General features: G+C 37.1%; 13 protein-coding genes and 2 long non-coding RNA genes across 19 annotated transcripts in view; 8 read left to right on the top strand and 7 right to left on the bottom strand.

Annotated features, from left to right (window-relative positions):
* Nucleotides 1-5,268: 5,268 nt before the first annotated feature.
* Nucleotides 5,269-7,347, top strand: LOC113764498 (xyloglucan 6-xylosyltransferase 2-like). Its single transcript, XM_027308418.1, has one exon. The coding sequence runs from the start codon at nucleotides 5,670-5,672 to the stop codon at nucleotides 7,050-7,052; it is 1,383 nt and encodes a 460-aa protein (XP_027164219.1). The 5' UTR covers nucleotides 5,269-5,669; the 3' UTR covers nucleotides 7,053-7,347.
* Nucleotides 7,348-11,201: 3,854 nt separating this feature from the next.
* On the top strand, nucleotides 11,202-18,899 carry LOC113766862 (probable histone-arginine methyltransferase 1.3). 2 transcript variants are annotated; one of them, XM_027311024.1, is made up of 16 exons: nucleotides 11,234-11,253; nucleotides 11,392-11,613; nucleotides 12,246-12,308; nucleotides 13,049-13,151; nucleotides 13,534-13,677; nucleotides 14,310-14,413; nucleotides 14,526-14,624; nucleotides 14,723-14,792; nucleotides 15,454-15,550; nucleotides 16,103-16,157; nucleotides 16,337-16,420; nucleotides 17,183-17,260; nucleotides 17,473-17,576; nucleotides 17,665-17,837; nucleotides 17,965-18,116; nucleotides 18,594-18,899. In XM_027311024.1, exons 2-16 carry the CDS (start codon nucleotides 11,404-11,406, stop codon nucleotides 18,681-18,683), a joined length of 1,626 nt encoding a protein of 541 aa, XP_027166825.1. In that variant the 5' UTR covers nucleotides 11,234-11,253; nucleotides 11,392-11,403; the 3' UTR covers nucleotides 18,684-18,899. The 2 variants fall into 2 exon arrangements, with proteins under 2 accessions (XP_027166824.1, XP_027166825.1); XM_027311023.1 differs by having other exon boundaries at nucleotides 11,202-11,613.
* Nucleotides 18,900-19,212: 313 nt separating this feature from the next.
* On the bottom strand, nucleotides 19,213-20,491 carry LOC113766830. 2 transcript variants are annotated; one of them, XR_003467800.1, is made up of 5 exons: nucleotides 20,263-20,491; nucleotides 20,101-20,152; nucleotides 19,938-20,007; nucleotides 19,704-19,776; nucleotides 19,213-19,526 (listed from the first exon to the last, which is right to left on the bottom strand). It is a non-coding gene; the product is annotated as an uncharacterized LOC113766830 (long non-coding RNA). The 2 variants fall into 2 exon arrangements; XR_003467799.1 differs by having other exon boundaries at nucleotides 19,938-20,152.
* Nucleotides 20,492-21,015: 524 nt separating this feature from the next.
* On the bottom strand, nucleotides 21,016-33,707 carry LOC113764794 (isoleucine--tRNA ligase, chloroplastic/mitochondrial). The gene is made up of 22 exons (XM_027308793.1): nucleotides 33,491-33,707; nucleotides 32,473-32,680; nucleotides 31,874-32,028; nucleotides 31,699-31,800; nucleotides 31,465-31,534; nucleotides 31,033-31,145; nucleotides 30,845-30,913; nucleotides 30,467-30,574; nucleotides 29,884-30,031; nucleotides 29,396-29,627; nucleotides 28,777-29,063; nucleotides 28,532-28,668; nucleotides 28,090-28,237; nucleotides 27,661-27,792; nucleotides 27,176-27,304; nucleotides 25,938-26,065; nucleotides 25,691-25,855; nucleotides 25,344-25,469; nucleotides 23,987-24,060; nucleotides 23,341-23,590; nucleotides 22,638-22,817; nucleotides 21,016-21,635 (listed from the first exon to the last, which is right to left on the bottom strand). Exons 1-22 carry the CDS (start codon nucleotides 33,515-33,517, stop codon nucleotides 21,393-21,395), a joined length of 3,231 nt encoding a protein of 1,076 aa, XP_027164594.1. The 5' UTR covers nucleotides 33,518-33,707; the 3' UTR covers nucleotides 21,016-21,392.
* A 1,909-nt stretch (nucleotides 33,708-35,616) lies between these two features.
* LOC113764756 (translocase of chloroplast 159, chloroplastic-like) lies at nucleotides 35,617-40,162 on the bottom strand. The gene has a single exon (XM_027308734.1). The coding sequence runs from the start codon at nucleotides 39,795-39,797 to the stop codon at nucleotides 35,769-35,771; it is 4,029 nt and encodes a 1,342-aa protein (XP_027164535.1). The 5' UTR covers nucleotides 39,798-40,162; the 3' UTR covers nucleotides 35,617-35,768.
* Nucleotides 40,163-44,123: 3,961 nt separating this feature from the next.
* LOC113765247 lies at nucleotides 44,124-47,375 on the top strand. The gene is made up of 4 exons (XM_027309362.1): nucleotides 44,124-45,514; nucleotides 45,643-45,869; nucleotides 46,487-46,690; nucleotides 46,947-47,375. Exons 1-4 carry the CDS (start codon nucleotides 44,191-44,193, stop codon nucleotides 47,076-47,078), a joined length of 1,887 nt encoding a protein of 628 aa, XP_027165163.1. The 5' UTR covers nucleotides 44,124-44,190; the 3' UTR covers nucleotides 47,079-47,375.
* LOC113765248 (TOG array regulator of axonemal microtubules protein 2) lies at nucleotides 47,262-49,334 on the bottom strand. Its single transcript, XM_027309363.1, has 5 exons — nucleotides 49,002-49,334; nucleotides 48,751-48,857; nucleotides 48,391-48,538; nucleotides 48,023-48,217; nucleotides 47,262-47,914 (listed from the first exon to the last, which is right to left on the bottom strand). The coding sequence occupies exons 1-5, from the start codon at nucleotides 49,209-49,211 to the stop codon at nucleotides 47,687-47,689; spliced, it is 888 nt and encodes a 295-aa protein (XP_027165164.1). The 5' UTR covers nucleotides 49,212-49,334; the 3' UTR covers nucleotides 47,262-47,686.
* A 2,397-nt stretch (nucleotides 49,335-51,731) lies between these two features.
* LOC113765073 lies at nucleotides 51,732-58,892 on the top strand. Of its 2 annotated transcripts, XM_027309122.1 has the most exons (13): nucleotides 51,732-51,968; nucleotides 52,566-52,749; nucleotides 53,625-53,693; nucleotides 53,778-53,876; nucleotides 54,578-54,657; nucleotides 54,947-55,778; nucleotides 56,028-56,719; nucleotides 57,351-57,435; nucleotides 57,619-57,670; nucleotides 57,765-57,814; nucleotides 58,060-58,107; nucleotides 58,231-58,403; nucleotides 58,502-58,892. In XM_027309122.1, the coding sequence occupies exons 1-13, from the start codon at nucleotides 51,754-51,756 to the stop codon at nucleotides 58,503-58,505; spliced, it is 2,583 nt and encodes an 860-aa protein (XP_027164923.1). In that variant the 5' UTR covers nucleotides 51,732-51,753; the 3' UTR covers nucleotides 58,506-58,892. The 2 variants fall into 2 exon arrangements, with proteins under 2 accessions (XP_027164923.1, XP_027164924.1); XM_027309123.1 differs by lacking the exon at nucleotides 58,502-58,892 and having other exon boundaries at nucleotides 58,231-58,407.
* An 11,537-nt stretch (nucleotides 58,893-70,429) lies between these two features.
* Nucleotides 70,430-78,604, top strand: LOC113765568 (ABC transporter C family member 4-like). 2 transcript variants are annotated; one of them, XM_027309794.1, is made up of 12 exons: nucleotides 70,430-70,627; nucleotides 70,831-72,970; nucleotides 73,062-73,382; nucleotides 73,543-73,629; nucleotides 74,103-74,780; nucleotides 74,860-75,024; nucleotides 75,435-75,729; nucleotides 76,093-76,307; nucleotides 76,869-77,174; nucleotides 77,274-77,337; nucleotides 77,421-77,660; nucleotides 77,955-78,604. In XM_027309794.1, exons 2-12 carry the CDS (start codon nucleotides 70,874-70,876, stop codon nucleotides 78,053-78,055), a joined length of 4,569 nt encoding a protein of 1,522 aa, XP_027165595.1. In that variant the 5' UTR covers nucleotides 70,430-70,627; nucleotides 70,831-70,873; the 3' UTR covers nucleotides 78,056-78,604. The 2 variants fall into 2 exon arrangements, with proteins under 2 accessions (XP_027165595.1, XP_027165594.1); XM_027309793.1 differs by having other exon boundaries at nucleotides 70,430-72,970.
* Nucleotides 78,605-79,525: 921 nt separating this feature from the next.
* LOC113765479 (ubiquitin-like-specific protease ESD4) lies at nucleotides 79,526-85,150 on the top strand. The gene is made up of 9 exons (XM_027309677.1): nucleotides 79,526-80,769; nucleotides 80,861-80,940; nucleotides 81,042-81,135; nucleotides 81,251-81,349; nucleotides 82,198-82,290; nucleotides 82,385-82,504; nucleotides 82,858-82,961; nucleotides 83,693-83,765; nucleotides 84,584-85,150. The coding sequence occupies exons 1-9, from the start codon at nucleotides 79,960-79,962 to the stop codon at nucleotides 84,644-84,646; spliced, it is 1,536 nt and encodes a 511-aa protein (XP_027165478.1). The 5' UTR covers nucleotides 79,526-79,959; the 3' UTR covers nucleotides 84,647-85,150.
* Nucleotides 85,151-85,457: 307 nt separating this feature from the next.
* Nucleotides 85,458-93,382, bottom strand: LOC113764761 (kinesin-like protein KIN-13A). The gene is made up of 15 exons (XM_027308743.1): nucleotides 93,123-93,382; nucleotides 92,856-92,978; nucleotides 92,493-92,743; nucleotides 91,642-91,863; nucleotides 90,827-91,018; nucleotides 89,627-89,731; nucleotides 89,393-89,470; nucleotides 88,922-89,003; nucleotides 88,490-88,652; nucleotides 88,031-88,360; nucleotides 87,390-87,608; nucleotides 86,613-87,276; nucleotides 86,448-86,513; nucleotides 86,002-86,187; nucleotides 85,458-85,926 (listed from the first exon to the last, which is right to left on the bottom strand). Exons 3-14 carry the CDS (start codon nucleotides 92,688-92,690, stop codon nucleotides 86,005-86,007), a joined length of 2,502 nt encoding a protein of 833 aa, XP_027164544.1. The 5' UTR covers nucleotides 92,691-92,743; nucleotides 92,856-92,978; nucleotides 93,123-93,382; the 3' UTR covers nucleotides 85,458-85,926; nucleotides 86,002-86,004.
* Nucleotides 93,383-103,974: 10,592 nt separating this feature from the next.
* Nucleotides 103,975-104,996, bottom strand: LOC113766986. The gene is made up of 2 exons (XR_003467835.1): nucleotides 104,747-104,996; nucleotides 103,975-104,196 (listed from the first exon to the last, which is right to left on the bottom strand). It is a non-coding gene; the product is annotated as an uncharacterized LOC113766986 (long non-coding RNA).
* A 2,062-nt stretch (nucleotides 104,997-107,058) lies between these two features.
* On the top strand, nucleotides 107,059-107,892 carry LOC113764935 (universal stress protein PHOS34). The gene is made up of 4 exons (XM_027308980.1): nucleotides 107,059-107,233; nucleotides 107,407-107,501; nucleotides 107,612-107,733; nucleotides 107,805-107,892. Exons 1-4 carry the CDS (start codon nucleotides 107,059-107,061, stop codon nucleotides 107,890-107,892), a joined length of 480 nt encoding a protein of 159 aa, XP_027164781.1.
* Nucleotides 107,893-109,209: 1,317 nt separating this feature from the next.
* On the bottom strand, nucleotides 109,210-111,291 carry LOC113764793 (translationally-controlled tumor protein homolog). The gene is made up of 5 exons (XM_027308792.1): nucleotides 111,175-111,291; nucleotides 110,255-110,328; nucleotides 109,907-110,035; nucleotides 109,671-109,828; nucleotides 109,210-109,518 (listed from the first exon to the last, which is right to left on the bottom strand). The coding sequence occupies exons 1-5, from the start codon at nucleotides 111,200-111,202 to the stop codon at nucleotides 109,401-109,403; spliced, it is 507 nt and encodes a 168-aa protein (XP_027164593.1). The 5' UTR covers nucleotides 111,203-111,291; the 3' UTR covers nucleotides 109,210-109,400.
* Nucleotides 111,292-120,756: 9,465 nt separating this feature from the next.
* The window catches only part of LOC113765588 (condensin-2 complex subunit D3), a 6,295-nt gene continuing 5,155 nt past the window's right edge, over nucleotides 120,757-121,896 (top strand). The window contains exon 1 of the mRNA XM_027309815.1: nucleotides 120,757-121,896. This exon is cut by the window's right edge and continues 415 nt beyond it. Within this exon, the coding sequence (XP_027165616.1) occupies nucleotides 120,821-121,896 (1,076 nt within the window). The 5' untranslated portion in view covers nucleotides 120,757-120,820.

The following is a 121,896-nucleotide window of genomic DNA, read 5'->3' as shown; positions in this document are numbered from 1 at the left end:
TGAACTTCTTCAAATTTAGTGGATAATAAGATGAATATTTGGGAATGATGCACTTCTGTCGAATTTCAAAATTGCACCATCTCAAAGAGATATTTATCCAAAAATAAAAAAGGGCAAAGAGGACAAAAGAATTGATTCTTAAGGAAATCCTTATACTATATAAAATTGAGTTTTTGGTCAAAGAGTAGGTTGAATTTCAACCGCAAGGGTGGGGGCTTTTTGGGAATGTTAAATATTGTGTATTAGCCTAACAGCTTTAGGTGCAACTTCACGAAGCATGTATTTGGATATGTTTACTGAAATGACCCCATTTTAGTACATTTAAAGTTCTCATTGACGAGCCATCTGAGTATTGATGGAATATATAATGAGTGTGCAACCATTTTTGCCTGTTGTACACCCCATATATGCTTGTGTGCTGATGTAATTACCAAAATACCCCTTAGACCCAATTATTCCTCTAAACGGACAAGTAAACGTTGCTTCTATGTGGGAGGGGGTGTCGTTGAAATCGTCCGGTACCTGAAACATTCCAATGGTTGCCTAACCGGTATGGCTGTTAATGGTTTGGTCGGAACCCACTTCCTCATCTTTTAATCTGCATTTATGCCCCACGAACGTAGGTCCGTTACCCCCTTTCAGCTTCAATTTCCCGTCGCCTCCCTTTACAGTGACCTGCCATGACGTTTCCTCTTCTTGGATTCAATTGCTTAGGTCCGACTTCTGTTAGCTAGATGAGCCACTGGTGTATGAACTCTACTATGAAATTACCAATCATTTGTCTGTTCTTTTTAGACTTTGGATTGATCGCAAATTCTAGCATGATTGGTATTCGGCCTTTTTCTTTTCTGTGTAAGAGTTTTAATTAATTTGTCGAATGTGATTTGCATTTTTTTGGTTTTCAATTGGCGAAGAAAGAGTAAAGATGCCCATTTTTGTTTCGAATTTAAGCTGCATTTCTGCTGCTTGGTACTTGGGAATAATTGTTTTAGGAATTTAGGAAAATGGAAACTTTTGCAGAACTTTGAATAAGCATAATCCCATTTCAATTTTCGAAGCCTCGTATGGTGCCTCAAAGGTATGATCACAGACTCATAGCAATGTTGGAGGGTATAGTGATTGTGAGTTTTGAACTCTAATTTATTCATGATTCTGGGAACTTTTTTCATAATTTTGATTGCCATTAGGAGTTCATGAAAGGTGTGGTTGGTGCAAGGTCATCTTCTGCATTCTTTAGGTTATTTTGCTTTTTGGTAGTATCGAATTTATGGGGTTCAACAGCTGAAGTTTAACAATTGATAAACTTCAGGTTTTCTTTTTTCCTTTGCAGTTCAAGAGTTAATAAGTTATTAGACAGTGAAGTTCTTAGTTCACCACTTTTGCAGTTCAGGGTTTTTCTATGTTTGCTATGAAGAAATTATTTTATCTCAAGTCATGTTGCAGCGGAAATGGAACTATTTGCTTTGACATTTTCACTGATCAAACATTTTCTGCATCAAAGTGGTTTGGTAGCTCCTTTTCAGCCTCTTTTCTGCTCAGGAAAGAAAATTTATTAAGGGAAGGGTGGTATTCATTGCATATTAACTGGATTTCTGTTCGGTGACAGTTGCTCTTCATTTCATCTGGTCTTTGGTAGTAATTTTTAGCACCTTTTCTTGCTTTTTTTGCTTTCTAATGCAAATTTTAATTTTTACAACCGTGGTTTCCATTCATTTTATTTAAATATTGTTGTAAATGTCTTAATGGTGGTGAATGGATTCTTTGTAGGTAATTTTTCCTGAAGTAATAGATGTTGACATGGATGACGACTATGAGGATATTATGCTTTTGGATAGAGAAGTGGACACAAAGAGGAAGGGCAAGGTAACTATAAACTTTTGTTCGCAAAATGTTGCTTGGTACAATATTAATTGGATTTGTGAGTCAGCTGACTCCAATATGGTACTTCTTGTTTGTAGACATGACTCTTATATGGTAATTTTGAGAGTTTGATGGCGGTTTTTCCATGTGGACTTGCATTTTAAATTTGAATTCGTTATATGGTTGGTATTCCTGTTAGAACTTGGTTGTATTTATATATCTGCAGATGTCACAGCGAGGGGGTTGTTTTGGCCAATAATGGGCCAAGAATTAGTTCATGGTAAATTGGTGAAGGTATTACTAATGTTGTTGTACTTATCATAAATATTTGTCCGTACACCTTTGGGAACTTGCTGCATCTAATTATTTGTTTTCGGGAACTTCCTAATTCTAATATTGGAAGACTCTTATGTTGTTTGTCTTATAATCATACCTGTATTATTATTTGTCTAACCAAAAAACTTTCTTCAACCACAGGCACCAAACACCCGCGCGATGCGCGGGCACTCCTCCCCTAGTAGAGAAAAGGAAACACTACTACATATTAGTATACATGTTTTCAAATGTACATTTCATTGGCAGTGCCAAACTTGAGACGAGAAGTATAGAAAAAGCTGTTGAAAATGTGAATGATGACTTATTCCAGTTTATATAAATATATATATATATATATAAAATGATCCAAGTCTAAAATGCAACCATCATAAAAAACTTTAAAAAGTTACAAAAGACTTCCACACCCATGGCATGATGGGTAACGTTGCCAACATTGACAAGATTATAATTGCACGCCGCGCTTTGAGATCAAACCTCAAAAATGATGCTTCTTAACAAGTACTACTTAGCAACTAACAAGCAAGACACAAACCGCCTGCATTTATCACCAAATTTGTCCCTCGAGAAGTCAAGGAGATCACCAAGTTCCATAAGTACTTTAAATTTCTAATTAGACAAAAAAAATAAAATTAAAAGGGCAAATGGTGCAATTATGTTTACGGCAAGCAAGCGAAATATCCCATGTAATACAGAACCCATATAAATCTCAACATTTGAAAGTGGAAGCACAAAATTCTCGTGCTCATTCAAAATATAACTCTTTGTGTTTGTGATGTGATATATACATATATGAAATATAAAATGATTAAAAAGATAAAAAAATTATTAAAAATGCATTTATGATACAAGAAAAATAAAAAAAAATCAACATCCAAACATACTCAATAATTGGTGTACAATTTCCTGAAAAAAAAAAGCTAATTTACTCCGTTTGAATTAGTTATTTTAAAAAAATTTTACTGCAACAGCGTATATGCAAAAGTTTTACTATAAAATTTTTTTAAAATATTTAATTTATTATATGGATGAAATGTTTTTGAATTATTTTTATTTATACATTGGTGTAACATTGTAACACTACTGTCACTTGAGGTATTTTGTGCACAGGAGCCTAGCTAGATCGCCTCACAAGTTTTGATTCCGTTCCTTATGCCTACCCAATTCCATTTCTTAAATAGTACTAGTGATTAGGTTTTTACCGGGTCTCGCCTCTATACAGCACCGATTGTGGATCTGTAGTCTGAAGAAACCAGCCGAAGTTCCAAAAAGAATGGAATATGCTTCACCACCCCACTGCTCCACATGTCATGAGTGAAAGATCTTCTTCAGTTGTTTATAATCATTGGTACCTCCCCTTTCAAGAACTTCATCATTCTTCGTTTATTGACAATTAACAACTAATACTAATGATTACAATCGAGTTATAGAGTAATTGAATGATTACTAATCAATCTCCACCTTCCTAAAAATCCTTTCACCATAATTACCATATCAAGTCTAATATTGCATACCGCGCAAAGGGAAATAGTCGTATGCAAATTGATGGGTTTAATTAGTATTTTGAATTTACTCGTTTCTTATTAAGTTAGTAACAAGAATGCCAATGGAAACAAAGCTAAGATTTAATCAGGTACTTACACAGAAGGATTAAATTAAGGATTTAATCATGTGTCTTATGTGGTTCAAACACCGAACTAATAAACTATCAAGCAAATATGATTTTACTTTTAATATTTGAGTAAATTTTATATACACTGACTGACAGTGTATATATTATCATAGTTAGATTCGTGACACACGTGTAAAAGTTGAATTTTAAATTCAAAATTTATACAATTATCATTTATTCTTATCACAGTTAGATTCATGACACACGTGTAAAAGTTGAATTTTAAATTTATATAGTTATTATTTATTCAAAACACTGTCAGTATAAAAAAAATTAATCATTAATATTTTAGTACCAAAAAAAAAAAAATTTAAAGGCATCGGCATGCAACGTGTATAGACAAGTCAACTTGGGTCCGGGGCAAAAAAAACTTCAATTAAGTAAAACGTCGCGCTTTCTGTTGGCTGTATCTGGTTTGCATTTGATCCGTTCCACCACATGATGACGGGACCCGCCGGACAACTAAGGCTGAGACATACCACGCTGATGGGTGATGGCTAAGCCCCCACTCTCGTACGCGTAAAAGTTCACGTTCAAACTTCGAGCCCTCATTACCTTAATCTACTCGTTTCGTTTGAACAACAAACAAAATGAAATCCTTAACAATGGGAAAATAACTAAAATAGGCCTCTAGCTTTTCACTGAAATTTGTTTAGTCCCTCAGCTATTATTTTCACTTAAATTGGTCCTCAAAATTTTTGTTTCTGTGTTAACTCTGTCCCCTTAGTAGTTGCTTCCCCAAATGAAAAGAAAGAATAACACTTCTGATTGATGCAAGGTGCATATTTAGAAACCATTGGTCATCTTACAAGTGGTGCTAATCTTATTTACTCTTTTCTTGGTATTTTAAATATGTTAAGTAAACAATAGACTATGATAAAAAGTGTTACTTCCATAATATAATTGAATCTTTAATCAATCAAGGTCTCCATCTTGAATCTGACCAAGTTTTTTTTTTTTTTTTTTAAAAGCAAATTTTATTTCAAATGTGTGATCCAAATCATGACCTTTGAATCTGCATGGCATTGAAGATTATTTGAAAGAAAAATTAGGCTAATATTGTGACAATTTTTTGTAATTTGTATATACGAGGTAGAAATTTTATTAACAACATGTTTATGATGGAAAAATGTTTTGAAAAAGAAACTGAGAAGTGCAAATGAACTCTCATGCCTATATCGAGTCAAGCAACTACTGGGGGACGGAATTAGCACCTAAATAGAAGTTCGAGGACCAATTAAATGAAAACAGAAGTTGTGGGCGTAAGAAAAAGTTAGAGAATTATTTTCGCTATTCAACCCTCCTAAAAAGGCAGAAGTAATAATTGTGGACATATTTCCTGTGTCCGAACCCAACTCTCTCTCCCTCTCTCTCTCTCACACACACACACACACAAAACTGTTCTCTCCTTTCCTTTCTAATAATCACCTTCTTTCCATATTCTTTTCTCTCCAGCTTCCTTCAAATCTCGCCTCTCACTCTCTTCACCGACACCACCCCCACCCAAGCACCCCTCGCCCAACAAACCCTTTACCCTATCCCGTACCCCAAATTCATACCCTAGCTCTACTTTCTTCAAACCCCTCACACATCTCAATTTGGTAATTCAACCAAAAGCTAGAATAGAAACCCATTATCATATTCTTTTTTTTTTCTTTAATATCTCCTATACTTCCACTTTTCCAATGAAACCCATCTCTATTGTCTGACAATCGCTCCTAACATTTATTATTTTGTAGTACTAGACTTTGTATTATCACGTACTGTTTGATCTTTCCTCCTAAAGAAGAAAAAGAAGAAAAAGATGCTGGAAAGATGCTTGAGCCCGCGTCGAGCTAGGCAAATGCAGAGGCTCTTGAGAAATGGGAAGCTTACACTTCTTTGCCTGTTTCTTACGGTCATCGTTTTAAGAGCTAATCTGGGTGCTGGAAAATTTGGCACACCCGAGCAGGACCTTAATGACATCCGGGAAACCTTTTCTTACATCCGCCGGCGAGCTGAGCCCCGCCGTGTTCTTGAAGAAGCCCGGCAAACCTTTACTGCCACGGATAATGGTGCTTCTGATACCAATAGTTATGCTGATTTCGATATTAAAAGGATAATCGCTGATGAAGATGACGGTGATGAGGTAGTGTACAAGAGAGATCCCAATCAGCCCTATAGTTTGGGCCCGAAAATATCGAATTGGGATCAGCAGAGAGCTGAATGGCTGAAGAAAAATCCCAACTTTCGGAATTTTGTAGCACCCAATAAGCCTAGGGTGTTGTTGGTTACTGGTTCGTCGCCTAAGCCCTGTGAGAATCCTGTTGGGGATCATTACTTGTTGAAATCGATAAAGAATAAGATCGATTATTGTAGGCTACATGGGATTGAGATTTTCTATAATTTTGCCCTGCTTGATGCGGAGATGTCTGGGTTTTGGGCGAAATTGCCATTGATCAGGAAGCTTTTTCTTTCGCATCCTGAGGTTGAGTTTCTCTGGTGGATGGATAGTGATGCTATGTTTACGGATATGGCGTTTGAATTGCCATGGGAGAGGTATAAGGATCATAATTTCGTGATGCACGGGTGGAATGAAATGATTTATGACCAGAGGAATTGGATTGGGCTGAATACTGGTAGCTTTTTGTTGAGGAACTGTCAATGGTCTTTGGATATTCTTGATACTTGGGCACCTATGGGTCCTAAAGGCAAGATAAGGGATGAAGCTGGAGAGCTTCTGACTAGGGAGCTAAAGGATAGACCGGTTTTTGAAGCTGATGATCAGTCTGCTATGGTTTATATATTGACAACTCAGAGGGAGAAGTGGGCCGAGAAGGTGTACCTTGAGAGTGCTTATTATTTGCACGGTTATTGGGGAATTTTAGTGGATCGATACGAGGAAATGATTGAGAATTATCATCCTGGTCTGGGCGATCATCGGTGGCCACTTGTGACTCACTTTGTCGGTTGCAAGCCTTGTGGAAAGTTTGGGGATTATTCAGTTGAGAGGTGTTTGAAGCAGATGGATCGTGCACATAATTTTGCAGACAATCAGATTCTTCAGATGTATGGATTCACTCACAAGTCACTTGCTAGTCGGAAAGTCAAAAGGACACGGAATGAGACAAGTAATCCTCTTGAAGTGCAAGATGAGCTTGGGCTACTTCACCCTGCATTTAAAGCTGTTAAGGTTTCTGCTTCTTAGGTGCGCATTGGAGGGGTAGATTTGGAATCAAGATTAGGTTGCCCTATCTGCCTTATTTTTGTTTTTTGGGGGACTGTTAATCATATTACATGTCATTTTGTATTTTGTTGTTGTCTATCACTCGTCTAGAGCTCTGGTTCTTGTATTCCTTTATTTGTCGCAATCTTTATGTGAAATAGTCTTAATGAAAGCATAGTCAGAATTTGTATTAGCTGTTAACTTTGGCAGTATACTTCAATTAATGCAATATCTAAGGAAATGCGTCTTCTGGGTTGCATTTTCTGTTTCCTGGACAGTGCGTTTAATGGATTACTGAATGTAGTCCAATAGTTGATCAACTTGCACTTATGGAATTTAGTCCATCATTAGTTGGTGAGCGTGATTCATAGTAATGTACTCCTTTTTATAGAATTTGGTTGCTTGTCTATATTTGGTTCCTTAGCATAATCTAAACCATTAATATGTTATGGTTGTCTGTCAATTGTCTATTATCCGATTCATTTGGGTGTTTCTAGTAGCAGAAAGTTGTGAAATACGCTTGTCATACGATGGCACATCACATCTTTCAAGTGTTTTGAGTTTCTGTCATATTATACCTTAGCCCTAGCAATGTAAGGCTTTAAACTTGTGAAGTATGTGATTGAACATCCCCAATAAGCCACTGTCTAGTATGATGACATGACAGGATTAAGTTGACAAAATATTGTGGCACACACAAGTTGCCTAAGGTTTGTAACAGAAGCTTGTGATATTTGAATCAACTGCTCTGTGAATACACCAGTTTTCTATAGGTAATTTGGTAATACTTTGTTCTATATATTCATTTATGAGCTGCAAGTTCAATGCTACTGGTTAATTAGCATAATTTTAACACTGGAAGCAGTTATGTATATGCATGTTGTAATAGTTCCATAAGAGGGAGAATGTGAGAAGATTGGTGGATGGACTTCATTTCTTCTCAGTTATTAGTAGGCTGGACTCCTAATGACTTCAAGGCATGTCGTTTTCTGCTTTTCCACCATCTGTTATTTCGATAAACTTTTCCTGCTGCTCCTGAACTTGCCTGAGTGCTGGAACGTCTGTATTAGGTAGAGTTTTCAAGTTGGGTATTGCCCAGAATATGTTGGATGTAAGGTAGAGTTTTGTTATTGATATCAATTTTAAGGGAACAGAGACACCATCAAATTCATCTTGAACAACTTTTGCTGAAAAGATTGGTTTCTGAATCAATTAGTGACAGTAGGCTAACAAAATTTGGTGAATTGACGGGGCAATGTCCATATTGGAAGCAGTTTGAGATCAACCTGTTACGTTTGTCAAGCTTATTGCTGAAACTTTGTTGACGATTTTTAAGGTGTCTGTCTCTGCTGCAAATAGTGTTCTGGCATTCCTAATATTATTATTGACTGACTTTCTAAATCTTTGAAATTGAATTGGATCTGTAAATGGAGACAGAATATCAGCCGATTGAACGTCTCAAATGTGTTCCTGATTTTGGTTCTTTCTTCCTTGTCTTGATATTTGGATTAGAATTATGGCTTAGTTCATTTAACGTGCAACTGTTACACAACAGCTGAAGGCTGGAGAGAAGGTGCTTGGCTAACAAATGGACCTGTTTCTGCTGTATGTATGTATGCCTGTTGTTTGTTATTGGAATAAAATGGAACAGAATTCTAAACAGTGTGATAGTCAGTATCTGACATGGTTGTAGACTTTCTCTGATCCTTATGATTCACTGCAAATGGGTAATTGCAGCAATATGCTATTTCGTTGATCAGCATGTGATGCGGTAACCGATAATACCTTGATGGACTAAGCTGTTATGTTGGCTTAACTCTCAAAGAGTTTGAGGCTTGAAATTTGCATAGTGCGCATAGATGCACGAGTATCAAGGACGTAAGAATTATGGATTGTGGACTGCAACCGTTTGTGCGGGTTGTATTCATTTTCCACGGCGCGCGTAACTTTCATTGTACACGATGTAACTTACTTTGCACACAACGTAATTTTATAACACTTTTTTGTGGATCCCACACATGACGTGAAAATCGAGTTACATGGTGTAATCTGAGCCGCACAAATTTTTAAGGCCACATCGTGACCGTGAACCTTCAGGAACGGTTGTCACTGATAACCGTTCCTGCCCCATTTCCTTGGATTGTTAAGCATAAGCTTGAAACCTAGTAGCACTGCTACCTGACTAACATCGAGAAAACAGTGACAAATACACAGTAGTATTCGCTTTTTGAAGTTGAATGGAAAAGGTTACTCCAGAAGAGTTTCTGTGCTGAAGCAACATAGTATAATTTTTGTTCTTTGCGGCACTAGGAATAATGGCCACGTTTGATAAGATCAGGCTCCGTGGTCTTAGAGCATGGGCGACGCGAAATAATGAATGCAATTGCTGAAGCTGATGATACGCCATGAGCCAAAGGTCAGGTGCCAGTTGGCCTTTGGTGATGTGATAAACTGGTTGAAGTCAGATAGAAAACTGAGTGGTTTATGGATTTATTTTAGTTCACTTTTTATCTTTTGGCCCTTTTCCTTTTTGTCTTTTTACAATGCGGCCGACAGATGGAGAAAAGATGAATCATGGTTTAGCTTCTTGCTGCTGTGATTTCAGTCTTTTCTTTTGTTTGTTAGAACACTCGGGAAACCACCACGAAGTTTGATTGCAAGCACTTCGTGGGTAGCTTGTAGTTGTAAAATGTTATTGACTGATACCGAAAATGTGTGTGAATGATGATGAGTCCATTTGCCTAGACAATGAACTAATCTGTTTTGTTTTGACTGATAAGATTAAAAAAAAGACTTAACCAGCACGAGGATCCATAATCACAGCTTGAAACAAGCTTTGAGGATCCAATTCCACGGGATTCATCATGAGTACACTGCTTCAAAAGGAAGATCACTGGTTCAAGTTATGCTCTGTTAAAGCGCCATGCTTTTTCCATTGCATGCCCCCTAATATATTCCATAAGCACTAACTTTTTTGTTGCGATTGGTATAATCTACAACTTTGCTTTTGTACTTTCTGCTCCTATAAGATTGATTGGGATGACTTAATCTGTATGATGAACCTACACTACGCCACACTATTCAGAAGTATACCTTTGAAAAGCAAAAACGATAAACTGCCGTGCGTTGAAACAAGAAAAGCACCAACAGAGAATTTAGTTCTAAAGCGTATGCTAAGATGTCCGAATTTTCTTGTAAACAATTAATTAATTACAATCTTATACAAGAAATACTGCGAATTAGCAGTAAAGCTAAACCCTTTTTTTTGCTAATACACCCTATTGCTATCTATAGGGAAAAGTGATCGGATTTTTGATTGAATATATTATTTAATGAACCTTAATTTTTATTAGCAACTATCAATTATGGTTATATGAATTATCAATAAATAATTATTATTTTTTATATATTTTATTTTAGTGAATTTTCTACATATTTACCATTACAACATAAAACTACTTTTTTGTGAAAATAATAATTTCAAATATATTCAAACACAAATTACTTTCATTAGTTGCATATGTGAACGTGTGTGCCTTAGACACTAGTCTTAAATAATCAATTACTTTAGAGTAGTTGGCTATCAAGAGAGGCTTAAGGTTTTACTTGAACGTAGGTCAAGAAATCATACCCCTGGCCTGCATTTTAAATTTAGAATTTTCTTAAAATATTTTACCAGCGGGTGTATAGATATCCATTTAGATCGATAGTGGTTTACTCCCCCAGATTTTTCCCTTGACCCTTTTGGATCATTCCTTTCTCCTAGTATAAAGTAGGACTCCCAGTATAGGGTAGAAATATAGATATCCGTCTAAACCGGTGTTGGTTCAGTTCCTTCGAATTTCCTCTTAACTCCTTTGAATTCTTCCTTCCTCCCAGAGTGGGACTTCTAGTATAAACTCCTAGTATAAAGTAGAAGTAAGTGTAGATACAGAGTAGAATCTACTGGTGGTGGTCCAGTCTCGTTAGGTTCCCTCTTAACCCTTTTAGATCCCTCATTTTTTCTAATATAGACTCTTAGAATACAGTAGAAATAGATGTAGAATAAAATCTATCGTGTCTGATTAAAAAAAAAAGAAAAAGAAAAAAGACACTAGTCCTAAACAAGGTGGTAGAGTTCCAGTACAAGAAAGCTGTTGCGGCACTAGAACCGCCCCACTACTTTGTCACCTTCTGTCAGTCAGTCAGTCTTCTCTTAAACCCTAGATTTTCTCTGTCATCCTATACATACGGATATATACGTATACACATTTGTACACACACGAACACCCCCCAATTCTTATTCATACAGAACTAATTCCAATAAAGCTCCGAATTTTAGAGAAATTGAAAAATGGAGGTTCCTGTTGTAGAAGAGGGGAAAGAGCTAGTAAAAAACGAAGAATTTAATGTGGCTTCAATAACGGAGGTACCGGCGTCATCGTCTTCGAGTTCTTCTCCCGTGATTGGGCGGTTTAGGTTGAATAATGGAGTGGCGGAGCTTCGGTTTGGTGAAGATTCTGAATCTAATTTATTGCCTCATTTTGATCTTCGTTGCACTCAGGCAAGTTTTTTTGGTTTTCCTTTATATTCGTGTAAATTCTATATTTGAGATATAGCTTGGGGAGTGCAAGTCGCACATTTAGGATGTTTCATTAATAGAGAGAGATTGTATTGTTTGTTTTGTGTGTGTGAAATATTATTTTGCAATTTAAAGTTTGGAAGTTTTAGCTGGGAAAAAAGGACATCTTTTTAAAGTATTTTATGGTTTTTGGATGTTATGGTTAAAAAAAGATTTATAACTCGAGGAATGTCCTTTCATCGAAGGCAACAATGCTACTAAGATTTTGAAAGAAGGTGTAAAGTTTATATTTTTTTTGTTTAAGTTTAATGTCTATTTAAGTAGCTTAGAGCTGTAGATGTCCTGTTTTGCTAACTCGTTCCATGGTCTGTTAGAGTAAAAGTCGGAGGTGTTTTTGCGATAGATCTTAAGGAATTTGTGTGATGCTGTTTTCCTTCATCAATTTTTATCTTGAGAAATTGCAAATAGAAGTTAATTAAGGCAATAGAAAAGGAAAAAGGGATTGGTGAAAAGCCTAAAACTTTAACATTTGTAGTAATGTCATCTGACTGTTGAGACTTGCTTGCAATTCTCTTGAAGCGTGAATCGTTTTATTTTCTTTTCATTTTTGCCAGCTTTTTAAACTAAGCCAAGTTCAGTCAATGTGCATACAAGAAGCTTCGGAAAGTAATAAAGAGGTACAAGTTACTGATTATCAACTCTCATTTACTTTTATGAACCATGCATTATATGGAATAGTTTTCTACATTTTAAATTTACTTGAGCTGTTCAACAATGGTGGACTTCTGATTCTTTTCATCTTAGAAGAATGGCCATGTTTTACAAGCTCGGACTGATTTTTGGTATCTGATTTGACACCCATTGACCCTGGTATGCCTACACATTCAACTTGTAGTTCCCGAGACCTGCAAGTTGGGACATTGTCCCAAAATTTTTGACTAGACATGCTAAGGATCTTGAAAGTTTTAATCTTCCAGATCTGCATTGTACCAAAAGAACCCCGGAAGGGGGGGGGGGTTGTTGGCATCTTTTCTGATCCAATTTCTGTGGCTATCAGGCTAACATCTTCTCTCTCTCTCTCTCCCTCTCTCTGTGCATGTGTGTGTGTGTGCACTGTACTGTATAACCTTGGATATATGGACTATTTCGTGGTGCAATTGCAGATTAAAGTTGTGAACTTTGAGCATTATTTTACTAATCATGCAGTAAGGTTTCAAATTGATCTTGCCAGATGAAATAGTTCTTCAACTATTTTATAAAAGCCTTAACAAAGAATTTACTTGTAGTATAAATTCTTTTATTTGATACCAACAAATAAACTGGAAAAGAAATATAATTCTCTTGTGCTTGGCATTATTGTGGAAGCTGCCCTTGCATTATCAGATGTCCTTGTGTTGACTTTGTGCTTTTGAACCAGAAAACCTATTCAAGGGGAATCACCATTCAATTTAGAAACGAGGAGGAAAGTAGGGCCTTCCATTGTGCATTTGATCAATGGAAGAAAGAAGTGGTTTTTCAAGGTCTGTTTTGATATTTATCTATGAGTTTTGGAGAATGGACTGGCATGTTGACTTTAGTTGCATATTGCATGCATCTTCTGTTTCGCATGACTGAACTCCTCTTTTGTCTGTTGTGGGTGAGGTTGTTTCTTCTGATGCATTTAATGGTTAGGATAGTGTATCAAACTTGGACTTTTTGCTTCATTTTGTATACATAATTTTTCATTGGGACAAACTGCATTTCAAATGATATTGCATTTTCAATTTGCATTTAGAGCCAGTTCCTTGAGACTTTTAGATAAGAGATGGGCTCTTTATCATTACTTTGATTCCTGTAATTTTTAGATGTTTGATATTAGCTAAGAACAATAACTTAATTTGGCACTCATTCTTTTTCTTTCAGCCTCACATTTGCCAAATGGGACTGTGTTGGCATCACAAAGCAAATTTGATAGCAAAATAGAGGCATCTTCTGCTAAAATGTACTTCCACTATTATGGGCAACTATTGCATCAGCAAAATATGTTGCAGGATTATGTGAGAACAGGTTAGAATTGTAATCTGTAATTTTGTATTCCTTCAACCTCATCTATGGTGATATTTTGTTTGAACAAGGTATATGTTGCTACTAAATAGGATCCTTATTAAGCTGCTAATTTAATGCATGATGTACATGGCCATGGTCGAATAAAAATTAGGTTGTCTTAACATGGTTGGGCTTGTGCCCTTGCTTGGCTTAATGTAATGAATTTCACCTCATTTTAGCTTTTTCTTCCTTTTTGTTTTGTGAGTTCCTGTTTCAACCATTCTTTCTGTTATACACCTAGCAATCCCTCTCGTCGTTACAAAATTCCCTCTAATGGATTAGGCATTCATAGCTGACAAGCTTGATATGTAACATATGTTCATAATAATATGTATATAAATAATTAAAATTGTGCAATAGCCTGTTCTGCGATTTCTGAGCTGAAACGTTAGCAATTGAAGTGCGTTTCTTGCTGTATGTAAATCAAGACAGATGGAAAATCAGTATGAACATCTTTTCTGGAATTTCATTTAGTTGCAGCACGATGCTGATACTTAAAGCAAGAGTTGTAATGATAATGCTATAATTTTTCCCCTTTTGTTCATTGTTTCTTAAACTATGAAGCTGTGCCATTAATAATTTGTATGTTTCAGGAACATATTATGCTGCTGTCATTGAGAACCGTGCCGACTTTTTTGGCCGTGTAGTTGTTGATGTTGGTGCTGGTAGTGGCATTTTGTCCCTATTTGCTGCCCAGGTTTTCCTAATTACTTGTATCTCTCAGAAACATTTGCTCTTTATTATGGTTCTTTTTGTGAGACACGATATGAAGAGTTGTTTTGGCAGCTTGCTCACTCTCTCTCTCACAGGCTGGTGCAAAACATGTCTATGCTGTTGAAGCGTCTGAAATGGCAGAATATGCACGTAAACTTATTGCTGGGAATCCAATACTTAGTCAAAGAATTACTGTGAGTGCTTGTCTTGACATTTGATTTGTCGGTGAGAATCATTATTAGCTGTTATATAATACATTTGGAATTTAATATTCCCATCTATATTATAATAGGTAATCAAGGGCAAAGTTGAAGAAGTTGAATTACCTGAGAAAGCTGACATCTTGATATCTGAGCCTATGGGTAAGTTAACTTTGTCATACTCGAAAGGAGATCTAGTAGATGAGGTTTCTGGTTCTTGTCATTGCAATGCCATAGTGAATGACTAGTGGACTAGATGAGGTTTCTGTTCATTGTCTGCTTTTTATGCATTAACGTTCATCATCTTCATTTTCCAAGTCTCTTTAGAAGTTTCCTCTGTCTTCATCTAGGGTCTTCAGCATGTTCTTTGAATTTGTTTACACACAGCCCCTTCTCACCAAAAGAAAAGACCAAAAGGGAAAAAATATTGTTTACAGCAACTTGATTGCTGAGTTGTGGCTGAGGAGTTTGGCATCTTTTCTTTTTCATACTTGTTATTTTCATTTTTTTTTTTGCAGATTCCTTTCCTCTCCTATTGCCTTTAGCTGACTAGTCCGCATTTTTTAGTCATGAATGTTGTTATCGTAATGCATGGGATGGCAGCATGCTCCTTTTTGTTCACCTCTGTGCGTGTGTGTGTCTCCCCCCAGCAGGGCGGTGACGTTAAAGTTTGAATGCCCTTGTCAAATAAATCTTATGTTATTACTTCCCATCCAACGCATGCAATACTTGAGGCCTATGTGGCCTTTTTCTTTATTTGGGCTATTGTGATGAATATTAATATGTTTACCATCTAGTTGACGAGAATGATTCCCTCATGCAGGCACTTTGCTGGTCAATGAGAGAATGCTCGAGTCCTATGTGATTGCAAGAGACCGTTTCCTTGTTCCAAATGGAAAAATGTTCCCTGCAGTGGGAAGGTAATTTCAGAGACTATTACAACCAAGGCACTCTTTACTTGTCATTCTATCTAAAAACTAATTTTTCTTCTCTCCCCCACCCAAAAAAGAAAAAATAAGAAGCATTTTTAGGTTAACAAAATCAGTTAGCAGATTTATGGGTAGAGATACAATTTAATTGCCTTAATATGAGTATATTTTGTTCACATTTTGTCCTAGACAAATGGAAAGGTCAAATCTTGGTTCAAATGTTTACTTATTCTTGATTTACTGCACGACATTCTAGCAAATGAATTTCAAAAGAAGCATCAACTATTTTTTAATTTGCGAGAACTTTGTTTTTGTTGCTTTCTTTTCTTTACTAAGCATAGTCATCTGCTGCTGCTAAGCAACACACATTATCTATGTAATCCGAAGTTTTGTCAAATATGTTGAGATAGACCTTTTCCAGCTATATGTACCCATTTTCTAGCATGTAAGGCCTTCTAGGTCTCTGTTTACCTCAGAGGTTGATGAAGCTTCTTTTCTCATCCAGTGTAGCAGTATGATGGCTTGACTTGTTTGCTTTTGCAGAATACACATGGCTCCTTTCAGTGATGAATATTTGTACATAGAAATTGCGAATAAGGTATACATTTGAGGTGTATTGTTACCTACTTGCTCATTACTGGGTGAACCCGCGGGGGGGGGGGGGGAATACAAAAAGTCTGTAATTTTTTCGAAGCGGTCCTAGTGTCATGGTTAATTTTACTGTCCTTTGACAACACATACCTTTCCATGAATTTCCATTCATTTCTTGTTTTATAGGCTCTCTTTTGGCAGCAGCAAAACTATTATGGTGTTAATTTGACATCGTTACATGGATCTGCATTCCAAGGATACTTTTCACAGGTCTAACTTTTTTATTTCTTAGAGTATTGAATTTGGACTATTTATGGTTTATCTTGTTGATTTTCCTTTTTTACTCAACCGTTTTTTTGATGTTCTGAGGAGGGTGTTTTGAACACCAATACAAGTTAGAGCTATGTTATAAATGTAGAAATGTCTGATCAATATTAACATGTCTATGTTATTAAAGAACCTCTTAAGAGTATATGATTTTGGACTTACTTATGGTTTGCCTTTAGCAGAATTTGTTGCAGGTTCTTTGCTATTTAATTTCCTATAACCTCTGTGACTAGTTGGAAAACTTTTAGCTGATAATCTTCAAATCAAAATGAAGGGCGGGGTTTTGGAAATAGAAGTGCATTTTCAGTGAACAATGTTAAGTAAAAGGAGGTGATGAGAAAAGCTTGCATTCACGATCAGTGTGTGCTATATCTTGGCTTCTGCAAAATTTTCTGTAGACTCAAAATATGTTACATAACTTCCATCTATCCTATTGGACTTGCTGGTTTTGGTGGGACTCATAAACATCTGCATTTTTCTTCTAAGTCTTGAGAAGAAATTTTTATTTTTGTTCTCGTCCATCTCTGAAAATTTTTTCCTGTCACTTCTCTGCCCTATTTTGTAGTAAACTATACATCAGTCTCCCTTTCTTTATTATTGGTTAACCCTCTATTTGTCTTTTCTTTGGAGAGAATAGGTTTTTAATTTTTGCCTCATCAATTATGTGCTTTCTTCTACTCACAACCTGCTTCCTGTTTGCTACAGCCTGTGGTTGATGCTTTTGATCCAAGGTTATTAGTGGCTCCTGCAATCTCTCATGTGATAAACTTCACTTCAATCAAGGTACTAGTAAAGTCTCTGCTGCTGCAAGTTACGTGCTCTTTACCAAGCAATGGTCCAGTTGTACCCCCAATTTCTTTCAATTTAATTAGGTGAAGAAGGGTCCTGTTATACCTTGAATATGCTGGGGTGTTTACATGAAGGAAGAAAAATTGGCTTTGATTTGATCCCTGATTGGCATCATGAGGGTAATGTAAATCTCAATCGTATTTCAGGAGGAAGAATTATATGACATAGACATCCCTTTAAAATTTGTGTCTTCTGTTGGCACTCGAATTCATGGTTTGGCTTGCTGGTTTGATGTACTATTTAATGGAAGGTAAGCCGTTCCGTTTTTGTCTCTTCAGTAGTCATTCTAGTTATTGATTGCATTGTAAAGCAATCGTGTAAAATTTCTTTGCCTGCAGCACTGTTCAGAGGTGGCTGAGCACAGCACCTGGCTCACCTACCACACACTGGTACCAGCTACGTTGTGTTTTATCTCAGCCAATTTATGTCATGCCTGGACAAGAAATAACTGGTCGACTTCACTTGGCTGCCCACACTGCTCAGAGCTATACAATTCACCTGACATTATCTGGTTAGACATTATAGTTCCTTCTACAATTTACTTGACTTGGACTTGTGATAATTTTAGTTTCTCTTAATTGCCAATGTTACCATATTTTTGTTAGTAAAAGTAAAAACTGTATTGGTGTCATTAATAGCTAAGACGTGGGGCCCTGGTGCTGAACAAGGTGGAATACTCCATACTTCAACGGGCAAACTTGATCTAAAAGAACCCTATTACCGGATGTCTCAACCCCAGGTCTACCCTGTGGCCCAGGACCAACAATCGCAGCAATTGTTGCAAACACAGGTATTGACTGGCATCATGTAAAACCCTAGTTTATCTTCTTTGATTTTCTGATATAGTGATTAAGAATTGAACAATTGCAATACATGGCTTCTCCTTCGCAGTATGGTATACATGGACTTTTAGGACATGACCTTTCAGGATAGAAGCGTAATTGCTATCCCGCTTGTTGTGAGAGTGCTGCTGTTGTAAAGCAAATGAAAACTGGTGTTAGTAGTATGCCGCTTCCCCCCTCCCCTCTTCCCTTTCCCCCTATCATTTCGTGTTGATTTATGAGCATTAGTTGGCTTTATGGTTTTGTTATGCAATGGAAGGAAAAATGGCTTAGTGATTTTGGTACTTTGGTCCAAAATGGTCTCCTCTCCTTTGAGTATGCTTTGCGACTTGTTTCTGGTTTTATTGGGGGTCATGGCATTGGTAGGATGCCGTAATTCTTTTTCTCGATGATGACTCATAACTTACCCGGCTTATCCTTGGTAGGATATACCAATATTATCCCAAGATGAAGATGGATCAGATTTGATGCAACAACCATTTCAAGAATCTGGTGCTGAGTTCAATTCTCTTTGAAGCCATTGGTTGGTGCCGAGCTCCCATACTTGTAACATTAAGCCATTTGGCCAAACAATAGTGGAAGAGTCTTAATCTAGTCACGTAGTTTTAACCGATAGCTTTTCCATCTGTGCCTGTAAATTAAAAAAAGAAAATACGAGATTTACTTCATATTCTTCAAGTGGTGGCAGATATTTTACAACTAAATTGCCTCGTTGAAAATTACTGAGTCAAGCTTAGAGCTAGTTCTTCTATAGTGACTTTTCTTTTAATAGTGACGTTTCATTGGAATTGCGTCTCTTTCCGCGCAATAGCACGGGTAGACGCGGGTAATTTGCTCAAGTTAATTTTTGGTAATAAAAAGAAGAATTATTTGGTTTATTTCCTTAAATTTGCTGAAACAAGGATTATTGAATCAAAATTGGTTAATTTTCCTCTGCTAAGATTCTTTTTTATGTTTTGAAGGGTGCAAAATTTCTTCCACAAAACTTTTGAAGTCCAGATTCTCGAAGCAAAGATTATTCAATAGGCGGTACCAGGGGTCAAAGAAAAAGAAAAAGTAGTATTAGCATTGAATAAAAATTCTGCAGTAGAGAGCTGCAATAGCATGAATAGGATACAAGACAAAGTTGCCATTCCCCAGGTCTAATCTCCTTCGTGCCGTTGATCGCCTTTCCAGTCAATCCTCTGTTGGTTTTCCACTGATAAATCCCTTGTCCTCGTCTTTTCTGTAGTTTCAACCCGTCAGGTGTCGTATGCTACTGGTTACCACTCCTCACATATCTGACGCAGAGCACAAACACGCCTCCCTCTCTGTAGCTTGTTTCTCATTCATTCTATTGAACATTTGTTTCTCAAACCCTAGTAGATGCACAAGATCAAACATTTGATTAGTATTGATCATAAACCACCCAATATAATTACTAGGACTAAATTTAACGAATAACTCTAGCAACTGCAACATGGTAAATGAGTTCACACAAAAGAATTTTCTTTGGGGCCAGTCCATTAAACAGCAGAACTTAATCAGAAAACTACCTTGACCAAATGTGCCATAGGATCACCCCATCTAACTCTTTCCTTCAGCGTTCTATCAAGTTCGGGGTCATCTCTGTGATGAGGGATTAAAAAACATAAAATAAATCAGGCAGGCGCTCAAGAGACGATGATAGTTTTTGTGAAAATCCAGATAAAAAAAATTTAAGCAATCATTCTCCACATTGGCCGAGTAACCATATGCGAGAAGAATGCTTCCATGCGATTATCATAAACCTGAAGAGAGTGGAGAGGCAGCTAAAAGGGAAATACTGAAGTCTTGCATCAAAGACCTGGTTTTTTTTCCCTGGGTAAATACACAATTCAAGTTAATCCTCCTCATCAATCGTATCGTATCACTGAGGTAAGACACATAAAAAGCAAGATAACGTGCACTAACCAATATAATTCTTCTTCTTCTTTTTGGTCTGAAGCACTATCCATAGATTTAACTGTGGGAGAGCAACTAAAAATTTCAGAACCATACGCAATAAATCATGAATTTCATTGCCAAATCGCTTGGTTAGTTTTAAGAATTAGGTCTGTTTAAAGAAAGGAGAACCTGGAAGCTACGGTGACGGCGGTGGCAACTGAGAATGCAGTGGCGGGACCGGCGATTGCAGCTGGGAAAAGCGAAGCGTAGAAGCGGCGAATGCAACGTGGGCGGTGTATTTTGGATGGAAGCACAAATGTGGAGCTAGACTTTCAGGTGATGTTGGAAATTTGGAGTGACATAACACTGAGGATATGAGCTGCAGACTGATGGAGGAGCTTCTGAGTTCTGAATATATATAAAACTAAAACTACATACGAAGACGAACGAGAAAGCTGTAACTAATTTGTGATGTTGTCGATAGTTTTTGTTGTATTCTAATTTTATATATATATATTTTTTATTCACTACAAAATTAAAATCTATAATTATTATTTTAATTTTTAACTGATGATATATAGTTTCTAATTTTGAATAATTAGTTTTTGAGATGTTTTCATATTTTAATTATATAAGTATGTTTTAATCACTACAAGAATTTAAAATATATAATCAGTCAACGAGCGGATTTTGCTGAATCTGATTATTTAGTTTCTATATTTAGATTTCGTGAAGCAACCGTCGAATCCTAAACTGAAGTCGATTTTCCAATATCAACTCCAGCTTTTAAAACTGCCGCCACTCTTCATTCTAAACAGACTGGATTCTTCTGACTACTTCATCTTATACTGAATTCGATGGACATATATATATATATATCTTCTTCGTGATTGGACAGCATCATAATGGTTCAATAAGTACTAACTTGCAGGCTTGTCATCGTAAAGGAAGCAGATGGAACAGTTTTTGCATTAGAAATCTTGAAAATGCTTCTTGCACTGATCAGCTAAAACACTCACAGCTTTCTAATGTTTCTACACATCCCTTGTTTTGAATATAATTACTGGTTTTCCTAACAGTAAATGGGATGTACTACTCCCCCCAGAATTGCCTCTAAGCTGTTCAGATCAATGTATTTACATATCAATTGACACCAAAACTTGCAACTTCCAAAATTTGGGTCTTCTTCAAAATAATGAAATCCGAGAATTTCTTGTAGCTAACTTGCGAGGCCCAATGATAGCTTGGCTGAACTGAGAGTGATTCAAATATGGCTTTCAAAAAGCTTATCAGGGAGGGCTTTCACCTCCCCAAGTTTTTCAGCTCACAGCTGCCAGAGCAGGTTCTGGCTGACCGGCGACAACATTGTAACAACGGCTGCAAAGTGAAGGGTGCTCATCAAAAGAGCCAACTTGAGGCGAAAAATTCCAACATCGTTCACATTTTGAGCCCGCTGCACGCGTTACGCGAATCCATACTGTGTCTTTTCCTCCAATGAGAAATTCTCCTGTGTATGATGCATCTTCAGTAAGCTCGTTTTCCAGGGATGGAAGAACCTCCACCTGCATCACACAATTAATCATCATAGCTGATAAGGCAAACTCAACCCTACCCTGATTCATGTCTTGTACCTGTAGTAAACCAAACAATTATTTCTTATTTTCAAAAGGATTAAAATATAACCATCAAAGAGGTGATGTATAAAATCACTCAATAACTACTAAACCTCTCCTTTATGATGGTTATGGCCAAAGTTCTGTCTAAAACATGGCTTGCAGTTTAACCAATATTTGGAATCTTACCTCCAACTCAATTCAAATCCTCTTCCAACGTATCAAGTAAACCCTTTATGAGACACAAGTCATAAAATTAAGAAAGGCTTGATTGGACAGAATTAATTTTGTCCACCTTCAGTGAGAAATTTCGTAAAAAGCATTCGATGGCATCCGATGTGCGATAACGGGTTAATCCTCAGAAAGCCTAAATTCAAATGCTTCAGAAAAGATTGAAGAAGAATATCAAGATATATAGTTGCTTATCACAGCTTTGAAGATATTTGAGAAAATAACAAGGACACTTTACTTTGTGTCGCTTTTGCCTTAGTCTGCGTGACCATTGGCTGTTCTAGTTTGTGTTGTGAGTCATTTGCACGTCGTGGGTTTTATACTGTAGTAAGACCTTTATTTGTTTACTGACAGCTTTTAAGTTTTGAGGGAACAAAAGAAAAAACAAGGGGAAGGACATTGTCAAATGGAGAACGACCAGGTTCCTACATCAATAACACAAGTCTCTCAGACTGTAATGGTAACCTCCTTAATAGTGTGCCACAAGCATGGTATGGAGGACTGCACCATGGCATAACTGCCCGTGCTGCACAAGTCCAGGAGTTCCAAAAAAGGCAAATAAAAACAAAGAAAGAGAGTTCCTTAATGCATTGTCTTGGGAAAACTAAATGCAAAGGAAATCGGCTTGTTATACACATCAGACTAACTTTTACGTGATTTACTAGTTGAAATTCCAAGAGTCAGCAATTGCAAAGAGATATAAACCATGAACCAAATTACCTGAGATGTAATGAATATACGAGGTAGCGTATCAGCATCAGTTTCAGATTTACAAGCTTCTGTCAATCTTGCAGCTAGGGTATCATCTGATGTGTGGAGGTAGACCTTCGCCTCTAAACTTGAACCAATTAGCTTCCCAGATCGAGCAACCTCTAGCACTTTATTTACCTCAGTTCTTAGCTGGTCAAAGTATCTTAAGTTAGAATTAGTTGTTAAGCTCAAATCTGGTTGATAGAAAGAAAGATATGCATAAATGTGCATGTGTATACACATCTTTTGAGAGAGAGAGAGAGAGAAGACAAGCATTTTACTTTAGTTCATACATTTTCTCAAATCACATTGAGAAATTGTGAAGTTGGCCAACGACTTGACTAAAATAACAAGCTACAAGAAATGTAGCTGTTCAGTGCCATCATTAAGCAGCAAAAAACAAGGACTTAAGGTGAGAAATGGAGCTAAACCAAGGAAATCAATACTGAAGTAAATTAAAGGCCTATAGCTTTCAATTCTTCACCACAAATCTATGCATCTATCTAATACGAAAAAGAGGGGATTAGGCAATATCATCCAAATTTGGTTATCATGACAACTTTATCTCTTAAAATGCTTTTTACTCTAGATGCACTTTTTGTCTTAAACACAGAGATTTGAAACTGCAGTTACTGCACATATCTTGTAGTCTTTTTTCACAGATAAGTATTACCTCAAGAATTTTCCCCCAAAAATTGACTTCTTCGACAGGAAAAGCGAGATATCTTTCCTTAATTATAGGCCATCTTGACTCAAAGACAAATTTTGCAATTTGCCCTTCTTCATTAGTATATTGAAAAGGAAGATGTTGCCAAACATCCTCAGCCAAATGCGGGAGGATGGGCGCAACCACCTTTACTAGGGAAAGTAAGTGTTCTGCAAGGACACTTTGGCAACTCCTCCTTGTAAAGCTCGTTGTTCCCCTAAAATTAATGAAGTAAATAGAAGCCTCATTAACACATTTTAATTGCTCTTCATGAAACAGGGAGACAGGAGAAAAATGGTATATGTCCATTGAAAGCAGAAAACATCTATGAAAATGCATAAGAATGATTGAATTTTATACCTATACACCATCATTCTATTTTTGGATCACATTTCTCATGAAAAAAAGGACAAAAAAAAAAGATAGAAAATGATCAAACCACAAATGCATGGATAAAGAATATTTGACAAATTGTAATCGCACCTCAAACAATGGACTGTAACTTTTGCTCAAGAAACACGCTTTTATAACTTTTTCTAGAACATGAAGAGATCCTCAAGACATAAGCAAGTCAGCTGAACAGCATAAAGCAGGTTTTGAAAAAGAAGCTTACCCAACGTAAAGACGATCTTTGGCAACGTCAAAGTAAAAGTTTGAGAGATCGACGATCACAAAGCGTTGAATAATCTGTAAATATTTGGACAAGATAGGAAGGGAAAAGAATATGAGGCTCACTGCTACAACATCAGATAAAAAAAATTCTAAGAAACTATCTAATAAAATCGTAGAATATCACATATTTATCCACTATGCCTAATTCTGAAAGTTCCTGGTTACTGGAATCTCTATGGACTTTCTTCTTCTGTTCTGGTATTCCACTTGTTGCCAGTTATAATCACTTAGGAGGCATCCATTTGAAGGATACAAGGTAACAAGTCTAAAATGCCATTGGTCAAATGTTCCATGCCAAAATCCTTAGAAACACTGAGTAAACACATAGATCTAGCATTATGCTGCATAAAAGTAGCTTGTTATATGCATCACCCACCGGGAAAATTTCCAGCACACTTCATTGACATTTTAAGAATAGTATTTAGGAATCATTCTTTTCTCAGAGAAAACTCACTAACACGGTTAAATGCCCTCAGGACCACGTTCTGAGAATTCAAGGAATAAACTGTTCGATGGACAGAGGCAACATCTTCTAACAAATTTTTTTTGCCACGCTGAAGTGAATGTTGCCTGTGACAGCCTCAACTCTTGATCAAGCATTACATTTTGTTTTCTGTGTATGTGACAGGGATCAATGACAATCTTCAGTTTGACTTTTCTTTCGTTCCAGAATTTGGAGTTTCTTTGCGCAGGGAAACATTTATGGTTTCGGCATAGTTCAACAGGAGGGTTGGCTGACAGGATTGCCTCAGATGCCGGGCACAATGTCCAAATAGTTTTAATGCAGATTCTTGTATTGTTCAAAGTTTCTCATAGAAATACAGTTCAAAATTAAGAATAAGCAACAAAAACACTAGAGCAAGTAAGTGATAGACAAATAGTCATTAAAAAAATGGATGGCTTCAGAGAATCCAGGAAGTGCCCGAATCAACGATCAATGTGCGAATTTGAGCTTTTAATAATGAAAGTCAAACCACCTGATTTTATGTGATCAGACTTGTTTGTGAGTTCAAGTTGGTACTGCTCATTTAGTTTCATTTTGCATTTGAAGTCCTATAACATGGTCAACTTTGTTCATGCTGTAGCTTCAATGGGAACTATTCCCAAGTCTCTTCATCATCCAGAGAACCATCTTAGGCTTCTGTCAAGCAAGCAAGTACATTTTCTGGTATAAGGGAACTATTATCGTTGCTACTCGTATATAAGGCTCAATCACATTACTTGACAGACGTGTTTCACATGTGGTTTTTGTCTCGTTCCTGAATTAATGCAGTCAATACATCAAAGAAAAGGTATACCTGAAAAATTTTGAAGAATTGATATTGTTCATAACTCTCCTTAATGTTCTTGACAACATTCTCAAGCTGAAATAATGCATGCTGATCAATCTTTGGAAGTTCATGATATGGAACAACATAATCAACCTACAAATTGAAACCGTAAATGTTAAGACTAAAAAGGCTGATGTGAATATACACATGCTACATCTGATATTTCAGTGTGTCCATTTCGAAACAGGGAAGAAGAGATTAATGATAGCGATATTATCTTGTTGACATGTATAAAGGAACACTATTGACACTTAAATAGTAGACAGAATGTATATCCCAAAACAATACCAGCAATCATAAGAAGTCAGCCTTACTTTCCAGTCATGAAGGTTTGCCAAAAGAAATCTTAGAGTTCCCCGTAATTTCCGGTAGATATCAGACATTTGACGGAGGACTTGATGCCCAATCATCACATCCCCAGTATAATCTATGCTAGAAGCCCAGAGTCTTAGGACATCAGCACCATAAGGAGGAGATTCCTATCAGAAAAATGCAGTTATCACTAATTACAGAAATGAGGACGTTACACCTATACATGGTATATGGCAGACTGGTACTAACCACTTTGTTTTTTCCTCCTTCAATGATTGTAACTGGATCAACAACATTGCCCAGAGATTTACTCATCTTAAATCCTCTCTCATCCAAGACAAACCCATGAGTTACAACAGCAGAATATGGAGCCCTTCCTGAAAGAGAAATGAATAAAATCACAAAGCTTATGTTAGAAGGAGAATATTTTTGTATAAAACTGCACTCAGAGGCTGACAAAATGCAAGTAGAGAGAAAATAAACTATTTAAGAAATACTTGCTCCAACCAAAAGCTTCAAACTTGAGGCACCATATTTTAAGCAGCTATGATAATCACAAGGACAAACTGGAGATGATGACAAGAACCACAAGTCAAATGACAGCGGCAGGAACCAAAAGTGAAAATTTGTTGCAAGCCATTAAGGAAACTTGGGCAGAAGTTTGTACAAAAGGGAAAGCTAAGGTTCCCATCCTTGATCAACTAAGAATACTATCCAACTAGATTTTGATAATGAAATTCAAACTATGTTCAAATTTTGAGTGCCTCAATTCTCCTCTTGACACACTACACCAACTCAGAATGATATGCTAGTCACATCAAGAAAAGTACATGACTACTAACTAACTACAGTCAGAGAGTGGCTATACTAAGCAAGAAACTGCATATTTTTAGATTTTCAATTTAATTTCTGGCAATGTCCCTGTTTTCCCGAAAAAATTTTCCTTCCTCGTTAGACAATTTTGAAATGATATGCTGAAAGAAAGCTTCCTTGCATACAAGATGATGCGTTATGAATTCCATCTTATACATCCACAGTGCTTCACCAGAAACACTTGAGCTGGTCAAAAAGACATCTGGACAGTCCATAATCAGGAGAAAGAATAAAAAGTCTAAATATCTGTACAATGTGACCAAGTTCATCCCAAGCCCAGCATAAAATAGCTCGTTTCCATCCTCCCAACTAGGACATTTTGCATTACTTGCACAATCAGATTCCCTACCTATAAAGGTATCATATGCCCATCCCACTCAGTATGATAGCATGCTTTTAAGTCTCTTACTTTTCATGAATACAGATCGATAAAAGAACTTACAGTGAACTTGGCTCTAAATGATTATTGCCCTCCCCAGAAGTTGTTGATCAAGTGGTGAGAGCAGTCATACAGTTAAGCAGGAAAAGAAATATGAAAGGAATCTCAAAAACCTAGACTTTGAACACAATAAAAGCATAAAGGTTGGCAAAGGAGCAACTAGGAGGTTGTTTACCTTTAGTAGCAACACTTGTCAACAACGAGCTTTGGAACCAACCGCGATGCTGATCTGTACCCTCAAGATACAAATCTGCAGGAGAACTGAGTCCATTTCTTTTCTCCAGCACAGCAGCCCACGAAGACCCTACAAATTAAAAACAAACATCATACCAAAGCCCTCAGAGATTGTCTTGAAATTCTTAATTATCAATAGTCTCAATATTCAATATCTTATTTTGACATTGCACCCGAGCAAAACATTGCCATGGCACAATACAAGTTATGTGCCAACAAAATAGGCAAAACAGAACTGTCTTAAATATAACAGGAAACTTACTGCCATCTACGCAGTTGAGGAACATAGTATAACAAAACCTTTTAAATCAGGAAGGAGAATCCATTGCTCTTTTGTTTCAGCAAGCATAAATTAGCATGACATTTATGTGTTATTGTGTCCAATAACCAATTAAAAGAAGGAAGGCCAGCACAAGTGGGGCTTACCTGAGTCAAACCAAACATCCATTGTATCAGTCCCTTTTTCATAATCTGATGCTTTATCATGATAAGTATCAGGAAGTAATTCCTCTACCGTCATATACCACCATGCATCACTACCCTTTTGAGAAATTATAGCTGCAAACTCAGGATTGGCCAACCAAAATGGTAAAAGTTAGATTAGACTTCCCACACGGGGGAAGAAAGAAACTTAGTAGTCTCATGAACCAGCCAGCATAAGAAGGTGTAACACATGTAATACACAGAGAGAGAGAGAGAGAGAGAGAGAGAGAAGATATACACTAGTAGTATTAATAACCAAAGCAAACAGCAGCTAAAATGGAAAAATTACTTATGAGTTAAACAGTAATTCCAAGTTTTAACCTAAGTAGAAGAAAAAAGAAAAGTATATTAGTAATTAGAAGAGTCCCTCACATTTGACATGATCAATGGTTTCTTCATTCATCAGTGGCTCCTTTGTTTCCACATGGTAAAACACTGGAATGGGAACACCCCATGTCCTTTGCCGTGATATACACCAATCAGAACGGCTTGAAGTCATTGCAATGATTCTTTTTTCTCCCTGAAAATTTCCCCAAAATAATAAAAAAAAGTACATACAATTAGTAACTCAAATAATTAGCGTTCAAGTAGGATTCTGACTGAAAATACCACACAAGGTAGGAAAATACATTTATGGATCACCAGTTCTTAGAACAGAAGCAGGAAGGAAGTATGCCCAGATATACTCCAATTTGTAACGATATCTATTCTACTGTGACTTCCTGAATAGGAAGTGCAAAGTTCTATGAATGGGCAAATTTGAAACTTTACTAAAGCACCAAGAAAAATTACAAGCGACTGCAATATCACTTACCTGAGAAGGAATCCATGTCACTTGGCTGATTGCATCAATTGCAGCATTACGGAATCCTTCCACTGATGCAAACCATTGTTCAGTTGCCCTAAAAATCGTGGGCTTTTTTGTCCTCCAATCATATGGATACTTGTGTTCTGATAGAAAGATATTTGTGAAGTTAACATGCTTGTGATCCTAACTCGATAACGCCAACAACAGATGGATCCACAATCTTGGACTGCAGGAGATAGAGTAGAACTTACTGTAGGGTTCCACCATAAGCATTGATAAATGCTTGTCCAAGTATTCTATAACTGCAGTATTTCCATCACCAAGCACATCAAGCCCATTGAACTGTGCAGCTTCTTCTGTGAATTTCCCATCATCATCCACAGGGGAAAGAATAGGTAGACCATATTTGAGGCCAGTTACATAATCCTCCTGGCCATGACCAGGAGCAGTATGAACTAATCCAGTTCCTGATTCTGTTGTGATGTAATCACCACCAATGACAACAGGACAGTCTCTGCCATCTATTGGATGAACATAGCTGAACCAGCAAGTGGCAAAACACGTTAGAAATGTAAACCTTGACATTGACTAAGAAGAATGTCAATTCCTCAATTAGTCTCATTAATAGAAGACAATTGATTAGCAGACGAACAAGACACACTCTCTCTCTCTCGCTTCCCCCCCCCCCCCCTTCTTTAGGACCTTCTAACAACTGAAACAGCCACAAGAAAGACAACCTCTAGATATGATTATCAGGTAACATCAAGCTAAATGCATGTCACACATTCTATGCAGAAAGTAGCCTTACGTGCACAAGGCCACAACATCAGAATTGAGAACCATCAATGAAAGACGCAAATTCAAACTAACCTGCAATTTTCGAGATCCGAACCCAACAGTTTTTTCTTTATAAGAAGTTTTTTGCCCCATTTTGCTTCTAGAGTTGGTACAAGGTCTAATGCCACAATAAGGAACAGCTTCTCATATTCTTCAAAAACATTGCCAAGTTTCTTTTTTGCATTGCCAGACAATGTAGAACTATCTGTGGAACCCGATTGCACTTCAACAATGGCATATTGAAGCTTAGGATTCACTGCAACAGCTGAGAAACCAAAAATACGTTTAACCAGAGGTAAAAGAATGGATATATGGAGGACATTACAGATTGAGTTGGACACATTGAATTGCATGTGTCCATCTTTCCATAACTTTAAAATATCACATGCACATTACGTATCCTCTATAGCAGTCATGTGCTTCTAAGTCCAACAAATTTGACAGAAGATAACATTAAAAGTAATAGAATTCCTGCAAATAAGCCTCATTATCTCCTTTCTAACACATAACAATTAACTTACCAGCATTAGCAGGTATAGTCCATGGAGTTGTGGTCCAGATAGCCAAGCACAAATTAGGGAAGAATTCCTCCAATAAATTGCACAAATTCGGAGCATTGACTAGTTTAAAAATGGCATACATGCTGTTGGAAACATGCCCTTCAGGATACTGCAGGTGAATTTCAAAGAAGATAAGGTGTATATAGATGAGAGGCATGTTAAGTTTGTTCATCGGGATGAATAATTATTTCAAGCACCAAAAGTTACACCATATCCCATCTTTATTGGCCCTCAATTCTCTCAGGTGTCCCAAAAGTTTTACCAAAATCAATGATTGAAGATAAATACTTTCAAATTTCATTAATAGCCCTTAATTGTTAGAGATTTTAAGGTATAAAATTTTTAAGCTATTAAAAGTACGATTTGAATCAATGACAAAAGAGCAAGGGTATCAAAGCACTTAATGTACATCTCTAAAGTTCCTCAGAAAAGGAGAATGGAAGGGAGATGGCATGGCCAGATTATGAATTCTTTAGTGGCAAAAGCATGCAGAAAATACAGGAAAATGGGCCCATTGAGAAGATGTATGGAAAGATCCATCTACCTCCAACTCTGCTTCAGCAAGAGCAGTGCGTGATGACGGACTCCAGTGAACTGGTTTTCTTCCCCTATAGATAAACCCTTGAATAGCCATTTTGCCAAATACTTCAATCTTGCAGAAATCAGGTAAAACAGATCAATAAGCTTCAACTCCTAAGTAGTAAACTATGAAAGCTGCAAATGCAAGCAGGTGTATATTGGCCTTCAATAAGATAATGAGAAAGATGTAAAACACAAAATACAGACGTCCCTGCCCCCCCCACCCCACAAAAAAATTCAACCATGCATTGTCGAAATTGACCTCCTATAACAAGATGTGCTACAAAAATCTTAACCAAGGAAGCCTTAAAATATAAAATCCCTTAATAGCTATTCCAACTACCTGTGCAGCTTCATACTCCGGATCAAGAGTTAGATAAGGATGATCCCAGTCTCCCCATACTCCATATCTCTGAAACCCACTTTGAAGGAACCATTAGCACTGAAGAATTTCTCAGACACCCAGGGATCGATTTGTAAGAAAAAAGGTTAGCCTATATTAGTCTAACAATAAAAAACTCGAGTAAATACCCTAAATGATGCCATTTGAGCTTTCACAGTTGCAGTGGCAAATTTTGCTGCCTTTTTCCTCAACTTTAATGGTGTCAGCTCCTTCCTGGCAACCTCATCTAGTGACTGCAATACTGAAATAATTCACAAAAAGATGGAGCACAAACATATCTGTTAGATTCCCAAATTACAAGGAATTTTTGTTCTTATTAACAAAAATAAATTTGCCAGTTCAAATAAGCATACTTGAAGTAATTCTAGTTTTTCTCCTAAAGTGCCATTCTTGCCTTTCATTTTTACATTTTCTGCTTCATGCATAATTTCTAGCTTCTATTTATATATTACAGTAACCCCTGACCAAAAGCATCATAGCATGTGAATAGTTGCCAACCAAAAATGGGAATAATGAATTAAACACAACAAATTATTACATTAATAGCCACTGATACGTGCCTTTTAGTTCTATTGGTAAGCCATGACAATCCCACCCTGGAACGTATTGAACCTTAGAATTTTGAAGAAGCTGTAAAGAACAAAAGAATTATTAGACAACAAGATGTTTATGAGAACATGTAGGCACAGATGCTTGAATATGAGTACCAGCCAACAATAACTGAAAATCTGGAAAACATGGATGAACTTTCATTATCAAGATCAAAGTAGCAATAAGAAGGACAGCATGGCTACCTTGTAACGGTTTATAATATCCTTCAAAATTTTATTTAAAGCGTGCCCCATGTGCAAATCACCATTAGCATAAGGAGGACCATCATGGAGAATAAAACTACCCTGTCAAAGTAACAAAACATTAATTACAACAAAGGGAGGTATGAGACAGATTCAAGTGTGCAGAAATACTTACTCCATCATTCCTATCAACAACTCTCTTAAACACCTGATGCTTATCCCACAATTTCTGAATCTCAGGCTCCCTTACTGTAGAATTTGCCCTCAAGCCAAATGTTGTCTTTGGTAGGTCAACCGTGTGTTTGTATTTTCCATCATCCTTCTTTAATCCTAAAGGGTATCAAGTACTTAGCAATTACAAAGACAAAGACAGGATCCAAATCAGTATTAAGGAGTGACAACAAATATCCCTCCCTCATAGACAAGGCAAACTTCACTTGTTCACCCACACCTTACTGTTCAACTTATATTTTGCCACTTAAATTTAACTTTTTGCAGGTTCATATTATTTGGTATATTTCTTATCCTCAATTAAGAAATATTTCAATTCTCAACTTCCCTGTAACCATAATTTTTATTTGGGACTTCTATGCTATTGTCCTATTCAGCCATCCCTTTCAAAGGAAAGATAAAATAAACAGGAAAACTTTATGAAGGACCTAAATATATTCAAAACAGAAGGGGGAGACTGCAAACATCAGAAACCATCAAAACGAAACCTTGAGTTCCAATCTATTCACAGAGGAATTCATTCAATTAGGTTAACTTATGCACCTTCAGACGCCTTTTTTGCTGCCATAACAGGTCCACGAGACCTTCTTTTTGCAGATGAACAGATTTCAGGACCAGGGTAGGTAGAATAGTGTCTCACATTTAACAGAGATAATAGAGATAGCACTTGAGATGATGAACATTTTCTGAGATACAGGAAGCTAACGGGTGGAGTTTTCCTGAATGATGGACAGTTCTTCAGCATTATCACCTGAGGAAATATAGGATACCAAATTAAATTGCTCCAATTCTAAAGAGGAATGATCAAGTCATTCTGTAGGATCTCTCATCTAGAATTCTTTCTAGATGATGGACAGCCTTCCACAAGCTTTGGTCAATAAGAAACAACTGGAATAGGAGACTGACACATAAACAACCAAAACAAAATTCAATTTAAAACTTCTAATCGGCCTCAGATTACCAGGTGACGAATATTGTCACTTCTCTATAATTCATAATTAAACAAAGATGAAAAGCAAAATTGGTCTATGCATACATAAAAAGCTCCGATACTTTGTTGCCAATACTTAATAGAAGTAGAAATTTTTCACTTAAAAAAAAAGTCACTGAACAGCACACACGTCTTACCTTACTTCCCATGCTTAGAAAATCAATGTAGAGAAGTCCAAAAAAAAGGAAAAAGAAAAGTAAACATAAAAAATGGGACATATGATCAAGCACCTAGCGTGCCGGCCAATTCAGTAAGCATTACTTTCCAAATTTCTTTTCATGATAAGAGAAACAAAGAATTCAAATTTCATCTGTTTATCTCAAAAAAGGTAGAGCCTTTCTTGAAAGAAAAAAAAATAAAAATATACCCAACAACTCAATGCCCACAAAAAGTACTGAGAAGATTGATTTAACGGTGCCTTATTCAAGTGCAATGATGCTATTGCCACGCCTTCACATCTCTATAAAGATTCAAGCTTTTGAAACTTTTCAATGCAAAATTACAACTTGAGCTCATCACTCATTAATCAATCGATAATGTTCCTATAAACGATACAGTAAGTGATACTACCTTGTAAGAGGAGTTTTGGACAGCCATGTGGACTCGAGTAGTAGCAAAAGCAAACGGATTTAGCGGAGTAAAGGATTTAACGAAGAGGGTTGCTTCCGTTCAATTGCTCCCCACTTCAGCTTCCCCATTTAAAAGACAAATAAATACTCTAAGGGTTCAGAAAATCGTTTGAAATTTTGTGGATAAAATGGGAGTGGGGGAAGGATGTTGGCAGTGTTTCAGCTTCACAGGTTCTTCAGCCACAGACGGTTTTACAGATTACTAATACTATTCTGTAATTTTTATTTTTTATTTTTACAAAATGGCCTCAACTTCATTTATAATCACGTATGGCTCCACACCCCTTTTTGGTGCAGCTCTAGAATTCTACTACAGTACATTTTATTTAACTAATTAATTAACAACAACATTTACAAAGGTCTAAATTTTCTGGAGGAAATTAGTACTTGAAAGGTACTTCGGCCATTCTCAACGCATCTTCTGTTCTACCCTCAGCTTCACTGCCATCTCACTTTTTATTATGCTCTTATCTCTCCTTCGTAAACATTTTCTATGTTTGGATTGTAAATTATTTGAGATATTTTTACTGTAACACTTTTTGTGATGTGATGTATGTGAGATAAAAAGGTAATTAGGAAGATAAAAAAGTGTGTTGGAAATTGTAATGATGATGTAAGCAAATAAATTTTGGCAAATAATCCTCTATCCAAACAAAGGTAAATTATTATATCGTAAACACTAAACAAGAGTTATTATCACTTTACCCTCTTAAACGATATTACTATTATCAATTTACCCCTAATGTATCTTTTAGTCACTTTACTCCATAGTAAATCAACTCAACATGTTAATTAATTTTTGACAAAAATACCCTTTTATTTTATAATATTATTATATTATTATTATCACTTTATCTCTTTAAATTATAGTGATATAATCGCTTTACTCTCTAATATTATTTTCTAGATATTATCTTATCGTTAATTTAAAAAGTATATTCAAAAATTTTTAAATGTATTTACCTTTTTTATATAATTCATGTGACCTTTCTTTTATCTGGAGTTGTCATCAAATATTAGGCGTTACATGTATGGATGACTACATAGTTAGCTCATATACTCCTTTAGAAAAGCTTGGATATCGTATTGATTTAAGTTTTATGGTAGATCCAGGCATGTAGACAAATTAAAGTGGAGCTTCTACATTTCAGCTAAATTGATTGAACCAATAGTTTTTTAACAGGGAAATGCCTACTTAGTATTTTGGTTCACAGTCAGGGGAGTACTTTAATTGCTGTTCCATTGGAGGACAATTAGGTTCTTTTTGTAGCCACATCAAGTTAGCAAGGTGATTGCTATCTCTTGATGCTTTGCCCCAGAGGATGAAAAAGCAAGCTAAGAGTTGTTTTTTCTATGTTGGATTTCAACTGTGATGAGACCATGTCCGTTTGCAGATTCATCTTTGTGCAGAAGTCATTCTACCAGATGTTTCTGCATGTTTTTGTTATATTTCAGGGTTAATTATAGAAGCATCTGCTTTACTTAATTTCTCCCCTTTTTTGATCTTCAATCAGCTCAAACAGTAGTATCAAGGTCCATCCTTGAACCGAGTTTGAGCTGCTCTAGATTGACTGAATATCTGGCCTGACTTACTGAATGTCAGGATATGCCCGACAAAAAGATGCAAATAACTGTGAGATTTTGTCTTGCAGAATACAGAGGTTCAGTATCTAAATGGGGGTTTCCATTTCGTTCTAATTTTCCTGATAAAAGAATATTAACTTCATAAGCATTTCTGAAGCATTCCTTGGTTGAACGAAGTTGTTGATTAGGATGTATGTGCATGGAATGGTAATATGTTCTTGGTCCTGTGAAAACTTGCAACTCCTATAAATTGTGCCTTTTGTTGTTTGCAGGCAGAATGCTCAGTTATGGCTACTGATTGTCTGCATTTCTCTTTGATATTCTACCCGGATTAGTTTTGCATAACTGAGTCACTAATAACTTGCTAATTTGCATATGTATCAGTAACCAAAGGTTCTATAACCAAATGCTAGTAATAAAGGTTCTTCTTCAAATCGCTAGATGATTGGTTATTTGGTTCATAGTAAGCAAAAACATACTCTGTTGAATCTGGAAAGATGTTCTACGGTCATCTGCATAAATAGGGCCAAAGAGTTCACAATATTACACAAAAGTTTGGAAATGCTGTAAGTTAAACAAAATGGCAGCAGAAAAACTGGGCTGTGCTGCAAAGGAAACCACATGTGGTGTATTCCCTATCTTCGACCAACTAGTGTGAAAAGATTTTTCCATATGGTATTGGCAATAGGAAGAAGACCCAATGTAGCAATTAGAGGTTGATCAGAACTGCTTATCCGAGTAGAAACCTGCCCTCTTTTGTTACTGTTGAATCCGGCTCGAACAGTCATATTGGAATTTCGTCCCACAGATAGCTGGGACTGCAGGTTCAATCCCCATACGAGGTCTCCTCTCCACTTCGTAAGAGACAGGCCAAGTGTACTTTGGTCCTGACCAACTGGATAATCCTTTTCCCTAAGCCGAATTCCCAAGTTGGCTCCATATGCTGCATCAGTTTCACACTTAACTAGCCCAGTACTTCCCACCAAAACCAAATCTTTTCCAAGTGCAATCTCATCCTCCACCTTGAATCCAGCAATCAGATTTTCTCCTATGCATGTAATGGATACCCCTGCTGCAGTTCTATTTACTCCGAAATTACTTAGTTTGGCATCAGCCTTCAGGGTATAAGCAAGTTGCTCTCCAACTGTCTCAATATCAAATCCTGCCATTGTTGATCCTTTGTCCCCATGCTTGGCTGCAACGCAAGAATTTAAGCGGATGTTGAACACTTCCTTGTCTTTTGTCAGTTGAACATCAATGACTGCCGGAAAACGACCTGCAATGCCAAGATTGTCTTCAATACTGACACCATCATATCCACAGTCGTGGTCCCAACCATGCAAGTCCAGAACAGGCCTTGTTATACACCGCGATGAGGATTCTAAAAGTCGGTATCTATAGGCAGGATAGTCTCCATCGAAAGAAAGTGGAAGTACCATTTCAGGCACGGGAACTGCTACAGCTTCTTGGCAATCCATGTCTGGATCCTGATACTCATCCATGTCTTTTTGTTTCTTCTTTGCATCTTGAAACCTTCTAACCTTTCCATTCCACTGCTTCTTTTGAAGTAGCTTTATGCGATAATCATACTCTTCAGCATATGCGTCTCTTTGTTCCTTGTTTAACTTGGCAATCTCAGATTTTGTCAGTGGCCTGAATGGTGGCAGTTGGTCACGCTCGTTCTCACTCTGTTGATCGCAATGAGATGAAAATGCCAATTCAACATCGGAGTCAAAATTCTCACCGCCTTCAATAGAAGAAAGCTTTGGATGAGAATTGGATTGTAAGAGAGAAGACAAGAAATAGTGCAGAGATGGAGATGGAACTCTGAAGCCAAACAACTTCTGATAATCTGTGACTTCATCAGTTTTGACTTCAGAATCTATCTCCAATAAGATCTTCATAGAGTAACACAACAGCAGTAGTTCGGATCTCCAACTGTCTCCATTGGTTAGGAAAGTCTGCTCATTTTTGTTCATTTCACACATAGAGCAGTTCTCTACGAGAGCAACTGGGATAAGACCGGGTTTCATGGTATGCAAATTACCAACAGAGTGGCTAATCAACTGCAGAACAAAACGTGATCTTCCGGAAACATATATATCATAGCTCAAGGGGTCCCCAGACGGCCCTTCTGGAGGAACTGAAGCGGCATGCGTCAAAATCACAATGGTTTTATACCATATTGATGAACCAAGATAACCGGTGACTAACTTAAGCAATGGCAAATCACCAAGATCTCCGGTTTGGGTGTCTATACGATCAACGTAGAGAACAACATCCGGAGGAACTTTCTTTGTGAACCTTTTTATAGAGGACAGAATCCTCCGATTAAAAGATTGATCCCCGAGAGAAGATCTAAAACCAGGGGTGTCCAATACACGAACTTCAGTGCCATTTACTGTTCCCGTAATCTCGTTCACACTAGTTGTGGCGGGTTCAAATGCATTTGTTGTTGCTTTCTCTTCACCAAAAATAGAGTTTATGGTTGCACTCTTGCCAACTCCACTTTTCCCAATAACTAGGATATTCAAAGAGAAGTTCAAGTCTTTCTTACCCTCTGCTTCAAGCCGAATTGCATCCTGCTTAGCAAAATCAAAATGGAATGCTAGAACAGACGGCCTTCCAGCAGCAAGCTCTAGTTGGTATAAAACCTTTACAGCAACAGGATCCTCAGTAGACCTATTTAACCTATGGAGAAGCCGCAAAAATTTCACCCTAATTTCATGCAATCTGTCAATCTTCCTTTTTTCTCCTCGACTTAAATTTTCTACTGATTCACCATTGTCCATCCGCCCTGGAGTAAAAAGAGTAGGACTTAGTTGAGCAGTAGGTCTCAAACCAAGGAACCTAGAGTCTGAACCAACAGGTTGCTCCAGACGAAACAGACTTTTGCCATCAACAGAAGTAAGCATAACGCTGCTGCTTTCAGATTTAACCCCTGTGGCAGCCCTCAGTACTGCTGCAAGTGAAAAAGGATCAACCATATCTTCCCATTCACTCTGCCTATGCACATCCGCCTCATCACCCAGATCTCTAACAACCTGTGCCTGCAAATGACTATGAGAACTCTCTCCATGAGAAAGTAGACTAGGGGCAGTAGACTGCTCAAGTTGATCTATAGTATCCACTCCATTTGAACCTTCAAAATCCAACTCCTCGGTAACATCATGACCAACCAAATATTCATCCTCTTCCACTAAAACTGCATCGTCTTCCTCTTCACGAGTTCCTTCTGGTCCCAATTTGGTGCATTTTGATATAGCTTGCGGGATGGGGGATCCACTACATAATGAATCTTTCATGACAAGTCTTTGATACACATCCAAATCGCCATTCGTATAGCCCTCAAGATTCTGAGCAACATGTTCGTCTGAAAGCTTGACATAGTTCATCATCTGTACTTCCTCTTCACTCGTAGCATTATCTAGAGATTCAACATTGTGGGGATCATCAAAACAATGAGACTTCGATTTTTCATCAATCTTGTGCTCAATTTTACAAACCGACTTCTCACCCTCATTAGGCTGACTGCGAACAATGGACCCATTTCCATCATTATTTGCACATTTCCCACGATACATGGATGCAGCTTCAAATTCGTCTTTGGCTTCTCCTTCTGTGGACTTAGCTCCTGTGAGCTCCACAGCATTAATTTCAAGGATATTTGAGTTGACAACAGTAGTCGGGTCAGGATTGTTTGCATTAGCGCCTATTTCAAAATTCATTTCCCCATTATCTCCATGGAAATCTTGAAGGTGTTCATCTAACTCGGCACCTCCTGCTTCTTCAGCAATTTCAGGACCCTTGTCTTCAATCACATCTGCAGACATGAGATGATTAGAAATCTGCTTTTCTTCCCCGTTGTCACCTCCAACCAAAACGGAGTCCTCACCAACCTCAGCTTCGGAGCCATAGTCAGATACTGAGGCATACCCATCTCCTTCTCCTACCTCGAAGATCCTGACTTTAGGGGCACTAACTAATCTCTCCAGAACCCCGGAACTGGGAACTCTCGCAACACCTAAAAATGTTTCCTCCTCTACACTCTCACTTCCCAGAGAATCATCATCACTGAACCCAGACAGCTTGGCAATTGGCATCCCTTGCTTTTGCAGCAATGGAATTTGAATATCAACAAGCGGTAAGTGATTCCCAGGAGCAGTTTCATGCTCCACTGTGGATGCCCCCACATCTTCTACACATTTATCAGCTAAAATTGGCCTTGAACCGCTATATTCACCAGCAACATCATTTCCTACAATTTCTTCATCTGTGCAAGGCAAGACAGGCCTAGAATCATCAAATTCTCTATCTGAACTACTTTCATCATTAATCTCTTTAGGTGGGCATTTCACGAGAGGCCTAGAAACAACATATTGTTTGAGAAAGCGAGTTTCTTCGTGAATTTCATCATTAGTTTCAGCCACAAAAGCCCTCTCAGAAGCAGTTTGAATCCCTTCTTCACCACTCAAAAACCCATCAGAATCAACGCCGCTATCACTGCCATAACTACTAAGCCCACTGTCTTTTTGACCATATTCAACGTCAGAATCATCCAGAGTAAGGGGAGCTCTAATACCTGTTGAGGCGCAAGAAGGTAGCATTGGAGGAGCTGATTCTGTAGCTGAAACAGGGACACCAAGAAGCCTTTTTGAGTCCATTTTATCAACTTTTTGTTAGTATTTGCTGATTTCCTTGGTCAATGAACAAAGATAAAATCCACGCCCAGGATGTAGTTTGGCATTGGGCAGGAAAAGAGTAACGAAAGGCACAAAAAGATTCTTTGGAAAAGATGGTGGTGTAAACTGTACAGGATTTTCTTTTTGGGATTTTCTAGGATTGGTGTTGTGTTGTGTTTGTTGTTTGTTCGAGGTTTCTGATTGGCAAAGATACTGCTGCTGTTGAAGTGTGGCGTTGGGGGGTTGGTCAAGTGAAGCCATAAAACATGGTTGGAGTTCGAGAGATAAGGTCAATCGGTTAACTTAAGGCTTGGCAATTGGCATGGCTGCTTCCGGGGCCTACAATGTTCGGCTGTTCATTTTCTGGGCACAAATATTTTGCGGACCCCGCGGTTCCTTCTTGGATTATTCTGCACTTCTACTTTTCTTCAAGGCTAGTCTTGGCTGTGTGTCACGCCTAGTGATGACGGGACTAAGGTTTTTTTTTTTTTTTTCTCATTTTGTTTTTGGGTTAAGAAACCTAATGATAATTGCTATTATATACTCCCTCCGTCCCACTTTGATAGTCTTGTTTTCCTTTTTCGTCTGTCCCAAATTGTAGTCCACTTTCCCATTAAGGAATGTAGTAATCTTTCAAATTGTCTAAAATACCCTTATTAAATATCTTGTTATTAATACATTGTTATTAAATACTAACCCACTACATTGAATACATTGAGCTTTTCCAATGCATAGATAAATGAAAAGTCTATCTTAGCATAAGGGTAGTTTAGGAAATTATTAATCTAAATTTATGTTTCCAACCAAATTAATTACACTTTCTTAATCTGTGTGAAAAAAAAACCAAGACTAACAAAACGGGACGGAGGGAGTATTATTCAAAAGCAATTTTCAATATTGAAACCGCTGAATAATTTAATTATGAACGTACATCTATACTATTATTTGATTGTGAATTTTTTTTACTAAGAAAAGAAAACTAGCATTTACATGTACTCATGTCCTATCATTCGCATTATTTATTTTTTTACTTGGAAAAGTACACATTGGTTAAATTAATTATTTTCATACTTCCTTGCTTTAAATCAATGATGACCGGATAAAAAAATGTAAATGAAAAGTTTTGAATTTGACACGAGTCAAAGAAACTTATTCAATGATCACTCTTAACTGCTTCCGGCCCCAAATCTTTTAGAGTTGCTTTTTTCAATAAATGTTGATTACATATTTTTTATGTTATTTATACCAATAACTGGTTTATGGATGAGCGCTTTCAAAGTAGTCCGTTTGACTCTAAATCTATGTGCTTGGGATTTCATTTCTCAATAAAGACTATCTAGAAAAAATAAAAAAATCTCGTTTGGTTTGTCATTTTTTTCAAAAAAATTCTTAAATTTTTTATAAATTCATTTTCTAATCTTCTTTTTACTGCATATTTTTCTATTAAAAAACTCTAAAAAAAATAGCAATTCAAACGGCTGTACTCTCATTGGGACTTTTTTTCCGATGTACTCATTCAAACAATGCGTGACTAGTTAAACATTAGAACAACTTTTTATGAGATTGAATCTAATATTATTGACAATTAAACGATTTAAATTTGGATTCCTGTACTTTATGAATCAACAAGACGTATGCTTGAGGCTGGCTTCGTCAGTTTCTTCTGTGGATTACTTAATTCTAAAAGCCGTCGTAAATAATAGCAAGACTTTTGACTTTTTGTGCCATGCTGACGAAAAAGAGAGTTTTTATTTTGGGAGAACTGCACAAATAGTCCCTCACATATTGTAAATGTGAAAATTTAGTCCCTCAGATCGAAAAAGATCAATTTTAGTCCTTAGCAAATAAAAAAGTATCAATTTTAGTCCCTTTTCACTTTTCCGACTGATTTTTGCCCGGAATATCTCACGTGCACACCACATGGCCAACTTTCAAGGGTAAAAATGCCAAACCACTTATCTGTTGACCAAAACCAAAATGTAAAGGACGAATACTTCCCAAAATTCTTCTTCTTCTTCATTTCAACCAAACCCAAAAGCTGAGCTTCATCTCCATGGCAGAACCGCCACGCGGCGGTTCTTAACTTTCCGGTAGAGGTAGTTTACGAGTCGTTGAAGCAGATGCAGTATGGTTTTGAAGAGGGTTGCTCTCCGGTTTTAGTGATGAAGAAACGACACTCCATGAACAGGAGAAATGCACTGAGCAAAAAAGAGAAGTCAAGATTTGATGGACTTGGATGATAATAATAATAATAATAATAATGTATTGGTTTTGGAAGATTTAGGCACTGACTATTTGGAGGAGCTCCTTGGCGCATCCGAAAGTACATATTCTTCTTGTCCTTGGCGTCATCAGTGAATATGGCTAGACAGGGACTGAACTTTTTTTAAGTATGATTTAAATATTCATTCCCGCTTCTTTCAGCGTTGGATTAAATCTTCTTTAGATGTATTATCTTATCTAAATAGAAGAAGATGGTACTCAAGTGGCCATTGGAACACCTATTTGAACCTTCGCACATTCATGTTACCTAAAATATAAAATTGGCAATTCTTAACATGAACTGGCCGGCCACTACTCAAATTTCGGAAGTTGGTGGGTATGATGAACTCCACCACTAAATCCGAGAGTGCTTCAAAAACGACGTTGGCATCCTTGTCTGACTTGGAAATTAGCAAAATAGTTCTTTAACTCCATTTTCCTCCTAACCTTTCTCCTTATCTGCTATTTATTGGCTCTGGTAGCCACAGACACCACTCCCTTCTCCCAGAACCATCACAAACGCAAGGAATTGATGCATCAAGAAGTAGAACCATCTGATGAGGTAGGGTCGTCTCGTGGAATAGGATGATTAATCTTGATTAGTAGTTGGCTAAATAAGCCGCTACATTTCTGTGTTTGTTAGTTAGTAACTAATTGTGCTGACGTGGCAAAAACAGTTACCAATTGGACAACTACCAAGAAGGAATCGTGAATAGGAAACTAGTCAGTTTTTGACTTGTTGACTCTTTCACAGTTTTCCTGTATTCTCTCTAATTCATTTCGATACAATTCACCATTCTACCTCGAGAATTGATCTCCATTATTCATCAATTCTCTGGGGTTTAGTTCAGAGATCTTCACTTTCTTCTTGCATCAGGAATTTACATAATAAAAAAAGTACTGGAAATCTATAAATGAACACGAGATATGGGGGCAAAGGGAGCTATACCGACTCTAAAGTATCTAAAATGGTATGCTCTACTTTTGTTCGTTTTCTTGTACACGTCATAATAGAAGCTCTAAGTTCTTGGATTTTTCTCTGTATCTTGGTATTTTGGCATATCAGCTTAGCGTTTTATTCTTGGCATGGATAGTGCGCTTCTTTGGGTTATGGTTGTGGTGGTGTTCTTTTTATCTGTTCATTGGTTGTTATTTTGGTGTAGTTTCTTGGTTATTTGCTGTTTTGGGAGGAACAGAGTTCTTGTATTTGGGTAGCGGGAGAGTTCTTGCATGAAGGAGACAACTCTGTTGATTTCAGAGTCTTCGGGTAGGGAGAATGAAAGCCAGGGGAATTTAGGCAGGGGTTGGGAGCTACCCAAATGGTTCTTGGACGAATGATGCAAGCCAAAGTTCCACTGCAGGAAGCTATGTTCTGCCACAGGAAGCCATGCGTGGAATATTGCACGAACCAGGGGACGCTTGGCCCTGTTTGTTCCTGGTATGGAGAATCCTTATTCATTTATACACCGGACAGTTACGAAGATGGTGGTGTTAGCTCCTGGACCAGGCATGCCATCCCCTATCCCGCAGGTTTTGATGGTTCATCTATATTTGGTATCCTCCCTGTGGGCAACTTGCCGATTGGCCACTTGCTATTTATCAACACTGAATTGTCACAGCAGGATTCCAGTTGCTCTATAAAAGTTTATTCTTATGATCATCACAGCGAAAAGTTCCAGAATAAATCCACCTTCTGGTACACCGCAATTACAAGTTGGGGGTTCTGCCATGGAGATGAAGCTCAGCTTTTGGGTTTGGTTGAAATGAAGAAGAAGAAGAATTTTGGAAAGTATTCGTCCTTTACATTTTGGTTTTGGTCAACAGATAAGTGATTTGGCATTTTTACCCTTGAAAAGTTGGCCACGTGGTGTGCCCGTGAGATATTCCGGGCAAAAATCAGTCGAAAAAGTGAAAAGGAACTCAAATTGATCCTTTTTTATTTGCTAAGGACTAAAATTGATCATTTTCGATCTGAGGGACTAAATTTTCACATTTGCAATATGTGAGGGACTATTTGTGCAGTTGTCCCTTTTATTTTAAGACTGAATACTTGCAAATTGAATATATAATCTCCTCTCCTGCAGCTGGAGTTCTCAGCCTATCCTCCGCAGCAATGGCTGCTCTGGGAAGCGGCACCATGGCCACGGGCCTCCCCCACCCAAATTTCGCTGCCGCCACTCCAATTCTAAGGAGGACGCCTCTCAGACTTGTTTGCTCTGTTCCAGCTCCGACCCCAAGAAAGCTCACCAACAGAAAAAACTACCTCCGCCAAAAAGTCCTTAAAACCCTAACTAAACCCTACCCCAGTTCTTTTACTGTTGAATCGCCCCAAAAAAACCCAGCTATCCCAGTCGAATTGAAACAGGAACAAGTTCTAATCGAGCAATTTTCCGGCGATTCTTGCCCTGCCACTGTTTTAAATGAGCTGGAAGAGCGGGAAATGCAAGAATTTCGAGAAGCTGAAGTTCGAGAACCTGTTAAGCTGGTGGACGATAGAATTGGTAATGTTTCTAAAAATTCAATTTTTAAATATGGTTTGTGGTTAGTGGCGGCTTTTTTGTTTCAGACCATTTGTGCTGTTTGGGTATTTGGGTCAGCTGAATTTGAGGATAAAAATTCAGCCTTGGAGGTTGATGTGAATGGAAAAGGTAAATCAAACGTGAAATATCTAAGGAACACTGAATTGAGATTGGAAAATGGTGGGTTTGTTTATGTGGATGAAGATGAAATAGAGAAGAAAATTGAGGAAATACAAGTAATGGCGCGGGAGGCGAGGGCGAGGGAAAGATTGGAAAGAGAAGTTAATGGTTTTCCTGCTGGAGATAGTGAGGGAGAGGATGAGTTTGGCCAGAGTGGTATTGAGAAAGAGGTTAATGATCGACTGGCCAAAGTGAGGAGGAGGTATAAATATACTCGTGGAACAGTGCCTGTGGGATCAGTTGATCGTGTGAAGGAAAATGCGGTCAGTGAGAAGAATAATTTGGCAGGGCGACAGCCAATGGATGATGTGAAGAAAGATGGTGTGAGTGAGAAGAAAAGTTTGGGTGGGAAAGAAGTTGAAGAATCATTGATGTTTAAGAAGAAGTATAGATTTAGAGGTTTATCTAGCAAGCCGAGTGATAAACCCAAGGGTTTTACTGGTTTAGTCGATCATGGTGTTGGTAAAGAGGCAATTACTAGTGAAGGTGGTGGGGGTGAGGTGTTGATGAATGGTAGCATAGGTGGTGATGTTGCAGATTTGGTGGTTGATGTGCGCAAGCAGGACCTCTGGCCCAGTGATTTTAGAGCTGGCATGTCCATTCGTTTGGAGGATGGTGAGAAGAAACAAGTGCTGGAAGCACCTATGTTTCAAGGAACTGCTGAAAAGAAGTTAATGAAAGAAAAAGACAGAAGAGAAGCAGAAGAGAAAGTAGGCTTTGTTAAGTCCAAATCAGACGGTATTTTTCTTGAACACGTTTTTGAGATTTAAACTTACATATGAGCGCCCTTTGTGCAATTGGTGAAAGTGTGCATCATCTAGTATCCTTTTTTTTTTTTTTTGGTTCAGCAATTTTCTAAATTACAGGTCTTGCACAGGAGAGAAACCAGGGAAAGCCTCTGACAAATGCTGAGATCTCAAGAAAATCAAATATTTTGGAGAAGACTGATTTATCCAATGAACATGATGTGTTGAACAATACCGGCAATTTGAAGAGCAGAGGAACTGAGAACTACCAATCAGCCTCTAAAATTGGACAGAATAACTTAGAAAGTGTGACTGATTGTTGGTGGTTGAGGCTTCCTTATGTTCTTGTAAGTTCATTAAATATAATTATCTTGTTCGTTAGTCCTTCCTTTGTGCCTTTTACTATTATACCGTCACTTAAATTTTCTGGTTGTTTAAGGAAACCATCTATATTTTGCTCCCATGTTTAGATATTAAGAAAATAAGAATGCAAAACTGAAGTGAATTACTGTTGTTGAGAGAATGAGATTTTTTCAGATGAATCACGCTTACAGAATGTTCCTATCAACGATTTATATTAGGGTCCTTTATATCTGTCTCGGCTACTTAGGCACAAGTATTTGTGTGCTGTGTTTGATCAATAGCTGAAGTTGCTGTGCATAAGATTGTTCCCCATGTGAAAGCAATATGTAGAACAGTTTCTTCCCCAAAGAGTCATGAAGTGATTCGAGTGAGTGCAACTGATTGTTTTGCCTTCTTGTTTGATATGTCATATTTTTTCATGACATCTTTTCTACCCTGTCCTTGTAAAACAAGTCGTGAAGTTCTATTGGATGTGGAGAATAGCGTGATCATCAGGAAATACAAGAATTTGTTTGAAAAATTTTATGCAACTGATCTGCATTTTCCTCTATTTAGATGGTGGGTAAAATCTGATTTTGTTTGTTACTGCTGGTTTTTTCAGGTTATCCTCATGCAAAGAAGACTTGATGGTAATGGTGTAGAACAAGGCCTATATACTTTGAGCAGTCCTTATGCAGAGAACGACTCATCTCACATGGTTACTTTTGAAGATCGTAGTGATGCAACCAACTTCTGTTATCTGGTGCAATCCTTCTTTGAAGATCTTGAAGATTTTACTGCTGAAATTGTTCCCTTATCAATCGAAGTAAGAACCTTGAGCTGATCTTACTAGCCAATGAATCCTGCTTCGTTAACTTCTTTGATTTCTTTTTTTTTTTTTTGTTCTCTATGCTTTGTACTATTTAAGTCCCTCTTTTTTCCCCAAAAGAAAATCCATGTATTGCGAAGTGTGAGTTATCCTGAAAATGGCAGTGAAAAAGTGTTCTACTTCACCTAAAATTATATTCACGAACCTGAGTCTTACAATTCTGCAGCTAATATATGTGTATTACCCTTTTCAGGAACTCAAAGAACGAGTCAGTTCTCATACTTTGAAAGTAATTGTGGTGAAGAAGGGGCAGCTGAAGCTTTATGCTGGGCAACCGCTACCAGATGTGGAGATGGCCTTGAGGTCTCTGGTTGGACAAAATTGAAAGTAACTATGGTCCTACAAAACCAGATAGGATGACAAAAGAACCTTCGTTCTGCGGTGCAAATTTTCGTGGAGTGGTAGTGGTGGGAGTTTGCAACTGCTGATGCAGAAAAAAGATTACATTTTGATATGGTATTAGAAATGGAGAGAAGTACTTTCTTCTGTTCTTTTTTTTTTTTTTTTTTTCGCGGGTATGTTTTTTGATATACTGGCTACGTTACAGTTATTTAAGCTTATAAAAAGTGAGAGAAGGTAATAAAACAAAAGCTAGCCAACCTCTATTCTTTTGTCGCTTCAATGAGCACTTCATTTCTTCGGATGACTAGCAAAAGGCGTCAACTGTATTGACTTTTTAGCTCAACTGCCTCATAAATACCAAAAATTCTCTTGAAAGCCAAAAGAAGTGTCGACAAGTAGCCTTATTGCTAAACATGTTTGCGCCATCTGCATGGTCAATACTTCTTCGCCTTAATCATTTCCCTCGCACAACAATCTTGAAAACCTAGCATTCACATGCAGGAATACAAATATATGGTTCCTCCAACTGCTAACGGTACTACTGCCACCTTTTGCTACTACACTACTTAGCCAGTAGTGATATGAGTATTGCTAAGAAACAAGTTTAATCATAGCTTGTGCATGAATAGCTGGGAGATTAGATTGGCAAAAGCTTTGCCATTCCTGCTGCTTCTCTTCTTCATTTTCTGTAAGAGCTTCATACGCCGAAGCAACAATGGCTCGAGCTGCTTCTCTTGCTTCAGGAAGCCTATCATTCAGCAATTCAGCAGCAGTTTGTATCAAAGAAACCAACCCAAATTCTTTCATTCCTTCCGGTTCCTAAGATTGATATTACATAATAAAGCACCATGTCACCATTATGAAAAAACCCTTCATAGTTGTAATCTAAAAGTAGAGCTTTTTTTTTTTTTTGGCATATAACCGTACCAGCTTGGAGACACAGCGTGAGATTGAAATTGCGGCTTTTGCTCTGATCCTTAGGTTTGAATGGCTAACATAGGTTTTGAGCTTACGGAGCAAAGGCAAAGGGGTCATGGACTCTACCATTGCCTTCACTGCATTGTCTGCTTCTTCACAAACAAACTTTTTATCTTGTGAAGCTTTGAGCAGCAGCTGCAAAAGCTGTAAGTTGACCAAAAAGCAGTCCAACTCTTCATGAGAGCACTTTTACACCAATATGGCAGAGGGAATGAAAGTTAAGTTACAGATTGCGGCCACTCTTAAGAGCCAATTCAGTCTAAGTAAAACAAATATAATTCGAAAACCAAGATTAAAAATGAGACTAAGATGCAAACCAGCCGGTCAAATGCATCAGATGTGGAGGGTTCCAGCAACTTATCACTGAAGGCTGTGAAGATATCAGATGAAGTCATGATAGAAGTCTTGCAAAGAGCACTTCTTGGGTTCTTCATTGCCTTCGCTGTCACCAACATAACTCTATCCCTATATTAGTACAAGATCTGCATTAGCACAATCTCGTTTCTCAGTCCCTTTTTTCTTTTTTGGTTGGGGGAGAGGATGGTTGAGAGAGAAGAATTAAGCCCTTGTTCTAAATCAAGGAACGAAGGCCCTTAAAGTCACGTCGGGTCCTCCAATGCTCAGTGCATATTTTAGGACAAACCTATGAATTAGGCAGGAAAAAATGAGAAACTTACAAGATTGGCAGCAGGAGAATGGAATGATACAGAGCGAACCGCCTAGCATCATTTAATGATTCACAAACCTTCACCCAATCTTTTGATTCCAATCCTTCAATAAGTCCCTGAATTTCAACAAAAGTCAAAGGGGATCCATCAAAAACCAATCTTTCCTCTCAGAATTCAATTAAAACGTCTGTAGAACATTCAATGATATACTCAAACGAAAAGCCAATTTTTCGAAAAGCAGGTAGGGAGGTTAGGACTACTCGGACTTCGGCTTCTGGGTCAGCAATAGGTTTGAGATTTTCAGAAGGGATATAATCAACGGAGGCATCAGCAGTTGCCTGTGGAGGTTTATTTTCATCATTTACTCCATAATCAGGCTGTTGTTTCTCGGCTGTGACTGCAATTTTGGCCTGCTTTTTTGGTCTTTCTGATGGGATTGGTAAATCATCATCAGGAGGTCTCAGCGCCATGTTTCAATCAAGATCGATAACAGAATTTCACGGATGAATTAAGGGGGTTCTTGAAAAGATGACCTTAGGAAGAGAGATTGGAAGATAGAGTTCTTAGATGATGGGGTCTGACCACCATTTCAAGAAGCGCTACTTCAATTGAAGGAGATAGTGCAACGGTCATTTCGATTTTGAATTTTGAGGCTAAGGTTGAAAAACAAGCAACTTTAGGCACACTTTTGCTAACGGTTACTTTATTTGTTCTCTTTTTTAAGATATTAAATATTGAAAGTTATCAAATACAAACAGTCTATAACAAAAGACTACTAATATCTTCAAATTTTTCATGCTAGATCACAAGCTATTATGATTACAGTAGTTTTATGATAATATAAATCCCTTAATACTAACTCAGACATCAATCCTTTTTTTTTTTTGTTTTCCTTTAGGAAGATTAAGAAAAAGAAAAAAAAGATAACTCGTAGCCAAGTGAATTTTAAAAAATGCATATATGACAAGCATAACAAATAAGTTTTGACCACAATGAAGGACCAAAAGAACAACGGGAAATGAAAAAGGATAGCTCCTACCAGCCCTCACTTAGGCACTAATCGTGTATTAGTTTGAAACAGGTTTTTTTTTTTTTTTTTTTTGCTTTTTTTTTTTTTTTTATTTTGATAAAAGAAGATATTATTAACCAAAATTGCTTAACAAAGTTGAGTGAAGAATTCCGTTAGGTTTGAAATTTTAGCATAAAAAACTAAATTCATATGCCACTTTAGTGATACCCGTTTGGAAGCCAAGTTTGTCTGCTACAAGTTTTTTAAAAATTTTAGCTACAGTAACTTTAAAAAACTTTTCAGAGTTTTTAAACTATACACTTCAAAATATTCAAAAAAAAAACACACTTCGAAAAATTTTTAAAAATTTCTACAGTAATTTACAGTAAAATTTTATATAAACACCTAAAAAACTCACCGTGCAAACGGGGTTACATCAACATATTTTGCTTCTAGCGTGGAATTATAGGCCACTAGTTGACAATTCCTTCATGAGCTGCTATCGTCAGAAAAATTGCATGGTAGGCCATTTTTGACAGAAAAATTTGCGTGGTGCCATATCCATCGGTCCTTGACTTGGCTCTTAGGAAAAGAAAAACCTGTAATGATAGCAGCTTCCTCCTCCAGTCCAGAAAGAGTTGATCGAGTAAATCAAACTTCCAGCGGTTCTTTCTTATTAGTAAAGCAATAATTGAAACTCATTAGCGTAATAATTGTGCCTTTTATTGGGTGTTTGTCAACTTCAAAGAATAAAAAGTATTAGTCAATTTTACAATCACGAGGGGTGGAAGCGCATGTCCGTTGCTCCTCTTTCCAGTTTCGAAAGGAAACGTTGTTCACTCACAAAATAAAAAAAATAAAATCCATGTATTATTGAGAGTTAAGAAGGAATCAAATGCCAATATTTTAAAAGAGCGAGGTTAAATCACGAGAATGTTTATGTGCAAGGAGTAATAACAGCATAGGTTTGTCTAATGAGTGCCTTATCAACGCTTAAGATAAGTTTCACATGTGAGTGTGTTTGGATGGTAAATTATTTGAGATAATTTTGTGAAAAAATACTGTAGCACTTTTTAAATATGGTGTATGTGAGATAAAAAGATGATTGAAAAATGTATTGATGATGCAAGTAAATTAGTGTGTGTAAATAGGTTATAAATAAGGTGTAATAATATACAATCCAAACACATATTTTTGAAAGAATAAAAGCTAATTCGCGTTAGTGTCTGATATGCACTAAAATGTTTCAAAGTAATAAAGTAGTACTAGTGTGTGTCTTGAATATCGAGATAGAAATACTAGAATGACCCATACAAATTGGCTCGATTGATAAAAACGGATCATTTTTTAGCAAAAGGTCATGTATTTGAATCTCACTATCGTATAAAAGGTGTGTCGTTGGGTGATACGTAAGAATCCTGGTAAACGACTGGAAGTTTAATCTTATGATAGTGATCGAAGCCGAATCCATCCAAATTTTTTCTTATTTTAAAAAAAAAAAGTATTTAAATGATCAATGTGTGTTTGCCGGTTTAAGCGGTAAATTGTAGTACTGTATTAAATTAAACGAGTGCCCATCAATACATAATAGAAAAATCCTACCAATGCTTGAAACAACCGGCGTTTCTGTATGTCGTTTTGACTTTTGAGTAAGAGCCTTTTGGTAACTACAAGTCCTCTCGCCAAAATGGCCCGTTAATTTCGTTTCGGTCAAGGGGGAAAAAAAAAATCCCGAGGAAGATTTCCATTTCTCTTCTCAGTTCTCCCAAATTTCATAGAGGAGGCCATTTGTCTCCAAGAAAGAATGGCATCAATCCAAACAATCCTGAAACTTCTCCATGACCAAACACTAACCATTTTCACACACCTCACGCACTAGATATAATAACATGGAAACACACTACCCTAACGCTACTCTCACTAGGCAGCACCACCATCAACGGACGGTTCAGAATCAGAGACCTTACAGCCACAGCGGAGGAGGACCAAGCCCTAGCATTGAAATGCCGAAACAGCCTTCCCATACGCCGTCCGATAATGACCAGAGCAGCGCCAGTGAGCTCCGGGCAGCGGCACTGGATTGTAATCTCACTTCCCTTTGTGACCACATCCAATTGGAAGGTTTCAATAATGGCGCTTTCTCAGACGTCATCGTGCATGCCATGGGGTCCACTTACCATCTCCATCGCTTAATTCTATCTCGTAGCTCTTACTTCAGGTCCTTGTTCTTCCTACTCTTTTTTATTGTTTATAGACATAACTGCTGTTGCATGGTGGGAATCGTGTAATTTTAGTCTGAATTCGTGAAAAGATGTAGTAAAGTTCATATCTTTTAGCTAGAATCATGAAATTAGAGTTCTCTGGAGACTAATTTTAGGAGGAAATTTCTGTTGGGAAGGTGTTTTAATGATTTGGTTTCTTTCTTAAACCCATTATTGTTTGATAGGATGCCAGTGAGTCTAACCATGCTGAACACCGCAATGCTCAACCTTGGTGTGATTTTAAGATTGTCTTCGAGCTTGGGTCAATTATCATTTGAGCTGAGCTTATGTATACAAGTTGTAAACTTAATGAATTTGTGCTTCTTTTTTTTTTTTAAAGCATTTTTGAGGTTGTGCTTAAAAGGTTGATGAAGAGTAAACCTTGTTGCAGCTTGGTTTGATTAGTTGAATCTAGCAAGCATGACTTGCTGCCTCTTGCTTTATGAACTTGGTTGCTGTGCTTGTATGCAAGAAAAAACATTCCTTCGATAGATGTATGTTGAATGCCTCATGTCTTGGATCACAGTTGTTTGTTTTTGTACTTTGAGCTGCAGAAACATGCTTCAGGGACCCTGGAGAGAAGCTAATGCGCCAATCTTGACCTTGCATGTTGATGATAGCAATGTAAATGGGGAGGCTATCTCAATAGCTTTGGCATATCTCTATGGACATCATCCTACGCTTACGGATAATAATGCATTTCGAGTTCTTGCAGCTGCATCCTTTCTTGACCTTCAGGTACTTATTAATTCATGGGATCTAGTTATGGTTATTTAAGAAATTATTATCTGCGACATGTTTAAGCATCCATAATCTCTGGAAACAAGATGTCTGGGGTTATCGACTAAGTTGATATTGAGAGCTGTGCTTTGGTTTTAAGCATTAAATAATGCTTATGTTCTGCTTTCTAGTAAGTTAGCTTAGCAAATTTACTAAATTGATATGAACCATAGAAACTGTATGTGGTACTTGTTACCCAATTCACTTGTATTACTCATATACACAAGGATGAGCATTGGCACACTGATAAGATCTCTGCAGTGTGATGAAAGAAGTCATAATTTTAAGCTGTGGAACCAGCTTCTGCTTTCACTCCTTCGAGACCTGTTTATTGGTTCTATTGACCATTATTATGGAGGGTCCAGATTGGGCTTCTGGTTGATGGCTGGGCTTCCTTAGTTTCAATATTCAAGTATGGTTTGTGTTTCTAGCCATATCCTTTGATAGGGCAAATGGTCATTTTTACCAATCCAGCTGAGTTCCTTGTCTTTCCCTTTCTTGAATCTGTTGCATGTTTCTTGGCTTATCTCCATGTGAACCTGTGATCATCTTTAGCAGTCTTCTGGTGGATGTACTGAATTGTGCTGTCATAAGTCAATGTTAATCAAGTAAAATGAGATTGAATTTTCGGGTATTTGGTTCTGATCTGACTGTCAGATCAAATTATTTATCTCTCTCTACACAACACGAGTTTTGGATAACCTGAAAGTTAATCTTGTATCTGTCAAACTGTTAGCATGTTTATTTGCTCTTCTGAACGTGTGTGCACATCTTCCTGGTGACTTTTCCACCTCCCTTGCATGCCATAGTAACCCTTGATGTTTTACATGCAGGATTTGTGTGCATTCTGCACAGATTTCATTGTGTCTGAATTGTGGACTTCAAACTTCTTAGCATATCAGGTTTAAGATTTCTGGTCATGATCTCTATCTTTTCATCATCAACATGTGCTTATTTGATACTATTAACTTGGACTTCTCAACTAGGTATTTGCAGAGAGCCAGGATTATGGTATATATGGAGAACGAGTTAGGAACGCTTGTTGGGGTTACCTATGTCAAAGTGGTGCCATAGAACTTAAGGAGGTGACAACTGGAAATGCCTGTAACACCGTGACATATGATGTTTAGAGAATTTTTTTCTCGAACTACCTTTTGAACATGCAGCTTAATTCCCTAACTGATGTATATTATTGGAGAAATTGTTTGAAATTCGTAACATGGAATAGCTAATTCTCTTGAATGACATGTGCTTCAAAAATTCATTAGTGTGTTTTCAGGATGAAGGGGCTAATTTGAAAGACTATTAGCATGAGTAGGTTCTTGGAATCTTGCTAGAGGAAGAGTACTAAGTTTCCCATATTGGAAATGGATAATATGTTTATTTTATGTTTTGTATTTTTACTTGTAAAGAAACTGACAAAACCTTGATTTCCTTAACTATGTCACCTTCTTGAAAGCAGACACTAATTGCATAGGTTTCTCAGAGTTTTTGGGAAAGCACATAAGTCTGCGTGATTATAGATCATGAATTAAAAGGATATTTAAGTAAATCACAATATGATTTTTTTTCAAACAGTATTGGAATAATGCTATTGTGGATTTTGGCTTAATACTTGAACATTTCTATACTGTGATGATGGAAACTGTTTTTGCATGCATTGTTTCTTCTTGTGAATGATGTTTTATCTATGCCTTTTGCAACTCAGAATCTTTTCTGATTTCATTCTATGCATATAACGATGACAATACTGATAGTCTCTTACCTAATCCTCTGAATAAGACAGGTGCTGCCTAAGCTATCCTCTCAAACTTTGCATGCCCTGTTGACTTCCGATGAATTATGGGTGCCCAGTGAAGAAAAAAGGTGAGGAACTATTCTTTTGATTTGAATTTCAAGATTGAATCACTCGTTTGGGTATACAATGAATCACCACTCATCTAGAAGCATAGATTATAAGTAAACTAACACCTCGTATTTCCTGTTCTTGTGCTGGCTGGATTGTTTTAAATAAGCCTAAACAATCAAACTCCGTGATGGTGGTGCAGCAAAATTGAAGAGCCATATTGGATTAATAACGAATCTAAATGCTAAAAAGTGTATGTTTTCACCAGGTTTTAATAGACTAACAGTTAACATCCCTGTTGATGAAAAGGTTTGAACTGGCATTATATGCTCTCCTTGCAAAAGGTGCTCTTGGCAAGGTGGAGAACGAAGACTCTGGAAATTGCAGTTCTGAGGTGGGAAAAGCTGATTACGCTGATGATTCTATAGGAAGTGGAAATAACTTGATTGAGGATTGCCCTAAAAGATTGGAACTTGAACTCGGGTGTATCGATTTAAAAGATGAGCACGAAGGCCAAAATGCTGCGCACAACATTTTGGTTGAGCTTGCTGATCAGGTAGTTGATTCACACTCTGAGGTTCAAAGTTGCAAACAGAAGGTTCAACAAACAGCATGTGAACAATCCAACACGGTGGCAGAATACCGTTCCAAACTTGGACAAGCATCATCAAGCAGCTCCTTTCCATATACAGGTGGTGGAACTGGGTCTTCATGTTCTTATTTTGAAATGCCAAGTGGTGTTCGTCCTTGTGGATTGGGGGGAAGTACAATGGCAATGGAAGGACCTTCTGAGGAAGATTCATGCTACCAACTGAATAATAACAGTTGGCTTCCTGGAGATGAAAGACATAGCATGTCCATGAACTTTTCTCGTGATGCAAGTCTGTCCAGCGAATGGGGAAGATGCAATATGCCTCCTCTATCATGGGGTGGTAGGACTGTTGGGCGAAGAGAGGTGAAAAGTTGCTTGACTGGGCATGATGGTCTGAGCAGGGAATATTATGATGCTTTTGTCAGTATATTTGAAGCTGGCACTCTTTTATATTGCAATATGTCTTTTGAAGCTCTTCTAAGTGTCAGAAGGCAGCTTGAAGAAATGGGATTCCCTTGCAAAGCTGTGAATGATGGGCTTTGGCTGCAGGTTTGAAACTGAAATCTTGCATATTTTGTACATGTATCTTGATGATGCAAACATCTGATTTGTCTGATATCTCCTTGCTAGTTTGACATAGAATTTTGAATTAAAAATGTATAACCTGCCAAACGTGAGAGGCTATTTGCTGAACAAACAGTTGCACTTCAACAGAATATTTCACCTATCTTGTGCAAAGATTTTGCTATTCTTTACTTTCCTGAAAGCTAGTAGTCACTTGTTTCTCTATTCTTTCAGATGCTACTAAGTCAGCGAGTTCAAGAAATTGGAGCTGAGACATGCAAAAACTGTTGCCTTACGAGTATGGTATGTGCATGTAGGCAACCATATGGATATCCTTGTAGTGTTCCAGCTACTGGGTATTACATGCAAGGTCATGACCAGAGTAATCCATCCAGTGATATTGGAAACGTGTTTGTTACTGGTTCTGTTCAGGGGGAAGGAAATGGCCACTTCAGGCCTGTGCGTGTACATATTCGAGGACCTATTGATGGGCTTGCTGGTATTGGACGAGGAACTACATGTGTGCCAGCAGCTGCATGGACTCCAACACGTTTTGTTTTTTCTCGCGTACCATTTGGTATGGGTAGCCGGAACTGTCAGCAATCTATCGGTAATGATGATCCAGAGAATAGAGCTGAGCAAAATGGAGACCTTGCTGGGGATGGTTTGACAGCATTGGTTGGGCTAAGTCAGGGAGGAAGTCATATGGGTAATATTCATGGGGAGCAGATACCAAGAGATTATGAAACAGAATTACAAAGCAGACTGGTAGATTCCTCTGTGACTGGGCCAAGTACTAGTGGTAGGCATATGCAAATGCTGGATTCTTCTGAGCATGATATTGGAATTGAGTGGCAAAGCACGAACAATGGGATATCATTGGACATGAAGACACCTCTAAGTCACTTCCCTCCCTTCCGCTTTGCGTGAGTAATTATTCTTTATGACTATACATTTCGCTAATTGGACAACTGCATACATGTTCAAATGGCTTCTTTAGTAGATTTTTGCAACACTGTTTGCGGGTTCAGATGTTTGATACATCTAATTGATATTGGTGTTGCACTGCCTGCAATAAGCTCGTATCTCCACTTAAACATGGAAACTGTTTGTTACTGCTTCTTCCAGAAATATGAATGAGATCATGAACTAGATTTTATTTCAATGAGGTCTAAAACTGATATAGATGGAAGGATAACTACCCCTTTCAGGTGTGTCTCTGGCCCTATGACATTATGACACATCGCATATATTTTCTATAAAGACACAGTTATTGGGCCTTTCCTTTTTTAGATAATTTTTCAGCAGGGGAAGGGCAGGAAGGAAGAGGCAGGAATGAAGGGAAATGGAGAATGAGAGTTGATCCTTTTTTCTGAGATGAGGAACCATGATCCTAAACTACTGGGTCCTATCCAATTCTCAGGGGAAAAAAAACTAATTTAACCACAAAAATTAGCAGACACCATGGCGGCTTTTTTTTTTTTTAATTAATGAATATTTTCTGCAGTTCTTTGATGCTTGACCTCCCCTTTGATTCTTCTGTTTCCCACCCGACAGGGTTGAGTTTCAGGATGTACACAGGCTGGGTGATGGTCAAGTGAAGCACTCTCCAGAAGTCTTTTATGCTGGTTCGTTGTGGAAGGTATCTGCAATTCCAGTTCTTTTGTAAATGTATGTCAGATGACAACTCCTCCCCCCCCCCCCCTCTTCCCCCTCTCTCTCTCTCTCTCTCGCAGTTGTAGGTCCATTGTGATACTTCACACATATTTGTATCATTTCCTCACCTTTTTTTTTACTCGCTTTTTTGGGTGTCATGAATTAATAGGTGAGCGTTCAGGCTTTTAGTGATGAAGACCCTCAAGGGCGGAGGACCCTGGGTAATTTTCCCCATGCTTCATATTAATAACTTCTACTCTTGATAGCTTTTATCTCCATCGTTCAGGTCAAGTTTTTAAATTCTTTTGAATTCAGGACTTTTCCTTCATCGGCGGAAGGCTGAGATAGCTGGTACAGTGAGAAAGGTCAGCCTTTTTCCTAGGTGGTTAGAACATGACATGGTTTCTTTGAGTGATTACATTGAGCTTCATAGAACATGTGCTTGGGAAAAGTCGTATAATGTGATGGATTATCCTATTCGTGGATTATGTTTTCTAATTTGCTGGAGTTCGTGGAAGGCCTTTAGAGTATCCAAACTTTGCTCTTCCCTTGTGGTGTTTTCTTCCACTTAGCTTTCAAGCTAGCCTCGTTTTCTTTTATTGTTTTTCAGGTCCATATGTATGTTGATTCTCGTGAAAAAGTCACTGCTAGATACCAGGTGAAATTTGATAGAGGACTCTCTTATCAAAATCTTCTACCTAGTTTCTTTTAGATATGACGCTCTGCAAGAATATTGTGTTAACAAATGTGGTGTCTTCTAACTTTACCTTTCTTGAGCCAGTTGATATGTCCATCAAAGAGAGAAGTAATGGTCTTTGGAAGCTTTAAGCAAACAGGAACACTTTTGCCCAAGGCGCCCAAGGGATGGGGCTGGCGTACGGCTTTGCTGTTTGATGAGCTTGGTGATCTTCTGCAGAATGGGGCGCTGCGGGTTGCGGCTGTTGTACAGCTTATGTAAGGAAGCTTGGGTAGATAAACTGCAATTCTTGATCATTTTGGATATCTGAGTCCTACCATGAAAGTTGACTGACAACACTGTGTTCTGTGTTCAGATGAAACTCAGCTTTGCAGTGCGAGGACTGCAGTTCGGAGCTTTGTCAGAACTTTTAACAAGAAGCTAAATCTTTATCGCAAGAGTTTTACAAAGGCCAACCAACATTGGACTGGAAACACAGAAAAAGTTCTTACTTGTTTTCGGAAGTTATTTAAGCGTGCTGCTGGAAGAAATATACATCCAATACTTGAAACATAATTAGCCCATTGTGAAGGGGTAATGTGTATTTTGAGCTATCTTTATCAACATATAATTAGCTCATTGTGAGGCTGATAATGAATGCTGAATTAGTAAATGATATTAAGCGTTATTGTCGATAGAGATTCGAATCTTCTATTAAAACCCGTGCCATTATTATCTATGTTGTAACTGATATAGTTGTTGTTCTACTCTTATTACTTCTTATCGTCCTGTTTTATGTTCCTTTTTCCTATGAAGGAAGGAACAGCTGCGAGTGTGTTTGGATTATATATTATTTTCTCCTTATTTATTATATACACTGACTTACTTGCATCATCAACACATTTTTCAATCACTTTTTTATCTCACATATATCACATTAAAAAAAGTGTTACAGTATTTTTTCACAAAATTATCTCAAATAATTTAATATCCAAACACACTTTTATTTCATGGTTCTAGTAACTAGATGGATGTTATATGACAGTAGTAGTATTTTATACGAATCTCGGCACGCATCAAGAGGAAGCTGATTTTTCCTTTTCAGCCGGATGAATCCTTCCAGGATTATCTGTTCCTCTATTCTAGCTTTTAGTATGGCATTTTTCCTGTTTGGATACCAAATTATCTCAAAGAATATTTCGATTGCATCATAAACACATTTTTCAATCCACTTTTTCATATTTCTAACCCCAATTTTATCTCACGTACGTCGCATCATAAAAAGTGCTACAATAATTATTTCAAATAATTTCTATCCAAACTTTCCTGTGATAAATACTAGTGTTGCAAGTCTGAGGCCTGCTACCAGTGGAAAAACTTTGGTAAGGCCGAGCGAGCTGTCATGTTCAGATCAGATATTTGGGAGGCGTGTTCGAGTTCTTCTTTTTTGCCTTGTAAAACGCATCAGTCAGATTTCCCATGTTCTGTTTCCATTTCGTCTTCCTGAATTCTCAGATGCTTTCAAACAACTTACTAATTGATTGCACTGTTAAATGCTGCTCCTACTATGGAAATGCATTCAATTATTGCTGGTGGGTTCCTGGAGTTGCGATCGAATGTGGTCCTCCTGCGGGTTTCCTCAGAAAAAAAACAAAAGATTTTGTGATCCTGCTGGAAACACCTGCGTCCAGTATTGTCATATCCTAGCATGCCTACTCCTATCACCACGGGAGTATATTTTTTAAAAAAGAAAAAAAAAAGTACTGTGATAATTTGATATATATATATATATATATATTAAAAGAATGATTCACAAATATATTTATGAAAATATTATAAAAAAAATTGCAAAACAAACAGGGCAAAATAAAAATAATTGGTGGAAGAATATTCTACGCACAAATGGTGACAAGCAGAAGTGCCTAGGTAAAGTCTTAGTCGAGCTGGCATCATTGGAATCTATAATTGGGCAGTTTGTGGCCAATTTGATCTGGACTTTCTTCAATCAATGGATAGGGTCAAGAGGGATGAGCTGGTCCCTCCTGACATTTACTGAAAGTTGATGTGCTCTCCATCATTTTAGCTTAGCTTAGCTTGGCTTTGGGATTCACGGAGGGTATTGGGCAAATAAAATATTGGCGTCTTGTGCATTGTTGTTCTTGGCATTTTGCCATTGGCGTTCCAGAATTTGTCCTTTTTTTTTTTTTTTTGGTTGATGGAAAAGTGTGGACGCACCTCACTCATGATTCATGCACAAGACTCTAATAATCTAAATAAACAAATGGTGGCAGCGGACAAAGCCACCGTGAGATTTTGATATCATATAATTATGGGACAGTAAAAAGGCACATTTACCCGCTACTATAGCCACATGACATCCTGCTAAATCACGTGCTACATTGCGCATTGGAAATCCTAAAAGCTCGCTCAATCGAGATTCTCCAATGATTGTAGAAGCTTAGCGCCACCAACAAGCTTATTTAGTTATTTTATTTTATTTTTTGGGTTTTTTTATACTATAATGACCTCGTTTGGCACTTGAATTTTTTTCCAAGTTTATTTTTTATACTATAATGACCTCGTTTGGCACTTGAATTTTTTGTCAAGTTTATCTGCTACAAGTTTTTTAAAAACTTTAGCTACAGTAACCTCAAAAAAATTTTCAAAGTTTTTAAACTATATATTTCAAAATATTCAAAAAAAAACATACTTCAAAAAATTTGTTAAAAATTTTTACAGTAAGTTACAATAAAGTTTTAGACAAACACCCAAAAAACTCACTTGCCAAACTACTTAACTTTCTCAACTGTGAAGTACAGTAAATTATTGCTCGAAATCTTTGGCGCTGTCATCAAAGATAGACTATATATATATCTTACTTGGGCCATCTCAAAACAATATCCACTATTCTAGTTAAGGGTGGGCACGGGTCGGGTACCCGCCCCATTCACCATTTGGCTGACCCGACCCGCACCTTGCGGGTCAGCCATTTTCTGACCCTTACCCGCCCCGCATATCAGCGGGTACCCTATAACGGGTACCCACTGAGATAGGGTCGGATCAGCGGGTACCCGCCCAGCCCCGTTTATCATTTAATTTTTTTTTTAAAAATAATTTATACCAATTTAATTTTATATTTTACACATTCATCTAAGATTTAATAATTTTTTTTTTCTAAAAAAAGGTTTCCCACCAAGAAACAAGCATACGAAGAGAATATAAGATAAAGAAAAAAATTAAAAGAATTCAAAATCAATAAAAGTTTGAAATAAGTAGCACAATTTTTAATATATATATTCCACATTAATTAAACTTTTTTCTATAAAATATAAGATCATGACCTTTACAAATGAATCTTGTAAATAAACTATAGTCTCTCATATTTGTAATGTAATTTGTTCAATAAAATTACTTACTTAGTTCTAACTTATTATTTTATAGTGTGTGTATAAAAATAAAAATAAAAAATATATATATGCGGGGCGGATCGGGTACCCGCGAGTTTTTAATTATGTGACCCTAACCCGCCCCGCATCTTAGCGGATACCCGACCCTCTTTTGACCCGATCAAATAATAAAAATCGGATATCCTAATTTTCGGATCGGATCGGATCGGATATGACGGGTTTTCGAGTTAGCGGATAGTTTTGCCCACCCCTAATTCTAGTATAGTAGTATTTCTTTCAATGATTTATTTAATGGGCGTTCATAGGACGATCGTTAAAATATATTTTAAAAATTATAATTTTTAAAATATAAAAATAATTAAAAAAATTAAATAATTACAAGGGATGAAAGGTAAAATTAAATAGGAAAAATATATAAATGCAAGAAGCATATTAATTATTAATATTTGTGTGTGTGTATATATATATATATGATAGGTTAGATGAATACTAAGTGTGTTAACGAACATCTTAACAGCACCCTGTCAGAAAAACACTTTATTTGAATTGTTGGCTAGACGCTAAAGCATTTATATTTTTGAGGTAGTAACCGTGACACGTGACAAGGACATTATCCCTTAATTACCTATGTTTGAATCGACTGTTTCTATAAAACTTTTTAAATAAAAAAAAACTATTGTGTGGTGATTTTTTATAGTCATTTCTTGGAAAAGAAAACTTTACATTTTTTTAAAAATTACTAGTAATTGTAAAGCAACAGGTTTAAAGTCCATAAGAGGTTTCTGTTCATCATGAATCATTATTGGGTAAAATACACGCAACCCCCCTATGGTTTCGCGAAAAGACACGGAACCCCCCTATCGTTTAAAAACATACACATAAACGCCCTAAACTTCATAACTAAAGTGGAAATAGACCTATAACCGGCTGAGCGAACTACTGATGATGGGTCTGCGAGGGTCTTTTGAAAAGATCGTGAGTTTCATTCCCAAGCTACCCTTCAATTACTATATAGAAGGCACTACATATTAGGGGAGAATAGATTTGAAGCTATCAAAGAGTGAAAGGAAAAAGGGAGAAGATCTACTTCTGAATATATCGAAGTCGTCATGTCCACTTCAGCAAATTTTGGAGGAGGTTTGACAGATCTAAGGTATGAATGGTCTCGGTGCTTCTGCAAGAAAAGAGCAAAAATCAAGATCGTGGAGTCCAACAAACCCTCAAAAGGTAGGCTGTATTACATTTGTGAAGATCAATCCTGCTCCTTTTGGGCATGGTGCAATCCTCTAAGAAGGGATGGAATGGGCAATGAATGTACTAGTAAAAGTCCAGAAACAAGATTAGACGAAAGTTCTGGATTCTCTCCAAGAGTGAACAGTAATGAAGGTGTGCTGGCTGTGAACAATGGTGACATTTTGTTGGGGCTACATGCAAAGTTGAGCACGGTTGAAGGCACTGTGGGGTTGTTGAAAGTGATAATGATTTTGTCTCTTATTATTTGTTGTTTATCTCTAGTTATTGCTGCTTATAGAAAATAGTAGTTTGGTTAGTGGCAGTATAATGATGTACCAAATAATGTAATAATTTTAGTTTATGAAAAAATTCCAAATTTTGTCATGATTTGTATTCCTGTCTGAAAGAAAGATAATAACCATACAACCTATTTACTCATGAACCAACTGTAATTTGGATAGTCATAATATGATAACCACAATCCAATATATGGCATTACAAAAAAGAGCAATAATGCCAATAATGTCATTACAAAAAAGAGCATCACTTACAAAATATGTTAATCCATTATACAATGTCTGCTCTAAAGATAGCATATATACCATTACAACTTGTTTACATGGATACAAGTCCTAAAAATAACATTCCTGATTCTAATTTTTCTTAAATCTTTTGGATCGAGAACTAGGGTTGTTATCAGTAATTGCAGCAGTGCTGCTTTGTTGAGATGCTTGATGCACTGGTACTTCTCTGGTTGGGGCTGAAGTGGAAGCTGTTCTTGCCCCTCGTTGGGTATTGCTTGGAGCCTGCAACCAGAGTCAAAAATTTACTGCTGGAATAATTATCAAGAGTACATAGTGCAAGAAAAATTCAAATACTTAAATGTACCTTGTACAACTTGGATTTGGGATGAGGAGGTTCCTTACAAGTTTTCCTATTATGGCCAGCTTTTAAACATCTCTTACAGTATACTGGCAACCCCTTTTTGGAAGCTCTTTGTGGATCTCTCGGTTCATCCGGACCTCTTCTCCTAAGTTTTTTAGGTCTCCCAGGTTGTTTCTTCACAAATGGTGGATTTAACAGCTGCATTCCACTATCAATCCAGTGTTCTTTGGATGGAACAGCTCCAATGCTATAAGCATATGCCCTCAAGTATGCCTCTTTACTATAGCACTCATCGACATAGTTTTCAACCTTCATCCGCATGCTTTGAATGGCAGAAATAGCATGCACACATGGAATTCCAGTCAACTGGAATGCACCACATGAATAGCTTCTACGTTGCAAGTTCACAACGGAGGTTCTGTTGAAACCATCAACCTCAAATGATTCAATACCATCAAATACAGCAATACAATGTCTGCTCTTCTCTACACTTTTAGCTAACTTCTCAACAATGTTTGGACACAATCTGCCTCCATATTTCTCCATGCCTTGCCTCTTCAATGTCAATCGTTGCATTAACTTTCTTCTGAAAAATTCAAGAAGAGTCACAATTGGCTCGTCTCTTGCTTTTAAAATGTAGTTGTTGAAACTCTCATTTAGATTGTTGACTGAAATATCAGTCTTAGCAGCCATTCCATAATGTGCTCTAGACCACAAATGATATGGCAGCCTTTTTAACCAACCAGCAGCAGTAAGGTTCTCTCCATTTTGTGGCTGAGCTATCTCCAAAGCATTCAATGCTCTCTTGAAATCATCACCATTAGTTGCTGATGCAGTAGCCCAAAACAATTCTCTCAATTCACTGTCTTTGAACTTTGCCTTAAAATTCTCAAACAGATGCTTAAGGCAAAATCTGTGTTCTGCACCAGGAAATAGCTCCTCTATAGCATGTACCAGTCCTTTTTGCCTATCAGAAATGAAGGTATAAGGCACTACATTGCCCCTTCCAATATGAGTAATCAGTTCCTTCAAAAACCAAGTCCAACTATTATAGTTTTCTGCATCAACAATGGCAATGGCTATGGGAAACATATTGTCATTCCCATCCCTTCCAAGTGCTGCTAACAGTTGACCTCCAAAGGGCCCCTTCAAAAAGCAACCATCTAGGCCAATGATTGGTCTACAACCTGCAAGAAAGCCCTTTTTAAGAGCACCCAAGCCATAGAAAAGCCTTTGAAATGTTGCCCTTTCCTCAATAGACCTCCTGTCTATTTGTATAGCGATATGACTGTCTGGATTTGACTGTCTAACCGTGGCAGCATAATCCCACAGCCGTTCATATTGCTCCATATCACAACCTTTGATTGTCTTCCTGGCCTTCCTCTTAGTCCTGTATGCTTTTTTGCTACTTATATTAACCATGAATCTTCTTCTGGCATCATTAATAATGCCATCCAAGCTGCAATTAGGGTCATCTCGAACCTTCTCTTGAAACTTTCTGCTCAGATAAGTTGAGGTTGCATGCTTGTTAGTGTACTCTCTGCCGCAATGGTGCTCTCCCTTTAGTGTTTTGATCTGAAAAGTGTCAGTCCTATTAACTCTGCTTGCATGAATCCTCCAAGAACATCCTTTTGCACATTTGGCAGTTATCCTCCAACTGTCATTGTTGATATATAAAACTTCGTATCCCTCTCTAATGTTCTATTCAACAAGTGCTTCTCTAAATTTTGTAAAATGAGTGAATTTCTTCCCAACCTTTAATTCAAAATTTGGCTTGTTAAACTCCACTGAAGCATTGAAATATGAGTAGTCAGGCCCATGTTCATCACCAGAATATAGGAAGTCTTCATCTGCAGTCACAGGCTCATTCCATTCCTCACTGTCAGGGCCAATAGGTTGGTCTCCTCCATGCTGATGCTGTGCTGTGGACTCCTCACCTTGTGCTTCCTCATGTTGTTGCTGCTGCTTATTCAAGTCTTCAGTTTGTTGATGCTGTGCTGTGGACTCCTCACCTTGTGGTTGCTGATGTTGTTGCTGCTGCTCATTCAAGTCACCAATTTGCTGATTTGTTTGAGGTACAGTTGAACCAGCAGTTGCAAAGATGTCCTCATCTTCTGCAAATTCTAGGCCCTCTCTCAACCAAGACGGATCAGGTTCTTCATTTCCATCACTGTGGTGCTGCTGTTCATTGTTGACTTGATTCTTCTCAACAGAGGTTCTGTCAAAGTCACAATATTGTTCATTGTTGACTTGATTTGTCTGAACAGAGGTTCTGTCAAAGTTACATTGATTTTCACATTCTTCTTTACTTTGGTTCACTGAAGAAACCTCTTGCTGGCTGTCGACAGCATCTATTCTGGTTGTTTGCTGAAATGATTTTCTGACAATTTTTCTAGCTGCTCTCTTCACAGGTTGCACCACAGTTTGTCTTTTCCTCGATGGAGTTTTACCAGCCTTTCTTCTGTTTTTCTTAGTTGGTTCGAAGGGATTTTGTGTGCCATCATTAGTTTCTACAGCAGTTGGGCCATCTAAATTATTTTCTTGCCCTCTTGTATCACCAATATATGGTTCAAAACCAGTCAGATCAACAGAATTTTGTGAAGCTCCAGCACCTTTTCTAGTCAGATCTGAATTTATCTCTGAAGAACCTTCATTGTACGGTAAAGCAAGTGGACCATCATTCGTCACTCTTTTGAATAAGAGCTTACCATCTGGTGAGATAATTTTGAGAGGCCTCTGACCTGACTCTACATATATATGCATATAAGGAAGCCCTTCATAACAGGTAGTCAACAATTCTATGTCCACGTCATCATTTATTGGGATAACACCTACATCCACATCATGGTTTGGAATGGAATACCAAAATTTTGCACATGCCGCTTCTTTTTCAATGTTGGAGTACAGGTTGAATAATGAAAATGTTGATAACTCATCAGGGTCGCAATTGTGAAACACTCTCACTAAATCACTTGTATACCTAATATTGGGATGATGTATAAACCGCCCACCATAGTGCATGTGGATATCCACTGTCCTAAAAGGATCTGACATGGTCCCCAACCTAAATTATTTAATCAACACTTTTAGAATTCAAATATAGATTAATAAACTATATTAAGCTACATCACACTTTCAGATTATAACAACAATTAGTTATAACAACAATCAGATTATTAAGTGAAATCTGATTTGTAGTCAAATCCAAACCCGACACATTATTTCCTCCTGACATCGACCACATACTCCAAAAAAGACCCACATTCTCCAAAAAAAGCTAAAAAAGTTAAGATCTTTACATTTTTAAACCCCATTTTCTCTGATAAATCACCTAAATATGGACCACCAACTATAAAAATGACAGATATGAGGTAATGTGGGGTAATGTGGGGTAATGTGGAAAAGGAATAAACAAATTGGAAAAGGATTACAAATCCTAAACATTAAATGGACTGAATATTGAACAATAAGTTCTGATTCTTACCTAGAAATGTCGAACAAGCTTCACGATCAGATTTCCTCACCAATTTGTCTTTCCCTTCTTCGCGACCGAATGCAGCTTCACGATCAGATACAACCACCAATCTGTTACTCCCTTCTTCGCGATCGAATTCAGCCACGGCTTTTTCAACTCAGATTCACTATATTTCAGCAACAATTTAGTATACAAATCCCTTGTCTTAGGGTTTTTTTTCTTACACAGGATGAACGAGAAAAGAGTCAGTTGTTCATTCTCTTTCCCTCTCTATTATAAATGAGGGTATTTTGGGTATTCGACCTGCAGCCGGTAACTCAGCCGGTTAAGAAGTCTATTTCCACTTTAGTTATGAAGTTTAGGGCGTTTATGTGTATGTTTTTAAACGATAGGGGGGTTCCGTGTCTTTTTGCGAAACCATAGGGGGGTTGCGTGTATTTTACCCATCATTATTCTATCCATTGTGAATCACGAGGCAACGCCCAGAAAAGCAACAAACAAACAAACGAACGAAAACCCCACCACCTTTTGAGGTTTTCTCCAAGAACAAAGAAACAAACAAAATTTAGCAAAAAATAACAAAGATACGAAAAAAAAGAAAGGGACAATTCCAAAAACCTCATTTGAATATTTTACTGGCTCCCTCAAAGTTTTGAGAATTACACTAACTTTTCTTGAGTTTAATTATCTTATAATATTTAGATCCAATCAATAATTAAAAAATTATATTATGAGAGAGAAAATAATATGATTTCATCATCATTCCTCATCTACTACGTTATTTAGTTAATTTAATACCGATCCACTTATTAAAAGAAAACTACTAAAATTTGTTATTTATCATTAGGAATCAAATCACATACAACATAGTATATTATTTTATAAACGGTTTATTAAATAATAGCATATTATAAAAAATAATATATTATTTTATATTTTTCATCTAATACAATATTCAAATTACTCTTTTCAATTACATTCTCATTGTCAAACATAACCACCAACAAATAATCAAAAATTTTGCAAAAAATTAAACACAGAAAATAGACTTTAACATCATAAACATTCTTGTTGATATACTAAGGTTGGTTTTTGGAATTTTTATGATATTAAAGTTCACTTTTTGTAATATTTTGGTTACAGATTTTATTTTTTAATTATTTGTTGTTGATCGAATTTGACAATGGGTTTATAATTGAAAAGAACAATTTGAATATCATATTTAATGAAATATATGGAATAATATACTATTTTTGATGCCTTATGTGATTTAATCCCTAATGATAAATAATAAATTATACTCCCTCCGTCCCACTTTGATAGTCTTGTTTTTCTTTTTCGTCTGTCCCAAATTGTAGTCCACTTTCCCATTAAGAAATGTAGTAATCTTTCAAATTGTCTAAAATACCCTTATTAAATATCTTGTTATTAATACATTGTTATTAAATACTAACCCACTACATTGAATACATTGAGCTTTTCCAATACTAACCCATTAGCTGTAACTGATATTAATTGGCACTCTTCGTGATTAGCATAAGGGTATTTTAGAAAATTATTAATCTAAATTTATGTTTTCAACCAAATTAATTACACTTTCTTAATCTGTGTGAAAAAAAAACCAAGACTAACAAAACGGGACGGAGGGAGTAGTATTTTATTTAATGTCTGGATTGATATTAGATTAATTGAATAATTTAGTAGATGAGGGACAATGGTGACATCATATTATTTTCTCTCTACTAATATTACTTTTTAATTATTGGTTAAACCTAGATGTTATAAGTTAATAAATTTAAAAAGATATTAGTGTGATTTTTAAAATTTAAAGTGAAATAATCAGAAACCTCGAGGGGGAATTTTGAAATTATTCTAAAATTAGAATCAGCAGGCCACCACCTCCACGTAATACAAATAGTACTGCTGTACTAGTACTCTCCTTCCTCGTTTGACCTTCCAGAAATCCTCGTTACCCGCAACTCCCCCATTGCCTATTTCCTCTCAACGATTATCTTTACGTTTTTTATGAATATATTTTTTAATTATTTTTTTATTTCATATATATCAAATTATTATAATATATATTAAAAAAATTGCAATCCAAACACTATATAAATTATTCTCAATTTTTTCCCTCCTTTCGTTGCGTCTCTAAATCTAGTCCAATGATAATCGTTGATTGATGAATACCAGTACCAATACAGTATAATTTGTCTATTATGCACAATAATCGTGTGTTGGTCACTTTGTATCGAGTTCTTGAGATGGAAAAATGGTTCTGTTTGAATTGTAATTTTACAAAGTTTTTATAGAAAATGTATATATAAAATAAAAAAATAATTAAAAAAATGTGTAAGACGGAAAAGTGAGACATTTTCTTTTCCAGCAACGGTATAACCTACTCTATCATAATCTATGGGGGGAGGGGGAGCCTAAGGAGGCTATGGTAAGGGGCTAGTGGGTATACAGACCCAACTAAACCAAGAGAGTGCTACTTAAGTCCCTCCCTGGTGGCCACTGAGCCGTTGGCCCAGTGGTTAAAAGTGAGACATTTCAATGCATAGTTTTCTACTAAAATGTGTACATGTTTTCTCCTACTATATAAGTAGCTTTTAGTAGGAGAAAAAAGGCATGGCCGGAGAAGTGAGTTTTCGATGCATGGGAGTCAATTACATGCGCCATGTGCATGTTTTCTCCTACATGCAGCTTTTAAACATTATTATTATTCTTATTTTCCTTCAAAGAATGTATCATTTAGTACCAATCACTTGTTGGCCCCATGCATGCTAAGAATGACTTTCCCCTGAGGCGTCCCTAGCATTGCGTTTTTTCTCGAAAAATATATTATAATGATGTGATGTATATTAAACAAAAAATTTAATTTAAAAATATATCAAGAAAAATTCTAAAAGCTCACGATCGTGCACTTAAACAATTTTAAAGGGTGCCATATGCACAAAAATGACTTTCTTCCATAGCACCCTGAATGACACAAAATTATTATTAGTCGTGCTTTTTTTGTGATGGAAAAGGATACAGACGTTGAATCGTGAAAAGGCATACCCAAAAAGTTAAAAAGGGATCTTTTTTTTTAATTTTATAATAAGAAAAATTAAAAGAATCTTGATTGCTACAGTCTCACCTTTTTTCCCATATTATGGAAGATTTCAGCTGTCAGTGGCATTTATATATTGGCCTCTTCTGACTGCTCATGTAAGCGATGAATAAGTAAACGAGATCCTGTCTTCTTCAACAGCTGCAGACTACAGAGCAGCGGAGTAGTACTCTATTTTTCTACAAAGAGTAGATATTTCCTATGCAATTACTGATTTAAGAAGGCTTCCTCGTTACGAGTGTACAAACTTGTCAATGGAGTAGTTGCTTCTATTTTGTCTCTTTTCTCGACTTATTTTGAAAATTCTTCTGAACAATAGTAACCACATCGAGTTTGCTTTCATTTCTGTTGAATTTTCTGCCCACAAAATTCCTAATGTATTAGCAGGTGAATTTTCAGTTTCCATTGACACGTCTCTTGTGTTTACTTTGACATAACTCAATTTTCCGTGCTGAATCTAGCATCTGAAATTTTGAGCTCTTTGCTTGCCGCACATGTATTTCTACGAAGTTCAGGGAACCAAGTACTACAAGGTTGTTTCTTGATAGGTTCAGCTGCTGTTAGACTAACTGATGCTTGTTGCTTTGCAGAGGTAGAGGGGAGGATCATCGTCAAGTTGACTTGCTAATTACTATGGCCATGGCTTCTAGATCCTGGCTAACATCACTGGAGTGTTCAACCTCAACCATCCCATCGTCAGAAGGCCTATCTTTTCTTTCAGTTTTAAAGAACTGGTCGGAGTTCATTTTTTTATCACCATGTTCCCAGAGGATTCTTTTTTCTTCGGTTGACCTTCTTTTCCTAATCGTCTGCCTTGTATTGGCTGTCCGAAAGCTATGTTCTAGATTTTTTACAGAAAAAAATTCAAGCTCTGATCTTGATAAACCTCTACTTCCAGAAGAGAGGTCTCAGCTTAAGGTCACCCCTTGGTTCATAGCATCCGTAGCCGTGACTGCTCTTTTAGCTCTATCTTATATAGCCATCTGCATATTAGCCTTCACTCGAGGCGTTCAATCACCATGGAATCTCGCAGAAGCATTCTTCCTTCTGTTTCAAGCGGTAAGTCATGTTGTGATCTTGGTTTTGGTTGCTCACGAGAAGAGATTTGGTGCTGTTACTCATCCTATGGTCATTCGAGCCTACTGGGCTGTGAGCTTGATTGTTGTAGCTTTATTCTCGGCCACTGCAATCACTCGTATGGTAACCGTTGTTGGGGAAAACTTGGATCAAGAAATGAGAATAGATGACATCTATTCCTTGGTTAGTTTACCCTTTTATGTGTTTCTATTCATAGTTGCCATTCGAGGATCATCGGGACTTACTGTGGTTGAGGATCTAAGAGTGGAGACGCATGATTCTGTTGATGCAGATGTTAATATCAGTGGCTTTGCCTCTGCTTCTTTGATCTCCAAAGCAATGTGGCTGTGGATGAATCCCTTGCTGAGTAAGGGATACAAAAGCCCTTTAAAGATGAATGAAGTGCCAACACTTCCACCGATTTTTCTAGCTGAAAAAATGGCAGAACAATTTGAGGTTAATTGGCGCAAGTCTGGTGAGAATTCAAAGAACCGTGTGATCTTTACATTGATTAGATGTTTCTGGAGGCATATTACCTTCACTGGTGTCCTGGCTGTTGTGCGGTTGCTAGTTACATATGTTGGTCCTATCCTGATCCAAACATTTGTTGATTTTGCTTCTGGGGACAGAAGCAACCTTGCTGAAGGATTTTATCTGGTATTGATCCTCTTGGTTGCAAAAGTTGTCGAAGTCCTTAGTTCACATCAATTCAATTTCCAGACCCAGAGACTTGGTATGCTCATTAGGTCCTCTTTAATCACTGCCTTGTACAAGAAGGGGCTCAGACTTAGTTGCTCCGCTAGACAGGCTCATGGGGTTGGACAGATTGTGAATTATATGGCTGTGGACTGCCAGCAACTCTCTGACATGATGCCCCAGATGCATGCTTTGTGGTTGATGCCATTACAAATTGGAATATCTTTGGTTCTTCTGTATCTATACATGGGCATTTCAATGCTTGTATCACTAGTAGCAGTTTTTGCTGTATTGATATTCACACTCGTGATTGCGCGCAAGAACAATTTCTACCAGTTCAATCTTATGATGAGCCGTGATTGTAGAATGAAGACAACCAATGAGTTACTTAACAATATGAGAGTGATCAAGTTTCAAGCATGGGAAGAGCAATTCAACAAAAAAATCCTGCAATTTCGCGAAAAGGAATACGGGTGGCTCAGCAAGTTCATGTATGCAATTTCATACAATATGGCACTACTTTGGAGCGTCCCAGTTGTTATAGCAGCTCTTACCTTTGTTGTTGCAATTTTAATGCATGTGCCCCTTGGCGCTGGAAAAGTGTTCACTGTGACGACAATCCTGAAAATTTTACAAGAGCCCATCAGAACCTTCCCACAATCTCTTATGGCAGTTTCTCAGGCAATCATCTCTCTGGAGAGGTTGGATGGGTATCTGACGAGTCATGAATTGGACACTAAGACCGTGGAAAGAGAGGAAGGCTGCAGTGACCGAATAGCACTGCAGGTCAAAGATGGTACCTTTTCATGGGAGGATGAAGGAGCAGAGCAAGTTTTGAAAGATGTCAATTTCCAGATCAAGAAAGGGGAGCTTGCTGCAATTGTCGGAACTGTTGGATCGGGGAAATCTTCCTTACTGGCTGCAGTTCTTGGTGAGCTTAAAAAAATATCAGGAAAGGTATGCATCTCATTTTTATCCTTTTATCGAATCGATTGCCTAACGTATAATGATATATATGATCCTACTTCTTGCTTAACGCATTGTACAGGTTAGAGTTTGTGGGAGCACTGCATATGTGGCACAAAGTTCATGGATACAGAATGCAACTATCCAAGACAACATCTTGTTTGGTTCACCCCTAAACACAAAGAGATACAAGGAAGTAATAAGAGCTTGCTCACTTGAGAAAGACTTGGAGATATTCGAATATGGTGACCAGACTGAGATTGGAGAACGTGGAATCAACCTTAGTGGTGGCCAGAAGCAACGTATACAACTTGCAAGAGCAGTATATCAGGATTGTGATATCTATCTTCTTGATGATGTATTTAGTGCGGTTGATGCTCACACCGGGACGGAGATATTTAAGGTCAGTGCACAGTCTTGTGCCAATTTCCGTTGGTTATTGGATTTTGTCTTTCTTTAGATGATAGTTTATAGATATTAGACTATGATCCTGCATAATCACGGTAATATTTGGGCAAGTGATGGGACTGCATGGAAACCTAATGCAAAATGAATTTTTGCAGGAGTGTGTGAGGGGAGCTCTGAAACATAAGACAATCTTACTTGTGACTCACCAGGTTGACTTCCTGCACAATGCTGATCTTATTCTGGTGAGTCTAAGCAGGCTCCAAATTATGACGTTCGCTTCTACTTGATAGGCAAATTGATGACTTCAGTGATCTGAAGCAGTCTCATATTTATGACTTTCTTTCGTCAGTTTATAAAAAAGAGAGTATACATGCAGGGTTTTAACATTCATAAATATTTGACTGTGGTTTCATTAATTCATGTCTGAGTTTGTATCTAGATGTTTTCACTTAGTTGATTTAAGTAGTTTACATGTGCCATATCTGAAGCTAACACGTATTCTGCAGATAAAATTTTCATTATCCACGTTTGGTAAAGTTTGATCAACTCCACCTTTATTGCATCTTAGATATGGAAGCTTCCATCGTAATATTAGCATGTTTACATGAAAGTGAGTATGTTGCACAGAATCTCCCAAACAAGGCTATAATGCTAAAGCATGGATGAAAACATTAAACTAAAATTTCTGTAGCTCAAGGTGCAATTCTTGTGCCAGGTGATGCGCGATGGGAAGATTGTGCAATCTGGGAAATATGATGAGCTTCTTCAATCTGGGATGGATTTTGGTGCACTTGTAGCTGCCCATGAATCCTCTGTAGACCTTGTAGAAAGGAGTGCAAATAATTCTGATGAAAGAACACAAGAAATATACTCCCCACGCCCACTCCCCATAACACCAAAATCACCCCACTCACCAAAGGCATTAACACCCATATCACCTGTATCAGGCCAGGGTGATCCAACTGATGAAAGCTGGTCCTTAGACGAATCTAATTCTGAAAAAGGCAATTCCAAGCTCATTGAAGATGAAGAGAGAGAAACTGGTAAAGTCAGTTTAGCTGTCTACAAGCAGTATTGCACTACGGCATATGGATGGTGGGGAATAGTAGCTATTGTAGGTTCATCCCTGTTATGGCAGCTATCCCTTATGGCGGGTGATTACTGGCTTGCATATGAGACTTCAGGAGATACTCTATTCAACCCTTCGTTGTTCATTGAAACGTATGCAGCTATAGCAATTGTTTCGTGCATACTGGTGGGCATCAGAATGTTCTTTCAGACGTTTATTGGTCTGAAAATAGCTCAAAGTTTTTTCAGTCAAATTCTTGAAAGCATCCTTCATGCGCCAATGTCATTCTTTGACACCACTCCATCAGGAAGAATATTAACTAGGGTAAGTTTCACCTCCTTGTCCAGTTGGAAATTTATTATAACTCTCTAGTACCTGGACTGATAAAGGATCTATTTTGCAGGCATCAAATGATCAATTCAACATTGATATATTGATTCCATTTTTCTTAAGTCTGACGATTTCCATGTACTTCACAGTAATTAGCATTTTGTTTATCACCTGTCAATATGCTTGGCCAACAATATTCCTCATAATCCCACTGATTTGGCTCAATTACTGGTACCGGGTATGGACATTTTTCCATCTATTTGATTTCCATTGTTTTGAATTTTCATTTTCTGAAAACTGCTGATCTTTGATGGCTATGTCTGGCATCCCTTCAATAGTATTGGATGTTTTGCATTTTGAGACTAATAGTAGATGTGTCCTATAGATTGAAATCCTATGGAGATTGGTGAGTATTTGTGTCGCTATCTTGTACCGAGTATGTAGCAGAAGTTTCTTTTCTACACCATTCATGGTCCCATAGAATTCAATTTCGCATCAACTAATGTTCACATCAGCCTTGGTTTTAACATACATCAGAGGCTTTGCCAGCATATGTTTAAATTAAATATGCACTAGACACCAACCTGCCATTGTCTTCCCAGTAACGGATCTTATCCATTTTATGGTTCAAAATTTTTTGGCTTGCAGGGATATTATCTTTCCTCATCTCGTGAACTAAGCCGTCTTGATTCAATCACCAAAGCCCCAGTCATCCATCACTTCTCAGAGTCGATTTCTGGTGTTATGACCATACGTGGCTTCAGGAAGCAAGAGAAGTTCTTTCAGGAAAATTTTGATAGAGTTAACGCAAATCTGCGCATGGATTTTCACAACAATGGATCTAATGAATGGTTGGGTTTCCGCTTGGAGATGATTGGCAGTTTTCTGCTGTGCGCTGCCACAGCATGCATGGTCTTGTTGCCAAGTACTATTATAAAGCCAGGTGGTATTCTTTATAATTTAGAAGTATGCAACTCCTTGTGAAACGCATATTTCCTTTAAATCTTATACAAGGCTGAATTTATATATATCTACCATCATCATACATAAAAGGAAACATCCACAACAATGCCCAACTTGCATGTGTCTCTTCAACTGGCATGGATCCCATACCCCTAGCCAGTGTCATATCAGGAGCTAAACAATAGTTACAATAAATTATTCTTTTTTACATGTTTACCAAAAGTATTTAAATTTGGTAACAAACAAAAGCAATTGCAAATTTTTTTTGATGGAATGAAGAAGATAATGCTAAGCTCAATATTTAGATTTCCAAAGTTTGACATTTTGGTTTTCATGCTATCAGAATACGTTGGCTTGTCTCTTTCCTATGGCCTGCCACTGAATGCTGTGCTATTCTGGACTGTGTACATGAGCTGCTTGGTGGAGAACCGAATGGTTTCAGTTGAGAGGATAAAACAGTTCATAACCATCCCATCTGAAGCTCCATGGAGGAATAAAGAGTATGTTCCACCTTCCAACTGGCCAAGCCATGGTGACATTGAAGTTACCAACTTACAGGTAATCTGCTTACATTTCACCACAAAAGCTTGGAGTATTTGAGCAGCTTTAGCTGCATTCCTTATAGCATGTAATTCTAATAATCTTACTCTTAAGTTGACAAAAACCTTACTGCAAATTGAAGATTAATTAGGATTGTTTTTCTTCTTCTCTTTTAGCACTGAGACTTAATTTTATTGGAATTTCCACAGAGGGAGGTATATATGCACAATGTTTATGATTTATTTTGTACTATTGCCTTGAAGGAAATTAGGGAATACCATTAGTTAGCTTTTATGCTTGTTTAAGTCCTAGACAATGCGACTGATGTTGTCCAATATTCAGTAAATATACTAGAAATCCTTCTGAAAACGCATGTTGCCTGAATCTTGATTAGTAGGAACTGGGTGCAATGTGCAGAATGGCTTTTAATCAATCTTGTCCCGCAATTTGTGGTTGGCATGATACATAGTAGTAGTTTCACATAAATTATGAAATTCATGTGCTTACCCATACTAGCAAGTAGACTTTTTTCTTGCGTGTGGAAGCTCTTGGTGAATCTCTATACCTGACTTTGAGCAGGTTAGGTATCGAACAAATACCCCTCTTGTTTTGAAAGGGATATATCTCAGAATCCATGGAGGAGAAAGAATTGGTGTTGTTGGCAGAACTGGAAGTGGAAAATCTACTCTCATCCAAGTTTTCTTTAGGTTGGTGGAGCCTGCGAATGGCAAGATTTTCATTGATGGGATCAACATTTGTCAGCTAGGCCTCCATGATCTTCGATCTCGCTTCGGGATCATCCCTCAGGAACCTGTCCTTTTTGAAGGAACTATTAGAAGTAACATCGACCCCATTGGGTTGTATTCAGATGATGAAATATGGAAGGTAGTTACTACATGTCATTTAATGATCTGAGTTTCAGATCTTGTGGTATTACATTCTGACACCTGGGCGTTATCTGTCATGTTTTCCTTGTCTGTCCAGAGTCTTGAACGTTGCCAACTGAAAGATGTAGTGGCTGCAAAACCTGAAAAACTTGATGCTTCAGGTCTCCATTGCGGATCTTATTTCCCTTTGACCCTGCATTTCTGGTTTATGTAGACTTAATGGTAATACTTATATTATCTTCAGTGGCTGATTGTGGAGACAATTGGAGTGTGGGCCAGAGACAGCTTCTCTGCTTGGGGAGGGTCTTGCTGAAACAGAGCAAGATCTTATTTATGGATGAAGCAACAGCTTCTGTTGATTCCCAAACTGATGCTGTGATTCAAAAGATCATTCGTGAGGACTTCTCAGCCTGTACAATCATTACCATAGCTCACAGGATACCCACTGTCATAGACTGCGACAGGGTATTAGTCGTAGATGACGGTCAGTTTCTCGCTACTTTGCTGATGAAGCATTCATTATTCCATCGTTAAAATTTTACAAAAGCTCTTCCCCATTCATTACAAACAGTCGAGTTTCATAGGATATTAAGTGCTCACTATATCATGAATTGTTTAGACCTCCAATTTGAGTTCTTTTTCCCTCCTCAACCCATTCAATGCTGCTGCATCTGCTTTTTGATATTTTGAGGCTTCCAGTTCCAAGACCTCTTTACAGAAGCTACAGAAGTTACATTTAGGTGCTCTAATTTATGGCTTTGGTGTTATGTTCGAACAGGATGGGTAAAGGAATTCGACAGACCATCTAAGTTGCTAGAGAGGCGCTCGCTGTTCGGGGCACTGGTCCAGGAATATTCCAACAGGTCATCAGGATTATAGCACGTCCTGCTCTCCAAAGGTGCTAGAGGTTGCAACAACCAGGTATTTAAGCGACTTGCTCCTGCACTTGGGACTGGGAAATCAATCCTCTCTACATCTCTCTCACACCTTTTCTCTTGGCTGCTTATAACCCAATTTTGACGAGTCGAGAAGGCAAGTGAATGAGGAGGGATCTTGGTGATGAAATTTTGCCTTTCTTTCTCCTGCTCATAGGCAGGCAACTGTGGTGAAGTAGTAGTAGTAGTAGATTCGTCAATAAAGTTACTATGACGGCGGCCTCGAGAGAGTCGGGCCGGTAACGCTGCAACAGGGTTGAAATTGCCGCGATTCTGGACTTTGCAGATCTTTTGGAGATCAATAATCTGTTAGGCTAGCTTTTCTTGTAGACATCTGTAGCATGGCGCTAATGGCAGATTCTTGTACATCTAGAGGATTAGTTCATCATCAATTCTGAATTGTTTGTGGTTAAGAATAATCAGAATAGATGGGACTTATCCAATGTTTTTGCAGGTACATTCAGCTTTTTCTGAAAATAAGCACATTTGTTTATGTGCATCTGGTATGATCATGAAACAAATGATCCATCAAGAAAAGTTTACGAGACAAATGCTAAAGCTATGTTGTCAATACAGGAACTGAAGGCCTTACATCTCAATTGGATCCTTTTCTCGTGAGGAAGTGCTGCAAGATTTCGCCCCACATTTTATGAAATCCCACGGCCATGAAATCCAATACTACTATTTTGCATCCTTTTGATTTGACATACCAGACACAATATCTACTTTTATTCCTCGTTCTACTGCGTTTTGCAAGACTAAATACTCACATTGACGGTGAATCCTGGACTAGTTTTTTTTTTTTTCTTTAAATTGGGTAAGTAAAAATTTATTATTAGCACATAAAAACAAAACCAACAAATGGGAGGTTTCAACTTTCAAGTCAACAATTCTAATTTATACAATTTACGCACTATGATAATCCGATAGCACTCTAACATGTATTTTTGTATATGAAATCCAGTATCAGTTAACTACGAGATAACATTACAATACAGTTCATTTAAGTATAATAAAAATTTTGAAAATAAATATTAAATAATTCTCATTCTTCGAGAATAATAATATATTCTAGATATATGAAAAACTTAAATTTGTCACACTTTACCAGAAAAATTTCTTCATACATTGTGCATTGAAGTAACTTTTTCAAATACATCAACAATTAGCTGTTTGGTAAATCATCTCATACATAATTTACAATTTCACCAACACATTGTACAATTTTCTCATCAACCACGTCACACAATTGTAGAAACTATGAATTTACTTCCAATCTCTCAATTCTCAATAGTAGCCCTAATACTACAATTGAAATTGGGATTTTTTTTTCCCCTGAAAGTAAAACCGCGAAACCCATCAAAACCCTTTCCTTTGCGGAATCCCATTTCTCTCCACACCAGGGCCCCCTCTCTCTCACACGCGCACGCACAGTGGAAAACACACGTACTCTCTCTCTCTCTCTACACGTATAAAGCAAGTCAAATTTTCAAAATTGATAGCCTAATTTTCATATTTTCGGCAGATCGATCGCTCCAATATTTGATCTTCTATTTCCCAACGGACTCATTCATCAGAAGCAAGCACTAATTCCAGTAGTATTAGTTCTCCCTTTGTTTTTATCTGTTTGCGGGTTAAATTTCGAAACCCTAATTTAATCTCTCCCTTTTCCATCAATTTATGCTTCTTCCTTTCCATTGCCCATACATTTCATTATTGTAGCCTCATTTTTGTTGTGCGTCGGTGAATTGATAGAGAATTTGCCGGCAATGGTTTAGGTTTCTCGATGATTTTTCGGAGGTTTTTTTCCCTGCTACAGTTTGTTAGAAATCCAGATTTTGTTTATCCATGGGTGCGTTAACGAGTAATAGGAAGCGCGGATACGACTTTAGCAGCAGCGTGAATTACGGAAGCCTAGTTTCAAATTCACCTGTTTCTAAAAAATCCAGACTTCCGGCGTTTATAAATCAGACTACAGGTCGGACGGACCGTATAACCGCAGTTTTCCAGTTTTTTAGGTATCCCGTTGAGAAAACTTTGTTCAAAAGGGAACCTCATGCCCCTGTTAGACGGCACAGAGGTGTGTCTTCTGTGAATTTGGGGAATTCTCCTTCTAAAGTTAGTTACAAAGACGGTTCAGCTGACGAAATGGGGAACCTTTTGAGTGGGCAATATAAAAGTACGAAAAGAAGTGCATTGGATACATTGAGGTTTAATGAAGAAGATAAGAAGGCGACTGAGGTAGCTAAAGAGGAGGTGCAGGAGGTTTCCGAAGATTCCAGTATTGAGGAGGTTGAGATTTTAGAGGTTAGGGAGGACCAGACGTGGAAGGACGGTAATGGGGTTGTTGATGAGGACTCGAGGAAATTTGATGGGATTGCTGTGGATAAGGATTCTCGGCCATCAAGTTCGTCAGCAATGACAAATGTGAGTGATGGGATTTTGAAGGTGGAGACTACAGAGAAGTTGCTGGAGTCTTTGTCGTTAAGTCAGGAGTTGGGCGTTCCACAAGAAAGCGTGCACAAGAAATTGTTATATGTTGCAGAGAGGAGGAATGATAAAATTAACTCGTTGAATTTTCAGATTGAATATACTGAGAAGCAATTGCAGCTACAACAGTTATTGCGTCCCCAGAAGAAAGAAGAAGCTGCTAAGAAGGTAATCTTTTTGTGCCATGAAAGTATGGAATTTTCTTGCTGTGTATATTTATTTATTTATTTTTGCTTACTTTGCTTGCATTTGATTGCAGGATGTGACAGCAGAAGCTTTTAAGCCTCTTACTGAGGAAGAAGAGACTGAGGTTAACCGTGCTCTTTCTAATTCCAGTCGGTATGAGTCAATGCTGTCTTTGTTTGCCTTTAAATGGCTCCATATTGGTCCATTTTATGCTGCTGTTATCATTTCATTTTTATTCTGTGGTTTATGTACAGGAGGAAGCTTTTGGTGACCCATGAAAATTCAAATATTAGTATTACAGGAGAAGTTTTGCAGTGCTTGAGACCACGTGCATGGTTGAATGATGAGGTGAACTTTGCTTTTTTGTCAGCTTCCATGAACTTGGTGAAAAGACTTCTTATCGAGTTAGCACAAGCATTTGACAAAGTTTTTTCCTCTGTAAATGGGCTTTCTTCTTTTGCAGGTTATCAATTTATATCTTGAGCTTTTAAAAGAAAGGGAGAGAAGGGAGCCTAGAAAATTCTTGAATTGCCATTTCTTTAACACTTTCTTTTTCAAAAAGGTCAGTGAGCTCTCTTTTCCGCATTTAGGCAAGAAAAGGTTGATTGGTTGTAATAACTTCTATATGTATTGGTTCTTTTAGGGCTTAGACTTGAATGTGTTATTGTACCCATTTGTCAACATTTCATGCAATTTGCTCCAAAACTTACAAAATAGAAAATTAGAGTAAAAAGGCTAAGTTTGGAATTTGAATATCAGTCTTCTAGATTTTTACCAGCATTTTTTAGCATCTATGAGATTGGAGAACTTAAACTGTACACTTTTTGGGAAGCATTGGAGGCCTGGGGCCCTGGGCATGAAGACTTCTATTGCAATTATGAGTTTTCCTATTACATAGTACATGCATAGAAGTGTGGAAAGATGGATAAGCTTGAAAGAAAAATTGGTTGTGTTTTTGCAAGGTGAATATAAGACTAAGGATGGAAATCTATTGCTGATGTTAAATATTGACTGCTAAGTAACATATGCCCCGTCATTCTCAAATTCTCTGCATGTTAAGGATTTCCAATTTGTTGGTCAAATCAAGTTAATGAAATTCTAGAAATTGGACTCCTGTTGCTTTTTAAATATACGGTGCATGCTTCGCTGAGATCTAGGTGGATTCAATCAATCAACTAAACCTACTTTGTGATGGTTTCTAGTTTTTTTTTTTTTTTTTGAGAATGCTTTCTGCTTTACTAGGAAAATTTTTGCGTGAAGTTGTTGTAGAATTGCAACTTATTCATTTGAAAGAATTGTGAGGTCATGAGTTTGATATATGATGTGATTTGATAGGTTATCCTTAGATTTAAGAACTTTTTTTGTCTTCTATGCCTCAATCAGTTTTTTGGGTGACATTTGAAATTGCAGCTAGTTAGTGGAAAGGGCGGATATAACTATCAATCGGTTCGGAGATGGACTTCCCAAAAGAAGCTTGGATATTGTATCTTTGATTGTGATAAGGTAGGATCCTTAGATCCTTAGGTTGTTTTTGTGGAGTACTGGATTTGATCCCTTGGCTTAGTTTAAAGTTAGATGATGTTTCTAATTTATTCAGATTTTTGTACCAATTCACAAAGAAGTCCATTGGTGCTTAGCAGTCATCAACAAGAAGGATGAAAAGTTTCAGTATCTTGATTCGCTTGGTGGAGTTGATAGTCAAGTGATTAAAGTACTGGTAAGCTTTTTTTTTTTTTTTTTTTTTTTTTTTAAAGTGCTTTGAGTCCTCAATTACAGGGTTGATAAAGTTGTCAGAGGAGTTGACTCACTTATATGGTCTTCAAACAGAGTCATAATGGGCCTTACTCTCACTAGTTTAAGAAATCCAAAACGAAATGTCCCATATTGTTGTCTACATGTTAGCTGCAATTCTTCAATTGTTCCTATGATTGATTTAAAATTTTTTTTTCTCTCATTATAAAGAAGTAAAAGAATGTTCTTGATACATAAAGAAAGAAGACAAAAGTTTTGGTGTTTAACTCATAGTGCTATGTGGTGATGAAGCCAGTTTTTTGATATTTATATCTCCAGGCTAGATACATTGTAGATGAAGTCAAGGACAAGTGTGGCAAAGGGATTGATGTTAGTTCCTGGCAGCAAGAATTTGTTGCGGACCTTCCAGAACAGGAGAATGGGTACTGAAGTTTCTTTTTGGTCAAATTTCTGCTTGCAAAATGGTTTCAACCCGAGAAATAGTTCTAAGCTAATATCCATATCATTTAGTGATTTATCTTATGTCTAGGAAAACGTTCCTTGTAAACTGCTAATAGCCTAATACATAGCCCTTTATGTGTATGAAAGTTAGCAAAATTCTGGCCCTTCCCACCCTCAACAATAGCAGCAGGTATATGAAATAAATTTGCCTCGTGCATCTAGTGATATTTGGATAGATATTTGACATCATATCTATGTGTGCTCTCTGTTATTGCTTATAAGCACCAATTATAATTTGAGGTTAAAATGTGGGAGGTTAGAGGTTAAAATGTGGGAGGTTAAAACGCCTACTATATCCTGTCTTTAGTTAGTGAATCTCCTCTTTGTCATCTTCTTCATTCTTAGCCCAATTTCGACTTTTGTTATTGCAATATAGATCGTGTGAAATGGAAGTCATCATCACTTTCACAGGATACCTGATTAGTCTTTTCTGCCATTTACCTTTGGGATGCTGTTCACTTTCTGTTGTTAATTGTTGTGGTTTGCTTATGTGGTATGAGCTTAAATGATTGTCCCTCTGTTTTGTCACTGGTGCAAAAAGATTGATTTCATTTAGCTCTAATATAACTGTACAAGCGAAATTAAGAATTCTTCTCCATTTTTCTTTATGAATTGTTCAATAAAAAAAGGTTTTTGTCTGTGTTATGAGCAGATTCGACTGCGGTGTGTTTATGATCAAATATGCCGACTTTTACAGTAGAGATATTGGACTCTGTTTTAATCAGGTAAATGCACAACCTGAGAGATATGGTTTATTTATGTCTTTTAAATCTTCTTGAGCCTGCGATTAGCTTGACTTTACAGGATTTCGTTATTCTTTCTTATTTGAATTTGTTGGATACTTCAGATTCTGAAGGAGATTTTAGTTTAGAATTGCTGAACATCAGAAGGAGGCATGTGCAGAGTGTTTATAAACCGCAGTGTATTAAATATCTTCTCTCTGTGATGCTGTCGTAGTTCGGTGTTGAGATAGCCATAACATATTATTCCATGGAGCATTCATGTCTCTAGTTGTATGTCGTCTGTTTATGAAGGGATCAGGGGTGTATGTTATGTCAGATGAGAGTTAGCTGACACTGAATTGGTGAGATAATTAACTAGAAAGGACAGAGTTATCATGGGCCAAAGAAAAAACAAAGTGAAAATAGTGTTTATTACTTCCGGTTGTACCATTAGCAGATTTGGTTGTGTATTATTCTAACATTAGTAGGATTGGACAGCATTTCATGGAAATTTCTGAAGCTTAGTTGATGCCTGCAGCTGCCATGTTTACTCAGTGGTTAATGTCAGAATAGGTTGTCTTGATTGTTTGGTAATTTGTAATCTGTCTGTCTATTGAGCTTTCTCTGTCTATTAAGCTTTTTCGTTATTCTGTGCATCTGTATGTCAAAGATCAAGGTATGGGTGGGGGAGACGAGGTTTACTAGGGACTTAAGCATGTTATTGATTACTGCTTTTAATATCTCCAAATGTCTTAGTTGCTGCTTTAGCTTTAGATTGAAAGGGCTCTTCTTTCTAACTTGTGTTTTCTTCTTGCCTGTAGGAACACATGCCATACTTTAGGCTGAGGACCGCTTTAGAGATTTTGAGGTCAAAAGCCGAGTGATCATTTGAACTTCTGGATGCTGTATATTTGCTAATTGATAGATCATGGATATGCATGAAAATGCTGGAGAACGAGGAATGAACAGATTAAAACAAAAAATGACATCACTTGACATCCTGGTACGAGTGAAGTGGCATTTTATCTTTGCCCAAGAGTTTGGTAACCTTTTTCCCCACACGTGAGGCAATGGACAGCTATCAAGCTTTTTTTGTTTTTTGTTTTTTTCTTTTCCTGGTATGGTTTTGTTTGGAAGCTTGTGGTTTTGATGCTGGTCATCTTCTCTGAGTGACTGCCTATTATTGGTGTGCCGAGTAAAGGTTACCTTCATCGGAGATGTAATCTCTGGGGCCCTTGTTTCACTAGGAAATTGGATTGATTTTATAGTGGTCTGCACCAATTTTTTTTTTTTTTTTTGGCTTAGAATGTGAAGGCATGTATACTGCAGGATCAAGTCTCCATATTGTTAATCTTGTCTGTTTTTCCTCGTATACTTGCATTCATTTACGGAGGGGTTTTTTGCGCATTGATATCTTTCCTTTCCCTCCCCGGTCTGCTGACAGATCGCCTGTAGCAGTTTGGGTGCGGTTGGATCCATGTTCCTGGATAATGTAGGACAATGTGGCACAGCACAATCAAGGTCTCCACTCAATTTTTTTTCAAACAGGGATTGGGACGTTACCGAGTTTTATGGCTTAAAACAAAAAATACGATTTAGTGCTTCACAAGCCCTCTTTTCGCCACGGGTATAAACGAGACAAGATTCTTCTGTCAACAGGCTCTTAGTAAACATAAACGGAGGGGAAATAAAGGATTTGGAAGTGGGTAAAGTGTGAAGTATGCTCCCGAAAAATGAGAAGATTATCCCTTTCAGTACAAAGCGTCCGTCTTCAAATCATTTCAACAATCATCAAAAAAGAAGCCCCATAAACCCACCAACGAAAGAAGACATCACTCATTTTGGAATACATTCTCTATACAACCAACACCACCTACTAATATGATTTCTTGCATCAATGTTTGAGCCAGCAAGTCTGAATGTTAAACCTCAGCTTATACAACTTGAGTTACAACAAAGCCTATAAACGTCTCAACATTGCAATGACCACGTCACTCCGTCCTCTGCAACCAGTGCACTAGGCAACTTTCGAAGATCTTGTGGTTTATCCCAACTTTCGAAGATCTTGTGGTTTATCCAAGTGCATGATGCAACTGCACTGCTGATGCCATTCTTGATAATCATAAATGTCCAGATTGATACATATTTGACAAGTACTTTTCAGCTGTACCAAATTGTGACATGCAAAAGTCAGTGGATATAAAGTAGATGGGGGTCATAACATTTACAAGATATTTACCCCTTAGCGATGCACCCGCTTTCTACTCAATATTTCTTGTTCCTTCAGACGATGTTGGAATCTGGCAAGACGAGCCTGCAGGCTGACCAGACTTGCTGCTTTACGTGAAAGCACAAAACTCAACTGTGTCACGTAATTATCAATTAGACTTCCAGGTTGATCCACCTCCGCGAGTAGTTTCATTTCCTGAAATCAGGAGCACAAGTTAGGCTGATAAGCAGTGGCACTAACAAGCATCTCTCTACAAAGATCAAACCTTTCTTTCACACCCAGACATTTCAACTGGCATATGCGCACATTAAAGTTACTATTTTACACTATAAGAATCCACGAGATGCAAGCATAAGTCAGAAGCAGCATGGAAAGTACACTTACTTCACGAACAATAACCAAGAACAAGAGGCCATGACTATGAAGAACACTCAAATGAAAGAAAGTACACTTACTTCACGAACAATCTCCATTGTGTCTTCAATTTCCTTTCTATGGGCAGCAATGAGGGCCTCTTCTTCCTTCACAATCAAAACAGTGAAACTACCATTTCAGCATCTACTAGAAAAAACCACTCAACATGCACAAGGAGTTTGCTTAAGCACACAACAGAAACCAACCTCAAGTATCTCATTGATACTATCTTCATGAGGTTGCTCAGGCTCATATTGCTTAGACCCAACACCATTTGTGTCAGCAATATTCACATTTTGTTGTTTATAGCTAGACGACGAATCAAAATTAGAAGCATCTTTTCTTGGCCAATTTCCCAGTTTTTCGGGCCTTTCATCCCTATATGTTTTCCGACGGGGAGGAGACACTTTCTGCACTTTCTCTTCTGTATCGACTGGAATCTGAGGATACACCTTTCGACGTGGAGGAGAAACTTTCTGCACTTTCTCTTCTGTATCAGCTGCAATTTGGGAAAATGATGTCAAGTTAATTTTCTGACTTGAACCACCATGACTGTTTTTCATATCAGACTTCTCCTTGTCGGGAGCACTGGAAGTTGCTGTACTTTCCTCCAGTCCAGAAGTATAATTTGATGTAAAACTAGAAGGTTGTTTATCAACATCACTTGAAGAATTGTAAGAAGTAAATTCCTTTTGTACAACCCTTCTGTTATCCACTGCTTTAGATTCCTGATGTTGGTCCACCAAATCCTCCACATCAGCAGAGAAAGAAGAAAATGGTGCTGATGAGGATTCCCTAGTACTGGAAGGTGGTAATGAACTTGAACCCTGATCCTTTTTTGTATTTCCACTTTTGGAGAGACTTTTAACCCTGTTCATATGATGAGCTTTAGTGACATAGTAAACTGTTATGTTACAACTCAAATTTGGTCCTACCCACCACCACACAAAAAAAGGGAAAAAATCTCAAAGAGATGACGATACCTATCAGCATATCTCAATGTATTGAGTGTGTGTTCACATGAACCAGCATTAGGAGAAATGCACGATATCATAACAGTCCTTGAGTTGCCGACAAAGGAGTCACGGAGCACCTCAGTAAGTTTGCTCCCACGAAAAGGAATATGGATCTGGTCATTGTCCAAGGCACGAATACACTCCTTAAGAGCCAAAAGACTCTTGTTAATTTCTGCTCCTTCAATCCTTAAACAGAATAAAAGTAGCGTTTGAGTGCAAAAGTGGAGCTTATTTTAAGCACATAATGAGTTAACGTGTGATACAAACAAGAAGAATTGCTCAACTAAGTAAAACACTTTGTTTGAAGCATCAAAAAGAAGTAAGAGAGAAGAAGAGACTTTTTTTGAGAAGATACGTTATTTAGCCAGAAAGCAATTAACAAAGAAGACGAGGTACTACTTTAGGCACTCATAATCAAGGCAATAAGAAGGCATTCTCATTGGCAAGTCAAAGATAAAGCCAAATGAATGTTAAATTGGATCAAACTCAAGAGGAAATGGCTGAGATCCAACTCCCTGCCCATGCGGCAGAAGGTTTGAATGACAAGTCTAGTAAACACATTTCCCACTATTCTGCAAAAAAACAAAAGTAGTTTCAGGAATTATTACCGTGTTTGCCGGTCAGTGTCCGTTGTATCAGCACCTCTCTCGCTACCAGCAAGATCAATGAAAGAAATCTTCCCAACAACCTTCCCGCTCCTGGATTCATTTCCGTCATTGTTCCTCCTGGAGTCTTTAATCTCATTATGCTTTTTGATAGCAAGTTGTAATATTGCATGTGACCGCGACGATTCCTCATTGGCACCAGTAGAACCTGTACTTCTCGCCGCATTTCCCCTCTCAATAAATTCTTTAACAATCTGGACATCAGATACTTCAAATTCTTGTAGTCCAACAATGCAAACTTGTTGTCGTCCATCTTCTCTCATGCACAGTTTTCTGCATATGCACAAGAAAATGAGTAACAAAAAACAAGCAAACATCACCATTATCAAGCACTTAAATGGAGAACTTCTCATGGTTGTTGCATCAAGCAAGAAACCTAACAACGCCAAAGAGAGTACTAACTTCCTGTCACTGAGAAGATCAAAAAGTTTTCCGCCATATATCTCAAAGAAGCTGAGCCACAACTTAAATCTCTGATTACGATAAACTGGCTGATGCAGCAATCTAACAATGTCTTCTGCAGCTCTAAGAGGTAATGGCTGCATTGTGTATGTCTTGCCACTCCCTGAAGAAATCACAAAGGAAAAGAGAGAAGAATGTAATTTAGTAGTATCTAACATGATTAGAATGAACAGAGGCCCATGACTAGTCAATGATTCAGAGAAAGGTCCACAAAACCACTATAACTACAGGAAACTAACTATCATGCACCCTCAACAGCTGACTAAGGAGAGATGGTGTAAGGAAATATGTGTCATTCAGACCATTTTAACATAAGAAGTTGCCGATGGACAAGATCATAACCAACAATCCAACAAAAGAGACAGAAAGTACCTGTCTGGCCATATGCAAAACATGTGGCTTTTGTCCGCTGGAAGATGGTAGGAATAATTGGTTCTACAGTGACTCGATATACCTGATCCAATTGACAGAAAGAAGGCTTAAAACCTTCAAGGGTCAAAGAAACAAAAGTGGACATATTACAGAAGATGCAAAAACGAAAACAGTTACTTCCCAGCCTACAAATGCAGAATACATACTAGTGACACGCAGATGACCCCCAAGGAAGACTCGCACAATTAGAGAGAGAGAGAATCACCTAAGTCCAGCAGCACAGAGGCACGATAAAAGACTTTTTTTTTTTCTTTTATGAACCAAATTCACAATTACTACAACCCCCCCCCCTCCAACCCAAAAAAAAGAGGGGGAGAGAGAGAGAGAGAGAGAGGAACTCTCTCCACAGAAATTTCAGAGCAATGCAGTATTCAAGGCTAATTTGTGCTACCCAAACATAAAGGGTGTTACCTCGTCATTTGTCACATGCTCATCCAGAACAGCATCAAAACAAAACTCATGCTTCTCAACGTAGGCAGTCAAGTCAACCTTCAAAATAAAATTATGGATAGTGTCATAACTAATGCGGCTAGAAAGCAAAATGAAAGAAACATGATTTTTATATTCAGCTTTCATCATCCTAAATTTCCTATGACATGGTAAAAAATTATGAAGCCATCATTTTTAAATGGTCGAGATATATACCTTTAACTTCGGTTCATGAACAGTCAAATAAGCATCCTCATGTACAGTTACAATGTCATCTTCTTTACGAGCAATTTCCTTCTTGTTCAAAGGTCTTTTACGCACCTAAGACAAACATGAAAATATAAGATGAAATGTCCTGTCACAAGAACAGCAAAAAGTGGCAAAATAGATCAGTATACATAAAAACAGCAATAAAACTCAATCTCCGCTGCAAATTGTTATTGTACAAGAATTTTATGTTATCTTATTTCATAAGAAATACTACCAAAGATTAGACATCATAAACAATGTACTTATGGTAGATGAAAAGTATTTATTAGAAAAAATATAAGAGAGGGGGTTGTAGCTCCATAAACTTCCAACCTTTTGTTTGAATGTACTTCAAATTGGGAATTCCATGGGAATAACAGGATCTTTAGTGTCCACAAAAAAAAATGGAGGGTTCTATGGATGCTTCAATTAAAAATTCGGGAAGAAAGAGAAGTTTTATGGTATGGTATCGAGATTGTTGGATATCTTCATCAGAAGATGAGGTAAAATAGATCAACAAATACTAAATCAAAACTTTCAAACATTTGAAATGACAATAAACTTTTCAATGTGACATCCAGTCCAACTTACATAGACAACACTCTTAGGATTGTAACAAATGGATGTGTGTCCTTTTTTCTGATTAAACACATGAGCAGCAATTGCATATGACAGAAGCGTAAAGGAAGTATATGTCACTGCAACCCACATTTGAAGATATTACTTCCAATCTCTTAGCAGATGGGAACATAGAAAGTTTGCATTAGCAACATCCCAAGAAGAAATAGTAATTAAACTTTCTGATGGAAAAAGCATTAAAAGATACATGTACATATAGAAGAACTGCAGCAAATGCAACATCGTCATGCTTAAACTGAGGCCATATAGAAAATGGTTGGTAGAAGAAAAATAGAACAAAAGCAACAACTCTTGCAACAATACGAAGGCTTAGACAGCTCCTAGCAGGTCTTGAATTTACAGACCAAACCAATAACAAAATGACAGCTCACACTCTTGTTCACACATAAATGCCATGTCCCATCAACAAACCAATAGCCCAAATATATACTCTGTACCCCACCAATTACACAAAGAAACCCAAACACAAATCCACGCATAGACACAGAGGGATGTTGGGGAGAGTGTTTTGCAACAAGAACAACGCACCACAACTTTAATCTTAGCCACATTGTTTTCTCTTGTGTTTATATCTTTTTCACTTGCAAGAAATCCAGATGGAACATCTGCATCAGTTTGTCCTTTTTGAAGCTGACTGGGTATCACCTCAAAATCACTGTCAAATGCTTTACTCACAGCTGGCATGAAAGGTGACGGCTCAAATGGTTCCGAAATGACATGCTGAAAGAGGAAATCAAAGATACCAACCATAAGTATGTATTAGCCATCAGCAAATAGATATGAACAACCAACTACACACCCAAATTCTGCAGTATAATGTCATCACAACAACGTCAGAATTCATAACCATCCCAGATGATTATAAATGACTACATTTACAATGTAGTAAATCTACACATAAAATTTAACTGTCTTTAGATAGCCACTAAATTAAACAAGGAAGCTAATACTCAAAAGCCAAAATGATGTGAAAGCATATCTCATAATTTTTCTTTCACAAAAGAATTTCATAAACATATCTGACATGTTGTAATTCCTCATTTGAATGTAATTCTAATATATGTCATCATGTGCCATAGTGTAGAAACCTGATCAACAAATAAGAATCTCCATTGAAATAACTTGCACTGAGGAAAAAACAAAATGTCTAAACCTGAGAGTAAATGCTAAAAATCCCTTATCAAATGCCCAACATCCCAAATCATATAAAGGGAACTAACAATTTAAAATAACCAAAATGGCACATTATCATTCCAAACCCTTTGACAAGTGAATGTACAGCAGGAAGCACCCAATTGTATCAAATTCGAAACTAAGGAATACCAGATAAATAAGAATCAAACCTCAGATAAGAGCTCTGTATCATCCATAGAGTGTAGGTCCAAAAGGCCAGCACCAAAATCCCCTCTAAATTCAGGAGAATAAAAGCCATCTGATGCTGCAAACCCACTCAAACTTTGGGAGGTAGGAGTGTACGGCTCAGAACCAGGTTCACCGTTAAAATTCAGGTTTCTCATTAGTTTAAAAAGCCTTTGTTTCTCTTCTGCAGATTGTGCTCCATAGCCCTTTTAAACAATATCAAGTTTCTACAGTTATTCATGAACTAATATAATATAGCTAAACTGATAGGATAAATACATGCAAATATAAGATTTGGCACTTGATATTTCTTTTTTTGATAATTAGATTTCTTCCATATCAAATGCAAAATGCAAAAGTATATGATTTTTCATTTCTCTGAAATGTCCTTAAATAAAGCCAATTACACAAAGCAATTTCCGAAAGAAACTGTACGAGTTACCATTTATCAAACGAGGATAACGAAAACCCAGGAACCATCAAAAGATATCAAGCGAGCTATCTCCCCCCCCCCCCCCCAACACCAAAAAAAGGGGAAAAAAATCATGAAAACGCAATAAGATATTCTGAAGCAAAATCTGGCGAGTCCTCATATCAAATATCATTTAACTTCAAAGATCGAAGGTGAAAGCATAAATAACAGACTCTCAATCTAAGTAGAAGTTTCAGGTATGAAAACCTCAATGCCCAGATAATACCAATCGAAGCACCTGATTCTAAAAAGAATTAGTCAGTGCACTTTCTTTTGGTTCGATACAAAAGTTCAATCTTTTTAGACATTTCCTTGAAATTTAGAAAGCTGAGAATTGAAGAGACATTATAGGTAGAGAAGCACCTGCATGAGAAGGTTAGGAAGGAGCCGATGATCAATACCAGTAGATGCCAATGGAGAGGCCAGATGCTGCAACCCGGCAGACTGAAGCCACCGCGCCATAACGGCGTCTCCAGCATCACCGCTGGCGGGGCCCCCATTGCCGGGGTGATCATACAGAGCAGTGGCGGCAGCATTGCTCTGCTGCATCTGGCCACCCATGTGGCGCTGTGATCGCCGCTGAGGAGCCAATTTTCAAGATCTAATTCCCAAAGCTTTCCCACCAAAAAAAAAAAAAAGGTAATACGAGTCACCGCTGAATTCCTAAAAACACTTAAAAATCTGCCAAAACCGAAGAAAATTTTTAAAATGCTAAATTTTACTTACAGTGAGGTGAAAAGTCCGAATCAAAGCGGCACATTAACGAATTGAAATGCCCAAAATCCAATTCAAAATCAGAAATTTCGCCGGTGATCACAGAAATGAGATTAATCGGAGTTAAAATCCGCCCTAGAAATGATCAATTCCACAATGCATGTTAGGTAGCAGAAATTAAAATAAAAAACCTTATCTTGAATCTCGATATCTAAGCATAAATTTCGCAACAGATGACGCAAAAAAAAAGGGAGCGAAAGCGGGAGACAGGGAGATCACCGGATGCCGGAGAAGAGTGAGAATTGTGCGATCTGGGGGGAATGAATCAGGCTAACTGGGGGAATAGATCTGGGAGAAATGAGCAAAAAACCCTAACTTGATGGTGTAAAGAAAATATAGAGAATTTGAAGTGTATGAAATTGAGTGGGTGTCGTGCGTGTTTTTGGGATTGCTTTGGAGGGATGAGAAACAGAGAGAAACTGAGGTTAGTATTTTATCACAAGCCGGAGACACAAGCAAGTTCTGATGGAGAAATTATATCTGTATAATCTACAATCTATATTCTAATCCCATATATCGTTTGTTGGAGATATTTATCGGAAGGTGATTTTTTTTTTTCAAAAAAAAAAAAAAAGGAAAACTGAAACGGCTATATTTGAGTATGTGAAATGACATCTTTAGTCTTCACCCTGCTTGCTTATTTTCTCCATAAAGCTAAAAATCACCATATTTTGCAAGATTTTATAAAATGGGGAAGAAAAATCGTCTTTGTTTCGGGTACAAACTAAAACAAAATGAAAGCTCCGGAAAGGGTTAGATTTAAAAAGCAGAGAGGAACTCAGAGAAATTCTGATTCCAATAAATTGAATTTCTGAGACATTAATCTCAACCACTATGCCTTCAAGTGATGAATTACAAATATTTTTCAAAATGGCCTCCCCAGTTTTGAATAGCTTCTGGGATGCTGCCTTGATTGGAAGCTTATGCTATAAAGAAAAACTCTAATCAAAGTCATGGAGAAAAATTGGACATTCCATTCTCAGCACTTTTCTGATTACAAGCTGGTAATAAGATAGGAAAATGAAGGCATCAGTAGTGCCCCTTTTAAAGACATCCCAAGAAAAGTTTCTACATTTATGAAAAAGTTCTGGGAGGCCACCATAATTAATATACCCATCTTAAATTACAGTTCTATTATGTGAACACCAAGTTAAACTCCCTTCTTTTTTTTTGGGAAAAACTAAGGTAGTGAAATAATTTTCCTGTATCTCTGAACAAACCAGCTGTGGCATGGGCATGGGGCACAGTGTACAGAACGCATCGTTCTATAACTCTCGGAGTTGGAGGCAGCAGACAATTTACCCTTAGCTCAAACTTGCATGCAGTCTGATTCTCTTGTCGTCACTCAAGCAGCCAGGGATGATTGACCTGACTTGTCCCATTATTCTCAAGGCAAAATAACTAGGCAGAGTGATGACATTTTTTTGTCCACTTCTATCAAACATATCAACTTCCTATACACCATTTTATCGCTTTCTTGATTCCACCGGTACTTACTGTAAATACTCAAATTTTGATATTCTCCTGTTCTTTCTTTTTTTTTTCTTTGGAATCTTATTAGCATGTGGTTGACTGACATTTTCAGGTTTTAGTTGAAAAAAATGCACAAATATCTATTTGATTCGGATGCCACCATAAAAATATCATCATTTCTTGATTTTGAGACCCCCCCTCTCTTTATAGTTCTTCTCTGACAAAAAATTATATATATATAAACACTAATGAATGCCATGAATATTGATGGTCCAAATAAACAAAGATGCTAGAAGACAATAAATAACTTCTTGCCAAGACCACAAAATAACCCTATACTATGTTAAAATCAGAAAGCAAGAGGTGGTTTACTTTTCATTTCTGCTGTTTAGATAAATCGAATATGCCAATTCATCTTATCAACAATGCGTCAATGTCCCACCCCACAAAATAGAACAAACAAGAACCTCGATGTGTGAACTCCATTCAAAGAGCTGGTAAATAAATTGGGCAAATTAAATAAGAAAAACAGTTATACATGCGAAATTCTGCCATTGAGTTCCACCCAAGACTCATAACTAAAGAACCTAAATGGGATCTTTTTCTTTTTCTTGAACCTATTTATGTTTTATCAGACAACTCATGCTCTTAAGCTTGCCTGCCTGCTCAATATGTAAACCTATACATTATGCACGGCTCAGAAGTTGGAACTTAGAACCCATTTCGCTTTTTCTTTTCTTTTTTTTTTTTTTCTGGTTTTGGAGAGATGGGAGAAGAGAGGGGGGGGGGGGGGGTGTTGGTGGCATGGGTGGGTGGAACTCTCTTGTCTATAACAATTCTTGATGTTTAATTACTTGAATAGTATGCACGTGAGGCGGTCTCTGGATTTTAGTGTAAAAGCAACCGAAGCACTGATCTCTTGGCAATGCAATGTCTGATCCCAAGAACCTTCGTCATCTTAATTCGCTTCCTTATCCAAGAACCTTGCAGATGTACTACGGTGGAATGGAGTGGACCCTTTACAATGAATCACGATTAGAAAAAAAAAGGGCTGATTAAACAAGGCAAAAGTTAGTAAATTTGATTGTAGTAATAGTCAACAGAATCGTGTCCAAGTTCTTGTTTTCGGGAGACAATTGGTATATAATTGCAAGGAAGAAAATCTGAACAACTCTGTACTCATTCTGAGGTTGTAATATGATATGGACTAGGAGTTTCCTTTATTTAAATGTTTTAGGTGGAAATGGACGCTAGGAGTTTACAAGATGCTTTTGACTGCCGGCCTCTCAGATAGACTATACTCTATATTTAGGAAGATCCTTAATCAGTTTCTTGCTATCTTTTATTCGTTTGTTTTTCTTTTTTCTTTTCTTCTCTATGCATAGTGATAGTAGTGTGTGTATTCATGGCAAAGGAGCAGTACATACTAGTACAAATTAATGGTCAATTTCATTCCAAGTTGATTGAAGTTAATTAATGTGAACCACCCGAATAGTGGCAGCCCTCCGTCCTAATCCAATGAGTTGGTTGGCAGGACAGGAGGTGCTACATTTCCATCACATGCAACTATTATGAGAAGTTTGGCACAAGTGCAATTTGCAGCTAGTCTGATGCCTATATTGCTGTTCAAATAATTTTTGCCTTTTCTTTTCGAAAACTCTGAATTGAAAATCTCGATAATCATGATCATAGCTATTCCAACTTGCAAAGCACACAAATCAAGCTGTACTAAATATGAAAGTATGAGCACCCACGGGTAGCTCAGCCGGGACTGGTAAGTCCGTTTTTACGGTAAGATCCCGTGTTCGAGCCTACTGTGGTAAAATTGCTGATATCCTTAGGCAGGGCTCTGCTGGCCTTAAGGGGATTAGTCTGGTCAAAAAAAAGTTAGGACACCCCCTGAGTGGAAAAAAATATATGAAAGTACGAGGGATTCCTCAATATCCTCTATTCTTCCATTATCTTTAATACATGTCCAAAGTCTTTTCACTAAATGTTATAGCATCTTGTAAACTTATCGTGTCAACGTTAACGGTTTATGTGTTGTACTTAACTAATCTAATCTACATTGCACAAGGTTCAGTACATGAGTTTTACATGGATCAAATTTAACTGAGAATTTTCTATTCTTTTTAAATCAACCTAGCCACTTCAATTAGACAAAAAGAAAAGAAGTTTTCTTGGACGAGTTTGATTAGGTGGGCAACAAAGAAGAAGAATGATACATACTTGCGTATTTCAAACGTGGAGCCGTAAGCACTTTTGAATCTAAGTATACAAAGATGTGCATATAAATTACCTAACTTATCATGGCTTGCTGTACACTTCTTTTGCAAAAAAAAAAAGCCTTGCTTTTACTTAAAGTATGTGGGGTGGGGTTGATGAGATTCAGCGATTAAGAGTGCAATTTGAATTAAAGTTGGTTTCATCCATCCACTGAGACTCTTTAGCTGGTAATTAGCTCCCACCACCCTATGCGCTATAAGCTATGATGCACCAACTTCCCAAAGATTAGTAATGATGCAGTGCTGGTATATATTACCACTAATGGCCTTATTTGCAGTTAATTAGCTTATTCATGAGATCAAAACTTGAGTTATAATCAAGGTTTGTAAAATCGGGATCCTACGTAGGATCGATTTTAGTTTTACAGGATCGGATCGTAGGATCGGATCGGAGAATAGTAAGATCCTACCAAAAGCTCCTAATTGCAATTAAAGGTTGCAATTCTTTGATAAATTACAAATATACCACAAATATTTTCATTTACTTGCAAAATGGAGCTTCGTATTTCACAAATTTACAAAAAAATTGTAGGATCGTACGATCCTACCGATCCTACACGATCCTACCGATCCTGCTACGATTCTATGCGATCCTACAGAGATTAATATGATTTGCGACTCTGAATACGATCCGGATCGATTTTGGTTATCCAGATCGTAGGATCGTACGATCCTACGATCCGGATCGCGATTTTGACAACTATGGTTATAATATAAGATGGATCTTTTTTATTTTTTTTTTCAATCGTTAACCCTACTTCTACTCCTACTCTATCTAGGGGGAGACCCAACTGGGCCTATGAGAGACCGATGGGGACAGAACTACCACCGGACCAGACGGGTGCGTGGCGCACCCGTCTGGATTTTTTGAAGAACCACAATTTTTTGAAGAACCTTGCCTCCCACCCCACCAAAGCCTTAAAGGCTTGGTGGTGGCCATCAGCCTAAGGCTGATGGTATATATGATTGGATCTCACAAGGTGAGCATTTGTTATTAGCCTCTGCATGTGGCGTAATCTGAATTTAGGATATCATAGTCCAAGTTGACAAAGCAATCATGGTGTTGAATAATTAATCAATGAATACCGGTGGATACAGATGAAATACATGAGAATAGAACCATCTCATAATAGTTTTCCAAGTTGTCAAATGTTCTGTTTCACTTGTTTTCCAAATCATCTCTAGTTTAGCACCCAATTTTCTTGGAAATATCTGAATATTATATCTAATGGAAATGGAAACATCTAATGATATCAAATGGTAATTAATTAATCTCTGCTGTTTCCCCAGGTTTTTGTACAGACTAATACGGGTCCTTGCAACTTTCAGAATTTCTATTGTCGCATTGATAATCGGCTTTGCTCAGTTGCGAGAATCATTCTCCAATCCATGCACCTCACTTAATTTCAGGCTACTATTTTACTATCGCATGCTCCCTAGAACTATATTGTCTATGAAGGGAGAAACTAGTTCGCAACTTTGCTCCAAGTTCATCCTACCTACCCATTCCTTCAAAATCTCACATTCCAAGAACTCACATCTCGGATCATCCTTGACAACTCCACCCATTTTTGAAACCTTGAACGTGAAATAGGCAAAATCTGGATCATTATAGTCTCTGGGATGTATATCACGCAGGCAACAAAAATAACTTCCTCCAAGATCAACCAAACTGACAATATTATGAGCCCAACAAGACAAAAGCTTCTGTTTCCTAACAACTCTCCTTCTATCCATTTGGTATGCCACCGCTAGAAAGGGACTTCTTCCACTGCATAATAATATGTCCTCCTCATAATGAATGACATTCCCATAGAAGTCAAATGGAGGACCACACACTGTATCGCTAGGATTAGTGATGTAGTTTTTCCACTGCTCACCATTGAAACCGTCAAATAGAAATAGCTCGGTTACAAGCCTCCCATTTGTCCTCCACCATGTTATAGGCAAATGAGGCACGGTCTGATGAAACACATAACTTATTGTCAATAACCACATGAGAGAGGCGTAAAGTTGTACGACCAACAAAATAGTTGCTAGATTCTTCCAACAGAGGCAGGCTCGCAAGTTTACGCCAACTACCGGTACTTGGATCATCAACCTCAAAGTTGGGATCAGGTGTATGAAATTTGTAGGACGGGCCAGCAAGGACCAAACAAAGTTTCAAAAGGCTTCTCTCCACCGAAAAAATAGAGCCTATTTCGGATGTTAACAAAGTCCCTTCCCTAACACTCAGTACTGCTGGACGCAGCTGAGAATCATCAAACAAATACTCCAGTGGGAGTGAATATATATAATATTTTGCAGGGTCATGGTAACTACAAGGCTTCATGCAAAACAACAGATATTTTTTTGCTTTGCAAAAAATTTGCAATATCTGGTTTTCCTGACAAACTCAAGTCCATCTCCCAGCAAAATTTGACGCATGTTTGATTGAAAATACAAAGATACAATGCTATGTTTAATGAGTAAAAGTAAAACACAAAAAACAACATACAAATGCAGTCACATTAACCAATCAAAGATTTTGAAATATTCCATGAAACGACCAGACAAACTAGTATTTCCCGCCGACTGTTTATACACTAAATATAACCAAAAAACAGTCGAAAGAAACCGATATCCAAAGGTAATCACAGTGAGACGGTAGCATGTACTAATGCCTACATTCGAATTATGCTTGAATGTTGAGCATGATAACCTTTCAAAAGTATAAATACAATCTCCAGAAAGCAATGCAGGTACGAAATAGGGGTTTGAGTAAAGCCATCCTCCATTATTTCAAGTCAAAGATTTTGTCTATAGTATTTGGGCATTGACACTCGAATTAGTCTTATCTTGACTACCATCAGAAATCAGATTTATGGTAAACACTAACAATGACAAAGAAATGGATTTGCATTATGGATTCCTCGTAAGCTACAAAATGGGTTAATAGCAACAGCAGTGTTAATTAGTAGCAAAGAATTTTCAAGTACACAGGGAAAGCCAATCCTGAATGTCAACAATCCAAAACTAGAATAGAGACACATCCTACAGAGGGACAAAACTGTAAAGTACTCTTTGTCCATGTCAAGAATGTAACTTTTTCCTGCCTTCTTGTCAATAACCTGGATCATAAAAGAATGTAAGACAGGCTTAACAGGTACATCATCTATCTTCGACGTGAAGCCAGGAACTATTACTATCCTCCATTGACCAGACAAACAAAAAAACCTTACTGGTGTTGTATGACATAATCCGTGCATGATACTCGAAGATCCTGAGTCCAACCGAACTGAAATGGGGAGGTAAAAGATGTGTTATCACACCAGTTGGATGAGTTTTAACAGATTTGGACTTGTTAAACGTTAATTGATAGATACTATCGTTTATGCAACTTCTTCTAATTTAGGGAGGAGAAAAGGAATAGCAGATGTGCACTATTTTCGAGTTTCCAACGGATGCATATGCATTTGTACACACCTAAATTGTAGGTAACATACCATGCGAATACACACAAGACGCATATCATATCGATCTCGATCCTCCCTCAATTAGCCATTTTTCCCAATTAACCCCACTTTTGCAGACAAAAATTAAAGCCTGAGGGAGACTCATGGACCGGAGCATCCGTTAGCCAAAAGCTTGCGGGATCAAATTCAACACAAAACGTTACACCACCAAACCAACACAAAACGTTACAATTAAGCCAGCAAAAGAGAGGATTTCTATTTACAGATGGTTTGTAACTTGATTGCGGAAACTAAGAAGGGATTGCTTGAAGAAAATAAATTTTGTCCGACAAAGTAACAAGAAATTAAAAATTTGTCCGAGTATACATGAATGGAATATGCATACTCCGTCCGAATTTGAAGTCACGGTCGTTGAAACTGTTAAAACTTGCGCAAACTACCCTTTTAGATTCAAGACCGTCGTCGGTCGTGGCCGTGGCAGCTAAATTCTTTGGTCACTTAGGATGATTTTCTGCAAATTAATAAATAAGAGTGAATTTTTGCTTTTGACAAAATAAGTTGGAGGTCAAGTAAGATATATAAGGGTGAACATAAATAGGTTGGGGGGTTGCAAAATTACTAAAGAGGCGCAATTAAGAAGGAGGTGAAAGATTCTAATCTAATTTTAGTATGCTACTTGATTTGAACAACCTATCAACCTTACGAAACAATAAAGTAAAATCACTATGAATTAATAACCTTGGGACCATATAAATTGTATTAATTTAAGGAGGTATTAATTAATCCATAAATTAATAAATATTTCATTAATTTATCGAGTGTACTTTTATATTCGTCACGTCTTGGGCAACGCGATGTGGGCTGAAATTGGCAGAGGGCTTGATTACACAACCCAACACGTGACGAATATAAAAGCCCTCTCTGGTCTTCTCTCCAATTTTGTGTGAGAAGATATCCTTATATACTATATAAGAACGAGTTTAGGACTAGATTTCAACCGCAGGGGTGAGGCTATTTTGGGAATGTGAGAGTGTTTAAAGAGTAATTGGAACATTGAGTACAAGTCATTATAGCTTTAATTTCACTATAATTACTTATATAACCTTTCAGACATTTAAGGTTAGGGGCAGGTTTGGTATGTTACAATGTTTGGTACCAAGTTGAGTATCAAGTACAACTGAATAAAGCTTGTGTTTTGATAGAATTACATAAAAGTCCTTTTAATCATTTATTATACTAACATCCAAGCCTTCCAATTTCCTGAAACCTTTCTCATCCGTTAAGAAATTAATTGGATGTTTACATAATTGGATTTTAATTACAATTAATTAACTTAATTATTATCTAAACAATCATTATCATATTTATGTCCCCATGTTTAGCCGATACCCTTTCTTCTTTTTCGGTTTCACCTCTTTGGTTTTATTATGGCTATTAAATATTTGGTGGAATGCATAGCTTTTCCTTTAAATTGAGGTGAGTTCTTTAGATTTGTCTTCTTCGATTGTAGTTTTTTTTTTTCTGATGATTGGTTTATTCAACAACTCCATATAGTTTGCCTTTTGATACTTCTAATTCCAAAAACTGACTAATTGTATTGTTTTCCTTAGTAGATCTTAGAGATTCTGTCTCTGATCAAAGTACAATTTGAGATAATGTTGTCATTTTTTAAAATAATCAGAAAAGCAATTTTATCATCTTCTCCTCCTCGGCCAAGGTATTATCTCCTTATTTAAGTCAAATAACCTTATTTCTCATGAACTTTCTCATATTGTTCTTGACTCCAGGGATCTGTTGACTACATTCCAGCAGTTATGGTTCAAGTAGTTATTTTTTCATGTAATATGATTTGGAATCCAGCTTGTGTTTATTTTAATTGGAAATTTTATGATTGTAAAATTTATTAACTTAGAATTTTGTACTTCATTGAAACTAAAAAAGAAAATTAATCATGCTACATAGTACTAAGATGTCATTTGCACTCTATTTGCTTTCCATGTTATGATCTCGTTCTTGTATTATACTGTTTATATAGTTTCAAATACAAAAAATTTGTTTTTTATGCTATCTAAAAGAATTTGTAGTGAATCTTGATGAGTTTAAATGCTTTAGCTACAGCACCATTTTGATTGCATTGTATTAATTCATTTACTCATAATTGTATGTTGTACAATGATAAATAATGTTTCTTGATTTGATTGAAGCAACTATTATCCATAGTTCAAACGAGTCAATTAAGTAGAAATGTTATATTGGATACTTATATAAGTAAACATTGAAAAATCATTAAGCAGTTTCTACCTATAGTTTGCAATTCGAATTCATATGAGGAATTTCTTCTGATTTTAGTTACCATTTTCTACAATTTCAAATTTAGAAAATATTATTTGCACCAATTGTTTATAATCAAGATAGTTTCAATTCAAATCTTTAACAATTATGCAGATTTGAACTTATTTATGATATTATAAAGAAATGCCCCTAGCAAAAAACACCAAATTTGAATAGTTTCTACAAAATTTTGAAAAAGACCACTTAAGTTTCTTATCTATCTATCATTTTTGGGCATTATTATCTTTGTAAAAAAACATGTGATTAAGTCGTATTATGCCCACCAAATTATATAAATAGTTAGTCAAAAATAAAATTATTTTAGATTAGATTGGATGCAAAGTGATTGATGGATAAACTTGACTTGATAATTTAGGTTGAGCTTAAGTCAAGGGAGAAATCATAAGCATTGCTTGAGGGATCTTTCACGAACATATATATATTCGAGAGATGAAGGGTCCAATTGATACTTTAAAATATTTTATCATCTTGGATAAGTTTTAGAAGAGACCTTTGGATACTTTTCAATTGCACTTCAAACATTTTTACATTTTCAAACTATCCTTATCTTTGCAGTTGAAATTCAAACATAACCTTTGATCGCAACGGATTGTTATATAGTATAACGATAAAGATGTCTCATTGCACATTATTTTTATTGACTCACTATGTAACTTATGATTTTTCTATTAAAATCACATGATACAATCATCATACTTCAGTTCTTATACTACAAAATATTAAACAATAATTATTAATTATCTTGAATCACAAGCACCAAATTCCCGCGCGTCGCGCGGGCTATCCCTCTCTAGTACATATATATATATACTAGATTTTTAGCCCTGATGCCATGCATCAGGCAGCTGAGACTCGTTATTTTTCTGTTATGTTTGTGTGTTTTTTTTTTCTTTGTTAGATATAGTAGTCATGTGGTTGAGTGTGTGTCTTTTTCTAATTACACAGATAAACATGACAGTGGCAATGACAATGGCAACCAATTCTATCATCTACCAGTGGCAATGACAGACCGTATGCATGTGTAAATTTAAAAGGAAAAATTATTAAATTTTTTTAGTAATTGTTGGAGATTTTTTTCTTTTTTAAAAATATGAATGAAAAAATTGTGTTTTTCTTCTTCTTTTTTTTTTTAGGAAGTTGTTGTTTTTTTTTTTTTTTTGTCAAATATCAACTTCAATATATATATAGATATAGGAAGTTGTTGATGGTTGTTGCTTTATTGGAAGTTTTTCAGTGGTTCATTGGTATGGAATATTTTTGCCCAAAAGGATATATAAATTGTTAGCATATTACAGGATAGTTTTGTCCCTCAGGGGTTTGAGTGACACCAAAAAAAAAAAAAAAGAAATAAATTGTTTGTGTGTGTATTGTTCTCCCGCATAGGCCAACCTAATGGGAAATAGATTGATATGGGAAATGATAGTAATTCTTCGGACAGATTAACCTGTCCCAACTCAACCAAACAATTATAAAGCTAAAAGAAGATAAGTTAATAGAAACAAATTGTAAACAAAATGCAGTAAAATTAAAAAGAAGATTTATAGTGGTTCAGCACTAAAATCGACGTCCACTATCCAAAGTCTTTCTTCCTAACTGGAATCTAAGAAGCTAAATTCCTTTGACAATTGTAATGCAAACAGATTGATACAAACCTGCTTAGAGATAACAAAGTGAGTCCCTTCCTTCCATTTGCCTTTCTTCAACAAGTTTCAACTTTTCGAGAATATACTGTTTACAAAAAAAAATGGTACAAATTGATTAACGGAAACCAACTAAAATAAATTCCACAAAAAAAAACATAAACAATTTGATTGTAAAAGGGCAAAAAAAGACACAATTTTATGTAAGCAAAGCAGAGGAAGAGGAATGGGAGGGGATTAAGCTCCAAAAACCAAGTCCAACCCATCGCACGAAATAAAAGCTGGTAATACACATAGTTGGTGCTACTGCGCCCGCAGCCGAGTTTGAAGAGGGGGAAGGATTGAACGACAACCTTCGGTGGGTTTACTAAATTCCCCTTCTTTGAAAACAAGATTGACAGCGGACTCCTAAATCGACAGTTCGCTCACGCTTTTCGTGTTCATGCAGCTATGCAGTGGAAGGGAAGAAGAATGAAAGCTAAGAAGACGCGGACTCCTAGATCGATAGTTTCGTGCTTTTCGTGTTCACGCAGCTATGCAGTAGAAGGGAAGAAGAATGAAAGCTAAGAAAAAATTGCTAAGAAGAATGAAAGCGGAGAATGAAAGCTAAGAATAATGACCGCCCACCGCCCACTGACCGCTAAGAATTGGTGAGTGCCAATATTGTGAGCAGAAATTTCTGGCTAGCAAAATCGTCCCCCACCGCCCACTGACCGCTAGGAATCGGTGACTGCCAAAATTGTGAGCAGAAAGTTGCTGACCGCCACTGGCCAGAGAAAGCTAAGAAGAAGAATGAGGAATTGAAGCGGTGCTCCCAAAACCAAGAACAGGCCAAGAATGAGAAGAAAAGCATGAGAGCCACGCGGATGAGAAGAAAGGAATGAGAGCCACGCAGACAAAGGAAATTCCAGCGCAGCCACTAAACACCGAATGACAAAGGACCAAAACGCCCCTCAAAAATAGGACCAAAACACCCCTCAAAGCCACAAGAATCACGCGATAACCGGCTCATCCTGCACTGTTCACAAAGGCTATCGACGCTTTATATATGTAAGATATACTAGTAAGGCCTGGCTGTGTGTACCCACTCTAAAGTGTTTAAGGGTAACAAAATTTGAAAGATTGTTTATGAGTTAAGTGTCATGTGTAAATATATTATAAAGAGCATCTTAATGCATTGCTGGTTAATAAAAGGAAAAAATTTGTTGTAATAAAAAGCAAGTATTAACGCATAAATAAAATAAAATAAAATTGATAGGAAAAGTGTATATTGTGTTTGATGACAATTCCAATCGATTTATATAGGTTTAACGGGTGCTAAATAAAATAAATGAAGTGACAAATCTAGAGTAAAGTGAAAGGCAAAGTAAAAATCTTGAGTACTGAAAGTAATGCTATAAAAGGAAAATACAAAACATGCAAAAGAAAGTATATGTTACTATAGCAAGATATAAATGCATAGATTTGTTGAAGTAAAAGTAAGAAAAATTGTATTACTAAACATGAGAAAACAAAAAAGTGAAGGGAGCTTTCTCTCCTATGTGAGAACGAGAAGGAAATGAAGCACAATAAAGGTTGATAGTGTACGTAAGGGTGTGTACTATACTATTCAAGATTAGTTTGTTGATAATAATTTCATCTAAAAAAGTAGTCTATGAAAACTGAACTAAGCTAGTACTTTGTCTTTCAATCTAATGGTTATAAATTGATGAAGTACAATTGATAATTCATCAAAAGGTTGACTTTTTTATAAAGGACAATCTAATTTTGAAGAAAAATGTAAGTATCTAATCTGGTTAGATAATTGAGAAAAAGTTGAGTAGTTGAAGAATGATTGCGTTATTTGACTTATGACTTATTACAAGCAAAACAAAGGAAAAATAGGAGAACCAATCGATCTATAAACTGGCTTATTAAATAATTTAATAATGCAATAAGTTTAAAAAAAGTTGTTCTCTCCAAATTAGAACTTATAATAAATAAGCTTTATTAAATAATTTAATAATCTAATAGTATAGAAAATAAAAAAATGCAAATCTAACGGTTACCATGAAAACAACAACAAAAAGCATTTTAATGAAATATAATAGAGATACACATATCTTTGTCATTTAGACGTTAATGCATTCGTTTGATTAAGAAAGGAAAAAAATTAATTGTAATAAAAAACCTTATTAAGGTATAAATGAATTAAAATAGAATTGATAACAAAATAAAATTAGTATTAAATAATCTTTTTCATTACATTAACAAAATAATAAAATGTCAAAGAATATAACAATTTGAAAAAATCCATTCAATTTGACGATTTGTAACAAATGCAACTTAATTTTAATATAGCAAACAATTCTCCAAGGCCTTGCAGCAAATATAGTAAGCAGTATATTACATTTTATTAAAGATGTTGTTATGTGAAGACAGAGGTAAAAAAGAGAAAATCCAGAAACGAAACAGGGAACATTTCACTCAAGAAAAAAAAAAAAGAGTTCAATAAATTGAAACATCAGAATTTGTAGGAACTGAATGCAACATCTTTCTTTTCATTGATGCTTAAAAAAAAGATGGTTAAAACGGAAAAACAAACCCAAAGAGCTAGTTGACCAGGAAGTTGAAGTACAACCGTACAACAAACTTTGCCTGGTTTATCTGCCGTGCATTGGACAGAGACCAAGTCTTCAGGAGAAAAAATTGGTTTCCTTAAGAACTCCGTCACACATCACGAAATTCCAACTTTCAATCCGAATTCAACGGATTGGGAAAGGACATCGTCGTTCCAAATCTAACAGCCTGCGGATTCCAGAATACCAGCTATATAAGATGATCAAATGGGATGCGATCATACTCGGCATTTTTTCAATTCAACGAAGAAAACTTTTATTTATCTTTGGGAAAAAGGCAGAGTTCAAGAAGACTAACTGAAGTCATCAAATTAATCAACAAATAAACAACAATGGCAGGTGGGAAACAAGTGATGCTTCTTGCAATTGATGATAGTGAGCATAGCTTTTATGCTCTTAAGTGGACCCTGGACCATTTCTTCACTCCTACATCGAATGCCCTGTTCAAGCTCGTTATTGTCCATGCCAAATATCCTCCTACTTCTGTTATTGGACTTGCAGGACCTGGTAAATGAATATTACCTCTTTCCTTTTCATAAATTTTCAGAGATAAAAGGAAGCTTATTAATTGTGTGACCCTTTCATCTGACAGATTTTCACTTTCATGCATACAATCGAATAAACTTTAAGGCATTAAGGCATGCTCTTGTTTGCATTAACAAGATTTTGTTTGCTTGTAGGATCCACGGACGTGCTGCCACTTGTGGAAGCCGACCTGAAGAGGACAGCTGATAGGATTATCGAGCAAGCTAAGGAACTCTGCAAGGAAAAAGAAGTGAGGAAGCTGAAAATTTTGAGCATCATTTTTGTATAGTGCATAGTTTCTGTAGTTTGATAAGAGCCTGATGCATGATTACGACAAGCCAATCATAATTTTCTATGCAGGTGGAAGATGCAGAATTTGAAGTGATCGAAGGGGATGCCAGGATGGTCATGTGTGATGCCGTTGACAAACATCATGCATCTCTCTTGGTTCTCGGTAGCCATGGATATGGGGCTTTGAAAAGGTGAACCTATTTTCAAGTCTTTAAAAGATGGTACCAATGAATCCCTGAACTCAACCTTGTTAATTCTGCAGGGTTGTTCTGGGCAGCGTCAGCGATCACTGCTCCCACCATGCTCACTGCTCTGTGATGATCGTGAAGCAGCCTAAAGTACACCACTAAAGCCCAGGCCCTCCTTTTCGATCAATCAGATGGCAAAGAGGTTTCAGTTTTCCAGATCAAGTTTTTGACTGACTCCTAAATGACCATCACAGAATACAAGGATACAATAATCTTCTATTTGCTGATCTTCTTCAATGCTGCAAGTTTAGTGTTTAAGCAATTGGTCAATCCAGTCATCAGTAGTGAGCTCATGCCAGTATAAGAGTATTTCCTTCTTTTTTTATTTTTATTTTTATTTTTTGTTGGAAGAAGCATTTGTTTTCTTCTTTTAATAGCTGACAGGGTTAATTATAATATTGTAAAACTAAAAACCTACCATGGGATTAACCCATTGGTCTTTGACTTTGCTTTGATTCATCCTTCAGACTGGGATTAAGATTTTATGACTAATAGTCTCAGGATGTTTTAACCCTTTTGGTAGCCAGTGATCAGGTGTTTGATCTTACAAGTGTGCAGATACATTATATAGTCCCATGCTACACACTCGATCACTGTTCCAAGCTAGAGTTTTTTTTCTTCCTTTTTACACTTACCATAATTTCTGGGAATTTGAATAAAGCTTAATCCTGCCTAATCCCTAAACATGAAAATTAACTAAAATGAGGCAGAAAGAGCTTTACAGAGATACGCTAATTGTAATGGATAGCCTTCCATCTTTCCTACGAGGTTAAACTCACCGCCCACGGAAGAAGCCTAAAGTACACCACAAAGGAAGAAGCCTAACATACACCACTAGCGACCCTCCCTCTCGAGACTTGATCAATCATATGACAAAGCGGTTTCGAGTTTTCCAGGTCACGCTTTTGGCTGCCTGCCCAGATGACCATCAGCGCAACATCACTCAACATAGGATGCAGCGATCTCATTTGCTGTTCTTCTTCGACATAGTAGCGAGCTCAAGCCCTCATACAAGTACCTTGCTTTTTCTTTTACCCAACCGGTTGATTGTACCATCGTAAAACTACCTGCCCATCCTAGGATTAACCCGATGGTCTTGTGACTTGTATTCAATGCATCCCTTAGACTGGATCTCAGATTTTGGGACTAATAGTCACAGTGCTGCATTATACCGGTTATCAGGCGTTTGATCTTTACAATGTGTAGCCGACATATTTGCCAAATAAAAATAGATGTATATCTACAAGTATGCAGATACACTCGACCGATGCTCAAGATATATATAATCTTTGAGATTTTTCTGAGCTTACCATAAATCCTGAGCAATCAACTCAATCCCTGAGTAATATTAATTTCTAAACACGCCAATTAGCTAAAAGGGAGGCAGAAAAAGCCTTACAAAGACACGCTAATGGGTGAGGGTAACATTACCAAGAATAATTAGAGAATTTTGTAAATTATAAGATACCTCTGATCCAGAAAAAACAATCATTAATGGTCAAGGAAACTCGATAAGTTGCAAAGTACACAGATCAAAAATGCAATAACAGCTACTAAAACTACAGCAAGCACCAGTCTCTCTCAAAGCCCAAAGACAACATTATTTTTATCTAGCACTTGACCTCCTTCAGGCCAACGCTAAAATACAAGAAAGTCGGATCGGTGGCACCATCTTTGTAGTAAGCAAACACCAAGGTACTGTCATCGGCCATGCTCTCCCCCACAAAACTGTCAACATGAGTGAACCTTGACCATTTAGTATAAAAACTCTAATTTGCAGTGTGCTCAAACAATCAAATACTTCCAAAGAATTACAAGCAGAAAAATAAAAAAAAAGAAAGAAAAGTGAACGAGGAGGCATTAAAGGAGGTTGCACTCACAATTGGAGGTCACCGAGCTTTGAGAGCAAGTACTTGGTTGCGCCCTCAATATTCTTCTTAAAATGCTCTTGCTTCTCTGCATCTATCTTTGGCGTCAACAACTTGATATACTTCTTTATGTATGCAACAAATTGCTTCTTGTCAAAAGGAGGTTGCTCCTGCAAGGTAATAAATTAGCTTCATATTCCCTAAACGCAATAGTCAACCTCATCCAAATAGTAAAATCAGACAAAAACCTGGAGCCTAAATGTGTCAACAATGTCCACCACCTTCACAGCCTGGTCATCAACACCCTCATCCTCTCCACAACCTTCGGCAGAAGGGTTTGCACCAATGTCTACTTCAACAGCTCCTTGGACAACCCACTGGAATTTACAAATTTGCAGCAAATCAGACTTTACAAAACTCTTAATCATTTATACTCTTATGTAAGGTAAAAAGATGCTGGAATAAGAAACTCATTGGTTGCCAACATACCAACAATAGACAAGTCATAATGCTTGCACAAGTAATGATCATCATAATAGAAATTCAGATCTTTTCCAAAATTAAGCAAGTTAAACAGAAAAGAGAACAATTTTCACCTTTCCCTCAACTTCCCAGAGGATCCCGTTCTCAATTTCCTTGTATGGAAACGAGTCCGAGAGAAGCTCATCACCTACACAATCATAGAAGTGAATCAAGAAGAGAGTTAAACACGAGATTCACCAAAACAAATCAAAACATACTCTTAAAAGCCGGTGTAAGAGAAAGTAGCAGGGGACATTAATCAGCAGTAGCTAATAGTACAAAATCGGATTAATTAAATGAGCACAATCCTTCTTTTAAATCTCTTTTTATATCCAAGAGAAAGTTTAGTCCCACTCTATCAATGCAATAACAAAAGAAATTTCACACAGACTTCCGATCCAAGTTACAAATCAGAATCAGCCTTCTCCAACCCATTCCAAAATGTTCATAGGCAGAAAGAGCAACTGGTGTTTTGGGGGGGGGGGGGGGAGGATGTCAAAAACCGAGTAGATATCCACTCTCAATAGTAACAACACGTGTATATCCACCTAAAAACTGCGACAACCAAACAATTCCGCTGACCTTTTGCACCAAAACATAAGTTCTGAAAATGTAATCATCCAATTCCCGAGCGCATGCGAAAAAGACTTAATCTTTAACACGGAAATTTAAAAAAGACTTGATTTTTAATAGGAATCAAATCACAAACAATCAGTAAGAGCAAAAACAAAGAAAAATTAAACCATTGGTAACAACAATTCAGAATCCAATTAACCATCAAACCCCTCAAAAACTAAAGGCCACCACAGAGCAAACTACAGATTCAATCTAACACAGATCTAGAAATTAACCTTGCAAAAACCCTATCGAAAACCCGTTATACATAACTAAAAACCAAGCCCAGAAAGCAAAAGCAACTCAATCAGATCACACATCTATAGAACTACAAATTCATTCGTAAAACCAGAAAAACAAAAGTCAAAAGTGTGTGTACCGGTGACTAAATCCTGATAGACCAACATGATGATGATGAGGACAAGCCTAGCTCTCGGATCGCTCCAGACAAAAGGTTACTGCTACAAGGGAGAGAGGTTGAGCGAGAGAGGGACCTCTGAAGCTTGGGCAGCCACAATATATAGGGCGAGGGTTCTGGGGAAGAAGTAGAACATCAATTTACAAAAATAGGATAATCTTTCGTTTATTGACAATTTCGTCCTTCTCAGTCTCAGATGAATACTAAGGCTCAGGACTCAGGAGTTCCAGATTTGGATTAATTCGCGGGCTCAATGACAAGACGGACTTTTTTATTTTGGGTTGGGCTTTATACTCTATAGAAATGGAATTGTCCTGGGTAAGAAACTTGGGCCTATCAAAATTGAGGTCTGCTCTTTTGAGCGGAAAAGTTCAGCCTAACTTTTGCAGTCCGTAAAATCTATCACCGATGAAATTGTTCTCTTGGAAATTTTTAATTTCTGGCTACTATTCCTAAGTAAAATAATATATAGATAAATGGCAAAAAAATACTAATTGAAAGGATTAAAGCACAATTAGTGCACAAAGAAATCTAGACATCTGCATGGCATGGCATGGCATCTACTGCTCTGCTCGGACCAAGTGATTCATTGAGTTGTGTGAAAGGTCTAATTCCCTTGTCATTGTAATTTGAAGTGAGTTATTAATACTCTAGTCAAGGCATATAGTTTCCTTTGAAGCTATTTATTACTAAAAGAAATTGTTTTCAAATATGGATCCTCTTTGTTCTAGTGGATGTAATTAAAGTTTATGCCTCATGAATTTTGGGTCAAGAGTGTTTATTCAAATTTTTTTTTTTTGGTATTTCGAATATTCAATTGAAATAATCATATTTGTAAAACATTTTTGTTTCAAAAAAAATTTTAGATCATCTAACTGATCCCTAAATAGTCACTTGCAGATTTGAGCAAACTTATTCGTTATATATTTTATTCAACAAGTTAGAATAACTATTAAAGTATGAAGACCAAACTATGGATTAGGATGCATTGAAAACTGATGATTCATGGACTACAAAGCTTTTAATTGGATGGAGTTTGACATATTATAACCTTCTGATAGTATTTAACAGCTAGAAAACTAGCAAATTAATAAGCTTTAGATACAGGTGAATTTGCGATATAGTGTTGCATTGGAGCTGATATTGCAGTCCATGGTTTAGAAAATTCTTTTAAGAATTCGAAAAAATATGTACATATTTTTATAATAGAAAGAATGACGAAGAATTCAAATAAAATGATGAAGAAAATCTATTAGCTGAGTTATGTTGCATTTTCAGTTATATTAATATCTATAGGCCATAAAAAGCAAACTTCTTTTAAGTTCCATAAAACATAAATAAAACCAAATAAGATCAATACCTTACCATTGACTTTACAAAATCTAAAAAAAAATGCTCATATGTTTGTCATATCTTCCATTACATAGATAGGGTTTCAATTGTTTCTTTCACTGCAGTTACTAATTAGAAATTTATTATATTGTATACATTTTTAGAAAATAAAAGTGGATAATAAGTGTTTAGTTAGTGAAAACAATACTCGTTTTAGGTTTTATTAATTCTCTCCTAGGTATTCCCCATGCAATACATACAATTATTAGGATGCAAGATCGATTATCATTAAAGTTTTTGCTTAATCATCACTTTTACAAAGTATAGATTAGAATCGCAAAAAAAAACCAAATATCACTTATTTTTGAGCGGGTGTAACCTTGTTAGGGTTAGTTGTCGTTGATGACTTATAAGTTATTGCGTTTAATCCTTAATTAAATGGTTACAAGATTATATTTCTCGCTGTACATGTTATATAGAAAATAGGGTTTAGACTATTAATTAAAGATATAATAATTTGATGTTACTTTATAACTCATCATTATGAGTGCAAAGTCTCCAGAAATATCCTTAGTCACGAGCAAATTAAATCCTAACCTTTATGAAAAATTTTGGTTTCACAGTTACATGTGCATACATATACCCTTGACTAAATGCTTTAGCAGTACTGTAGTAAAATAACTAAAGTTGACGTTTTATAAAAGAAAATTGTATGCTTTGATATACTCATAATTCATTTGTTGCAGCACGCCATTATGTTGTTATGCTTCTTAAAAGTTGTTTGACATGCATAAATGCTCAGATATGTTTTCATAAATTGTTTTGGTCCACAAGTTTAATAGTGATTTATTTTCTGTGTCAGCAAAATCAAATCTAGAGCAAGGTTGCACCCAAAAAGACAAGTAATTAAGATTTCAGTGACAGCTTGGATATACTTGAATAATGCCGAACAAAGTACATCATCAATAAGTAAAACGAGTAGAGGGGTGCATCAGTTCTTTAAGAAAATTCATATTTCTCTTGTATCTTTTGGGTAATGTTACATTCGCCCCTTGAGTTTTTACTAATGAAAAAAGGGCGCCCTTCTATACTATATGTTCCTTTGTAAGCTCAACATACATAGCGTTAGGGAGAGAGGCAGAATAGGTGGGGAGTTTTTGTCTCAAATGTTAGAGTTGATGTTTTGGTGGTCAAACTGTTACATGTAAAAGTTTAGAGGGCCAATGTTACTCTAGTTCAAAAGTACATTGTAATTTGATTTTGCTTTTTGGAAATATGGTAACCATTATTATTTACTTTCCATATTAACAGAATCATTTATGACAAGGAGCCATTCTACACCGAAGCCCAGGTGGATATACTTGACAACGAATAAAATAGTTCATGAACCTGCTAATCTCTTCTATATATACAAGCAAATATTATTGGGTCTAATATCTGTTAAGATATACTGTGTAGAGTGAGAGCAACAAGTGCCTGTGAGATTAAGAGTTATGGGTTCCAGAAGTCAGGTTTCTTCTGCTGCACAGGAAACTCCATTCATCGGAGAGTGTTCAATTTGCTTGGAGGACGTGGTCGACAATAACTCCCGAGCCATTGCTAAGCTGAAATGTGGCCACACATTTCATTTGTGTAGGTTTTAAGTGGATTTCCTAATGTTGCTCTTTTCATTTGCTTGATTATTGATTATCTCCATACGTGATATATTGCCTGAGATTGAATTGTCCAAAGTCTTGGTCTTATTAGTTTTTTCACCCTAGAAGTTACGTATAGCTATCTCGCTCTTTCTCTCTATCTTTTCTTTTTGTTTGTCCTTTGATTTATATTCAGTGTTCGTACCTGTCTCTCTTAGAAGGATTCTTTGATCTCGGATGCTTCCTTTCTCTTTGGTGTTTTTCTGTCTGATTTGAGTTTATGACCTTTTTTTAAATTTTTTTTTGTTTAATGGGTTATCCTTGTTCTAGCCGGGGGAAAAAAAAATACAACGTCAAATGGCATAGATCACCTCTCAAGTACACACAGAAATTCTGTCTACCTAAATGAATCTGAATTTACATGAAAGCAAGATAAGGGGAGACGATTTTGCACCATTATACTTGGTTATAAATCTTTTATTCCATTTTCTTCTCTGATTTGTGGGTGCAATTTTTACAGTTCTTTAATTACTTATGACAAAAACTAATGAAGTCTATAAAATAAAAGAACTTGGGGGTAGATACTCTCTTATATTCAATCCCAAGGGTATATCGGTTTATGTTATCACGAATATATATAGGAGTTAGAAAGTGTTTTCTTTATATTTTTACTTTATAACATCTTAAAGATAAAAAGGGTTTTGACGATTTTTCTATACCGGGGCATATATTATGAATACTTATTGCCTGATTGACTATATTATCTTTTCCCCGGAAAGAGAATTTCATATGCTTATCCACATTCCTCGGATAACATTCGTGCCATTTTTTCATCTAATGAATTAATTTTTGTTGTGGAAAAAAAATACTTCAATTGGTTATTTCCAATTTTTCGAAGAACTTGTGGGCAAGATTAAGCATACCGGCCAGTGTATAGTTAAAACCAAAAAAAAAATAAAAATTCAATGGTAAATGGTATAATTTACCTTACAAGTGGATCGAAAAAGTTGGTTTACATATATAAATCTGAATTTACATGAAAGCAAGAAGAAGGGAAGACAATTTTGCGCCGTCGTACATACATCTAAATCAGTAATTCCTCATGTAGGTAGCTTTTACAGTTATTTACTGACATTACAAAATCTAGTTTAGTCTATAGAATAATTCTTGGATAGGTACTTTCACTTAGAATTAAGCTCAAAGGTATGTTTTGTTATGTTATCATACATAGGAGTTCGAAACCTGTACTGCATTCTTTTCTTTTCTGCGTCATATTTAAAAGAGGGTTTTGATGATTCTTCTGTTGGGGAATAAATAGAGTCCTTTTATGATTTGTTGAAGATCAGACCGTATTATATATCTTTTTCCCCATCCAGAATTTCATGTCCACAAACAATTGTGACTTTTCTACTAGAACTAGCAGGTGTCAGCTACCAAAATAAGTAAAGGAATAATAAGTACAATTGATTCAATCGGCAAATTGGCGAGTCCACACTGTTGTAAATATTTATTTTGCTTGATCTCTAAAAAAATATTTTATTCATCAACTTTTGCTCTTTACAAAGTCATAAGAATGTTTCGGCTTAAACTGGTGATATATAAGCCGTTTAAGTTTGAGAATCCATGAATACCTCTTAGAAGAGAGTGAGCAAACAAAAAATGTCCTGTACATGTCTAGTTTTTCCTGATCTCATGTTAGTGGCATCATAACTTTTACCATAATCTCTTCCTCCTTTTATTTTTATTTTTGTTAATTCTACTTCTTTTTTCTACCTGCAAGTGATTTAAACTTGTTGTTTTAACAATTTTTTGTTTGTCTCTTGCAGCATGCATTGGATGCGAGTTTAACGCCAGGGGTGCAATGCAATGCCCCAACTGCAGGTCGATGGAGACCAGCGATTGGTTGTACAGCATGGAAGCTCCTGGGCTTGATACCATTGATGAAGATCCTATGCTTGATGTCATTGCCGAAGAGAGTGATGAGGAGACCAGCAATGCAGATGCGGTAATACCATTTATATGTCTTTAAATCTTTTTTTCAGTTCATGTTGTGCTAAGGTGAAGAGTACAATTAACGTCAAATAATTTGCTGTCCGCTAGATTAGGCTTGTGACTTGTAAGAATAGGCAGTACAGACGAAGGCCAGGAGAATGCAAGGGAAAATTTTTTGAAACCCAATACAGATATAAAGCAAAAACTAGATAGGTTTAGCCCTATGGACTATTGCTTGTGCTTTGTCCTGCAAACTAGAATGGTTTAATGATAATGGTAGCTGCTATACATTGCAAATTCCAGTGAAGATGACTGGCAGTGCCGTTATCGGCAATTAACACAGAAGATCTAGCCATAATTTAAGAGCAATTTTACTGTAACATCCGTTTATATATGCTAACAATAGAACTATAATAATTCTTGCTATGTTAATTCAGAGAAAATTTATACAGATAATTAAAGCCAGACAAATTTACTAGTAATTCAGTTGCATGGCCATGCTGCTTTAGTAGACATGTAGAGGTTCTGTACCCCTTAGTACAAAGAAAGAATGTGAGCAACTCTGCTATTCAGATTTCCTGCTTAGATAGTTAAAAAAAAAATGCCAATCACTAGACGATAATAATCATACATCTTGTGCATTATACTTCAGCGATTACTAACTGTAGTACTTGAATTCTCCATGACCAGGACCAGGAGCAGGAGCAGGAGCAGGAGCAGGATCACAATTACCAGAACCAAAACTTTTTTCAGTGTCTACATGGGCATCCTCACTGCCCAGGGCCCGACGACGGTGATGATGCATGGCCTTTACGAGTTTACAGGTGAACACTTTACTTGAGAGCTTCCTGCCTTTAAGATTTTGATCCTTTCCCTTTCTATCAAAAATTAAGCATTTGACGTTGAAATCTTCGTTTACATACCTTCTTCATTTTTCTCAGAGATGTTACTTGTTGAAGTTAGATATAGTTTGTGAAGAGTTTTGTTTGGGGGGGGGGGGGGGGGTGAGTGCTTTTCAAGCTTATTACTTCTAAGTTAACATTTTTTATTCTTCAAAATATTTTTCAAATTTTAGGCCTGTATGCATCTGAACTATTTCAATGCCAAATTGAACTTAAGCGTCTCCACTAAATTGACATATAATTTCAAGGAGGGCCAAGCAAATAAATTGACATATAATTAACCCGGAATTTTATTCCCATGATAGATAGAGACATGAAATTCGCTTAGCATATACTATTGATATCATTCTTCTACGTTTGGCAGGCCAACAGGGGCACTCCAAGTTGGAGGTAAGTTCTTCTTTCGGCAAAAACAAAAGGTTTATTTTCATTTTATTAATCCTTAAAAAAAAAGAAAAGAAAAACAAGATGTTTGTTCGACCATGTCATGAATATGCAGGCAATAGCAGCAACGTTGGTTTCCCCGACGTCGGTGTCCACCAGCATAACTATTTCCCCTTGACACTAGCACGGCTGGCACCACCCTCCACCCCTCTCCATGCAAGCAATGTTAATGATGCTGCAATTGGCCTTGCCAACAATGTCGTCAACTATAGGCCCCCTGCTGCTCTTGTCCCCATTGGGTAAGTTCTACTCTTTTTTTTTTTAGTAGCAAGTTAAATATTCTGCCAGCTTGTTACATGATTAACTAAATGCATGTCCGAGATCGATATCCAAATGAGTAAAAACCTTTTTCTTGTTATCGGATGATCCGTCATTCAAATCCATGTTTTTTTAAGTGAATTCCACGTATTTAATACCTACTGTTGAGTGTTAACCGATACTGCTACTAAATATTCGTACATCAATATATGCATGTCTGTAATCACAACTAGTATTTTGATATAATTAAGCATATAATTATGAAGAAAATTGATTATATATTTGTAAGGTCTGATCCTTCTGTTGGCAGACCTCATTTTCATCCAAGTCTGGCGACGTACCCCATTTGGCACGGGGGCAATCCGCCATCTCCATTGATGGAGGTTGTGTTAGCCAGTAGAGGAGGACCATATTGGGTTCCTCGCCATGAGCTGAACCTAGCTGGACCAGAGCCATCGGTGTTCAGTCAGGGCAGAGGCTGCACTACTTCTGCTGATCATCATGTGGAGCTTAACATGGAGCAGCCGCCGCCTCTTTTTCCCTCTACCGGCGACTATGGCGGTAATCCCAGTGAGGCTGCGAATCCAGAAGATGCAGATGCTCCAAGAATGATACACTTCCTGTGAAGCTTATCATGCAGAAACCATTAATAACCCTGGATATCGGGCAACCAAACCTAGTTTGGTCTATGGGAATTTTCCAGAAGACTTTGTTTTCTTAATCCAGTCATGTTTCGACTGCTTTGTTTTATGTTTGTGTTGTTGCGAGACATTCCTTGACTTCCTTTAAGTATTATGCATGCGTGTAATAAATGGTTTTCCTTGTCTATACCAGCTGGTGGTGAGCTGTATCAAGGAAAGAATACAATCCAATATTTTCTATAATATGTTTATTGGACTTTTTGCGTTCCTGAATCTGTCTGTAGACTGTACACATATTGCATCATTTCTGAGTCTTGCAGGGATATACTTTGATTTTTAGGTGCGGCCGAGTAAGGCATATATCTCATCTCATAGGGGCGATATGGCAAGTAGATATAGTCAGTTGATAGCAAAAGTCAGTCATGTAGCTTTATTTGCATTACAGTTTTGGATTTCAATGTCACTTTTATCGGCATATACAGCTTTATTTTCAAGGTTGGATCATGATACTTGTAAAAAGAAGCCAAAAGATGGCTACAGCATACAAGTATTAGCCAACCTCATTGTCATGTAGCCTAATATTATAGGGATGTTGGACATTTCTGTGTGTAAGTTCGTCAAAGACTCCAAATTATATGCTTGGGTAGGAAGAGAACGTTAATGATGCGATTGTTCAAGATAAGTGAAAAGTTCCAAGCTAGATAGATATCATACCTAGTTAAGCACGCTTTGGTCAAGAACTAGAGAGGAATATCGTATCATTACTAGCTAGAAGGTTTATATCCCAGTCAGCCGTTTACAACCAAAATATCTGCTTCCATTTTGAAAATATGCAAACCACAATAAGGGGGATTATTAATTAATATACCCTTAAAGTGGAAGCAATTACAAAATAAAATAAATTGGAAGGATGTTTGGCCAAACATCTAGCAGCTTTGCTGTCTCTGTTATGGCAGAGAATTTGCTAGTGAATAGGAATCAGCTGGAGCATTTTCTTGCCGTCCAGCGTTAGTATCCTCATCAGGCTTTCCTCCAGTAGAGACACTCATTCGTCAAATCAAAGGCTTGGAGTCAAAAATAATGAAGACTCAATGAGAATAAGCACGATTTAGGAAAAAGAAAGAAAGAGAGATATTTATGAGATGTTTTTCTCATTCACTTACAGATGTTAATCATATTATTAGCAGTATATATAGTGTTAAGGACGAATCCCAGGCTTTGTAATGAGGTGAGTAATTGCATTTAATGAGGAGGTGTATACCTACCAGACCAACCTTTTTCCTTTTGCCCTTGTGTGTGTGCGTGTGTGTGTGTTTGGGTTGAGAAACACAAAAGTGCTCAATATAGAAAATGTAACATGGAGAGAAGAAGTTGCAGATTGCTGGTTCTAAACGCACATTCCATATAATAAGCTGTATGTTGTTGATTATAAACTCTAGATTTGCGTAATCTTATGGTTCATGTTGTGATCCACATTCTGCAACCAAAAGAAAATATAGTTAACCAAAAGAAAATATAGCTAAATAGTTTTCATTATTGCTCGATATTTTTCGAATCCTTCTGAAAATTTCCGGAGTTGAAAGGATCAATTCTCAATGGTGGTGCTATTTGTTTAGCTGTGAAATCAGGCCATGGACATTGCAACTCTCTAATTGACCTAAACTAGGAATATGTAAATCTTGCATGCCATGAAATGCTATTTGTTTTACATAATCAGTGTTTATTTCCTAAATCATTCTTCAAAGGAACTTTACAAAAGTGGAGTATAATATTTTATATTAATCTTCTATATAATGACAGTGCATATACTTTTATCAATGGATGTCCGACACATAATCCGAATATAAATTTGAAACTCAAATTTTACAGATATATCATATAACTAATCATAATAGTGTATACATTGTCTGTATAAATTACTCTAATATTTTTGCATATGAAATTTTGTCATCAAAATATTTTTCAGGTATAAATTATTTTTCCACCGGAAAAGCTAGATCCAAGTAGAACTTTTAAGCCCATGCAGCAAGTAGCGTAGTAACGTAAAAAGAGACTCTAGTAAATCCCTTGTTCCTCCCGCTCCTGAGATTGAAACCGTGCTGGTAACTAAGCGCTTTCTAGAGTACATTCGAGACCACAAAAAGGCCGCTCAGAAGCTTGAAACCGTGCCTCTAAGTAAGCGCTGTCTAGAGTACTTTAGACACTACGAAAAGGCGTTGTTAATGTTGTATAGAGCACTATTTATCCCAATGTTAGAGCGGGAAAGCCAAAAAATTTGAAGCCGTCAGCCTAGAAATGAAGATGAAAGTTGCAATCTTGAAGAACGACCGAGTCATGGACCTCAGTAATAGATAGAGCAGCAGAACCCTTCAATCTCCAGAGCCCAAAGTCGATCAATTCAACCATGGATGAAGAATCCATCAACAGAATTCTTGCAGAACTGGAAGCCCAAAATCCCCTTTCAGCAATTTCTCTCAAGGACCTTCAAACCCTTCTGGATTACACACTCAGAACCAATGATTCAACAGATCTTGAATCTTTTTATGCTGAAATTTCTTCAAGAAACCTCTCTTTAACTTCATTAACCAGTTCCATTTCCTCCCTCATGGATTCTACCGGACCCACAAGAAGTACTCTTTCCCTTTTAGCCTCAAATGTTTACCTTTCTTTGCTTTTATCCCCTAATTCTCCTGTTTTAACTCTGTTCACTCCCATGGCTTTTGTGTCACTGTTGCGGTCGATTCGTTGGGCTTTCAAGAACCCATCTCTGGTTTCTAATGACGGTCCTGGGGGTGAAAATCGGGGTAGAAAAAAGCGCGGTGGAGGGAGGCTAGGGGTGGGGAAAAATAAGGGAAAACAGGTGGAAGAGAGTGAAAATGACGGTGAAGAGGGAGTTATTGAGGCGAGGGTGTTTTTTAGTGTTCTGGAGAGGTTGGAATTAGTGTTGGGCTTGGTTCATTTGGATAGGTTTCCGGATAGTTTGAGGAGTTTGGTTCAGACAGTGGCTGAGATTCCTGTTGTGGCAGTTGAGGTTTGTAGGAGTTCAGGGAGTTATGAAAAGTTATGCGAGTTGAGTTCTCAGATTTTGAATGAAGTGCTTAAAGCTGAGCATGGGGATCAGACAGTTTCTGCAGCTGAAGTTTTGAAGTGTTTGACACCTTTGATGTTTCTTCCTAAATCACAGGCTAGGAGTTTTGGATTGCAGTTTGTGGTGAATAGAATGATGAGATTGGCTAACCATTCGAGTGAGATTAAGAAAGCAGTTGTCAATTTGCCCAAGTACTTGGTGCATAAGGCCCCGGAAAAGGCTGAGCCAAGGACTTTGGCTGTGGAATCTATAATGGAGATTGTTAAAGTTTTGGCGTTTGAGGATCAAGTTGAATTTACACATTATGTAGTCAAGATGAGCCAAGGAAAAGGTCAATTTAGGCTTCTGTCCGTTGACCTAATTCTTATGTTGATGACGACATTGAGAGACCC

Source organism: Coffea eugenioides, chromosome 3 (genome assembly GCF_003713205.1).
Source record: "Coffea eugenioides isolate CCC68of chromosome 3, Ceug_1.0, whole genome shotgun sequence".
In the NCBI taxonomy this organism is placed as follows: Eukaryota; Viridiplantae; Streptophyta; class Magnoliopsida; order Gentianales; family Rubiaceae; genus Coffea; species Coffea eugenioides.
This window is presented reverse-complemented; position numbering and strand designations above follow the sequence as displayed.

Bases quoted from the DNA above. Each gene is read 5' to 3' on its own strand.
- LOC113764498 (XM_027308418.1), top strand. From the start codon at position 5,670: ATGCTGGAAAGATGCTTGAGCCCGCGTCGAGCTAGGCAAATGCAGAGG.
- LOC113766862 (XM_027311023.1), top strand. From the start codon at position 11,404: ATGGAGGTTCCTGTTGTAGAAGAGGGGAAAGAGCTAGTAAAAAACGAA. The intron at 14,625-14,722 runs GTGAGTGCTTGT...ATATTATAATAG, and splicing joins TACTTAGTCAAAGAATTACT to GTAATCAAGGGCAAAGTTGA. The intron at 17,838-17,964 runs GTTAGACATTAT...TGTCATTAATAG, and splicing joins AATTCACCTGACATTATCTG to CTAAGACGTGGGGCCCTGGT.
- LOC113764794 (XM_027308793.1), bottom strand. From the start codon at position 33,517: ATGGCTGTCCAAAACTCCTCTTACAAG. The intron at 25,470-25,690 runs GTAAGGCTGACT...TTCAATTTGTAG, and splicing joins CAAACCTTCATGACTGGAAA to GTTGATTATGTTGTTCCATA. The intron at 21,636-22,637 runs GTAATTTGGTTC...TGTGTGATGCAG, and splicing joins GTATATTCATTACATCTCAG to GTGGAGGTTCTTCCATCCCT.
- LOC113764756 (XM_027308734.1), bottom strand. From the start codon at position 39,797: ATGGACTCAAAAAGGCTTCTTGGTGTCCCTGTTTCAGCTACAGAATCA.
- LOC113765247 (XM_027309362.1), top strand. From the start codon at position 44,191: ATGGCTGCTCTGGGAAGCGGCACCATGGCCACGGGCCTCCCCCACCCA. The intron at 45,515-45,642 runs GTATTTTTCTTG...TCTAAATTACAG, and splicing joins TGTTAAGTCCAAATCAGACG to GTCTTGCACAGGAGAGAAAC. The intron at 45,870-46,486 runs GTAAGTTCATTA...TGGTTTTTTCAG, and splicing joins TGAGGCTTCCTTATGTTCTT to GTTATCCTCATGCAAAGAAG.
- LOC113765248 (XM_027309363.1), bottom strand. From the start codon at position 49,211: ATGGCGCTGAGACCTCCTGATGATGATTTACCAATCCCATCAGAAAGA. The intron at 48,858-49,001 runs GTAGTCCTAACC...GTTGAAATTCAG, and splicing joins ACCCAGAAGCCGAAGTCCGA to GGACTTATTGAAGGATTGGA. The intron at 47,915-48,022 runs GTACGGTTATAT...TATCAATCTTAG, and splicing joins CACGCTGTGTCTCCAAGCTG to GAACCGGAAGGAATGAAAGA.
- LOC113765073 (XM_027309122.1), top strand. From the start codon at position 51,754: ATGCCGAAACAGCCTTCCCATACGCCGTCCGATAATGACCAGAGCAGC. The intron at 56,720-57,350 runs GTGAGTAATTAT...CCCACCCGACAG, and splicing joins TTCCCTCCCTTCCGCTTTGC to GGTTGAGTTTCAGGATGTAC. The intron at 57,436-57,618 runs GTATCTGCAATT...ATGAATTAATAG, and splicing joins ATGCTGGTTCGTTGTGGAAG to GTGAGCGTTCAGGCTTTTAG.
- LOC113765568 (XM_027309794.1), top strand. From the start codon at position 70,874: ATGGCCATGGCTTCTAGATCCTGGCTAACATCACTGGAGTGTTCAACC. The intron at 72,971-73,061 runs GTATGCATCTCA...CGCATTGTACAG, and splicing joins TTAAAAAAATATCAGGAAAG to GTTAGAGTTTGTGGGAGCAC. The intron at 75,025-75,434 runs GTATGGACATTT...TTTGGCTTGCAG, and splicing joins GGCTCAATTACTGGTACCGG to GGATATTATCTTTCCTCATC.
- LOC113765479 (XM_027309677.1), top strand. From the start codon at position 79,960: ATGGGTGCGTTAACGAGTAATAGGAAGCGCGGATACGACTTTAGCAGC. The intron at 81,350-82,197 runs GTCAGTGAGCTC...TTGAAATTGCAG, and splicing joins ACACTTTCTTTTTCAAAAAG to CTAGTTAGTGGAAAGGGCGG. The intron at 82,291-82,384 runs GTAGGATCCTTA...TAATTTATTCAG, and splicing joins GTATCTTTGATTGTGATAAG to ATTTTTGTACCAATTCACAA.
- LOC113764761 (XM_027308743.1), bottom strand. From the start codon at position 92,690: ATGGGTGGCCAGATGCAGCAGAGCAATGCTGCCGCCACTGCTCTGTAT. The intron at 91,019-91,641 runs GTTTGATTCTTA...TTCCTCTTTCAG, and splicing joins ATACAGAGCTCTTATCTGAG to CATGTCATTTCGGAACCATT. The intron at 88,653-88,921 runs GTACTTTCTGTC...TGATTTCTTCAG, and splicing joins TTTTGCATATGGCCAGACAG to GGAGTGGCAAGACATACACA.
- LOC113764935 (XM_027308980.1), top strand. From the start codon at position 107,059: ATGGCAGGTGGGAAACAAGTGATGCTTCTTGCAATTGATGATAGTGAG. The intron at 107,502-107,611 runs GTGAGGAAGCTG...TTTTCTATGCAG, and splicing joins AACTCTGCAAGGAAAAAGAA to GTGGAAGATGCAGAATTTGA. The intron at 107,734-107,804 runs GTGAACCTATTT...TTAATTCTGCAG, and splicing joins GGATATGGGGCTTTGAAAAG to GGTTGTTCTGGGCAGCGTCA.
- LOC113764793 (XM_027308792.1), bottom strand. From the start codon at position 111,202: ATGTTGGTCTATCAGGATTTAGTCACCG. The intron at 109,829-109,906 runs GTTTTTGTCTGA...ATTACCTTGCAG, and splicing joins TTGACACATTTAGGCTCCAG to GAGCAACCTCCTTTTGACAA. The intron at 109,519-109,670 runs GTGAGTGCAACC...TCATGTTGACAG, and splicing joins AAGCTCGGTGACCTCCAATT to TTTTGTGGGGGAGAGCATGG.